Source organism: Haliotis cracherodii, unplaced genomic scaffold (assembly GCF_022045235.1).
Source record: "Haliotis cracherodii isolate W230 unplaced genomic scaffold, xgHalCrac1.p SCAF_1, whole genome shotgun sequence".
In the NCBI taxonomy this organism is placed as follows: domain Eukaryota; kingdom Metazoa; phylum Mollusca; class Gastropoda; order Lepetellida; family Haliotidae; genus Haliotis; species Haliotis cracherodii.
This window is the reverse complement of record NW_027266264.1, coordinates 24,096,991-24,211,547: the sequence shown is the minus strand read 5'-3', so window position 1 is coordinate 24,211,547 and position 114,557 is coordinate 24,096,991. Positions and strand designations below refer to the sequence as shown.

General features: G+C 40.3%; 2 protein-coding genes across 2 annotated transcripts; one reads left to right on the top strand and one right to left on the bottom strand.

Annotated features, from left to right (window-relative positions):
- The first annotated feature begins 13,460 nt into the window (after positions 1 to 13,460).
- LOC139462237 (F-box only protein 9-like) lies at positions 13,461 to 29,725 on the top strand. Its single transcript, XM_071243840.1, has 14 exons — positions 13,461 to 13,563; positions 14,976 to 15,155; positions 18,298 to 18,355; positions 20,932 to 21,015; positions 21,923 to 21,956; positions 22,949 to 23,045; positions 24,198 to 24,299; positions 25,063 to 25,124; positions 25,267 to 25,355; positions 25,494 to 25,607; positions 27,034 to 27,152; positions 27,740 to 27,850; positions 28,400 to 28,479; positions 29,047 to 29,725. Exons 1-14 carry the CDS (start codon positions 13,561 to 13,563, stop codon positions 29,162 to 29,164), a joined length of 1,251 nt encoding a protein of 416 aa, XP_071099941.1. The 5' UTR covers positions 13,461 to 13,560; the 3' UTR covers positions 29,165 to 29,725.
- Positions 29,726 to 39,110: 9,385 nt separating this feature from the next.
- On the bottom strand, positions 39,111 to 114,151 carry LOC139474795 (solute carrier organic anion transporter family member 5A1-like). The gene is made up of 12 exons (XM_071257922.1): positions 114,065 to 114,151; positions 84,723 to 85,888; positions 73,124 to 73,432; positions 64,365 to 64,529; positions 63,717 to 63,797; positions 60,037 to 60,154; positions 56,309 to 56,492; positions 55,701 to 55,894; positions 55,262 to 55,326; positions 52,066 to 52,194; positions 49,858 to 49,958; positions 39,111 to 48,393 (listed from the first exon to the last, which is right to left on the bottom strand). The coding sequence occupies exons 2-12, from the start codon at positions 85,501 to 85,503 to the stop codon at positions 48,202 to 48,204; spliced, it is 2,319 nt and encodes a 772-aa protein (XP_071114023.1). The 5' UTR covers positions 85,504 to 85,888; positions 114,065 to 114,151; the 3' UTR covers positions 39,111 to 48,201.
- Positions 114,152 to 114,557: the final 406 nt, after the last annotated feature.

Genomic DNA, 114,557 nt, shown 5'->3' with positions numbered 1-114,557 from the left:
TCGCAATGTAAGATCCGTTTCATCACAATATAGATCTAGATTATCGATCAGATCGTTCTGACTGGGCGCCACCATATTGTGTGAAGCAAACGCAAGTGATACGAGAGGTTGAATCTAATTGGTCCATAGGAGAGGCTTAGAAGGGACATAACTGGTAATAGCCACTGGTGGCGCTACGGTCGAGCCCAGTAATTCCAGCCTGGTTCGGCTAGGGTTGAAACTGGTCTTTTAAAAGTCCGTTAACTCTCTTGCCTCGAGAAGATGATCCCAATTTCGTGCATCGATGCGCATGATATTAATCACTGGATTCTCTGGTCCAGACTCAATTATTTACAGACCGACGTCATATAGCTGGAATATTGCTGAGTGTGGCGTTAAACAACAAGCAAATAAATCTACTGCATCTGTTGCAGCAAAAGTAAGCAAATCGGGATTCCAAATTAAAATGTGCATTAAGTGTCCTACATGCGTGAAGTTGCTCGTTATATCAGTCCTGGTTGGTCTGGTTAGGGTGTAAGTCAATTGATTATGTTCAGGCTGCCGTCATATATCAAATAAACGTTAACTCCAGTCTGATTATCAGACGAAATGGATTCCATTTTGAGTAAAAGGCAAAATGGTGGTGAAAATTATGAGTGGATCACTGAAAACCAGTGATTAAACCCCGTTTCCGCGAAAAGGATAAGCATGTCCTGCCCTCCTTGTTGCACCTGCAACACACAATTTGGAGTATCTCGGATTCGCTGCCCGAAATGGTGTGCAGCAGTTTAGTCATGTCAGCATAGATAGGAGATATTTTCATATGATAAAAAAATGTTTCATAGACTCATGTTATTGTTCATGTTATTGAAGTAACTACCGATCTACTTACCTGTGGCTTGAAGTATTTCAGCCACAACGAGTCCTATCGACAATTTTACATCAGAAAAATGCGATGAAAACAGTTCAAATTTATTCATTAAGGGAAGTGCATTAAGGTAGGAATGAAGTATGAAACAGGCTATAGAAATAAAGACTTCCTATCAATCTGTACCACTAACAGTAAGTCAATTGGAGAAAATTCTGTGCATCTTAGAAAATAACAAAATACGTACGTATCATCAGGTAAGGTAATCGTGCCATGCTGGAGCTCGTACTCGGGGGCTTATTGTTGGATGTGAGCGAGTTTTCGAGGCGAAAAAGAACTGGTGATTATCCAAGGAAATAAATGGTGATGTGTTCATAGACTCATTGGAACATTAGCTACTGCACAATCTAAACAATTATTGTCATGGATAACACCAGTTACCATAACGCCCAAGAACCAAATATTGTCGCGCCAATCACGCGGCAATGTCGACTTCATACCATATGAAAAGATAGTTCAACTGATGGAGAAATTCGGCTGAATAAGAAACCAGTAAAGTATCAGACAGATGTCCTGGTAGCGCAACACGGTCAGACATTGTGAGCCCAACCCTACTGCGTTAATCTGGGCTAGTTCGGCAAGGGTGGAAACTGGACTTTTTAGTCAGTTAACTCTCTTCCCTCGGGAAGATGTTGGGTGATGGTACAGATTCAGACACGTCATCAGTTGAGTCAGAAGCTGGCTAAAGGAATCATCTTTCCAACAACAAATACTTCTTGATTAAAATAACCCAACCTTTCAATACCCATCCCGTTTCATAGCTTTAAACTATTCCATCATTTTGTCCAACCAAATATAATACAGTGCTCATGTTTATTGCTAGCCAACGCACATCTCGACAAAGTACAATAACAGCAGTCAGGTGACATTTGCAAACAAACTATACAAAACTCTCAGGTTTGGTTATCAGGTGAAGCTATGTTGGGTCCCGTCTCAAATAGACGTTTATGGAAATGAAAGGCATACACGCCGGCGAAGCAAGGTCTCGACAAAGCGGAGATGCAGCCTATTCTCTTCAGGGTACTGGAGATTAAAGCCCCCATAGACCAAAAATGGCAAGCCCCTTGGGACGCAAATAAAATCAATGGATGGCTATACGAAATTCAACCCCAAAAGCTATAATGGTGCTCAAATGAAAGTTGAAGAACGAGTAGACATGCCTCATGACACAATTACAAAAAAAAGCACGAGGTATGTCCATTTTGCTATGAGCCGGAATCCATCGCGCACTTGTTATTGGAATGCCAATACTATTACATGACATCACAGAGGTGTATTCCCCAAAACTTGAGTCCAAATCTGTTAAATAAGCAGGGGGCTGTGAAGCTTGGAAATGGGCAAACTTGAGGAATCACAAATATATATACCTCCGGAAAATAACCGTCCCTGAATCACTGACTATCATGGGAAATAATAAATAAACGCTACCCCCCAAAATTAGATTTATTTCTTTTATTGCTTTTACAAAGAAGTATCTGGTACATAAAACTGTCCCTCCTCCATGCAGGTAAAAATATTTCACAACATATCAGTACATCTTAGATGTTTTTTCAGAAAATAACATACTTCACACTAGTAATGGGCGCACGGGTGGCCCAGTCGTCTAACGCGCTGCGATTCGCTGTACAGAGTTGCGTCCCAGAAACCTTTGATTGTGTGTTCGAATCCCGGTTCGTCCCGATTATGGTTCTAGGTTTGTCTGCACCATACCCTTGCTCGTGGGTTTCACCGGCTTTCCTCCCACATTAAGTTGACATGCTGTGATATAACTGGAATGCTGTTAAAAGCGGCGTTAAACCCAACTCACTCCCTCACTCTAGTAATACAAATATAATGCATATATCACGTATGCATAAACTATTACAGTTTATTTCATTGCAGGAAGGCACGGTGTAAAGTGTAAAACTAAAATTTAATGAAAGCTGCTCCTCATTTTTGAAATGTTTATGATACAGCATCCAAGCTCCATGGAATTTCTGTTGATTACCTGTCTTCAAAGCAATATCTTTGCATCGTTAAAAAACTTCCTTTTTATAAACATGTAAATAAAGTTTATTATTTCGGAATTCGCATCTATAAACATAAAACTTTGCAATAAGTCAAATTAAATCGAACACCTTATCTTATTTACACCGGAAAATATCAATTCTGCACAAAATGTCACATGATAAACATGAACACACGGGACTGTCCGCTGACACTTCTTCCCCAAACTGTTTTATCACATCACATCACATCACATCACGTCTCAAAACAAGTTAGTAACTGTTTCCTTTTCATTGTGACAGAAGGTGCACAGATCATGTAATTAAGTATATACAGTAAAGAATTAGTGGTGAGAATTCTGTGGATAAGTTTGTATTGAAACCAACGCAGCCTTGCGCCCTGTGTTGTAATTAATATTTTATTCCAGATATTGCTCTAATTTATCATGGTAAGAAACTCTGATTCCAACTTTCCTTGCCTTTTGGCGTTTACTTCTGTAGACAAAAAAAATGCTTTGAACCTGACTTGGAAATACAAATAGTTTTAACCACAGTCCTGGTCCTCCACAGAATCAGTACGAAGTTTTATCTAAAATATGTGAGTGAATGAGTTTATAGCAATATTCCAGCAATATCACGTCGGGGGGACACCAGAAATTGGCTTCACATATTGTACCCATGTCGGGAATCGAACCCGGGGTTTCGGCGTGACGAGCGAACGCTTTAACCATTAAAAGATGTTCGTATCAAGCACGATAAGTGACTGAAAATTTCTTTCCAAAAGTAATTTCTTATCAAAGGTACCCGTGAAGATCCGGGGTAGATTAGGTCTTCAGCAACCCATGCTTGTCGTAAAGGGCGTCTAACGGGATCAGGTGGTGAGGCTGACTTGGTTGATGCATGTCATTGTATCCCAATTGCGTAGATCGATGCTCATGATGTCAATCACTGGATTGTCTGGCACAGACTCGATTAATTACAGACCGCCGTCATATAGCTGGAATATTGCGGAGTGCGGCGTTGAACAACAGGCAAACAAACAAACTTATCAAAGGTAATTTTCTCTCAAAGAACGTTACACCAAATTCACCAAGATTACACAAGTAAGGATATTTATATTTAAACATATGCTTCCATTTTGTCCATCACAAGTCTCCTTATGTGACTTTTAGAGATTTTATGTTTGAAGCACTATTCACCATGCATTGTTTCAGGGGTTGACAAACTGTCAGAGTGAGAAATGAACAAAATAGAACAAATTCTCTACTAGTTATCAGTCATTCAATCTTTCCAAAGAATAATGTTCCACACATTCTACCACTGATGTCCAACATACTCCTCCCTGTCAGTCTTAGTGAGTGAGTGAGTGAGTGAGTAAGGTTTTACGCCGCTTTTAGCAATATTCAAGCAAATGGGCTTCACACATTGTACCCATGTCGGGAACCGAAAACGGGTCTTCAGCGTGACGAGCGAACTCTTTCACCACTAGGCTACCCGACCGCCCCCTGTCAGTCTTAGGCATCCATGGTTTCTTTTTCTAAATAACACAGTAGGGCATTATGTCTCTCCTGTGCCGGGGCGGTCGGGTAGCCTAGTGGTTAAAGCGTTCGCTCGTCACGCCGAAGACCCGGGTTCGATTCCCGACATGGGTACAATGTGTGAAGCCCATTTCTGGTGTCCCCCGCCGTGATATTGCTGGAATATTGCTAAAAGCGGCGTAAAACCATACTCACTCACTCTCCTGTGCCAACTGTAGTATGCCATCCTTCTGTCTCATGGATCATTCCTATTTTTGAGTAATGTCAAATATTTCTTATACAATACATTTCGGAACTGACAGTTTTAACACCAAGAAAGTCATGTTTAGGAGGCATCCACGACTGTCTGTATTGTCCATGTGTAATGCATCGATTACATAAACAGTGGGGTCATTCGTGATCCCCATCTCCTCCTTGGTCAGCTGGGAAAGGGGCATGTCATCCACCCCCTCCACGGTCACCACTCTCTTCACTGTTGTCTGTGTCATCTTCTAATGTCATTTGTGGGTTACCAGATGATGTGCAGTTTTAATCTCCAGCATGATCAGCACAACCAAGGTGTGTCTCTATGATCTCTTCCATCAGTAACCATTTAAGGTTTGACTGTATATTATTTTCGGTTCATTGAGGTATGAATCGAAAAACCGATGTGCAAACAGCATGAATCCGCGTAGCGGATTCTTACAAAAGTTTCCACATCGGTTTTTCGATTCATACCTCAATGAACCGAAAAAAATATACAGTCAATGCTTATAATTAAATTCGACAACGTAAAACATGTTTTATCTACAATAGTTTAACCCAAAACAGTTGCATTAATCAAGACAGACAAAAATGACGACATTGATAAACATTCCAGGTGTAGGAATACATACAGTGGCGTGACATGAATCAGGTGATCGTTTAATTTATGCACATACTTGACACGCCTACACAGTCAGTAGCCAATCAACGGAAAGTGTGATTAAAACAATGTTCATTGGACCTTTCAATTAAGGCAAGAGGCGAAAAGAACTGCAACAGTCAGACTGTAACGAAACGGAAGAAATATGTCCGAGAGAAGGCGGCTGTTTCAAATAACATGGTCATTTACTGCATGATTCAAACATTACTTCCTTGATTACGATCACAGTTGGAGAAATGCTAGTTAGAAATGAAACCCGAAGACATGAAAGTTGAACCAAGGCAAAAGGTAATTCCCTCGACTGTTATATTGGGATTACCCGACATTCCGCAGTAATAAAAGTAGTGCGCCGCGGTGGGCGTGGCTTAATTCTTTACATTCATTGGGAAATGAATGCAATAACACGTGACCAATTCAGCTAATCATAATGCAGGAATTTCCATGAACACAACGAAAATTTAATCATAAAGGCATAAAACATGACATCTTCCCGAGGCAAGAGAGTTAACTGACATTAAAAGTCCAGTTTCCACCCTTGCCGAACTTGGCTGGAATTCCTGGGCTCGATCGTAGCGCCACCAGAGGTTATTACGAGTTATGTCCCTTCTAAGCCTCTCCTGAGGACCAATCAGTTTCCATCACTTACATTTGTTTTAAACAAAACGGTGGCGCCCAGTAAAGACGATCTGATCCATAATCAAGATCTATATTGTGATAAAACGGGTCTTAGATCGCGAAGTGCATCAAATCACAGGAGCACCTTGATTGAAAACATAAAAATTTTTGGAAAATATCTGTTGACAACGAGTTGGCGGTGCACATGTTTTGCTCTGCAAATCGACCGAAATCTGCACGACAGTTTACGAACCGGATTTCGATTTCGTTGCGCGATTTTGATTGGACTATGCATAGACCAGTTAGTCCAGTCAAAATCTAACTCCATAATACCAGCCTAGTTCGGCAAGGATGGAAACTGGACTTTTATAGTCAGTAAACTCTCTTGCCTCGGGAAGACGAAAACATGTCAGTTTTCCATTTTTTTTCAACCAACCTACAGCACCACCGACAGGGGGATGTCAACCAACTACAGCTCCACCGACAGGGGGATGTCAACCCAGTACAGCACCACCGACAGGGGGATGTCAACCAAACTACAGCACCAAAGACAGGGGGATGTCATCCAACCTACAGCACCACCGACAGGGGGATGTCAACCAACTACAGTACCACCGACAGGGGGATGTCAACCAACTACAGCACCACCGACAGGGGGGGGGGGGGGGGGGATGTCAACCAACCTACAGCACCACCGACAGGGGGGATGTCAACCAACTACAGCACCACCGACAGTGGGGGTGTCAACCAAACTACAGCACCACGGACAGGGGGATGTCAACCAACTACAGCACCACCGATAGGGGGATGTCAACCAACTACAGTACCACCGACAGGGGGATGTCAACCAACTACAGCACCACCGACAGGGGGGTGTCAACAAAACTACAGCACCACCGACAGGGGGATGTCAACCAACTACAGCACCACCGACAGGGGGATGTCAACAAAACTACAGCACCACCGACAGGGGGATGTCAACCAAACTACAGCACCACCGACAGGGGGGATGTCAACCAAACTACAGTACCACCGACAGGGGGATGTCAACCAAGCTACAGTACCATCGTCAGGGGGGTGTCAACCAACTACAGCACCACCGACAGGGGGATGTCAACCAACTACAGCACCACCGACAGGGGATGTCAACCAACCTACAGCACCACCGACAGGGGGATGTCAACCAACCACAGCACCACCGACAGGGGATGTCAACCAAACTACAGCACCACCGACAGGGGGGATGTCAACCAACTACAGCAAAACCGACAGGGGGATGTCAACCAAACTACAGCACCACCGATAGGGGGATGTCAACCAAACTACAGCACCACCGACAGGGGGGATGTCAACCAACTACAGCAAAACCGACAGGGGGATGTCAACCAAACTACAGCACCAAAGACAGGGGGATGTCAACCAACCTACAGCACCACCGACAGGGGGATGTCAACCGAACTACAGTACCACCGACAGGGGGATGTCAACCAACTACAGCACCACCGACAGGGGGGATGTCAACCAACTACAGCACCACCGACAGGGGGATGTCAACCAACTACAGCACCACCGACAGGGGGATGTTAACCAACTACAGCACCACCGACAGGGGGATGTCAACCAACTACAGCACCACCGACAGGGGGATGTTAACCAACTACAGCACCACCGACAGGGGGATGTCATCCAAACTACAGCACCACCGACAGGGGGGGGTGTCAACCAACTACAGCACCACCGACAGGGTAGGGGTGGGGTGGGGTGGGGTGTGTGTGTGTGTCAACCAACCTATAGCACCACCGACAGGGGATGTCAACCAACCTATAGCACCACCGACAGGGGATGTCAACCAACCTACAGCACCACCGACAGGGGATGTCAACCAACTACAGCACCACCGACAGGGGATGTCAACCAACCTACAGCACCACCGACAGGGGATGTCAGCCAGTGCATATTTTGACAGCAGTACAGTCAATGGATAGACTTGCAAATATGACAGCTGATCATGTACGAACCTGCAGAAATGGAAAGCTCTCTGAAGTTAAAAAGTACTGTCGTGGATAGCAACGGCTTTGGGTATATCCTGTGAGACTTGCAACACATCTCTCCCTCCACGGGCATCGTCACCATACCTCCCAAATCAAAAGTTTCTCGTCATCTACAGAATGGCCCATGGGTAGTTCTGTAGTGGAATGCGCCATGTGCCAAAACTGGACATATATCCTTATGCAACGTGATGAAGCTGTCTATACGAGTAACAACTGTGTGGCAGCGGACTATCAAGACAGCTGTGACATTGCTTTGAAAGAAGATATCGGTTTTACATTCATGTCAGATCCGGATGCTGAGGCAGGAATGCTCGACACACTGATGTTGTGTGCATGGGAATTAACAGCCTCCATGGTCTGAGAGAAAAAACTGTAACCAAGGAGGATCACAGCGCCATGAATGACCGAGTACAGATAGTGTAAGAGAGGATCTATACCTATCTGAAGACGCAGCCAGATTGACGTATATATATATATATATATATGAGAGTGCATGACCATGACAGAGACATGTCTTTAACCCAGTACAATAACATGAAATTTAAATCTTCGGTTGTTAATATTGTACATCATTACAAACATATGCATGATAGATGCAATCCCACTTCCCGGTATAGAAGAAAAATTATGAACCATCAAAGATTATCATAACTGATCCGAAAGCAGAAAAATTGTTACCTATTGCATTTCAAAACTGTATTTTTCATAAACATCCAAAAGATTTTCTTTCAGCAATATACACTGCCTATGTAGAATATTTCAATAATGTAATGAATGTATTTCACCGTAAACGAGTATCATTTTGCATTTGGCCGTTTTACATTGGAATGAGAATACAGATAGGAACTCCGCCAGAAGACTGGCCCCTGAACTGTGTGATCAAAGGAATGCACCGGGAAAGAAGAGATTGGTCACACCCAGCTATATTTATCAATCTGCTCTTTGGAGTCATTTAATGAGCAAGCTTTTTGGGGGGAGTCATTTAATGAGCAAGCTTTTTGGGGGGAGTCATTTAATGAGCAAGCTTTATCCGTAGATATTCCCATTATTTCTTTATTTGTTTCAGTCATAGGTATGTAAGAAGAATACTATTATTCATTTTGTACATTTTGAAGACCTGCTATTTCACTGCTATATCTGTGAATATAAAGAAGTCCTTCCTTGATTGTATTAAGGATTAAGGTTTATCTTTGAGACGGGGATTTGGTGGTGCAATATACATCTCTTTGATTTTTACGGAGCTTTGGAATCCAGTACAAAAGAGGAATGGACGTGTCTTCAGGTTTTTAAGTAAAGTCAAAAGTTGACAGTACTGATGCATGGTTTGGGCTGATTTCTTCCTCAGTTAACATACTGGTCGTATGTGTGGCATTATTTGATATGTCACTTATCCCAAGTTCTTTGTTCAAACAGGGGCGGTCGGGTAGCCTAGTGGTTAAAGTGTTCACTCGTCCCGACATGGGTACAATGTGTGAAGCCCATTTCTGGTGTCCCCCGCCGTGATATTGCTGGAATATTGCTAACAGCGGCGTAAAACCATACTCACTCACTCACTTTGTTAAAACAACTGATGTGGTGTCACTGGATTGTCTGGTCCCTCTCTTCTCTGTCCGGTTTGCTTACAGGCCGCTGTCGCATGACAGGAGTACTGCTGTGCAGCGTTAGGCAACTAACAATGACTCACTTTTATGCAAATTGTGTGAGTGGCTGGTGCTACTGGTAGAGCAGGACTTGCTTACTCTTTCCGCCAACACCTGGTGACGTCACTGATTTTCAGTGATCCATTCATATAATTTTCACCGCATTTTAACATTTTGCATTTTACGCTCACGTGAGCCTGTTTCGGCTGATAATCGAAAGCGGTTATTCTCGGTCTTTGGCGTTTCATAGTTACATATAATAGTCCTGTGTGAGAGCTGGCGGTGGCAAACAGTTTTTTGTTTTGTTTTCAAATTCTCTTTTCCTCTTTTTTCAACCAATGACAACATTACGCACTGTCTTAATCAACTCTGACAGACATTCAGCAGGTTCTCTTCTCTTTTGGCCCATTTTTGGCCCATTCTTCGACAGCACTCATGTTACCCTCTGTTTATTGTGGCTACATTACAATTTTAGTTACTACATATACGAGGTTTCCATATATGATGTAATGCAAACATTTTAGTATATATAAAGTTTAAACTGCATATTTTCCCAAACATTTCTTGGTTAATTGACCTTTTTTGCATTTGGGTTGCCTAGACATTTCACAACAGTCAGGAATTCTGCCTAAATTGGTAATTTCCTGTATTAATATCTCACGTTATTGGGTCAGGGGATGTTAGTATGCATACTTCGAAAGTAGTGACCTTGACCTTCAACACCAGCCAGTCATATGCAAGGACGGTCACCTTGACATAGATAAGGGTTATGTTAAGTATGAAAGTGAGGTGAAATGGGGTTTTAGGTCGCGTTCAAGATTACTGAACTTATAAATCGACGTCCACGTCCCGTGTGGGGGTATGGATGTGGCAGCTTGTACTGATGCCGATTTATAGTGCTCGCCCACTGAGATACCATTCCGCATTGTAACATGAATACCCCACTCAGACACAGTATACTGACTCCTAGCCGACCAGTGCTTGTCCTCATATAGTGCCGAGCGCCAGGCAGGGTAACAATAAATACGACCTTCTAACCACTATTGGTAGGACGCGTCCGGGGATCGAATCCCCGAACCTCGGACAGAGGCTCTACCACAAGACCACGAAGGTGGTCGTTATGTATGAAAACTTTCCTGCTCAAATCCTGCGTTGGCCTTCCGACGCTCCAGTATGATGCAGGACGATTTGAGCGTAATACAGACAATCGGTAAATAATTACCCCGAATCCGCCCTGGGGCTGTGACGAGGCAAGGTTATATGTTATTAATATAAAAATAAAAAGGTAAAACCATACTTGTTATTATTGTCAATATATGATTTACAAACATACGTAATAGCCTTACATTTGTGCAAATGGCAGGACGACGTGTAATATGACAAAACAGACATTTGCTTTTTTATCAAACAAATTGTAGTCATATCAGAACGTGTATACTTTATTGATACTGTAATCACAGATCATGTGTGAAGTTAATGCCGCCAGACAGGTTAACAACAAGTACCATATTTTCACGTCTTTTGGTATGACGCGGTCGGGGATTGAACCCCGGACCTTACGCTCCGGGCGGACGCTCTATCACTAGATCACGGAGGTCGTCTCTTAAATCTGGAATACCATATAATGTTTCACTCTAAGTGTCATTTGTCCACCTGTGAATCCAAAATACCACTTGAAATAAATCTCTAAAGCACTGAGAAAAGACAGTAGTTTGAAGTGAAAAATATGATATATAAAGGACCGTTTTACGTACACAATTAAGTAGTATAGACAATGACAGTTCTAACGCAACCCCACTGGAGCAAGATTTATATTCCTATACTGCTACTACAGAAGGATTATTTTATGTCAAGAGAGCGCATTTTTTCTTCTTTAGCACCCCCGATTTAGCCACCCCCTACAATATTTTTTTCCACGAGAGCAATAGGATGTGCCCAAAGCATACAACTGTGCCCAACGAATTCCCAATCGAGCATTTGTGCCCAACTACAGTATAGAACAAAAAATAGAAGAAGCGAAATATACAACTATGCAGAGCATGGGCATATGTGCGGAAATGTATATGAAGACGATTGCTACCAGATATATCCAAGGTAGACTATTTGGAAGGAAATCTAGGCAGAACACATCTAGAACCTTTGGAGGGCCTACCAACATTAGTAGACGGTGTGTATGTATTTGGCTATCTAGAAGAAAACGATATAGTATCTCTGCGAGGATGTGTGTCTTGTACAACTGGAGAAAATGGATCTGCAAAACGTATACTACAAGAAATACAAATAGCAACGCAGAAAGTATACGGATGTCGCGTGCATGCTACTATTGCAAATACAATTTCCTATATAGGAGGCTCTGGAAGCAAAATACGAGACACAATACAACAGATACAAAAACAAACAGAATACAAAGCGAAGAAAAAATGGATGGAAAGATTTTCCAACGAGGAACCCAAAGGTATATTTGTATGCAAAATAGATGTCCCCGAGTTGTCCCTAGAGGAAACACAAAACGGGATGGATAATCTGGTAAGCGATGCTCTGATTGGTCGGATGAAAGGTCGTTCTGACGTGACCCCTAATGGGATGTCCTCAGATCTTTGTTTAGCGGTAGCGAGAACTAAGATCTGATTTTAATGAGATTGTTTCTATTCTATACTATATGGCAAATGTCCAAATGGAAAATCTCTAGCATTCGAAAAGCATCCGGTTTTGTGGGAGGGTCCAGCGATGGATCAATGGGACCTTCCTTTTTCCTCCGTAGTTTCCATAGTACAACAACTGGAAGGAGAATATATCCCGCTATATTTGTGTATTTGGAAAACAATCGCGCTTTCTCCACATCCTTCCCCAAGGACTCCAATTCTTCTTCTACATCCTCCACATCTTCTTTCTCCTCCGCAATATTGTTTCATATATCCAACAATACTCTATATATATCTCCCAGTATATCTTTGCGAGACACACGCTCTATAGGGTTGTATGGTTCCACCTGTGTCGTGCTTTCTACAGGGTTCTCCGAGTTTTTCCATATTCTATACAACCTCCTAGCCCCAATACCATATTTTCTTTTCGCATCCTCAACTGGGATGTTTCCACGTAGAGCACGAATTTCTTCCAACTCTTCTTCGGATAGATTTTCTTTCGCGGCATTGTATACATATTTTACAATATCTTGTCTCCAATAGGAATCCTATACATAGAAATTCAACACACCCAGAATCTTGTTTCCTAGAAAAATATAGCAAAATATAGCAGTTGCTTGCTTTTTCTAGGAAAATAGGTATATAAATCTGGCTCTAGTGGGGTTGTGGTAAAACTGTCATTGTCTATAATAATTTATATCATAGAAGCATTGATTGAAGAGTCAATTTAGCTTAATCTCATGACGATCATTGAATCACATCATCATTTTGACATAAAAAAAATCCCTCTGTAGTAGCTGTACAGGAATATTAATCTGACTCCAGTGGGGTTGCGGTAGAACTGTCATTGTCTATACAACTTATGATATACCAGATATGACCAGAGACCATAAAGTAGATTTTTATCGGCTCTGGTACGACATATAGCTCTCTAAACAGACCCCGAATCCTGCGTACCAAAAGGGAGCTGGCAGCCACCGCAAAATCCAACAGCTGCAAATACAATATCGCCTAAGTTGACTGAGCTCTGTCTTTCATGAAATACGTTTCACTAGGCTCCCCACATCCACAGCCAGTCGTACGGAGCACACGCGTGACAAACGTGCTGCGGCGGAGCTTGTGTCTTAGTCACTCAAGGGGAAGTTACTCTATCAACTCAATGAGAAGTAAATATGGCGGCCGTGAGACGATCAAGAATCTTTGCCTGTTCAATTGTCATCTGTTATACATTCAGAGAACTACTTATTTGAAGTGTCTCCACTTTTATAATATTTGGAGATGGTAAGAGTATTGAAATATTGACATGTCGATGCCTGTTATTTGTTACTTTTACATAATTTTGTTTAAACATTGTGACCTTGTTCCGAGCAGAAAACATGTTGACATCGTTTTTGACTTTGGGCTCCACGCACTGATGAACTTAGCAACTTAGCATGGAAGCCAGTTGCGCACAATAAGAACAAGAAGCCAAGTGAACATGTAGAGTTATAATTAGGTTTCTATACGCTTTGAACGTCGAAACACACTTAACAAAAGTGCAAAATATCGTTCCAACATATTTTCTAGCCATATTGTTCCGAAACAAATGTAAGGGTTTTTTAAGAACGACTGACACATTAGTCCTGTACCTGCACTGCATAATGGTAGGCATATAGAACGGATGTATTTTGTTCTATTAATATGAAATCAGTTGGGTACTTCATAGACTTGGGACTGGCAATATGGTATTATACATGAATAGTTTCCTTATTGGTTTGAGATAACAATATATGTCAGCAAAACTGATAACATACCGGTAATTGAAAGTCATAGCATTCAACGTTTACAGTGTTTCATGTTATTATGGTTGTTTTATATGTAGGATATATCTTTTGAACAGGAATCGGAATCTATAGCTATTTGGCAAAAAACAGGGAAGTGACATTTTGTTTGCACTTGGTTGAATTATGATAACTGGCAAACTGTTAAGAATAAATTTCAACCAGACCAAATGATAAGGTTAACATGGGGAAGATTGCTCTTTGTGTGTCATCTTTCCACAGCTACCGAGGCTTCTAATATAGCCACGCCTAAATGTATTTTTATTTGAAAATTAAGTCAGTAAAGCTAAACATTGCTAAAGCTAAGCAGGAAAATTACGATTTTGTGTAGTTTAATATGATTAAGCCTTGATCATGTTGATATTGAATATCAAAACTATTCACAAACATAGACAGTTGGGCATCAACATCGAAAATATTACTCAAAAGTAGAAGTTTCAAAATGATGTGCAACAACCCGGAGAGCGGAAGGTCCGGGGTTCGATCCCTGACCGGGTCATACCTAAAGACGTTAAAAGATGGTACTTGTTGTTACCCTGTCTGGCGCTCGGCATTAAGGGGCTAAAACAAGGACTCAGAGTCAGGATACTGTGTCTGAGTGGGGTATTCATGTTAAACTGCGGCATGGTATCTCAGTGAGCTGGCACTATAAATCTTCATCAGTCCAGACTAGTACAAGCAGCCACACAAACACACACATGTACATGCATGTAGCTATATAAGTGCAATAATCTTGGACGCAACGTTAAACCCCATTTCACCTTACGTTTTGTTTTGTGAATATTGTCAAATGTATCGTGATAACATCACATGGCATGTTGGTTGATATTGCTGGACATGACCATATCATGGATGCTATATCATTTGTTGCAGTCTGACGAAATCTTGTCCTCCCATGGTGAGGAGCAGGAAGAAGGGCGGGGGGAATCCCCCAGCCTGGAGGAGGAACTGTTTACCTTCCGAGAGGAGTGGAAGAACGAGTTGGATGTTGTTCGCAACCAGAAACGCAGTCACATTCAAATCCTGAAGGGGAAAGAGGCCATTGAAAAAGAGGTATGACACGAAGGGCATTAATATTTTGGTGTTTCTTTTATTCCTCATCTCCTGTTTGGAATAAATTACCATACCATACGAAGTTAAAAAAAGGTGTCTGTGTCACCTGTTCTGCTTGAATCAATAAATATCAAGATGTGTGACAATCTCATTAAAATCAGATCTTAGTTCTCGCGATGCTAAACAAAGATATGAGGACATTCCGTTAAGGGTCACGTCAGAACGACCTTTCATCCAACCAATCAGAGCGTCGCTTAACAGATCATGCAACCACGAATTATTTAACACGGGGTATTCCGAACGACAGTTACAGGTTTTATGGTCATAGCCATATAGTCTAGGCCATCTATAGGCCATTCCAGAATGTTCTTATCAGTTTTAATTTTTTTAATCGAGAATACGTCAAAATATGTTTCGAAGCATAGTCGCCAGTTTGAAACTAGTATTGTAAAGCTCGAGAAAGCTGCCTTCTGATTGGCTAATGTCGATATCTTGTCAGTCATTTCATTTGTTGGTCAAAATTCGCTAAATGTCGTTCTGACGTGACCCGTAATGGGATGTCCTCAGATCTTTGTTTAGCAGTAGCAAAAACTAAGATCTGATTCTAATGAGATTGGATGTGTTAAGAAGGTTATTCCCATGTCGTAAAAAATATGAGAAGTCTGCCTATCGTTTTGTCATTTCTTTTAAGCTTTCTGCTGTTTCTGGCTTTTGAGCTATCAACACTGATAAAGCTAATGCTGCTCTGTGAACAGTGATGAATATACACTGTGAGGATGTTAGCTGATGAAAATATAGGCTTTTAGATATGGTACTCATACATTATACCGGACACCAATCCACCATGTTTGTTTGATGCTACTAATAAAGCCACACAAGACAGCATCACTATTTGAAAAAAAAACCAGGGCGATAAAGCTCCAAATAAGCAATGCATAAACATCAAAAATTGGACATCAACATCGAAAAAGTACTCGAAAAATAGAAGTTCCATCATGGTGTGTGACATCAATGACATCAGTCGGAGCCAGTTTGAAAACTTTGAGGGAAAGGCTTCAAATTGTGAACCATTTTAGCTCACCTGACTTGAAAGTCAGAGCTTATGTCTGTCATCTGTTCTGTATCGTAACATCTTGTCAGAATCCTCTGGACCAATGAAGCTGAATGTTCAAAAGCTTATTCCCATCAGTGAAGACACCCAAATTTGTTCAAGTGGTTGGAATCCGAGTTTCAAATATGGTTGCACCCTCTGTCACATTGAAAAAACAATAAATGGGCATTACTCAACCATTTTTTTTCAAAAATGGAATGAAATTTGGTATTCGTGTACATTAGAACATGGATATAACCAACTACAAGGGAACGTAGAAATCATTTTGTTATATACGTTGTTCGTTATATACGTTCTCGGTTGGAAATGTCCGCCATCTAGGTTAAAACAAAACACAATACACATACACGTTTATACACGTTTCCTCCTGCATCTACCGATGATTCAGTTAAAAAGTACCTAATGATATTTTGATGCAATAGTCGGAAGTAACTGTTATTATATCAGAATAATATATTCCAATATCATTATATTTTAGTTATAGCTTTCACTATATATATTTAGAATAATAAGAACCATAAGCGTAGCACTTTGGTGCAGGTGATTGCTATTGACGGATATTTTTACGTAAGGAACAACTTGACCAATCACCATAGGGACTTCCTGCGCTACATTTATTTCGATTGCGTACAGCCAATTGTCTGTGACACTTGAAACTGAGTGAGATTTCTCAGTTCCCTATACACGTCACTAATTAGTGGTATTTAGGCTTATCGGGATCAGATATCTGTTCGCTATATATGTTAGTTTGCTGTAGAGAGTTTGTTATGTATGTAAATTTTATATGATAATTTATAGGAGATAAATCGGGGATTTTTTAACAGTTTGTTGTGTCTGTTTGTTCACTTTATCCGTGTTCGCTCTATTCGTGTTTGCTCTATCCGTGTTCGCTCTATCCATGTTCGCTCTCTCCGTGTTCACTCTATCCGTGTTTGTTCTATCTGTTTTCCACTGTAGCTAGAACTGGGGCTCAACACATGTGTTCCATTTTTTGGTATTTTACATATTTTGACCTTTAATTGCCCTTTGACCTTTGACCATATTCCTTAAGTGCACTTCCTCACACTGTAAACGTCTTCTCCTCGGAACCACTTGGTCAAGGAAGCTGAAACTTCACATACTTGTTCCCACCAAGAAGACACCCCAATTTGTTAAAGAGGACTGAGTCTGTTATTCAATATGACGATCACAGAAGCCAGAGTGGATATAATCAGTTAGTTTCAACCAATCAATCATCAGCTATGATCAGTTACCAATGTATTTTTTTCACATGTTTCTGTGATTTAAAATTTTCAATATCTTTTTCCTGATATAAAATGTCTGTATATTAATGATGAGTGTGTTCATGTGTAACAACATGTAGATATAATGAATGATTCAATGGTTGGTATTTTTTGTTTAAATGCAAAATTGAATGAGGATATTCTCAACAATTGATAATGAACTTGTTCAATCATTGCAGGGGTTTAGGATCGCTGTTTAATCATTGATATAATTGATCACTAATAGTTGTTATAATTATGGTCATACCAAAATTGAAAGATCGTAAAATTCATGGTTTGGCAAATGCAGAAAACGATCTGTGTCCATATTTTACCCCTTAGAGATATATATCTCTTGAAAATAATACTATGTGCATATGTGCATACTATATGCCGTGGGTGCTTATTAGAGCAGGGCGCTAATGCGGTATATCAAATTCAGTGATTTAATGCAAAGGGTTGGGCATGTAGTAAAAGTAGAAAACCATCCTCTCTCTAAAGGAAGATATATTGAGAATATCTAATACAAAATCAGTGTGAAGTTTTGATCACTGGTTTGTCCAGGCTGGATTATTTACAGGCCACATTCAATCAACCGGAATAATGCTACGTGGAGCGTTAAACTGCAAACAGAAAGTATTATACTGTCAGGTTTAGTCTTATGATTCATGAATGGCTCCATTGTAACACAAGACAGTAGTGAATATTGCTCCACGCTGCATCAGCCCTTGTACTGCAGAGCCTGTATCAAATACATGTCATGTTTCAGGCCACCCGGTTGTTTTTACTGGGAAGTGAAGCCGAGAGGAGTGGAGCTTTCTATGAAGGTACGTTAAAAACTGTTATCTCACCTTAAACTGGCTATTCCTTAAATCAATTTTATGCTCTTATGTCATAAAAATGTTTGTGGTTCTGAACACTTGGTAGCTTTAGGTTCTTTCTGTAAGGTTCAACAGTTGTCAGCAAAATATCTGGTTCTGATTTGGTGCCAAGTTGTCTTAGGACTGTCATTTGACCAATTTGCTGTCCGTCTATATCTCCAAATGCTCTGCACGGGTTTGATATAGATTTTGTGCCAGTGTATCTTCCTGGTCAAAGAGGCGTTTGCATATCCCAGTTGATAATGGTGACCATGACCTTCTTTGATAGAGGGATATCTCCAGATATCTCCAGAACCACCACATGGATTTGAGTCAAATTTGAGGCAAAGGTGTCTTAGGGCTGTTTGTAGACCACAGTTGATAATGGTGACCATGACCTTCTTTGATAGAGGGATATCTCACATACAGCTTTAGAAACAAATACAGAGACATCCTAAACAGGAACAAAACAGTATGAGATTTACTTTTATTGATAATAAAGGGAGGTGTTTAAGTTTTAATAATTACCATTCCCTGGATGCGTCACTCCAAAAGACGTTTTAGGGGCTCAAACAAGGACTGGTCGGATCAGTGTCAGTATACTGTGTCTGAGTGGGGTGTCCATGTTAAACTGCAGCATGGTATCTCAGTGGGCTGGCACTGTAAAATAAGTCTGAACTAGTACAAGCAGCCGCAGACAGACAGACACGCACGCACGCACGCACGCACGCACGCACGCACGCACGCACGCACACACACACACACACACACACACACACACACACACACACACACACACACATCGTTATAATTGAGGTAGGGGAGGGGACTTGGCCACCATAGTGGTAAATAATTTTAGTTTGTATTTTTGGTTAAAACTCATTTCCAGTGCTTAGGAAATGAACCATGTTACCCTCAAATCAGCCATGATCCCAACTTGATCCGGCTTACTGATGAGGAGATAATTCTTGTTCATGGAAATGTAACATTTCCCCTAAACATGCATGGACTGGAACTAATACTTAATGAGCTCTTTCTTGAAACATTCTGAATTAACAAAGAAAATAGGTCTTTTCAATTTAGCATGTTAAGCAGCATTGTGTGATTGCAGGTTAATTACAGGTGTTTGTTATTGTTCTATTGATCACTTGGTGGCCAATTAAACTGATTAGCGCTTGCATGTCTACCAGCCTATAAGTGGTTCATGTTTAGTGTGGAAGTTATGCCGTGGTGAGAGGTGTGAATTGTTGAGGCTAATTTTTGTGTCCAAATGAAGGTTGGATTTCTAGGAGATGTTGGCAAGAGAGGTGATATCTTGTTATAGTTGACTCATTTCAGTATCATCCTAGCCATTTTATTTACCACTTGATGTGTGATAATAGCTTTATTTTTGTTCTCATGTTGATCTTAGATATTACCTCACAGGAATAGAGAAGACATGTCGGAAAATGATCAGTCAGTGAAGACAATTTGAAACTACATAATTATGTAGAGGAGAAAACATGTTGCTTTTGACCTGAATGAATTCATTTGGAAAGGACATACATAATGCTATTTTCTTTGTCCTTGAGGGGCGGTCGGGTAGCCTAGTGGTTAAAGCGTTCGCTCGTCACGCCGAAGACCCGGGTTCGATTCCCAACATGGGTACAATGTGTGAAGCTCATTTCTGGTGTCCCCCGCCATGATATTGCTGGAATATTGCTAAAAGCGGCGTAAAACAATACTCACTCACTCACTCTTTGTCCTTGAAATGTGCACTTGAAGTATGCATAACTCATGCTAAGCCTGTACTTGTGTTTAAAGCCCTCTTTTCTAGCTCACATGATCTGCACTTTCTAGTTATTCTATTATGTCTTCCCCTAATATTTTTCACATTTATATTTTTTTTAAGTTTCATGGAAACAATTTGGACTCAAGCTACTCTAGGCTTCATTTCTCAGCACAAACTAATGAATCTTTTACATGAGACTGTAAAAAAAAACATGCATTGACCACATGCTCAATCATTGCCTTTTTCTTATGTATCCATTTTAATTTTTTTTAGCTTCTTGTGTTTTCATGGAAACAATTTGGAAATTCTTATAAGTCTTTCCACTAAGATTAAAGCTACTGGGCACAACACAATCTATCATCCAAACTGCTGTTACAAGCTCAGTAGTCATATCTGCCATAAACAGTCAACATAGTATCAACTGTAGCAGTGCTGCTTCATGCATTAATCAGAACCTGTACTAGTGTTTTTTTTCTGCTGCAATTGTTTTCAGATATGCATTTACAGTAACAACTTGAACTAATGAATAAAAAAAGGAGTGTGGAGGCATCTGTTTTTATGAGTAAAAACACATTCTAGTTGTTTTGTTTGTTTTTGACATATAGTGATAAGCCTGCTGACCTTTGACATACCCTCTGTGTCTCGTTTCAATTTAATCTCCTCTAAGAACAAAAGACCTATGAAGCTAATCCCTTGGATTGACGATCCTAGCATCTTATGTTTCCAGCATCTCCTGTAAATTAGTTCTTATATTGGCTGGTTCCTGTTGCAGCCATCCTGTTCTACAAGAAAGCCATGCATCTGGTGCCAGATATTGAGTCGAAGATCGATGTCTATTCCATGAGGTCATCGAGAGGTGAGATACTGTGTATATTTGCCACGCAAATGGCATTGAGACATTTTTATTTGTTCTACTTTTTGGTAGGAACAATTCAAACAAATTAACTCTAACAAACTTGTAAATTTGTTCAGGACATTTTGGATGACAATCTGACCTAGAAATAGGAGAGATGTAAAACATTTTAGTTACCTCCTCCCTGGTCAGCACACTGGCTGTGATCATGGTGATGATGCAGAATATATACCATTGCAGTGAATACCAGGAATGTGACATTTGTGCCAGTGTAATAGTTGATTGTTATTGTGATGACAGTGTTAATATTGAAAAGTAATCCTCTACAATTCAACACTGACAGTTGTATTGCTGTCAGATATCTATTTAAATTGCTATAAAACTACCATGTAGACAGTCTGTATTTCATTCCCACTAAAAATATAAAAAGAATTTTGTGGACTTTTATGCCCACCCCTGGTTAAAAAAATCCTCCAGCCATTTCATACTCCTAAAAAACAAAACAAGGTCAGGTTGATGTTTCTTCAACAAAATTTGAATTTGAATTTAAATTTCACCAAATAATATCAAACTATTTCAAAAAGGGTTTAAATGGACCCTTCACAAATAGTCTTTCCCAGTGCTCGTGTATGCTCTGTAGACAATTACATCGGACATACATGCAAGGATAAGGACATTATAAAGTATATTTCACAAATTGTTTCACTTTAGTGTTCTTAACATGAAGAGATGAGATAAGTTACACAATTAGTCAAAAACAGTACTTTAAAAAAAATTAAAAAAGAAATTTCCTGCTCTCCTGCGGCTGAAGTTGGAGATAACTAGAAACACTAAAAAACTATGGATGTCCTAAAGGGCATTTCAAATGATTTATACAGTCTATTTACAGTTGTATTTTTCTCCTCTTTAGAGAGACAAGACAGTGAGACATCGCTGGAAGACCAGTAAGTACTCAGAATGTTGATTACAACTGTTCATGTTTTATGCAAAAATGTATAAATCCTGAGCAGTCACGATATTGTCCTGCCCCAAATGAATTTGTGTACGTTCTGAGCCTTCTGAATAGTCCAGAATCCTGAGTGTGAAACAACTTTTGTCTTTATTATCCATGAGCGTGTCCCTATATCATAAAGCCATTATGTGCTGCTGATGTTTGGTGCCAATTAACATGACGAGACTGCATAGAATATCAGGCTCCTCGGAAGTAGTGACATAACCAGTCACATTACCCTCTAGTGCTGGGACGAGTCCAGATGTTTACCTGGGTACCCGTCCATACCAGGGTACCTGATGTCGGCCTCAAGAGATTAGATTGGGAATTGTTTTAGCGAAGCCCTGGCAAAAACGTTGTAGATACACGTATAAAAATGATCTGATCATGCATACACTGAAGTTGACTGAAACAAACACATAACACTCAGAAGGATCGGTGCATAGTCAGAAAGAAATGTGAACATGAGTGACTTGTAGTGTAGCCATGTTTTGTTGTTATTGTCATTAAACAAGGGCCCAACCCGACCCAAGTACAATGTAGCCACGTTGCCCATCTGGCCCTATTACCTTCTGAGTTTCTCAATAACACCATCCAAATGGTTTTCATACATAGACTGTGAAGATCCGGGGTAGAATAGGTCTTCATCAACCCATACTTGCCCTAAAAGGTGACTTTGCTTGTTTTTTAGACGCGACTAACTGGATCGGGTGGTGAGGCTCGGTGACTTGGATGCATGTCATCGATCCCAACTGCGTGTATCAATGCTCATGATGTCAATCACTGGATTCTCTGGTCCAGAGTCGATTAATTACAGACCGCCGTCATATAGCTTGAATATTGCTGCGTGCGGAGTTAAACAACAAATAAACAAACAAATCCATAGTTTTTGTATCAATGTCTGTGTTGTTTACACATAGTTAGGGCTGTATTGTTTGACCTCAGGGCCCTGTCTGAGGAGAATGATGAGTGCTTGCTAGCACAGTTACAGGAGCTGAGTGTTGGGGAGAAGACATTCTGCCAGCCCCGCCTACAGCAGAGGGTGAGTAGAGCTGACACAACTAGGGGTGACTATTGGTCTGGAAATCACTATTGCGATAACTATTGATATTGAAAGAAACTATTGCGATAACTATTGATATTGAAAGAAACTATTGCGATAAATATCGATAGTTTTCAGTATATCATTTTAGATGGATTTTAGAGTTGAATTTAACCTTGGAACTGAAATTTCCTTTGAATATGATAACCATAACAACAAATAAAAAGTAAAGTTTGAGATATGATTTATTTGTTTTTTCTTTACCCTAATAATTTAAGAAAAAGAAACTTCCACATTACCATGTGTAAATTACTACCACTCATGATCAAAAGAAAAACAGATTTGAAAAGCATTGCATGTATTTTATTGATATGGTAAATGCAATCAAAACTATCGATATTCCTAACTGAAATTGATACTATTGATCGGAAACTGATTTAATAATCGATTTATTGACTTTAAGTGCTAACCAATAGCAATATATCTATAGTTTGATTTATCGTGACACCCCTAGACACAACACACTGCAAACTGCACAATGCAAAGAGAACTGTTACCGGAATAGAATCAGTTACTGCCATCTGTGCACAGAACCCATTGGAGCCTACATGCCCGAACTAGGCTCTGGACATCATGTACAGTAGATGCTTGTGTTATGTTATAGACAGGTATGAGTGGAGCATAACAGACCAAGCAGAATGTTACTAAATTCAACCTTTGGAAAGCGTTCGCTCGTCACGCCGAAGACCCGGGTTCGAATCCCGACATGGGTACAATGTGTGAAGCCCATTTCTGGTATCCCCCGCTGTGATATTTCTGGAATATTGCTAAAAGTGGCGTAAAACCAAACTCACTCACTCACTCAACCTATGGACTCGTGGCAGACCAAAAACATCTGGATAAAAAGATTGCAAAATGTCCAATTCCATTGTTCTGTTATGAGGTACATGTTGTAATGAAAGTGATGATCTATTCCATGCTATAGGCCAAGTGCTTAAATCATTGGATCTCCTTTATATTTGATTTTAGCTTTAGGTGGTTATGACATGGACAGTTTGACTTACCTGTTTAACTTTGAACACTGTTAATGTGTATAGGTTGAGTGTGGTACCTGTCGTACCTGTCGTACAATGTTGCTATTATCACTTGAAGGTGACCCACATCTCATCCCTGCCATTGGAACTTATCATCTACATCTTCCGCTGGGTTGTCTCAAACGACCTTGACATTAGGTCTCTGGAGAACTTGTCCTTGGTAGGTATTATTATCTCCCTTTGTTAACAATTATTTGCTTGTTAGGGTGCTCTTTTCTTCATTGTTTTTGCTTTATATGGGTCCTACTATATTCGTTTTGAGACAGGGATGCTTGTCTTAAGCCTCTAAATTGTTGTGCAGAGTTACCCTCCTTACTTATGCCAGGATCTGCTGGTCATGGGTTTGAATCCCCACAGATTATGGCCTTGATCTGTCTGCACCATATCCATGCTTGTGGATTTTGCCAAAGCAATAAACATGCAAAATTGTGTCACACTAGGCTGACATGCTATGTTACTAAAGTATTGTTAAAAGTGGGATTAAACCCAACTTGTTACTGAAAGAAAACATTAAGAAAGATATATACCGTAGATCAACTTAGCATGCTTAGGGACACACTTATGTATTGCTCTCATTAATATGACAAGAGTCAACTCTTTGTTGTTGAAACATTGTACTCTTTGAAAATCAGATCTCTTCCATCATGCTTGTAGGTTCTTAATTAGAACTGTGTAGTATTGTTGTTGAAGTATAATTGAGCCTTTCTATTTACCTGTATTTGTGTGTATTTACCTGTATTTGTATTTACCTGTATTTGTGTGTATTTACCCGTATATGTGTATTTACCTGTATCTGTATGCATTTACCTGTATTTGTGTGTATTTACCTGTATTTGTGTGTATTTACCTGTATTTGTGTGTATTTACCTGTATTTGTGTGTACTTACCTGTATTTATGTGTATTTACCTGTGCCATCTTCCAGGTGTGCAGAGGCTTCTATGTGTGTGCTAGAGACGAGGAGCTGTGGAGAATTGCCTGTGAGAAGTAAGTCAGCTTTTACTCTGAATTGTATCTCAACTGTGGACGGTAGATGACACCAGCAGGGTCAGCAGACAACTGATAATATCCTGAAAGTGACACATCTTTATTTTGTTGACAAGACGCTGATGTTGTGTGTATGTTGCAGGGTTTGGGGACAGAACACTCGCAGTCCCAGGAAGTATGGCGGCTCTTGGAGGACAATGTTCATCGAGAAGCCACACCCGCTGTTCCATGGTAAACTATCCTTTAGCCTCTCCGTAAAAAGATATGTGTAAAGAACAAAATGTGTGATCACATGCTTACATTTACCATTGTGCTTACATTATTTATATGTGAGAAGAATATTACAATATCTGTTTTTTGTGATTCAAGGTTGTTACATCAGCCAAACTGGGTATGTGAGACAGGGAGAGCAAGGCCTGGACAACTTCTACAGACCATTCCACCTGGTCTACTATTACAGGATGGTCCGCTTCTTCCCTGATGGTGGGTAGCTCTCTACTAGGCCCACAGGGGTGTTCCAGGACCCTATGCTGGTTTCCTGTGGGGATTCAGGGGTAGAATAGGTCCCCAGTACCCCATGCTTGTCTGTGTGTGTGGATTCAAGGGTGGAATAGGTCCCCAGTACCCCATGCTTGTCTTTGTGTGGGGATTCAAGGGTGGAATAGGTCCCCAGTACCCCATGCTTGTCTTTGTGTGGGGATTCAAGGGTGGAATAGGTCCCCAGTACCCCATGCTTGTCTCTGTGTGTGGATTCAAGGGTGGAATAGGTCCCCAGTACCCCATGCTTGTCTGTGTGTGTGGATTCAAGGGTGGAATAGGTCCCCAGTACCCCATGCTTGTCTTTGTGTGGGGATTCAAGGGTGGAATAGGTCCCCAGTACCCCATGCTTGTCTCTGTGTGTGGATTCAAGGGTGGAATAGGTCCCCAGTACCCCATGCTTGTCTCTGTGTGTGGATTCAGGGGTAGAATAGGTCCCCAGTACCCCATGCTTGTCTGTGCGTGTGGATTCAAGGGTGGAATAGGTCCCCAGTACCCCATGCTTGTCTGTGTGTGTGGATTCAGGGGTAGAATAGGTCCCCAGTACCCCATGCTTGTCTCTGTGTGGGGATTCAAGGGTGGAATAGGTCCCCAGTACCCCATGCTTGTCTCTCTGGGGACCCGGGGTAGGATAGGTCCCCAGTACCCCATGCTTGTCTCTGTGTGTGGATTCAGGGGTAGAATAGGTCCCCAGTACTCCATGCTTGTCTCTGTGTGGGGATTCAGGGGTAGAATAGGTCCCAAGTACCCCATGCTTGTCTCTGTGTGGGTATTCAGGGGTAGATTAGGTCCTTAGTACCCAATGCTTGTCTCTGTGTGGGGATTGAGGGGTAGAATAGGTCCCCAGTACCCCATGCTTGTCTCTGTGTGGGGATTCAGGGGTAGAATAGGTCCCCAGTACCCCATCTTGTCTTTGTGTGGGGATTGAGGGGTAGAATAGGTTCTTATTACCCAATGCTTGTCTCTGTGTGTGGGCTCGCTGACTTAGTTGATGCATGTCATGGTATCCCAATTGCCTGGATCGATGCTCATGATGTCAATCACTGGATTGTCTGGTCCAGAATGGATTATTTACAGACCGCCATCATATAGCTGTAATAGTGCTGAGTGCGGCCTTAAACAACAAGCAAACTAAGAAACAAACAAGAATAGTTATCCGTGATAGACCACATGTTTTGATCATCCCTTTGATTAGCGCATTAGAAATTGGCACTAGTCCTATAGTACCTGCCAAACTGCCCAATAGTTAAGGCATCATAAAGACTTGTAAAAAATTGCCATTTTAAGGCTTTTGCTGTATGTTATCATTTTAAGGACTAGTGGACTAAAACGGTTGTCTTCTATCGCTGACCACATGTATTTTGTCCCGCAGGCACCATCCTAATGGTGTGTACCCCGGAGAATCCGAGCACGATGGTCACACGGATGCGTGACCGAAGCTTCCGTCAGCAGGGCCTCATGAGTGGCTACTACCAGCTGCAGAAGAATAAGGTAAATACTAAGGAGCGCAACGTGTAGCCATCACCTATCAACAGTTGAACTGGGGCCGGACCAACACCAACAGTGTCAGGATGCAGTTTGGGGGCAGCAGAACATTAAAACTGAAACGAGTTTGAAAACTTTGATCTTAAACTCCGCCTTTATGGGGACAAAGAGATTTACCGTTGAAACCGAGCTCATGTTGGTGAACATTTGTTGTCTTGGTGTGTAAGATGCTGACTGTTGATCAACCCAGAACTGATTTGGAGTTGCCACCATCCTGCTGTGCAGGATGAGAGAGGTTGATAGTTGAATGGTGGCAGTTGTTACTTTGAAGTTTTCAATGTACCATAGCCGTGCTAGGATTCGTTCTTGGGTTTGAATCCCAGATTTTCACGAGTTAAAGCCTTTGTCTATCAGCGCCCTGCCTGGTTGTGGAGAACATCATCCCCTGCACTATTCTAGGCTTTCCCTCCATAGTAAGATCACATGCTGTGATGTAACTGAGAATGGGGTGCAACTCATTTGCTCACATAGTTTCTAGTGTAAGATGTCTGGGTTTGAGTAAGTATTTATGTACATGTTATGGTTATCCACAGATTTCTGCAGTTCTGAAGCGGGAGACGACGGGTACTGACAACACATATCACCGCTACAAGCGTCGGCAGCAACCCAATCAGCAGCCGGAGGGAGAGTCCACATTCTTTGTGGTAGGAACTGACAGATTTCCGTCTTCCTGATCACGGCCTTGAAACCATTCATCCATCCATCCTTAAGTCTGGTAGAACAGATAGACTAGCAACTATGGGATGTTATGACTGATCAGTGAATGAATATGGAATGTGGAATTAACATGACAATAAAATTCCTTTAGGGGAAAAAGTTTCTTTTCTCAAATGTCATTTATAGCTTGATCTTACACCAAGATAAAAACTGACTGTATTTTTTAATTTAATATATGAAATTAAGGATGATTTGTTTCCATATATTTTCTTTTAATCAACTTGATCTAATGTCATTGTTAGTTCAGCACAGAAACATGAATATACTGAATAGTTATTGCATGAGGTTTTATGATGTATTCCCAGTCAAAACCAGTTTGTGAACTTTCTGTAAGGAAGCAATTAACAGACCCACAATGTATCAATACAAAGTATGTATTGCTGAGTAAGTGAGTTCTGTCAGTCCTGCAGTGTGATATTAATCTGGACAGTGACGCTTGCGTTCCATAGTGAGAATGGGTGTATATCTTGTTTCAGGAATTTGAACTCTATGTCTCAGGCCGCAGGGCTCACACCAAGCTTGTGTGGAGCAAGTACTTCAACCGGATATACTACAAGTAAGTCGTGATTTGTTGGTTTGAGGTTTAACGCCACACACAGCAATATTCCAGCTACATGACGGTGGTGTGTAAATAGTCAGGTCTGGACCAGAGAATACATTGATTGACATCATGATCATCGATATATATGATGGGATATGATGACATGCATCAACCAAGTCAGTGAGCCTGACTACACTATCCCGTTACTCGCCTCTTGCGACAATCAACGGGTGCTGAAGACCAATTCTGATCCGGATCATCACGGGTTAGTGTGTCAGGAGGAGAACCCTTCAACGCCGTTTCTATGTTCAGATTCAGTTCCACCAGAGTTGAGTTGTAACTAAATACAGTCCATTCCTTTTCACTTTTTACCCTGTTTGTCAGAACATGCAGTTAGCTGAACTGATGCAATTCAGGATTTCTTTCTTTGTAGATCCTAACACCTTTATCAAGCTAGTGCTAGTGCTTGATAAAGGTGTTAGGATCTACACCGAAACGTCGCACCAATTGTAATAAAGAAGTTGTTCATCCATAGAACTCGTCTTACTTCTATTTACGCAGCTTTATGCTTTGATTTCACAGGTCCAGTGGCGAGGAAGTCATCAACAACTTCGACTTGAAGCCAAAGAATTTTCCTCCGCTGATATTCTCTCGAGTCAAGAGCTACACAGCCATGTCCGACACAGTCTTGGCCTCATAGAGGGGACATTACACAATGAGCACCACAGCTAGTTTCATCCGTGCTCGTCATATAGCCGAGTTTGTATTTAATCAGTTGCAGCTTAGCAGTTGGTCAGCCCTTACACATGGGAGCAACATGGGGAACGATAGTGCCTCAGTAGTGCCCCTAACTTATACAAGGTATATTTGTTTTACTAGAAACAAGTTGGAGCGTCTACGTCCCTCCTGTTTCTGATGTACAATGTTTTAGTTCTCTCACTATTCTGGGAATGCATCTAAGAATGTTATCACTTCAAGTGAAGATAATGAGACATGTTTTACATCCCGCAAACCCTTTTTGTTTGTTCAGTAAATGCTCATTTTGAGGTGTTGGTTATATTTTAAAAACATGGATTTTGAAAATCAATAGAGCAACTTCCTTGATTCTTGTTGTTTTCTGGCTATTTCAGAGTATGTGCATTTGATTTTATCGACACATGCTACGTATTTGTATGCTTTTTAACATTAGAAATCACAGTGCCCAGATACTTTACAACAGCATAGGATCATTTAGATGAAGTGTTGGTGTAAGCCCAGTTTATGAGTGATCCGGAGGGGTGGGGGGTGTGGGTCACAAGTCAGAAATCAGTAAAATTTGGGGCCTTTACTTTTACAGCTTATTTTATAAGAAACCATGAACAAGTTGCCAAGTGGAAACTAAAATGTAAAATGATCTCTATGTGAATGCAGATATTCAGTCTATCTGAAGGAAGATGTGGGGACAACTGGTTCTACTTTTCGTGTTTTACAAATACTAAACACTGACTGCTTTTGTTGTTAAATCTAGTTATATGCGACTTTGATGTGATTTTAGCGTGATTACCATAAACAGTGAAGTTTTAATTTAAACTGATTTTTCTAAGGACTTTTTATGTGAATCATTTATGATAAGAAATGCAGTTATGATCAGAAAAGATCAACATGTATTTGTTGGTTTCTGGATGAGATCGCTACACAGTTGTGGGATGTCATAAGACCAGCAACAGGTGGGCTTAAACAGTTGAATGGTGCCATTTGGAAAAATAGACTTTTAGGTTTGTGTTCCACATTAATTTAACAACAATAAGTAATTATACAGTAAACTACGTTTATAACGAACACACTTATAACGAACTGATGGATATAACGAACTTATTTTTTAGTCCCGGCCATTTTTTGTATATATGCTGTATATACGCTTATAACGAACTATGGTTATTACGAAGTAAAATTAGTGGTCCCTTCGAGTTCGTTATAACCATAGTTTACTGTAATTATAATAAAATGCTTACGACATGTTTGTCAAGTACACTGCACAAATGATTTAGAATGTAGCTGATAAGGAGGAAAATAATTGTTGAGTTTCAGAGGCCTATATACATGAAGTGTGACAGTGACACATGTATGGTCACACCTGTGATTTACCTGTCACATACACCTGTGATTTACCTGTCACATACACCTGTGATTTACCTGTCACATGCACCTGTGATTTACCTGTCACATGCACCTGTGATTTACCTGTCACATGCACCTGTGATTTACCTGTCACATGCACCTGTACGAGCTGGTGCTTTCAACCTTGTGAGGGCTGACCAATGCACATCCTTAGTTGTACACGTTATATTTCCATGTTTATTTTCCTATGATGGTGCAAGTTTTATGGTTTTGTTACCTGGGTAACCTCGAGGGTTTGATTACTTCAAAATAGGATTAGCACTGTCAAAAGGCATTGACGTTTTAAATACTTTTCTGATGTAGTTGGTAAAATCTCAATGTTTGTTAAATCAGATTGAGGCTGTCATAGTTGCCGGTGATGATTGAACCCTTGGGTCATTTGGTTAATAGTTATATACTGACTGTTGGAATTTTTGTAAGATTGTTATTCATGGATTGTATATTTTCTCCTTTATTTATGATTTTATGATTAGTCAGTTGATTTGGACACCCTGTTTGCTGTGTTTACAGAAAAAACAATACAACACAATGATAACATTTTTAAATTAACCCATTCTGGGACGTTTACCATAATGTTAACAAGAGTCTGGAAACACATTCATGGATCCTGCAGTGATGGTCCTTCATGGATCCTGCAGTGATGGTCCTTCATAGAGCCCAGAGTGATGGTCCTTCATGGAGCCCGGAGTGATGGTCCTTCATAGAGTCTGGAGTGATGGTCCTTCATAGAGCCTGTAGTGCTGGTCCTTCATGGATCCTGCAGTGCTGGTCCTTCATAGAGCCTGTAGTGATGGTCCTTCATAGAGCCTGCAGTGATGGTCCTTCATAGAGCCTGCAGTGCTGGTCCTTCATGGAGCCTGCAGTGCTGGTCCTTCATAGAGCCTGCAGTGATGGTCCTTCATGGAGCCTGTAGTGATGGTCCTTCATAGAGCCTGCAGTGATGGTCCTTCATGAAGCCTGCAGTGATGGTCCTTCATAGAGTCTGGAGTGATGGTCTTTCATAGAGCCTGCAGTGCTGGTCCTTCATGGATCCTGCAGTGCTGGTCCTTCATAGAGCCTGTAGTGATGGTCCTTCATAGAGCCTGCAGTGCTGGTCCTTCATAGAGTCTGGAGTGCTGGTCCTTCATCGAGCCTGCAGTGCTGGTCCTTTATGGAGCCTGCAGTGCTTGTCCTTCATGGAGCCTGCAGTGCTGGTCCTTCATGGAGCCTGCAGTGCTGGTCCTTCATGGAGCCTGCAGTGCTGGTCCTTCATGGAGCCTGCAGTGATGGTCCTTCATTGAGCCTGCAGTGCTGGTCTTTCATAGAGCCTGTATTGATGCTGCTTCATGGAGCTTGTAGTGGTCCTTCATAGAGCCTGGAGTGATGCTCCTTCGTGGAGCCTGCAGTGATGGTCCTTCATGGAGCCTGGAGTGATGGTCCTTCATGGAGCCTGGAGTGGTGGTCCTTCATGGAGCCTGCAGTGATGGTCCTTCATAGAGCCTGCAGTGATGGTCCTTCATGGAGCCTGCAGTGATGGTCCTTCATAGAGCCTGCAGTGATGGTCCTTCATGGAGCCTGCAGTGATGGTCATTCATAGAGCCTGTAGTGCTGGTCCTTCATAGAGCCTGCAGTGCTGGTCCTTCATAGAGCCTGTATTGATGCTGCTTCATGGAGCTTGTAGTGGTCCTTCATGGAGCCTGGAGTGATTCTCCTTCATGGAGCCTGCAGTGATGCTCCTTCATGGAGCCTGGAGTGATTCTCCTTCATGGAGCCTGCAGTGATTCTTCATGGAGCCTGAAGTGATTCTCCTCCATGGAGCCTGTAGTGGTCCTTCATGGAGCCTGCAGTGATGGTCCTTCATGGAGCCTGCAGTGCTGGTCCTTCATGGAGCCTGCAGTGATTGTCCTTCGTTGAGTGTGCAGTGATGGTCCTTCATGGAGCCTGCAGTGATGGTCTTTCATGGAGCCTGCAGTGATTGTCCTTCGTTGAGTGTGCAGTGATGGTCCTTCATGGAGCCTGCAGTGATGCTACATGGAGCCTGCAGAGCTAGTCCTTCATGGAGCCTGCAGTGATGGTCCGTCATGGAGCCTGCAGTGATGGTCTGTAATCTGGATGTATATCATGCAAAGGGAGATAAGTGTAGTTGATTATATATTATATTTTGGTCTTTTTGATAGACTCAAGGGATCTCAGCTTTGTGTTTGTATTTAGTAGGGTTGTGTTATATCTGAGCCAGTACAAATCTAATAAAGTAGAAGTTTAATATTTAAAAATACAGTAATTCTACAAAGATTTGTTCGGGTTTTATTATTTGTATTTGTTTGGTATCTGTTCCAAGTGACAAATATTAGTATAGGAAAACTGTAAAGTATTAACATTGAAAGGTGTTTATGAATGGTAGTTCCAAGCCTATTATGTACCCCCTATATTAGCAGTGTCAGGAAGTACCAGGCAGAGAGGCTCAGTGAATGAGTTCATGGATGTGTATAAACAGTGTAGCAGGCTTGGGTATGACAAACAAATGTATTTTATAGAATCAGGAGGAGAAAGATGACAGGTTTGTCTGGAAGTTCTTACATGGGAAGATGTTATTTTTGTATGCGTGACTGACGTGTCGCATTGTCTTGCCATGCCAGCAGTTTGAACAAGACCTAACTCCTCCAATGAATGATACAGTGTGAATATACAATTGATTATCATTTCTTCCTGCTGACGGGGCGGTCGGGTAGCCTAGTGGTTAAAGCGTTTGCTCGTCACGCCGAAGACCCGGGTTCGATTCCCGACATGGGTACAATGTGTGAAGCCCATTTCTGGTGTCCCCCGCTGTTATATTGCTGGAATATTGCTAAAAGCGGCGTAAAACCTCACTCACTCACTCACTCACTCACTCTTCCTACTGACCAGTATGTTGTATTTACTGTTGCTAACTATGGTTGTTGAGATTATATTTTAGACTGCTAATGTAAACTCTATTTTGTTCTTGGAGTAATGTTTTTAATTTTTTTAGACGATTTAACAAACCACTTATAATTATGAACTTTTATTTACTGTATCACTTAACTCCAGTACAAATTCATCATTTTCTAACATTTTATCCAGACACGGATATGTTTTGTTTGACTTAGGTTTGTCATTTCCTATATTTTGCATTGTCTCTCTAGTATTGAGGGTGATTTTACACTGTGCTTTGGGGGCATTATAGCTCATATGGAATACCATGCTTGCCATAAAAGGTGACTATGCTTATCATAAGAGGCGACTTACGGGATGGGATGGTCAGGCTCGCTAACTAGGTTGATGCATGTCATCGATCCCAATTGCATGGATCAATGCTCATGATGTCAATCACTGGATTGTCTGGTCCAGACTCGATTATTTACAGACCGCAGTCATATAGCTGGAAGATTGCTGAGTTCAGCATTAAACAACAAACAAACAAACATATGGAATACAACCAAAATAGACCCCCTCCTGTTTGTACAGAACTGTTATCACGTCAATTCTTTTTCTGGTCCCAAATGAATCACGTTTGCCTATCGCAACCTGGATTAGGGGGAGTTAGGTTTTAATAGTGGTGTATGGTTGGATATCAGCATAAGATATCACATGATGGAATGTTGACGTGTTTGCTATTGCTGCTTTGTTCAAAATAATTCCAAATTGAAATGGTTGATGTTTAGTGTTTGTGAAGAGCTGGGTGGATATGTTAGTCTGAAATTTACTTGTCAGCTGAACCATGCACAACTCTGTCGTTCACATTTACCATGTTTGCTGGAGAACAGTGTAGAGCTGAAGTCAGGTAACTGTTGAATGTTTTAGAATGTCTGGGAAATGTTAAATTATTGACTTACAGACCCAAGTTTGATTCCCCTCATAGGTCAAATGTGAACTGCCCTGTGAAGAGCCGGGTCTCCAGCAATCAGTTCTTGTCGTTGGAGTCGACTCGGGGATCTGGTTTCATTCATGCGGCTGATGCATGTCATCGCATCCCGGTTGCGTGGAACTATGCTCATGATGTCAATCACTGGATTGTCTACTTGGCTATTTACAGATTGCTGTCATGTGTCTGGAAAACCACAGATAGTTGTGAACAAGTTTGTGGTATTTCCCATCAGTGATATTCCTTTAATACTGAACAATGTACAACCAGACTCATCCACTCTCAGTATAATCTTTGAATGTAACTAACATACTAAACAGACAGCTGAGAGCAGGGTCTGTCAGATGGGGATTTCAAACTTGATTGTCTCCAGTTGCACCAACTGAAGATGTAGCTGCAATCCTGCTTAGTGTCAAAAAGAAAACAAATCACTCTTGTTCTGAGCTTGTTTTGAGGCAGGGTGATGTCTCCCAGGTGACACTGTTTCTATTTAAGCCAGGGTGGCATACATGAATAGATGACATTTTGCACTCTCAGTGTTGGTAACTGTGTTGCTATTTGATATAGGGGAGAGTCTGTGAGTAGTTAACATTGTTGCTATTTGAGATAGGGCAGTGTCTTTGAGTAGTTAACATTGTTGCTACTTGAGACAGGGCAGTGTCTATGAGTAGTTAACATTGTTGCTATTTGAGATTGGGGAGGGTCTAAGTAGTTAACATTGTTGCTATTTCAGACAGGGCAGTGTCTATGAGTAGTTAACATTGTTGCTATTTGAGATAGGGGAGGGTCTGAGTAGTTAACATTGTTGCTACTTGAGACAGGGCAGTGTCTATGAGTAGTTAACATTGTTGCTATTTGAGATAGGGGAGGGTCTAAGTAGTTAACATTGTTGCTATTTCAGACAGGGCAGTGTCTATGAGTAGTTAACATTGTTGCTATTTGAGATAGGGGAGGGTCTAAGTAGTTAACATTGTTGCTATTTGAGACAGGGCAGTGTCTATGAGTTATGAGGATAATGTCTACGAGTATACTACATAATTGCTATTTGAGAGAAGCAGTGGCAGGTAAGATTGTTTCTGAATCAGTGGTAAATATGGTTGTCATGGTTGTGATCATTAACAGAACTAAATTCATGTTAGTGATCAGGTTGGGAGCGGGGGCATGCTCTGACTGGCAAATTGAGGTTGTGGTTATTGTGGTCACAGAAGAGTTTATGTTCAGGATTGGTGGATGTTGAGTCTGTGTCTGCAGATGTATAATATTGGTGCTGTATAATACTCGGTTGTTTGGACTGAATATTGTCTTTATCAGGTACTTAAGGAATGTTGAATGGGATGTCACGAATCAAAATATAGATTTATCCAATAGTTTCCTTTATTCCGAGAAATTAGTTTTTATGAACAAGCAGCATTGAATGGTTTACACATCTGTAGATTATACCTTCCCGTACAGTAAATTTGCAAATATATGTCAATGTTCCTTATACGAGTATCCTTATCACACATTCAGGTAACCATATTCTACATTTTTTGATATATCGTCTTATGTACGGAAATGTGTTAATTAGGGAGCAACCATTTGTTTTTTGTTTGGGGAAAAGAAAGGTGATGTTTCTTAAAAAGATAGTCAAGTCCTTTTACTGAATTAATTTTGCTTCATTTTGTAGGGAACATATAATGCACCATTTTCTTGCAGACAAGACGAGGGTTATTTATATTAATTTTTAAAAAGACATGATTGAGCACTGGTTAATGGAGGGAAAAATGATTGAGCACTGAAATAAAAAAAAGAGAAGAAAATTATCTTTCCCTCATACCTCCCCAATATAGTAAACACATTATTGGTTGTTTCCTACTAAATCTAAACGGCTGTGTATATAACTTGTGGTCATTGAAGTGAAGTTAATGGAGATAGCAGCCGGAATCGGACTGGAGTTACTTGTGTCTTTTCTGGGGCAACTCATACACATTATTATTGTATGCTTATCATGTCTTTTGTCCATGTTAACGTCCGCAATTTGCAAACATGACATAGATTATGTTTAGTTGCTCTCGATATCCTTGTTTCCCTAACTTTCTGTGTGAACTTGTTGCTCTCTGAACACAGTAACATAATTTGGCAAACACAAATAAACAAACTAATATCAAATATTTCTTTGTTCATTACTTTTTTCAAGATGTGGTTTATTTGTTGTTTGACACTGCACTTGCCACCCATTATTCCAGCTATATGGCCACAGCCTTCAGATATTGGCATCTGGACCAGTGATTTGTATTGAGATACATCCCATCAGAGTATCATAGGCAGGTCCAGAGGTTGGGTCCAGAGGGTCCCCTCCCTTTTCAAAATAATGGATCTGCCCTTTGATATGATACGCTATGCAACCAAATAACAGCCTGACCACCCAATTCCTTATTTCATCTGCTACGACCAGTATCCTCAGTGGGAGATGTTCGTATGGTAAAATATATACCAAGGAGGCTGTGTGGGACAAACCCATTGGGCACCAGGGTTAGAAGAATCTAAATTAACTAAATTGGATTGGTTGGACCGGCTTGATTACTTTAACTGTGTGATGTTTCTCCTAATATCAATCACTGTTTTGTCTGGCCTTGGGTGATTATATTGCAGACGACAAACATACAGACTTTGGGATTGTTGACAAACTACTGAATACTAACATGGGTAAATATCCTGCCCAGGACAATCATTTGACATTAACGACTGTACCAAAATTGACGGTAGCAGCACATTACAGGTAAGATTCATATTAATGGCCACAGGATACTACTCAATTATTTTTGTTGTCTGTTTATTTACACAAGAGCAGCAATCCTGTGGTGGATATCTAAAATGAAATACAAGATTAATCCATTACATTCCCTTCAGTACGCCAAGTGTATTGCCAGTACTCCTATATTAAAATAATCAGGAGTACATATTCCTGCTGCTGAAAAGTAATCTGAGCCCTGATAATCTGCAAGTATAGGTGGGGACAGATTGCTTGGAGATGTTTACATACAAACTGTTTATTGATTATTTGGTATTCTTGTAACTGAATCAGTTCCAGCTTCATCCTTAGGTTAAACAGACAAGAAGTTATTACCTCCAGTTTCACAATTGTATGAAATATCTCCGTATCCCCAGCTAGTGTTACATGAGTATATATTCATACCTGTGGGGATCCTGGGTTAGATAGGTGAGCGAATCTGGTTTAAAACCACAGTACAGTTATATCAGGGCGTGTCAGGACCTTTGCTTATTTAAGAGGAGATTTGATGCATTTGGTGGTCAGGCTCAGTGACTTGGTTATTGCATTTCCTTGTACCCAAGCGGCACTGATTGTTGCTCATTACGGTACCTTCATTGTCTGGTTCACTTACTTTCTCTTTTCAGACTAGTGAGTGAGTGAGTGAGGTTTTACGCCGCTTTTAGCAATATTCCAGCAATATCACGGCGGGGGACACCAGAAATGGGCTTCACATATTGTACCCATGTCGGGAATTGAACCCGGGTCTTCTGCGTGACGAGCAAACGCTTTAACCACTAGGCTACCCGACTGCCCCTTTTCAGACTAGAGTCATAGCTGAAATATTGCAGAGTCATGCATCAAAAAGCTAACAAATGATCATTGGCGAATTGCAGTATTACACGGGTACTTTGAGGAAGTCAAGAAGGGTAACGCTGCAATGTTGACGGTGTATTGTAAGGGTGCACATTTCAAAAAAAGACGGATGTTGGAAAGAGGCTTTCCCGCCTTGCGGGAGCGAGGCATAGCAAGTTACTACTAGTATCACAACTGATTATGGATTGTTGACTGTGAATAGAACTTACGTTGAAAATCTGAAGATTTATTTTATTATGTGATGTCAGCCGAAATACAGAATTTCTAGCACCGATATAATGGAGGTAGTATTCTCTGAAATATTAACAATGACAACTATTGTTTGATGTTTAATGATCCCCTACTTCTTTTGGAGAGTATATATGCACAGATGGGATAAAAAGCCAGCACTTCCAGAAACTATCATGTTTATTGCAACAACAGACCTGATACAAGTTAACATCACATAGATTCACATTCACTGCAGTCATAAAGACTACTTCAACAAAATGAAGGGTAAGAGCACTGTATTAGAAATCTGCCACTGAGAATAAGAGAAATATACTACTCAAAACAAGTTAAAGAACACCCATAATGGGAAGGCTGTGTTGCAATACCCACCAGCCATGACCGATTGACTATATATAGTCATAGGAAAAATTGAGTGGTCCTTAACTTCTATTGAGCAGTATATATATATAATTTGAACATGTGTCTAATCCATCATTAAACACAAATCATTTTGATTAAACATACAGTTTTGATTAGTGTGGTGAACCCACTCTCAGTTGAGAAGTCTGTGTTCTCCATGGCAGATTTGAGGTAAAGCAAGTGTCCTACGGGTTTTCCCCTGTGACACTGAATCATGCTGACAATGTGTCCCTAGGATCATTTTCTGGCCAAACTAACTAACAAGTCTTAAATGACAGCCATGAGCACAACATGGCTGCAGCATCATCTAACAATTCACATCTTTCTATAAGGTGACTTTGGTCTACAGATAAGTTTTTAGAAAAAGTCCTGGTGGGTAGGCGGGAAAAAACAACCACCAATAAACAAATGTACTTAAGCTTATCTCGCTGATGCTGTTTAAACTATCATATGAATAACGTATTTATGATGAACAGTTTGCAACTGGAAGAAAACAAATATTCTATTGTCTTTGCTGATCATTTTAGGGGTGTTGGAGGAATCTATTAACAAAGAGAGTCTTGCCTAATATTTAAACAGAAGTGAACTACTACTGTGTACAAATGCAGGGTATGACATTCTCAAGTTGACATGGTGGATATGAGGTAATAAAACTAAGTAGATAACTGATCTGGTATTTTGCCTTGTGTGAGAATTATCTCCCTTATACAAAGAGTGACATCCCCTTATTAAGAGTGCACCATGGCAAATTTCAAATGATCATAAGGGACAGGGTTTCTTTTGAATTACATTTTCAAAATAACACCAGCATCAGTTGATCAAACAAAAAACCCAGTGGCATACTTCCATGCATCAACAGACATTCTTACAGTTATCCCTGGTGTAACTAACAAAAGTGATATTTTAAACTAGAAATATGGTACAGGCACATTCTTATCTCATGCCACTGGCTTTAGGCCAAAGCTCATTGTTTGCAGTAGCTGTAAGTTCCCAGTGATCTAAACTTTCATAACAAACATCTTCTTGCTGACAATATCAACATTCAACATCTCAAACAGCGACAGATACGACATCGTTACTCAGCTGCAGACACCCACACATGTGACTAGGTATGGCAAGGCACGAGCTGGCAAAAACACATACTTATTCCTCACGGGATACTTCTGACTACAGCTCCCACACACACATCAATCTTGTCATGACACAATGATAGTGTTGCTACCGTCAGCTGCCACCATCAACCTCGTCATGAAACAATGATAGTGTTGCTACCGATAGCTGCCACCATCAACCTCGTCATGACACAATGATAGAGTTGCCACCGACAGCTGCCACCATCAACCTTGTCATGACACAATGACAGTGTTGCCACCAACAGCTTTGTCATGACACAATGATAGTGTTGCTAACGACAGCTCCAACCATCAACCTTGTCAAGACAATGATAGTGTTGCTAACAACAGCTCCCACATACACATCGACCTTGTCAAGACAATGATAGTTTTGCTAATGACAGCTCCCACACACACATCGACCTTGTCAAGACAATGATAGTGTTGCTAATGACAGCTCCCACATACACATCGACCTTGTCAAGACAATGATAGAGTTGCTAAAAATAGCTCCCACATACACATCGACCTTGTCAAGACAATGATAGTGTTGCTACCGACAGCTCCCACCATCAACCTTGTCAAGACAATGATAGAGTTGCTAAAAACAGCTCCCACATACACATCGACCTTGTCAAGACAATGATAGTGTTGCTACCGACAGATCCCACATACACATCGACCTTGTCAAGACAATGATAGTGTTGCTACCGACAGCTCCCACCATCAACCTTGTCAAGACAATGATAGTTTTGCTAATGACAGCTCCCACATACACATCGACCTTGTCAAGACAATGATAGTGTTGCTACCGACAGCTTCCACATACACATCGACCTTGTCAAGACAATGATAGAGTTGCTAAAAACAGCTCCCACATACACATCGACCTTGTCAAGACAATGACAGTGTTGCTACCGACAGATATCACATACACATCGACCTTGTCAAGACAATGATAGTGTTGCTACCGACAGATCCCACATACACATCGACCTTGTCAAGACAATGACAGTTTGGCTAACGACAGCATTTCAAATACACAATGGCACTCATACATAGTTGCATCGATCGGGACTACAATGGTCAGTTGGGTTGTAATCCAATTGGTGCCATGAAGTATATCTAAGACCTGTATGCCATTAGTGAGAAATGTATATACTAGGTTAGTGTCATATACCGTATTTGACAGAATAAGCGCCCTGGGCGCTCTCAAAATTAGAAATAGTGGGCTCTTATTAGAATATTATTTTGGTGGAAAAAACAGAGTTGAAAGATAAATTTCGTGGTTTATGCTGACAGCCTGACTGTTTATATACGACAGATATATTTTTCCAGAATATAATTGCCCATAATTAAGGGTGCATATAACACACGAGTGCGTATTATACACAACTAAATAAGTCTTGTCTACATTGATCAATCGGAAGGGGTGCTAATTGGGATTGTTCGCTTGCCAATATATTAGCAAATATCGCTGTGGTCACTTATTAGAGCGGGGCGCTTATTACGTTGAATACAGTAGTTGTATTATTCCTATGTGAAGAGTATATACAAATGAATATGTAGTGACTAGGAAAGTGAATAGACAAAGGTGTAACACATTTTGAAAAAAACAGTCTCCATCAAAAAGAAAATTCTGAAAATGGGGACGAGAACATGTTTGTAGATTTGCCTGGAACAGCAATTGCATCAATAGAACCCAAAGAAGTCAGTGCAAATACTCCATAGAACTTTGTGTGCACAAATTTGATTTTGTTATATATATTTGAAAGCCCATCAATACCATGTACCATATTTCCTCTATTAAGACCTTGGGCCCTGGCATACTTTAGGACCTGGGCCATATTAGAGGCCCATCTTAGAGGTTAGCCAGTTTATTGATATTCAAATGCAAAGGGAACAAGTTACCGATCTGTCCCTTAGGGCCCAGCTCAGTTTTCAAGACCTTAACCCTAGACCCAGCCCTTGACAGAGGATATACAGAACATCTGATGGAGTTCCAAATGTTTCAAAGTCGGTGGAAGAGGAATTATAAACACAATCAACTCATTCAAAGGTTACATCCACCATGTGACTAGATCATGGCTAGATAATGACTAGAGCACACACCCCTCTGCAACAAGTACATCCACAATGTGACTAGATCATGGCTAGATAATGACTAGAGCACACACCCCTCTGCAACAAGTACATCCACAATGTGACTAGATCATGGCTAGATAATGACTAGAGCACACACCCCTCTGCAACAAGTACATCCACAATGTGATTAGATCATGGCTAGATAATGACTAGAGCACACACCACTCTGCAACAAGTACATCCACCATGTGACTAGATCATGGCTAGATAATGACTAGAGTACACACCAGGCAATAAGTCCATATGGATGGGAGTATCGGGGAGAGGCAATATCACTGGAGATCTAAACCGTACATCCGCTCATAAAGTTGTGTAAATATGTGTGTATATAGAAATTATCTTGAATACATATATAAGTAAATAATAATATCTTCCAATATTTGGGGGGATATGCAGAATATTTGATATTGTAAATGACATACATTGGCATATGATATGAACAGCAATGATGAAACACTCAGGTACCAGTACTGCTTTATGTTATCTTCTGTAAACAGACTATATGTTTTCAATATTCTGTCTAAACAGCCATTAAACTATCAGTCATTTATCAATGATCATTTTTCAGGAAAGATCTACAAACACTCTCATTAATAACACTGACCAACAGATATGTTCACAGCAACACAAACACCTCTAGGCGATGAGGAAGCTTGTACTAGATGCCCAGGCTAGATCTAAATCTCATCTCTAATGCAGGTTTCCAGTCAAATCGATAACACCTGAGTTGTCTCCCTTACATACTTTCCAATGCTTTCAAATAGATATTTACATGTTTGTATCATAGCAAATGTAAATATATGTACATGGCAGGAAATAGGAGGACAATATCTGCTTATAAATGGTAACGGTCATTGTCATTCCCAGATATGACAGTCTGTCTTGTTGCTTCTGTGATAAGTTTTATAAAAACTGGACACTTTTCCATTTTGAACTGTCATGTCCGCAGGATAATAATGGCCGCTGCATAGCAGTAATACAAGAAATATATACACTCATCAGTGACACCATAAAACAAACATTGACGGTTTCAGATCTTAACAATGTTCAGTTCAGACACCGTACTGCCCAACCAGTCATTGTGTCCAATAACGGGGACGACCTCATTCCTCATTGTCACAAGATGAAAAAATATTATTTTGTTTGAATGGGTAATGTGCCAATGTGGAAAATGGACCACTTCCTCTACCACCCGGCTACTCCACTGCCACACGATGTGACATACGTGAGTCTGTCACACACATTGTCCTAATGCCGTCAAATTGAAATTGAAATAGAAATTGAGGATCTTGTTTCAGGACCTTGGTGTACAGTAATATACTACGTTGATGTAATGTCACAGAATTGTTACTCTGGTTAAGATTGCTAACACACATAAACAACAGTATAGACTAACCACCACTCTAATATTGTATGAAGAATACAGTGATCAACTATTGAGTCACCGAGTCAGTGTCCTGAATGATCAGCTGTGTGAGATGTCTTCCATGGTGTCGTCCCACATCACAAGCCAACACTGTGAGGTGTTCCTGTCCAAGTCTCATCTCCAACAAATAAATCAACAGGTGACAAAAAAACTTTCGGCTTTAACACACACACAAAATCAAATATGCAAAACAAAGGAGAAGATGAAATGTGATTGAGAGATTATGCATAACTTATCATTAACGTCGTGAAACAATAAACTGCTGTTGATTCCTTGACTTAAACAAATAATAATGACACCATGGGACAAACCCAGGTGAATCTGCCAAATTAACCAACTTCAGAGAAAAGGTAAAAACAAAACAAGTTTCAAGACTTTTCGCATTTCCACTGCGTCCCTATGGACGACACAAAGTGACATAAACTTGACATAGATTAAAGACTTTACCATAGCTTGTGAAGCATATATAATATACCACTCAAAAGAAGTTAAAGAACACCAAATTCTTTCATATTACTATAGCTTATCTCTCAGACCCGGAGTAGAATACTTGCCTTAAAAGGCGACTATGCTTGTCATAAGAGGCGACTAACGGGATCGGGTGGTCAAGCTTGCTGACTTTGTTAATGCATGTCATCGATCCCAATTGCGTGGATCGATGCGCATGATGTCAATCACCGGATTGTCTGGTCCAGACTCGATTATATTTCAGACCGCCGTCATTTAGATGAAATATTGCAGAGTGTGGTGTTAAACAACAAACACACTGTCATGCCACGATTTTTTTTTTACTATGACGTAAAGCGAGATGAGGTTAGATCCATTTGAGTTCGATGGATCAGCACATGGCCATGCTCTGTTCTGACCCAGGGTCTGATTTTGGCTGTAATATGAAAGAATCAGGTGTTCTCTTATTGAGTAGTCATGAAACACATGCCTACCAAACCAGGCAATTTGAAGCTTCCAAAATAAAACACCGCATCCACTACAAATAAGAACATGAAGGTACTGCCAATGTACGGAGCAAGACCAGTATAAGGTGTGCGTGCAGCAACACAGTTGGAGACAACAGGGAGAGTCTCATGTCCCTGATAGAAGTGTCTCCAGGTTGTGCTCATTGATGTTCAAATATCACCACAAATTAGAGCTAAATCTACCTGCATGTACATTTTCTTTAGCCTGAGAAGTGAAGTAAGGTACTTGGTGAGCTGCCATCAATACGTGTCCTACAGATGTACAGCAGAGGTGGACCCTGAGTGGCCACAGTGAGTACAGTACGACTGTCCACGAACAAATAGTCCCCATTCAGGAAACAGTACCGAGACCATCTTTAGTGCCACGGAGGCCATGTGCGTACAATGAACCTTCACCTGTACAAAAAGACCCTCACTTGTACATAAAGACCCTCACTTGTACATAAAGACCCTCACTTGTACAAAAAGACCCTCACTTGTACAAAAAGACTTTCTCCAAATACCAAGACACGAGCCTATACAAAAATGCCATTCTTACACAGCGGGACTCTTACAGTGGAAAGATGCCTTCCCTACACAAAGACGACATTCCAATATACAGGGGCACAGTCCTTATCCACAAAGGCGACATTCCAATATACAAAAGGCACCTCCTCTATCCACAAAGGCAACGCCCCAATCCACAAAGGCGACCTCCCTATACAAAAGACCATTCCAAGATGAACGATCACTCCTCATAACTTCATAATAAACATCTATCCTACTGAAATAATACCCATTCACAACCAGTAAAATAAAACTCTCAAGATAGTGCATGCGTGTCTCCAGATTGGCTCTTCTATACAGAACATAATGCTGGATGGACCAGTGAAGTGGGAGGCAGGATTCATGTTCCTTCATATGGTGACAAGCTTTAAAAAAAACCAGACAAACTTTTTAAAAATAAATGTGCAGAAGGAATCTGTCATTTGTCAGTTTCGTTGTTATCTGATTACATTCTACTCAAAAGAAGTTAAGGAAGTGTTTATTTTATACTACAGTTAGTCTGTCATGTCATGACAAATCAACTATAGTAATGTGAAAGAATCCAGTGTTCTTTAATTTCTTTTGAGTAGCATAGAAAGCTTTAAACAAGGAGAACTAGTCAGGCAATAATATGAAAATGGTCCCCACATAATATAACATGTTACGACAAAACAATATAGATGCAATAGTGCCATATTAATAATATATAACAGACTGAGCTTATATACCTAGGCCAGGCCAATTTGTTTTTTTATCAATATACCAAGAATCTGGAAGTAAAATAATGGATTTTTTTCCATCAGGTTTGATGTATTAATTTCCTGAAGCAAACCTTGAGACAAAAACATTTACCAAATGCAAACAAAAGAGGACAAAACATATTTTAAATCAAACAGCATATTCCCATTCATCTTCCCGAGGCAAGAGACTTAACTGACTATAAAAGTCAAGTTTCCACCCTTGCCGAACCAGGCTGGAATTCCGGAGCTACATTATGGCTGGACTAACGAGTCTATGCATAGTCCAATCAAAATCGCGTAACGAACTAGACATCCAATTCTTGAGCATAATGCATTTCAACGTGCAAATTTTGGTTGACTGAAGGATTTGCAAAGCTTATGTACGAACGTTGACAGATATTTTGCAAACCTTTTCATGAACATAATCGGGGTGCTAAATGATTTGATGCACTTTGCGAGGTAAGGGCCGTTTTATTACAATAAAGGTCTTGATTATCGTTCAGATCTTGACTGGGCGCCGCCATTTTGTTTGAAGCAACTGCAAGTGATATGAAAGGTGGAATCTGATTGGTCAATAAGAGGAACATAGAAGGGACATAACCTGTAATAGCCAAAGGTGGCGCTAAGATCGAGCCTGGTTCGGCAAGGGTGGAAACTGGACTGAGGAAGATGACTCCCAGTTTTAAGAAATGAAACTGGTCTGGCCTTGGTGAGGTAATCGTATGAAGTGTAATATTCTCTTACAACTGATCAACAAAATATATAACAGACATCAAACAAATGGTGCTGTACATAAAACAAACATAACATAAGGAGTGTAGTAACCATGGTAACAGTTTCAATACCCATCAATGATACGTGTTCTGAGGAAACGACATCAAAACACAAAACAATTCAAACTATAAGAACAACTTTTTCCAGTGAATATAGATTTCATGACATGGGTTTTGTGAAAGGTAATACAAGACTGTATTCGGTTTTTCAAATATGTAAAAGCCTCCAGTAGTCATAGTCCCTAGGATTAACCACCCCATATTAATCAGGCTTTCTGTCTGAACAACATGAGTGACTAGTGCCTGTTAAGAAAAATCAAATGTCAAGTGTATTAATGGCTATTGTTTACCAACGTATGCTATCTGCAAGATACACTTTCTGTACACACAATCTGACCTTTCATATAGCATTGATATGATGCAGACTTTCAAAACAACATGTACCAGATTAAATGGTTAAATGTTTCCATGATACTAACTTGATATGATTGGTAATAATTGTAATATATATATATGTAATATATTATAATATGTATAGATACTTGCCATGACAGATTAACTGTAGTAATGTGAAAGAAAAGGGTTATCCTTAACTTTTATGAGTAATATATATCTCCCATAATGACACAAATTTCAGTGATTTATAAAGTTTCAATGATTGATTATTTTAATATCATGAGTAGTTTGATCACAATACATGATGAAATGTATCCGTACGTTAGTTGATATGTTTGAAGCAAATTTGATTGGTCCAGCAGTGTAGCCTATGTTGAAGAGTACTGTGAACATTAGTAGAGTGAACACAGCTGTGAACACCGCTGTGAACAGTACCCAGTTCCATGATGGCATGTCAGATAAATGGTGGAGTGAGTGAGTGAAAGAGTGAGTAAGTTGGGTTTAGAGGCAGATTGTACATAGTCACCACTCTGATGAATGCCATGGGCACAAGATTGTTGGTGAAAAGTAAACCTAGGATCATAAGTGGGCTGAATTGGCAGATCCTGGTTCAGCTAAGGGCCATAAATCTACAAAGTAAATTGTAGCAGTTCGAACTGCTTGGGCCCCCCAAACAATGAATAAAACAAAATGATATGGGATACACAGAAAAACAACTCCTCAGTACAGAATCTCAACAGAAACAAACACAAATACCTGAATACAATACTACTTTTCCAAATGAAGTTGAACCATGTTAGGACTGGCACTCCAAGGCATGTCTTCCTTTGTGTCATTCAATTAGCTCTGCATCAAAATGTTGCATACTTTCATGACTACGCCTATTATCATGACGTTTTTCTTCTCTTTCAATACACCTTTAAAAAAAAATCTAGAATAATCAATCCATACGTCTTTCAAAAAAACACATTCCTGTCCATATATAAAATCACAATTTAAGTACTTTAGACATTCCAAAATGTGTTCTTATCTTGCACAGATGTTTTTCAAAAGTCAGTGTTGATAGTTTGGGCTGATAATTGCAGGTACTTTACAGCGATTACTTTCTGTCTGTCAATCAATCTAACACACATCTACCATAGTTCCCTTCTGTCTAACAACAGACTGAAACAATGTGTGCAAGCTTATTCTGGGTGCGCAAGGAGTTTTTGTGGTATTAAATATATACAGTACATCTTCAACATACAATGGTCATTCTACACATGATCCACACTATCACGTATTGTTCGGCAAATATAAACAGTCGCTATTGTCTTTCATTTCATCCAGACTCATGTCCCCAGATCACATGTATCATATATCTGGATCACATGTATCACAAAACAGACTCTCTCGGGGTGGAGCAGGTGAAGACGTCTCGCTGGACCATCACATCACTAGCAGAAGGCTCCGTGTCGTGGGACTCTGTCATGTGTTCAGGGTCGACCTTGTCAGGCTCCTTCAGTCTTTGTCGATGATCAAGGTCAAGTTTGTCTATAGAACTCATAGAGCTCATGATGTCTTGAACCTGAAACAGAAAATTAATCATGACGTGTGCACCTCTGCAGTAGACTATCTCACCTGTCATGAAAATGCGCCTCCTCCGTATTAAGACTGTTAGGATAAATGTCTCTCTTCTAATGAAAACGAGCAAGTAAAATGAGATATGATAGCGCGTGTTATAACGTGGAGCTGGTGATAATTGGTTGCTAGTACACGTTTTGTGAAAAAAATATAGTTAATTTTAAAGTGGCTGAAACAAAGAAGTGGTAATAACATTTAATATATCATCATTATGACAGAAAAATAGGTTTAGTGTTGTGATATATACTTATACATGTACATGAGTGGACTTAACAGCGAAAATCATCCGATAAGCTGGGGTATACTATTTGTTTTGATTGAATCAGAAAAAATATATACAAGATTAAAACTTTTAAAAGCAGAAGGTTCATGAGTTATGTTCTGTATATGATCCACACAATGATTGGAATGTCATGGAAACCAGAAAAAAATTAATTTAAAAAAAATCCTAAATAATGAAAGGCACCAGACTCTAGTCAAGACATGTCGAACGACGGTCTTTTTGTTATGCTCCAAGATGGACTGACGATAGGACAGCAACAGTTCCTATATGTCCCTCCCACTTTGTGGTGGGGGAGGATACATTCCTCCATATTTGATATATGTTGAAGCTATAACCTAGGAAACAACAAAGACCATCATCTTCTCCTGGCCTCTAGACCTTGTTATCATTGGCAAACAAGAAAACAGTGTTATCACTATTCCCCGCAATGGGGCACATTACAATTAAAAAATCTGATTTTACTTTCCCCATTGCAGACACTATGTAATAATTAGAAAAAAAGTTACATGTAGCAAGGGCCATAACTCTATAAAACTACAATTTACGGCACCAATTTTTGAAATCAGTCTTGACAAGTACCTCTTAGATAAAATAGTTACAATTGAAAATATTTATCCTCCAGAAATCAGTCCCAGGTCCCCGTTTCACAAAGCGAACTTCGCACTACGTCTATTGTAAGCCTAAGTCTAAGTTTTGCGTCTAAGTAAAATCATCATCGCGCTAAGATCACTCTCCGGAACAAGGCCAAGATCAGTCTTGTCTGGAAACTGAGGACCAGTTGAATGAAGAATTTTTACATGTTTTCTTGACAACTAATAACAGATGTCATGAACATTTCATGGTTGTAAACAGAGCCACAAAGCTCTGTAGCTCACCTGAATTATGAAGAAATAATTCTAATAGGAATAATACTTCAACCTTGTTATGGTGACAAAGATCAATAATGAGCTAGCAAAACTGGCTGCTGCAGCCATGATCAAAATCTGATTGGAATTCTGGTAGAATTTTACAAAGGCAGCATAGATGAGAACCCTCCTGCTAATTTTCAGCTCCGCAAGCTTTGTTGTTTCAGGGGATATGTCAACAGAACTGTGCAACTACTGTGCATTGTATCTTAGCACTTACCGTCAACTCTGTGCGAGATTCTGCGAGGCCTCGGCGGTGGAGGAGGAACCAGACACCCGTGAAGAAGAGCAGTCCCATGATCTTCAGCCCAGCACCAATACCTGCACATAGCAACAGTTTGTGAAGGAGATATGCCACGACACTGACCTACACATAGCAAACACCAGCTTGTGAAGGAGATATTCCACCACACTGACCTACACATAGCAAACACCAGCTTGTGAAGGATATATTTCACGACACTGACCTACACATAGCAAACACCAGCTTGTGAAGGAGATATTCCACCACACTGACCTACACATAGCAAACACCAGCTTGTGAAGGATATATTTCACGACACTGACCTACACATAGCAAACACCAGCTTGTGAAGGATATATTTCACGACACTGACCTACACATAGCAAACACCAGCTTGTGAAGGAGATATTCCACGACACTGACCTACACATAGCAAACACCAGCTTGTGAAGGAGATATTCCACGACACTGACCTACACATAGCAAACACCAGCTTGTGAAGGAGATATTCCACGACACTGACCTACACATAGCAAACACCAGCTTGTGAAGGAGATATTCCACGACACTGACCTACACATAGCAAACACCAGCTTGTGAAGGAGATATTCCACAACACTGACCTACACATAGCAAACATCAGCTTGTGAAGGACATATTCCACGACACTGACCTACACATAGCAAACACCAGCTTGTGAAGGAGATATTCCACGAAACTGACCTATACATAGCAAACACCAGCTTGTGAAGGAGATATTCCACGACACTGACCTACACATAGCAAACATCAGCTTGTGAAGGAGATATTCCAAGACACTGACCTACACATAGCAAACACCAGCTTGTGAAGGAGATATTCCACGACACTGACCTACACATAGCAAACACCAGCTTGTGAAGGAGATATTCCACGACACAGACCTACACATAGCAAACACCAGCTTGTGAAGGAGATATTCCACGACACTAACCTACACATAGCAAACACCAGCTTGTGAAGGAGATATTCCACGACACTGACCTACACATAGCAAACACCAGCTTGTGAAGGAGATATTCCACGACACTGACCTACACATAGCAAACAACATCTTGTGAAGGAGATATTCCACGACACTGACCTATACATAGCAAACACCAGCTTGTGAAGGAGATATTCCACGACACTGACCTACACATAGCAAACACCAGCTTGTGAAGGAGATATTCCACTACACTGACCTACACATAGCAAACACCAGCTTGTGAAGGAGATATTCCACGACGCTGACCTACACATAGCAAACACCAGCTTGTGAAGGAGATATTCCACGACACTGACCTACACATAGCAAACACCAGCTTGTGAAGGAGATATTCCACAACACTGACCTACACATAGCAAACATCAGCTTGTGAAGGAGATATTCCATGACACTGACCTACACATAGCAAACACCAGCTTGTGAAGGAGATATTCCACCACACTGACCTACACATAGCAAACACCAGCTTGTGAAGGAGATATTCCATGACACTGACCTACACATAGGAAACACCAGCTTGTGAAGGAGATATTCCACTACACTGACCTACACATAGCAAACACCAGCTTGTGAAGGAGATATTCCACGACACTGACCTACACATAGCAAACACCAGCTTGTGAAGGAGATATTCCACGACACTGACCTACACATAGCAAACACCAGCTTGTGAAGGAGATATTCCACGACACTGACCTACACATAGCAAACACCAGCTTGTGAAGGAGATATTCCACGACACTAACCTACACATAGCAAACACCAGCTTGTGAAGGAGATATTCCACGACACTGACCTACACATAGCAAACACCAGCTTGTGAAGGAGATATTCCACGACACTGACCTACACATAGCAAACACCAGCTTGTGAAGGAGATATTCCACGACACTGACCTACACATAGCAAACACATGCACAAACCAATATTTCAAATGTTCATGTCAGGGATTACCAAAAGGGAAGTAACTGTGTGCTATATTGGATCGCACTGTTTTTAAGTATTATGATTTTTTTATTTAAAAAAAAATTGGAAATAAGAACAAAACATGTGGCTGACTTTATGACGATGTGGGTGGTGCCTGAGAACCAAGACTATTATATTTTTTAGCCTCACTGTAACTCTTCCATCAGGTGTTGATGTGTAAAGCGACTCACCCACATATTTGTATCGGAACTGGACAATGTCATACAGGAGACACTGTCCGTAGTCCCGACATTTCTGTTTCCACAACAGACATGCAGTGTCGATGGCGTTACCGAACATGATCGGGGCAGGGATATATGCTGAAACACAACACAAAATATATATAGTGGTCATTTCGTCCATACGGATTCATCAGGCCTTTTTTTATTTATTTGGTTGACAAAAAATTGGGCCTTAAATATAATCTAGGTGGAAATGAAATAAATAATCATAAATTTCCAGATCAGTACTTCTGTTGAATGCCACACACAGCAATATTCCAGCTATATGTTGGCGTCTGGACCAGATGATCCAGTGATTAATAGGATAACAATGCATATCTGCACAGCTACTTCATGCTTTCTGTCAAAACATGTTTTACTCACTAGGGCTGGGACAAGCCCAGATTTACAACCCAGGTACCCTTACACCCTATTACCTGCCCCTGCCCGGGTACCAGCTGTAGTTCTCAGGAGCTGGGTCCAAAATGTCCGATTGGGAATTGTTTCACCTGAGGCCAGGCAAGGTCACCTAGCTCTGTGGATTACTCCACATTGTTGTCTGAGCTTTAGGACAAGCAGGTCACCTAGCTGTGTGGATTACTCCACATTGTTGTCTGAGCTTTAGGACAAGCAGGTCACCTAGCTGTGTGGATTACTCCACATTGTTGTCTGAGCTTTAGGACAAGCAGTAAACCTAGCTGTGTGTATTACACCACTTTGTTGTCTGAGCTTTAGGACAAGCAGGTCACCTAGCTGTGTGGATTACTCCACATTGTTGTCTGAGCTTTAGGACAAGCAGTAAACCTAGCTGTGTGTATTACACCACTTTGTTGTCTGAGCTTTAGGACAAGCAGGTCACCTAGCTGTGTGGATTACTCCACATTGTTGTCTGAGCTTTAGGACAAGCAGGTCACCTAGCTCTGTGGATTACTCCACATTGTTGTCTGAGCTTTAGGACAAGCAGGTCACCTAGCTCTGTGGATTACACCACTTTGTTGTCTGAGCTTTAGGACAAGCAGGTCACCTAGCTGTGTGTATTACTCCACATTGTTGTCTGAGCTTTAGGACAAGCAGGTCACCTAGCTCTGTGGATTACTCCACATTGTTGTCTGAGCTTTAGGACAAGCATGTCACCTAGCTGTGTGTATTACTCCACATTGTTGTCTGAGCTTTAGGACAAGCAGGTCACCTAGCTGTGTGGATTACACCACTTTGTTGTCTGAGCTTTAGGACAAGCAGGTCACCTAGCTCTGTGGATTACTCCATATTGTTGTCTGAGCTTTAGGACAAGCAGTAAACCTAGCTGTGTGTATTACACCACATTGTTGTCTGAGCTTTAGGACAAGCAGGTCACCTAGCTGTGTGGATTACTCCACATTGTTGTCTGAGCTTTAGGACAAGCAGGTCACCTAGCTCTGTGGATTACTCCACATTGTTGTCTGAGCTTTAGGACAAGCATGTCACCTAGCTGTGTGTATTACTCCACATTGTTGTCTGAGCTTTAGGACAAGCAGGTCACCTAGCTGTGTGGATTACACCACTTTGTTGTCTGAGCTTTAGGACAAGCAGGTCACCTAGCTCTGTGGATTACTCCATATTGTTGTCTGAGCTTTAGGACAAGCAGTAAACCTAGCTGTGTGTATTACACCACATTGTTGTCTGAGCTTTAGGACAAGCAGTAAACCTAGCTCTGTGGATTACTCCACATTGTTGTCTGAGCTTTAGGACAAGCAGTAAACCTAGCTGTGTGTATTACACCACTTTGTTGTCTGAGCTTTAGGACAAGCAGGTCACCTAGCTGTGTGGATTACTCCACATTGTTGTCTGAGCTTTAGGACAAGCAGGTCACCTAGCTCTGTGGATTACTCCACTTTGTTGTCTGAGCTTTAGGACAAGCAGGTCACCTAGCTCTGTGGATTACTCCATATTGTTGTCTGAGCTTTAGGACAAGCAGTAAACCTAGCTGTGTGTATTACACCACATTGTTGTCTGAGCTTTAGGACAAGCAGGTCACCTAGCTCTGTGGATTACTCCACATTGTTGTCTGAGCTTTAGGACAAGCAGGTCACCTAGCTCTGTGGATTACTCCACATTGTTGTCTGAGCTTTAGGACAAGCAGGTCACCTAGCTGTGAGTATTAGTCCACATTGTTGTCTGAGCTTTAGGACAAGCAGGTCACCTAGCTGTGTGGATTACTCCACATTGTTGTCTGAGCTTTAGGACAAGCAGGTCACCTAGCTCTGTGGATTACTCCACTTTGTTGTCTGAGCTTTAGGACAAGCAGGTCACCTAGCTCTGTGGATTACTCCACATTGTTGTCTGAGCTTTAGGACAAGCAGTAAACCTAGCTGTGTGGATTACTCCACATTGTTGTCTGAGATTTAGGACAAGCAGGTCACCTAGCTGTGTGGATTACTCCACATTGTTGTCTGAGCTTTAGGACAAGCAGGTCACCTAGCTGTGTGTATTACACCACTTTGTTGTCTGAGCTTTAGGACAAGCAGGTCACCTAGCTCTGTGGATTACTCCACATTGTTGTCTGAGCTTTAGGACAACCAGGTCACCTAGCTCTGTGGATTTCACCACTTTGTTGTCTGAGCTTTAGGACAAGCATGTCACCTAGCTGTGTGGATTACTCCATATTGTTGTCTGAGCTTTAGGACAAGCAGTAAACCTAGCTGTGTGTATTACACCACATTGTTGTCTGAGCTTTAGGACAAGCAGTAAACCTAGCTCTGTGGATTACTCCACATTGTTGTCTGAGCTTTAGGACAAGCAGGTCACCTAGCTCTGTGTATTACTCCACATTGTTGTCTGAGCTTTAGGACAAGCAGGTCACCTAGCTGTGAGTATTAGTCCACATTGTTGTCTGAGCTTTAGGACAAGCAGGTCACCTAGCTGTGTGTATTACTCCACTTTGTTGTCTGAGCTTTAGGACAAGCAGGTCACCTAGCTCTGTGGATTACTCCACATTGTTGTCTGAGCTTTAGGACAAGCAGGTCACCTAGCTGTGTGGATTACTCCACATTGTTGTCTGAGCTTTAGGACAAGCAGGTCACCTAGCTGTGTGTATTACTCCACATTGTTGTCTGAGCTTTAGGACAAGCAGGTCACCTAGCTGTGTGTATTGCTACTCACTGGCCCAACTGTAGTTCTTTTAACTCACCGAACAGTCTCATGATAACAAACTGCATTCCAAGGGCAAACGCTCTTTCTTCTTCTCCAACAGACCTGCACACAATATAGCAACATAGACAAAGTTAGTTGTTTGTATTAATCAACTAAACTTCATTAATGTCAACAATGGGTACACATGAAAGAGGTCCCAATCACCACTAAAGCATTTTTGTTTGACATGTTAAATTCCTTTTGTCTTTACAACTCTTGTTGTTTGCAGTATACGTAAATCTCAAGCATCGCAGTGACCATGTTTTCCTGAATTCCCCAATCAGATTTTCCAAAGCAATTTTTTCAATATATTTTGTCAAGTGTAAAAGTAAATGTCATCTGTTCAAGAAAACAATATACATCCTCAAGGTGGAGACGACATTTCAAAGCAAAATCAGAGTTACATGACCTTGACATTCCCCGTGTGCGACTCTCACCTTAATGTCACCATGAGTAACGGCATCTGAGTCCCAGACACACAGAACGTCATGACAACCAGCAGGATGAGGAATGGCAGGATCTTCTCACATGTGTTCTTGCACGGGCCACTGGTTGCCAGGGGCGACATGATGACCTCGTGGTCAAACTGTGCACGGTCTTGATCCATGATGCAGGAACAGCCACTGTAGTTCTGTAAACGTTACGCACTTAGCTACACGTGACAATGTGAAATAGAAACAAAAATTGCCAACTGGCTTCCCAGCTTAAGACTTTCCAAATGCAACAAGTATTTCACACGATAAAGAAAACATATCTTAGATTATATTTAAGGTTTCACAAATATTTTGACAATTTTGTGTGATTATCAGTACTAATCATGACAGAATGAACCAGTGTTAGAAATTGGCACTAATCCTATAGTCCTTGCCAAACTACCCTACAGTCAAGGTATCATAAGGACTAGTAGAAATTTTCCATTATTTAGGGTTTTGCTATGTGTTATCATTATTAGGATTACTGGACGAAAAAAGTTAGTTTCTATTGCTGCATGAACTATTCACTCTAGCAGAGAATCAACAGGTCCTGGGGATAAACGTCCACTTACAAACATTCTCTCATACTGGTTGTCTTGGTTGTAGAAGCGGTTGGAGCCAGTGCATCCCGCATGGCATGGGGAGAAGTAGGTTATGCCGTTGATGCCGCAGATCGGTTCCAGGTGGTTTGGGGAACAGTCACAATTCTGGTTACACGATGACGTCAGGTTCGCCTCAAAGATCTTATGCCCGGTGCTGATCAGAATAAACAATATTTAACACATGTAAATGGCAAGGTACTTTCACAACCTCATGGTCTATCAAACTTAGTTGTTGATTTCTCATCCAATATCTATTGACCACTTTTATAAAAATAAAGAATTATCACAAACCTTCCACCCATATTTTAGCATAACAACCATATTTTGATGAACAGGGCAAGACAATGCTCCACTGTCTGGATACTGTGTGTGCATCCTAGACAAGACAATGCTCCACTGTCTGGATACTGTGTGTGCATCCAAGACAAGACAATGCTCCACTGTCTGGATACTGTGTGTGCATCCAAGACAAGACAATGCTCCACTGTCTGGATACTGTGTGTGCATCCAAGACAAGACAATGCTCCACTGTCTGGATACTGTGTGTGCATCCAAGACAAGACAATGCTCCACTGTCTGGATACTGTGTGTGCATCCAACACAAGACAATGCTCCACTGTCTGGATACTGTGTGTGCATCCAAGACAAGACAATGCTCCACTGTCTGGATACTGTGTGTGCATCCTAGACAAGACAATGCTCCACTGTCTGGATACTGTGTGTGCATCCAAGACAAGACAATGCTCCACTGTCTGGATACTGTGTGTGCATCCTAGACAAGACAATGCTCCACTGTCTGGATACTGTGTGTGCATCCAAGACAAGACAATGCTCCACTGTCTGGATACTGTGTGTGCATCCAAGACAAGACAATGCTCCACTGTCTGGATACTGTGTGTGCATCCTAGACAAGACAATGCTCCACTGTCTGGATACTGTGTGTGCATCCTAGACAAGACAATGCTCCACTGTCTGGATACTGTGTGTGCATCCTAGACAAGACAATGCTCCACTGTCTGGATACTGTGTGTGCATCCAAGACATGACACTGGGCATCTTAGAATCCTGCATTCTGATTTGTCCACCAGAGGTATCGAATCGATGTTATTATGCATTACCACGAAAGAAAATATTCAGAATCACTGCTTTCTCAAATCTGTTTGACAATTTAAACACTGATCCTACTTCTTCAACGTTACGGTTCCTACAATATTTACAGCATGCGTGGCAAAATATTTCATTTGACGAACAAATACTAAGGTCAGTAACATGAACACGGCTGGACTGTTGGCGCTACTATATCACGTACCGTGATGTCATGACTACTGCAACACTTAGACTTCCATAAATTATGTATATTTTACAAAATGGTCAATGGGCTGGATATAACCTTTGTACTTCTAATGACTTCCAGACCAGTGCAGGACGCTTATCCCAGTATAATCGATCTTTTTTGCCATCTGTTATACAAGCTTGGAATGCACTTGATATTAATATTAGAAATGTAGATTCCTTATCTCGGTTTAAGCAATTAATTTCTAGAGAAACTAAGCTTACTGCAAATTTTACATCTTTTGCTAGTTATGGCCAGCGGCAATGTCAGGTGGTTTTATCTAGACTTAGGCTAGGTTGTAGTGATTTAAAATCACATTTATTTGACAGATTTCTGATTGATAATCCCATCTGTCCATGTGGCCTAAATAGAGAAGATGCTTTCCACTTTTTTCTATCTTGTCCACGCTATGCCAAGTTTAGAATTAATAAATACTTTTTTGTTAACCAGCTCAGCATACATACTATACTCAACGGCAATGAAGATTCATCTTCCTCAGACAATGAATACATTATAAAATCAGTTCACAATTACATCATTGAAACAAACCGCTTTACGTAAGTTATGTGTCAACTTAAGAATATAAAATGCATTTGGTATCTTGCTTTCCATTTTATTTCATGTTGTGTTACTCATAAATGTCTGCTCTATAGACTTCATTACAATCTACATGTATAATGTACAATATTAGGAGAAGCATTAATATAGGCATTTTGGGCCTGTTTGCTAATCCTTTTTCCATTTTGTAATGCTATTTAATGTAAAATCTGAACATTAATGGAAATAAAATACTGTTTAAACCACTTAGACTTCCCATCTGTGGACCTTTATGACGTCACAATAGTGGTGTGTACTACAAAGGTCAGTTCATGATCTCTAGGGGTGTCAGTCTGAACAAAGTTTACAGGATATACTTGACTTTTTTATTGTGTCTCATTGAAGTGGTTCAAGTATTATGGTGATAATCATGTAGTTGGAACATAAAGCAAACATATATGCAGATTAACACTAATCTCCACCGATCCCGAAATTTGCCCCTTCAATCCAAGGACAATATTTGACTCAATCAATGCCACTTTATCTAATCATCTCTGTGAAGAGTTTGCCTTTGTGTCATGGAAGAAAGGAGATAAATGTTTCAATTTAGAAATTTTATTTCAAACTTGAAACCTCACACTATCACAGTTGGTTCAAGTGAAATACAAGTTCAAAACCTATCAGTTGAAAATACACTTGGTTTTATCTCCCAATAAATACATTGCCATATGTCATAAAATCAGCAAACAAAGTGGGTTTTCCATGACTTGCTTGGACTGTCAGTGGGCTGTCTCCCGTCCCCACTTAAATAAAACTCAAGTGAGGTGAGGTGAAATTGGGTTAAACGTCGCGTCCAAGATTATTGCACTTATGTAGCGACATGCATGCACATGTGTGTGTGGCTGATTGTACTAGTCCGGACTGATGACGATTTATAGTGTTAGCACACTGAGATACCATGCCGCAGTTTAACATGAATACTGTAAACAGCTTTATTTCTGCGCCGTTAAAATATTGCGCATACCACACCAAAGACAATACTGCCACGAGATATTTTTGCGAGTTGCCGTGTTGAGATGACCCCTCAATTACCAAACAATAGACAGCTTCTCTCCGAAGCTAATTAATCTGAGTTGGCTGGAAAGTTGACCAGTGTCATGAAACCGATTCACGCAAGATGGCTTGTTTCCTGTGTGGACAAAATTGCAAAGGACACTGACGCAATCAAGCGAGGTTGGAAGAAGGCAGGATTACTGTGAGGTAACAGTGACACTAATTGGTCTGTTTACACTGTCATTTGTGATACATTGTGTGACCATTCTGCATTCATTTGTGTTTTTAACTGATAGAGTAACTTGTGGATCTGGTTGATTATTTCAACATTTGATGACGTGTTGCAATGAATAAAGTATGTATGTGTTATTTATACTTATTTTTGCGTTTTTAATTTTTGTGATTGAGTCTCATTCGTAAAACTCGCAATAATAAAACGGTCGCAAAAATTCCCTGTTTACAGTACCTCACTGAGACACAGTATACTGACGCCGAGCTGACCAGTCCTTATTTTAGCCCCTTAATGCCGAGCGCCAGACAGGGTAACAACAAGCACCTTCTTTTAACGTCTTTAGGTATGACACGGCCGGGGATCAAACCCCTGACCTTCCACTCTCCTGGCGGATGCTCTACCTCTAGACCACGGAGGCGGTTTAAAACTCAAGTGATACTGACTTTGACGAGAAGATGAAACTGATGACCATATATTCTGGTGACCAACGTAATCCTGTATGCTTGTACCTGTCCTACCACTGTGGTACCACACTGCACGTACCTGTTGAAGTACGGGAAAGTGGCTCCTGCTATTTTGCGATTGTCACAGCCGAGGAAGAAGAAGAATGTGAAGCCACAGAGAGCCAGACCATTCAGCACCAGGGTCAGCTGGATGGCACCTGTAAGGGAAGGAAAAACTGAGTTCAATCAAGTCAGTTGTACAACACTGTTGGTCAATCAGGTCAGTTGTACAACACTGTTAGTCACTGAGGTCAGTTGTACAACACTGTTGGTCATTCAGGTCAGTTGTACAACACTGTAGGTCATTCAGGTCAGTTGTACAACACGGTAGGTCAATCAGGTCAGTTGTACAACACTGTAGGTCATTCAGGTCAGTTGTACAACACTGTAGGTCAATCAGGTCAGTTGTACAACACTGTAGGTCAATCAGGTCAGTTGTACAACACTGTAGGTCATTCAGGTCAGTTGTACAACACTGTAGGTCAATCAGGTCAGTTGTACAACACTGTAGGTCAATCAGGTCAGTTGTACAACAGGTCAGTAACTTGTACAACTGGTCATTCAGGTCAGCTGTACAATACTGTAGGTCAGTCAGGTCAGTTGTACAACACTGTAGGTCATTCAGGTCAGTTGTACAACACTGTAGGTCAATCAAGTCAATTGTACAACACTGTAGGTCAATCAGGTCAGTTGTACAACACTGTAGGTCATTCAGGTCAGTTGTACAACACTGTAGGTCATTCAGGTCAGTTGTACAACACTGTAGGTCATTCAGGTCAGTTGTACAACACTGTAGGTCATTCAGGTCAGTTGTACAACACTGTAGGTCAATCAAGTCAATTGTACAACACTGTAGGTCAATCAAGTCAGTTGTACAATACTGTAGGTCAGTCAGGTCAGTTGTACAACTCTGTAGGTCATTCAGGTCAGTTGTACAACACTGTAGGCCAATCAGGTCAGTTGTACAACACTAGGTCATTCAGGTCAGTTGTGCAACATTGTAGTACATTCGGGTTCATCACTGTTATTACACATGCTGATATCGAATGAGACGCTTCACATAATTCTGGATTCTGATTCCGAATAAATAACTGAAACTTGAAAAATAATGAATCCATCCATCCATCGGTGGTATGCATGTCTGGCTTCAACTTGTACATGTCCGAAAACTTTACAATTGCTTACTGAGCCGTTGTAACGTTTCGTCAACATGAGTGACCCGCTTCAACTCACTCTTGCACTCGCCCGTGTTGACCTATGAAATTGTTAACTTACATTTGTTAATGTTAATGAAATAAATGCAATGACACATTTCTCATGTTTTGCATGTTGTCCTGTATAAAAGTAAGCGATACAAATATACTAAATTTGAAGGGTGATATCGAGCTATTTTACACAATCTGATGTGCCGTGAAAAGGTCAATTGTTTACCGTTGCATAGGGATACATTTCGAAGTTGGTCAGTGATGGGATCTGGAGACATTTACAGTAAATTTGATCATGGTAAGAAAAAGAATATCCAACTCATAACATGGACATGATGGAATTGTGGCTGATCTTAAACCATGACTTCCTTGTAGTTCGTTAGTTATTCTCATATTACATCATTTTAGTCTACATTATACATTCTTGTGGAGACACACAATCATTAACGAGAGTCATATTCCCCCGGCCGCTGTCTGTAAAGTAACCAGAAGTAAATGTGCAATTCTGTATGTAATGAGTCAAGAGTTGAATGTTCTTTAAGAAGCATACATTGTTTACCAACAAAAGATCCACCATGGACGCATCCATAAGAAATGGAAAGTAAAACGTGTGTCTCGTGTTGTTTTTTTATGCAAACAAATGACGAATTACAAGATACAAGCACATAGTCAACGAAGTCATCTATATCCCCCACCCATTTTAACACGTTATGGTCCCAAACCAGGTAACTGACCCAACTTTTCTCATAGCCCATGTCAAAATAGCTGCATTGGAAATTCTAAAATAAACATTTCTAAAACTCCTTAATATCAAATGGCACCTATTCAGTATGTACTATATATATGGACATGCAATGTTTGGCAAGGAAATATTTAACAATTTATTTGTTATACTCCATAAGTGAACCCACCCTATATGAAAACTTAAATCCAACTGGTTGCCATGGAAACGTAAAAAAAAATATATAAAAAATTCCTAAATAGCAAAAGGCACCAGTTCAGTATGTGCCTGGTAGACATGCAAAGTTTTGTAAGAAAGTATTTAAAGGTTTTTGAGTTACGCTCCGGAAACAAACACCACCCCTATAGGACCTAAGCCAACTTGTTACCATGGAAACGTAAAAAATACTAATTTCTAAAATTCCTAAATAGCAAAAGGCACAACTTCAGTATGTGACTGATAGATATGCCAAGTTTCGATCAAATACACTGAATTTTTTTCGAGTTCTGCCCCAGAAAAGGAAATGATTACTGACGGACAGACAGACTGGCTGATTGCTATATCCCTCCGCATTATATGCCGGGGGGATAAAAAGTAACAAAAAACCTGTTCACAAGATACTATTGATAGATATAACATTGGATCAGATGTATAGCAATTACCCAGTGTATTTATCTAGAGTCACTTCCATATCTATAAAGGAGGCTCATGAAGTCCTATACTTCTAGGTAGGCCGGGCCAGAAGAGCTAAAACCTGGAAGACATTTTTATCTAAACATAAACTATGGCAGCCTAACAAGCAGTGAAGGTTTCTACCTCCGGTGAATACACCTGAATAATCAGGTTGTACCATGTACCAGGCTAATGGCTGTACTGTCAGGTAAAAATAGTCCTTCCAATTAGATTTTTCACTGTGGAGGAATGAACGACTGCATTAGTGGTTGTGTGCAGTCTCCCTGGAGCCCTGGAGGTCGACAGCCTGAGAGGCTGATGGTACAAACTGCTCTCAGACAAACATGTTAGACCACCAGGGTCAAGGTCGTAGCAGATTGGCATTAAACAAAACACTTGTCCCTGAGACAGATGGACCTCAGGAGCAAGAGTACTATTTTTGAGTTTTCATTAACCTAAATAGTGAACCTGGGAAAACAAATATATTCCTTCATCCAGAACCAGACAACACTGGAGGCAAACCTCAGGTACGTATGTCAGGTACAACTCAAATTGTACTGGAGAAACACCAAATACCAGATAGTCACATCATTGGGGCAGGGATAATTCTGGGGTGGGGCCTTGTGCTTGTTGAAAAAAGGCCCACATTTTCAAATACAATGGGGCATTTTAACATTGTGCTGTATGGGCGTACGTCTGGAATATTTGAAAATTTCACATAAAGGATCCAGGTCCGAAAATTCCTAGAACGAACCCTGATTGAGGGCTACCAAAGAGTCTCCGTGTAGTGGCTCTTAAGTGAAGTATGATAGAAACTCATCAAGGTTGGGTCAGTTAGGGGATTGGGTCCCCACGTGATGTAAAGTGTTTGTTGTTTCAACAGTAATATACCAACTACATTATATGGGTCCACAAATAGTGGAGTCTGGACCACACAAACCAGTGATTGTGTCATAAGTAATGTCCCACACAATCAGGAGACAATTACAAGCAAATTTAACCAAGTCTTATCACCCTATCATTTGTCAACACTTACGACAAGCAAAGGTTACTGGGTCAACGTAACTATAGCTTTATGAAGCCTATGATTTGCTTAGCGTACCTCTTTTGTCAGTCACATACCTTTAGGCTGCAACTGTAGTCGCTTGATGAGATAGCCACCAATCAGGATTCCAATGACGGCACCAGGAATACCGATACCACCTGAAACATGGCACATTTCACATCTAGCGTGAGTGAGTGTGGTTTCATACCGCTCTTAGTAGCATTCCCACAAATTTTGGGGTCACAAAATATTGGTTTCACATATTGTATTGATGTGTGGTAACTGGTATCAAACTTCATCGCTAGGCTACCCAAGTTCGTCCACAAATACAATGGATTTATCTGAGTGAGTGAGTGAGTGAGTGAGTGAGTGAGTGAGTGAGTGAGTGAGTGAGTGAGTGAGTGGGGTTTAACACAGCATTGAACTAGTCTCTAGTTACATCCTAATTTGTAAGGAAAATAAGCTTAAAATGAGAGGAAAACTTGAGGTGATACAAGTCTTGGACATGTACCACTTTGGTGATACCCATAACCTCAGGAACAGACCTGGAATGATACTAACAAATAAAAGTTTGGAATTGGAACCCATGATAATACAACTGGTAGCTGAGATGCCGCTGGGATGAAGTTGAATATATCTTCATATTTACATGTCAACACCCAGTTCATATATGCCTAACATGGAAGGGCTATACTTTGAAACTTGGTATCAGTATTATGACTCACCTGTAAATAAGTTGGCGACAGATGTAGAAGTACCAAATTGGGTCTCGATGTATTTGGGAAGAAAGACAACAAACCCGCTCACAATAGAGATTTCACAACAAATTCCCAGGCACACAACTATATATACAGAGTTCTTCAATAAGCGCAGCATGGACCGGGGGATATCTGAAATATACAACATGGCATATATTAGACATATGAGATGATGTTAGGTTGCCCTACAGATTATGGTACAGCCTTTCTGAAGGGCACCCTACAGATTATGGTACAGCCTTTCAGAAGGTTGCCCTACAGATTACAGTACCCGCCTTTCTGAAGGGCACCCTACAGATTATGGTACCGCATTTCTGAAGGTTGCCCTACAGATTACGGTACCGCCTTTCTGAAGGGTGCCCTACAGATTATGGTACCGCCTTTCTGAAGGGTGCCCTACAGATTACAGTACCGCCTTTCTGAAGGGCACCCTACAGATTATGGTACCGCCTTTCTGAAGGTTGCCCTACAGATTACAGTACCGCCTTTCTGAAGGGCACCCTACAGATTATGGTACCGCCTTTCTGAAGGTTGCCCTACAGATTACAGTACCGCCTTTCTGAAGGTTGCCCTACAGATTACAGTACCGCCTTTCTGAAGGGCACCCTACAGATTATGGTACCCGCCTTTCTGAAGGTTGCCCTACAGATTACAGTACCCGCCTTTCTGAAGGGTGCCCTACAGATTACAGTACCGCCTTTCTGAAGGGCACCCTACAGATTATGGTACCCGCCTTTCTGAGGGTTGCCCTACAGATTACAGTACCCGCCTTTCTGAAGGGTGCCCTACAGATTATGGTACAGCCTTTCAGAAGGTTGCCCTACAGATTACAGTACCGCCTTTCTGAAGGGCACCCTACAGATTATGGTACCGCATTTCTGAAGGTTGCCCTACAGATTACAGTACCCGCCTTTCTGAAGGGTGCCCTACAGATTATGGTACCGCCTTTCTGAAGGTTGCCCTACAGATTACAGTACCCGCCTTTCTGAAGGGCACCCTACAGATTGTGGTACCTCCTTTCTTAAAGTCGCCCTACAGATTACAGTAGGTGTTTCAAGTCAGGAAGTATACATCATAATTACCATTTACAAAAATATACTGCTTAAATTCATCATGACATTATTGACCTTATTAACGTCGATATACTGTCACTTGAGTAATGAGTAGAAAGAATTCCTATGGTCACTATGGTCAATTATGGGCACTCTGCTTGTATCGAACTACAGATAACTCTTTTTGTACTTAGATGAGAGTTGAACTGCAGCAGGCCATGTAACCTGGGCCTTCCCATTAGGGCATCATGCTTCCACTCTCCTACTGTCATAAAACTCATAGAGGAAATTCCATCAATATGCCATCATGCCCTGCTAAATGGATTCCTTTCTAATTTATTAGATGCATCACACAGAAACAAGGGCAAAAAACAGGCTGTAGTACACAGCCACCTCAGGTTTGATGATGTAGAGGCTCTCTGAGCCATGTAGTAACAATATCATGGATTGTATCTTTGCAGCAACATCGGCTGGTGATTTAGCTGGTGTTCTTTCTCGTCCCTCTGACTGCACAGGCTGTGATAGTGAGGTGAAATGAGGTTTCACATCTCGTTCAAGATGATTGCATTTTATTTATTTGGTGCCATGCATGCACATTGCACAATGCATGTGTGAGTGTGTGTGTGGCTGCTTCGACGAGTCAGGACTTATACCAGTTTTATAGTGCTAGCCCTGTGAGATATGTCACAGTTTTACATCAAAACCCCACCAAGAAACATCATACTGGCTCCAAGACAACCAGTCCTTATCTTATCCCCTTAATGCAAAGCAAAGAGGCAGGGTAACAACAAGATGAAGGTCAAATGGGGTTTAACGTTGCGTCCAGGATTATTGCACTTATACTAGCGCCATGCATGCACATGTGTGTGTGGCTGCTTGTACTAGTCTAGGTTAATACCAAGTTTGAAGTGCTAGTCCACTGAGATACCATGCCACAGTATACATGAATGACCCACTCAGAGAGAGTATAAACTAACAAGGGAAGCTAACAGATGATTGGCGCCAATAGGTGATAAGCAACAGACAATAGAAGCCAACGCTTTACAGTAATGAGCGCTGAAGGTATGGAAGCCAGTACTTAAGTTATCATAGATAGGTAATAGGTAATGGACACTGGGCAACCGGGAGGCCAGGGTAATTAGCACAGATAGGTGAAAGAATGGACGTAGCAAAGGGCCAATTGAAGCCAGCTAGGGAATTAGCACCTACAAAGATAGATCAAAGCAATAAGTGCCAAACACCAGGCAGTGTTGGCTTCCATTGCCTATTGCTAATGCCTTATCAGCGCCAATCATCTGTTGGCTTCCCTTGCTAGTTTCTACCCTTTGTTAATTTCCACCTTTTGTTATCTTATTAATTTTGTTGTCCTTACATGTACATATATATGCTCTCTGCCCCATGGCATTCAATCACCTGATAGAGGAGTAAGCATATACTCAGAAACGTTGTGTTCCTCATATGAGTCTAGCAATGTTGAATGGGAGTGAAGTGATGTTGAATGTGAGACTAGCAATGTTGAAGGTGATTCTAGCAATGTTGAATGGGAGTGAAGTGATGTTGAATGTGAGACTAGCAATGTTGAATGTGAGACTAGCAATGTTGAATGTGAGACTAGCATTGTTGAATGTGAGTAGCGATGTTGAATGTGAGTGAAGTGATGTTGAATGTGAGTCTAGCAATGTTGAATGTGAGTGAAGTGATGTTGAATGTGAGACTAGCAAAGTTGAATGCTTAGTCTAGCAATGCTAAATGTGAGTCTAGCAATGCTAAATGTGAGTCTAGCAATGTGGAATGTGAGACTAGCAATGTTGAATGTGAGTGAAGTGATGTTGAATGTGATTCTAGCAATGTTGAATTGGAGTGAAGTGATGTTGAATGTGAGACTAGCAATGTTGACTGTGAGTCCAGCGATGTTGAATGTGAGTCTAGCAATGTTGAATGTGAGTGAAGTGATGTTGAATGTGAGACTAGCAATGTTGAATGTGAGTCTGGCGATGTTGAATGTGAGCCTAGCAATGTTGAATGTGAATGAAGTGATGTTGAATGTGAGACTAGCAATGTTGAATGTGAGTGATTTGATGTTGAATGTGAATAGCGATGTGGAATGTGTCTAGCGATGTGGAATGTGTCTAGCGATGTGGAATGTGAGACTAGCAATGTTGAATGTGAGTCTGGCGATGTTGAATGTGAGCCTAGCAATGTTGAATGTGATACTAGCAATGTTGAATGTGAGTCCATGTTGAATGTGAATGAAGTGATGTTGAATGTGAGACTAGCAATGTAGAATGTGAGTGATTTGATGTTGAATGTGAATAGAGATGTGGAATGTGAGTCTAGCGATGTGGAATGTGAGTCTAGCCATGTTGAATGTGAGTGAAGTGATGTTGAATGTGAGACTAGCAATGTTGAATGTGAGTCTAGCTATGTTGAATGTGAATGAAGTGATGTTGAATGTGAGACTAGCAATGTTGAATGTGAGTCTAGGTATGTTGAATGTGAATGAAGTGATGTTGAATGTGAGACTAGCAATGTTGAATGTGAGTCTAGCAATGTTGAATGTGATTGAAGTGATGTTGAATGTGAGCCTAGCAATGTTGAATGTGAGTCTAGCAATGTTGAATGTGAGTCTAGCAATGTTGAATGTGAGTGAAGTGATGTTGAAGGAAAGTGTAGAGCTTACTTACAAAGTCAGATAAAGTTCAACTGATCAGAAGATTGTATTCTGCTGGAGCCTACCCAGACGTATCTTTTAGTTTTAAACAAGCGTCTATGTTCCAGATCAACATCTATTACTTGCCTAAGTGGGCAAGATTACTCCTGATACCAATTTTATAACGCTGTTGAACAGTTAAACATCTAATAATCAAAAACACCCCAGCAATTAGCAGTAATACAGTAACCTACATGGTATATTACTGGCATCAGATGCTAGATCAGACAGACAGGCCTCTGGATAATGAAATTGTTGGGAAACTGTTTTCTTCTTGAAAAGAGCCATCAACAAATAATTGCCTTTAATGGTGGCTCAATAAAGGTAAGACACCCCAAACATAGCCCACATATGTAGCACATGCTCCATGGCTGCCAGCAGACGGCAAACATACCAGCATTCAGATACATCAGGAAGTAACAATCACTTAATATCATGTAATGGGTGAGTAACTGGTTGATGGAAGAGAGAGATCGATGGGAGTGCTGCGGGATGGCCAGTAACAAGCTGACAACTGCCTCACCAAGTGGGCCGAGCCAAGCAGATCAATCAATTTATGGGTCAATGCTGACACAAATCATATTGATAAGAACTGGGGCAGGAGGAATCGTCTCGTAATATCTCCAAAATATATTTTTCTTCTTTTTTTTTCTGTTAACTGTGAAAACTGATTGACTTTCAGCATGATTGTAGTGATAGGCAGTTGGACATGTTGGAGGCAGAATGTGCACACGACATTTGAATCTTTCTGTACAGCAAGTCTCAGGACATCTTGTTTCTGCTTCAGTCCATCCAACACTGAGCTTTGTTGCTTCATGCACAGTCAGCAGTATTCCAGCTATGTAATGGTGGCCTGTACAAGACAACCCAGTGGTTGATATCATGAACAACGCCCCTTGCCATTGGGTTATGATGGCACACAAGTCAACAAAGTCACTGAGTGACAAATGGTGAGTGAGACTGTACTCTAAACTTGTTTTTATGGATTTTCTGTCCTTGAAATATTTTTTGAAACTTAATAATTAACTCTTATAGCTACAGGTTATTCCCTATACATCATTCTAAGATGCTTCGCAAAAAGATCAAAGGCTTTTAGCAATATTCCAGCAATATCATGGCATGGGACATGGCTTCACATATTGTACCCATGTGGGGAATCGAACTCAGGCCTTAAGCATGACAAGCAAACACCTTAACCACTAGGATACCCCAGCCCAGCCAAGAATCCCCTGAATGTAAGACTGCATAGTGACCCTGACAGCCATGTCCCCTGAATGTAAGACTGCATAGTGACCTTGACAGCCATGTCCCCTGAATGTAAGACTGCATAGTGACCCTGACAGCCATGTCCCCTGAATGTAAGACTGCATAGTGATCTGACAGCCACGTCCCCTGAATGTAACACTGCATAGTGATCTGACAGCCATGTCCCCTGAATGTAAGACTGCATAGTGACCCTAACAGCCAAGAATCCCCTGCATGTAACACTGAATAGTGATCTGACAGCCACGTCCCTTGTATGTAACACTGCATAGTGATCTGACAGCCACATCCCCTGAATGTAACACTGCTTAGTGACCCTGACAGCCAAGAATCCCCTGAATGTAACACTGCATAGTGATCTGACAGCCACGTCCCTTGTATGTAACACTGCATAGTGATCTGACAGCCACGTCCCCTGAATGTAACACTGCTTAGTGACCCTGACAGCCAAGAATCCCCAGAATGTAACACTGCATAGTGATCTGACAGCCAAGAATCCCCAGAATGTAACACTGCATAGTGATCTGACAGCCAAGAATCCCCAGAATGTAACACTGCATAGTGACCCTGACAGCCAAGAAGAGCTGAAACTACATGCTTGTGATTAAATACATGGGTAAGTCACTTCTAGCTATTTCAACACATGTGACCTTTTCAGAATTCAAATTTAAACATGAAATGATCAATCTGAAATGTTCATTGCTTAATAGAGTTCTACATTCACAAATATTTATTTTTAAACACTAAAACGATTTTAAAATATATGACTTATCAATAAGCTTAAATCTCTTACTGGAATGAATGACACAGGTCATCATGCAAGCTGAGGGAGCAGCTATTGGTACAGACTTACACAATCGATGCTCCCTTGTCGGCTCATACCCTCTAGATGCAGTTTTATTCTGAACTTATGCCATGCTTAATCAATGAATCTAAAGTTCATTCTGGAGTTTTTGTGAAAGTACTCCACAATAATCAGATCGCAGCTCAAAGGGCACTGTCAATTTCCTGCCATGAAATATCTAGATGTGATTTTTGTGTCTAATTCGTCCATCGCTTAACACTTCTCTCGGAGGTAATAGAATTTAAGAGAGCACATGAAGTCAGTTAGAAAACCTCAAATAGTATTGATGTGTCCATGAATTGGGCATGTTATGCACAGTGGCTGGAGATGCTATGTTTTACTTGATTGAAAGTTGCTGGATTGAGGAGCTGGCCAACTGTTTATGATTCCTGAGTGAGGCAATCAAGCTGTAATGAAATAAACTTCTTGCAAGAAGGGCAGAGACTCACTCGGGCAAATCTGTTTCATAACATCTAGGATCTTACATTCAATTAGTATCAGCTTTTCTTCAATGGCGTTTGCTAGTAAGGTAATCACCTTGCAAATGAGTGTGAGAATGAGGAAGAGGGATTCAGGTTGTGTACTTGGAAAAAAAAAAGGTGAAAAAAGAAAGTCAAGTGAGATTTCCTGTTCCGTCTGTTTGTATGTTTGTCTATTTGGTTGCTGTTTATGCTGCACTCAGCAATATTCCAGCTATATGACGGCGGTCTGTAAATAATCGTACCTTGACCAGACAATCCAATGATTGATATCATGAGCATCGATCCATGCAATTGGGATACGATTACATGCACCAACCAATACAGCGAGCCTGACCACCTGGCCAGGATTTCTCGAAACAAACTTAAGTTTTTACTCAAATCTCAAATTGAGTTTGAAAAAAAAACTCAGCTGGGTTTTTAACTCAACTGTATTTGTTGAATCAAACTCAGTAAAAACTCTGACTAAAGTTTGTTTATGATTGGGATACAATTACATGCACCAACCAATACAGCGAGCCTGGCCACCTGGCCAGGATTTCTCGAAACAAACTTAAGTTTTTACTCAAATCTCAAATTGAGTTTGAAAAAAAAACTCAGCTGGGTTTTTAACTCAACTGTATTTGTTGAATCAAACTCAGTAAAAACTCTGACTAAAGTTTGTTTCGAGAAATCAGGGCCTGATCCCGTTGGTAGCTGCTTACAACAAGAATGGGCTGCTGAAGACCTATTCTAACCTGGATCTTCACGGGTCTGTTCCATCTGAGTGTATGTTTGTTTACTGTGAACTAAACATCCTCACTGTTGAAGCGTTGTGCAAATACGTGTGAAAGCCACACCAACTAGGATGCTTGATATACTACATAGCTCTGGATAAAAACTGTTCCACTCAAGTCAACTGAACTCAAGCAACACCTCACTTGACATTCACTGATGGAACAAAACAACTGGTTCTTAGGCTTGGACTTCTGAAGAGGGCCACTTCAGCAGACGGCATCTCTCGATCACTTACTGACATGAAAAAGTGTACTGGAGTATTCATCCAGGAATGTCCGGTAGACTAGAAAAATGACCCTATGATTAAGACTGTCTAAAATGTTAAGTTTTGAAATGTTTTGGCATCAACGCCAAAATTGAAGCCATTTTGTTATTGTCTCCAGGGTTACCATAGTGTCATATGACCAGCGGCATCCTTCTCTCTGGGTGGGCTGGTGAGCATGGTTTTTGGTTGAATTATGCACATTCCCAGGGTTTTGTGATAAATTTAGCAATATTCCATTCATATCAACCGCCGGGGTATAAATGAAATGGGCTTCACACATTGTACCCTTGGGGAGAATAGAAACCTGGTCTTTTCCCTGATGAGCAAAACGCTTGTACCCCTCGGCTACCTTATTTTTCACCAATACATTCACGATATCCCATGCTCATGGCACCTGTTTACAGTACAAGTCATTTCCAAAACAACATTTCTAAAAACTCAAAGCAGTTTTCCACACCTAATGGCCTCAAACACTAACAGCAGGTAGGAAAATATCTGGCAAACATAACTGAAGCAATCGCCATTTTGATTGCACCTCTGGAAGCAAACATGCCATCAGCGACGCCACATGATGATCTATTATTCCTACAAGGACTTAATCATGCAACCACCATACCCACAGGTAGCTGTTTATGTTAGGCCATTGTTCTCCAGCATGGCTTTATGCTTGTGATATTCCTTGACAAACCTGCTTCTCATGTGATGAACAATGTCGCCAGCAGGGTAATGTGCAACAGCACTGACCTTGATGGAGCCCATGTGAGGAGTGACTGAATGGTGCCAGCTGTAGCAGCAGCCATTATAGCATGCATTGGAATGGGTGTGTAGAGTGGTGTGGTATGTGTGTGTGCGTGTGCATGTGTTTGTGTTTGTGATTTGGTGTAGTGTGGTGTAGTGTGGTGCGGTGCAGTGCGGAGTGAGTGAGTGTGTGTGAGAGAGAGAGAGAGAGCATGAGTTGTGTAACGCGGTCTGTGCCCAAAACTGTCTGTGTATACCGGCCCAAATGGTTTTCAGTGTTTTTACAACAAATTTTCTATATAACCTACAGACAATAATTAGCGTAGTTTCCTAGAGCGAAAGAAAATTAACATGATCCAAGGTTGTTGCACACAAAGGAATATATACCAAATGCCAAATTTCCTACATCTGGCCATCCTTAATTTACGAACAGTAATTGATTTAAAATGTCAATGTCAGAGAACAGTAAGCCTCCAAAATCTGCTGAAACAGATTCAAAATGGTGCAAAAGGCAAAACAGTGATGAAAATTACACAAATTGATCACCATTTTCATTTACAGATAACTTAAAGACTGGGATGTTTTAGCTCCACCGTACCTTTGATGGTCTTCCCATACTCCTTGTCTTCCTCCTCCTCCTGAGACAGCAGCTCTTCCTTGGCCTTCAACTCCAGCAGCTTCTTCTTTTCCTGGACAAGGACTTTAGGGAAGGCGAGGAAGGGAATCGCTAGCAAGAGAAGTAACAGTCCACAGATAATGAAGCCGCCCCACCACGCTCCGATCCAGTTGGGACTGGATGTGGTGAGTCCCACATCGTAGATGAAGGTGTCGACGTAGTATTGGAGGAGAAGCGCCCCCAGAGCGTACCCAAGGACCGGACCCAGTGCACCAGTTGCATAGATGAAAGCTGCAGGCAAAGCAGTCAGTGTGAGGATACACTGCAGACAAATCTGGTACCTTCACATAATATTTATCTCATTCGCGCAATATGCCAAATATGAGCATAAATTTCAACATAACCCCTGTATAAGTCTGTAGTTCAAACAACATCACCCTTACAGTCTGTGGTTGAAACAACATCACCCTTACAGTCTGTGGTTGAAACAACATCATCCTTACAGTCTGTGGTTGAAACAACATCATCCTTACAGTCTGTGGTTCAAACAACATCATCCTTACAGTCTGTGGTTGAAACAACATCATCCTTACAGTCTGTGACTGGAGCAACATTATCCTTAGTCTGTGGTTCAATCAACATCACCCTTACAGTCTGTGGGTCAATCAACATCACCCTTACAGTCTGTGGGTCAATCAACATTATTCTCACAGTCTCTGACTGGAACAACATTATCCGTACAGTCTGTGGATCAAACAACATTATTCTTACAGTCTGTGGTTCAAACAACATTATTCTTACAGTCTGTGGCTCAATCAACATTACCCTTACAGTCTGTTGTTCAAACAACATTATCCTCAGTTTGTGGTTCAAACAACATTAGCCTTACAGTCTGTGGTTCAAACAACATTAGCCTTACAGTCTTTGGTTCAAACAACATTATCCTCAGTCTTTGGTTCAATCAACATTATCCTCAGTCTTTGGTTCAATCAACATTATCCTTAGTCTGTGGGTCAATCAACATCACCCTTACAGTCTGTGACTGGAACAACATTATCCTTACAGTCTGTAGTTCAAACAACATTATCCTTACAGTCTGTGACTGGAACCACATTATCCTCAGTCTTTGGTTCAATCAACATTATCCTTAGTCTGTGGTTCAAACAACATTATCCTTACAGTCTGTGACTGGAACCACATTATCCTCAGTCTTTGGTTCAATCAACATTATCCTTAGTCTGTGGTTCAATCAACATTATCCTTACAGTCTCTGACTGGAACCACATTATCCTCAGTCTTTGGTTCAATCAACATTATCCTTAGTCTGTGGTTCAAACAACATCACCCTTACAGTCTGTGGGTCAATCAACATTATCCTTACAGTCTGTGACTGAAACCACATTAGCCTTACAGTCTGTTGTTCAAACATCACCCTTACAGTCTGTGGGTCAATCAACATTATCCTTACAGTCTGTGGGTCAGTCAACATTAGCCTTACATTCAAAGGAATATCATTACATTCAAAGGTTTGAACAATATTACACTGATACTATGTATATCTTTAAACTCGCCCAGGTATGTTTTAAATAGTAATTCCTATGTGTCAAAGGTGGCATAACACCACTGCATCACTGCACAGTATATCAGTATATAACTGATACATTTCTCCATCACAACTACTGCACTGTCAAGTCAACATTTCCCACATCATGTAAGATAAACACCAACATTCTAAACCTTACAAAATTTGCATTACCCTGCAAAATAACGAACTAAGAATCTGGCTCCCATGTTATTGCCTAATAGCTATCTATAACTTCACTTATGTAAAACCACCAGTCTAAGCACATAGCAAGGGCATAATTAAGACAATTATGTGTAATCAATACAAAACCTACACACTTTCAAGCGTGTGATAAAGACATTGGCTATCACACCTAATAATACCACTCAAAGAAGGCATGGCTCAAGTCAACATGGAAAGGAGAAATGGGCTTAGGTTTTGCTGACTTTGCAATTCCAATGATTGTCTGTGCATGTCCCTGGTACAACAGCACTGGTTCTCTGGCCAGCGGCACTTCCACAAGGAAGAATGTTACTCCTTTTCAGGTGAAGGTCGACCTCAGCATCAGCAGGCTGATGCAGGTTTAGACTCTGGGACAGAAATAGCCCATGCTGGCCACAACTGGTCCTTAGTGGGAACATCGCCTATTCCTGTGATTAGGCGAGTTAAGAATACACTGGATGCATCTCTCATGCCCCAGTTTTTCTCTCGTATCATCTTCAATAAACATTCTTAAGGTCATTACAAATGTTAGATAAGAGTGTTCATAAGTTTAGTTTCCAACAGGCCTTCGGAAACCTGTCTGTGTGCTGGACTACTCCGGTGGAGACAGCAAAATGTCCGATTTGAAAAAGTGTAAACCGGACATTCTAAAATTTGCCAACCGGATATTTTCGAGATAGTACACTTGCCAGACATTCAACCTGGGCCTGGATATCGTAAAAAAAGAAGATATAAAATAAAGACATGCAGACAGGTCAACATCATATTACGCTTTAAACTATGTTTACATCGTATCCCTTCAGCTTGTTCAGAGAATTCAGGTCAATAAAAATGTGAAATTTGAGATAAAATATCCGTACACATGATGATTTACCACTTAAACTATATTTCCTGTTGTGCTAGGCATTGTTTTATATACAGAAACTGTGTGTATTTTCTTGTAAACTAAGCCGGATATACCAATCATGTATACACACATTTTCTACCAATCTACCGGTGATTCGGTTAAAAAATATACACAATAATACAACATCAATGAATTTTGATGCAATGATTGGAAGAATTGAATTTGACATTTATCTTATCAGAAATAATATATTTCAATATCGTATTATTTTAGTTGCTTTTTCACCTTATACATTTGAAACATAATACCCGGTAACCAAAAGATAAGCACTTTGGAATAGCTTTTGCAGGATATTTTTTACATATAGAACAATTTTACCTAGCTGTCACCTATGCGAAAAAGTTATGTTGAATATGTAGTAGTCAAACTAAAACAAATATGACTTTTACTGAGTCAAAGTGTGGCATTTATGAAATATGTATCTATTCTCTGTCAGTATCAGTAATATGGCCGTGGTCGCCGTAAATAAAGGTGAGTCACTTTACACACGATTTCGCCGAAGTTTATGTAAATAATATTGAATGAAATTTTGAATAAATTTAATAAAACAGATTACGAACATGAGTTCATATATACAATGAACACTTCAAATAACCAGAAAGTGAAAAGATAGGATTAAATTGCACCACTGAGTAAGGCATTGTTGACATGGTATTTCCGGTGTTACATGCTCCTGGTAATGTCTTTACTCTGCGTTGGCCAAAAAATATCAAAACTCATTGTAGAGTGTTTTATGGAAAAACATGCACACCATACTCCAAGAAAATATGATATATGTTATGAAAGTGATCCTTGATTTTATTCTTTCATTATCTTATTCATGCATGAACATCCACCAGTAACCGTAAAAATGAGGTGGGTGTGACCAAAATAAAAATATCCGAAAGGCAAAATAAATACTCCAGATCCCTTGCTTCCAAGTCACATTTTTGTTAAGTAGGCCTATGTAAAGCGATTTATCAAGGCCACCTTAGAGGTCGATATTTGGTCCCAAGTCTGCAGCAAATGTCAGAAAAATTCCCAAATTTGAATTACAAATGTCTCAAATCATGTTATTTAGTAATAACAACTGATGCTACTGCTCTGTAGAAGAAACTTGCAATTCACTGACCAATTTGCGCGAAATAATATATTTTCCCCCAAATTGTCTGGCAAGGGCACTTAGTATGAAATCCTGGATAATTCCTTACTGTAACCTTTGCATTTGTTCCATACACATTTTTCACATAAGATTTTCTTTTTCGACTACAAAATATCCTTGTCTTAGTACAAATGATATTGACTAGGGATGTCACAATACAACTATCTCTTGATACCATACATATCGCAATACTTTGTTCATGATACAATATGTATCGCGATACCTAATTCGCAGTAAATTTGTGTTTAATTTTTATATCTCATAAGGCATTCAATTAAAAAGACTTTAACTACTGAAGTTATCTGGTCTCATATTTGAAAATAAATGTCCTATTTCAATCAATTTTATTCAAATTTCAGATAAAACTGAACTGTCAACACCAGTTAGAAAATGACAAGAACAGAATTTAAGTCTTAAAACAATGTACATTGTACAATGTAGATATAGCATGAAATAATAATGATACAATTGTTTCTTAAAATATAGGGAGGACCCATTTTTCAAAGAAAGTCGTTCCAATGAAGATTTATACCTTCCATGCGTGAAATGATACGGGACTAAAGTATGAATGGAGACAGGATTGAAATAGGAATCGGTACAGGTAACTGTGCATTGTGTGTCATATCGTCTGAGAATATTATCAGTGCACAGATGTGTTGGTGAATCGTGACATCCCTAATATTAGGTTTTGTGCGGACTCATAATACCCAAAGTCTCCCCATGTCTACACAGCAATATCTCTACCATCGTGAGGGTAATGAATGTGTCATCATGGTAGCAATGATATACTACATGGCCCCCAGCCCAAAAATTAGGGTTTACAGGCTGCTTCTAATAAAACAATACTAAAACATTATTTGGGTGTTGTCGTGTTTAAATATTAAAGACATAGTGACAAATTTAAGCATGTCACATGATCATCCATTTCTGGAAGCCTCCAGCTTGCACTTGGTGATGACCTCTAAATAACAGAGTGGAGCATACACTAGGTACAATTTGCTGAGCTACAGAATTGCCTGGAAAACAAACACCAACCCACAAGGTACACATGCAAAGTCAATCAAAGCTTGCATCAAACCTGAAATTATTTATCACTGAAGTGAACTAATTACCAAATTTGCTGAGAGACCACTATGAGTGAGTGAGTATGTTTTTACGTTGATCTTAACAATATTCAAGTAATACCACAATGGAACAAAAACGCAAATGAAAACTGAATAATTCTCAGCTTAATATTACCATGGTTACTGATGTACGACTAGTATCTTTAATGAACACTCACATGAATTGCTTAATTGGAAAATGTCTTTCACAGTTTGAACACAAGCTTGATATGTCAAGCATATAACGTATGTATCTAAACCAATGCCAAGTACAAGATGAAGAATGTGCAACTAATAAACAATGCCAGATCACAGGATCATCCTTTATCACAGTTTGTGTTAGGTATAAAGAACATTAGGAGATTCCTTGCCAATCTCATGAAAATCAGGTCTTTTACTCCAATTTGATACCTCTCTGCATTATTTCAAAGCAAAGTTAACAATTGTTGCCAAATTCAATGCCTCTTCAAACACTTAATGCCATATACAAGATTGGACTGCCAAGACATGCTCAACGGTACAGGACTGTCACTTTGTCATATGTTTTCTTGAGAGGTGAGGTGAAATTGGGTTTAACGTCGTGTCCAAGATTGTTGCACTTATACAGCGATGTGCATGCACCTGTGTGTGTGTGTGTGTGTTTGTGTTTGTGTGTGTGTGTGTGTGTGTGTGTGTGTGTGTGTGTGTGTGTGTGTGTGTGTGTGTGTGTGTGTGTGTGTGTGTGTGTGTGTGTGTGTGTGTGGGTGCTGCTGCTTGTACTAGTCCGGACTGATGCCGATTTATAGTGCTAGTTCACTGAGATAAGACCACGGAGGCGGTCTGTTTTCTTGAGAAGAATGTCTTTTGGCAGAAAAATGTATAAATGACTTCTAGTGAGTGATCCTGTGAGATCATCAGACCATTGTTTAATACATTGCCTATATCCTTTCAGGTTTAACAGCGATAGAAACTACCATTTGTAGTCGAATAGTCCTTATAATAACATACAGCAAAACCCTTGAAAATGGCAAATTTCTGATACCTTAACTATTTGGCAGTTTGGCAAGAACAACAGGGCTAGTCAAGTCTTTAAAAGGCATTTAGAAGTGATACACATAAGGAAGAGAATTTATGGATGTTAACTTCTTAATTGCTGAAGGAGTAATTACATACTCCGAAACGTTGTCCCCGCCCTCATAGCTGTTTGTTTTGTTGTTCAACGCCGCACTCAGCAATATTCAAGCTATATGATGGTGGTCTGTAACTAATCAAGTCTGGACCAGACAATCCAGTGAATAACATCATGAGCATTGATTCACCCAATTGGGATCGACAACATCATGAACATGCATCAGCAAAGTCAGCGAGCTTGACCACCCGATCCCGTTTGTCGCCTCTTACGACAAGCATAGTCGCCTTTTACGGCAGGCATGGGTTGCTGAAGACCTATTCCACCCCGAATCTTCACGGGTCATTTACTAACCCGATGAAGGAGGATATACTCCGAAACATTGTGTTCTTTATAACAAAGAAGTTGATATTAATAAATTCTCTTCCTTAATAGGACTTGTGCCAATTTCAATCCCTGTTAAAAAAAGGGTAAGAACACCACAGTCCAGAGGACCCCATTACCATGATTACTAGTACAAGCAAGAACAATAGGCAGGACAGCCATAAATGTGTGAGAATACGTTACCCGGGCAACACAGCCACAACGCTATATCTTGTCTGAAAATTGAAATGCAACATGCAGCACAGTGCAATACATGCAACAACATGCACTTTGAGAGGGGGGCAACACTGCTTTTCTCATAATTCTTGGGGGTTGGGGTGGTGGGGAGAGGCAGGCAGATTTGACTGACTGGAGCAAAAAGCATTAGTTTAAATTTATATACATTTGCCTGACCACTCAATCCTTGATGTATTAGAAACATATAACACAACTACTAATACTTCACTAAAAAAGTAACTATTTTTAAATATTAATTGATCATATGCATTGTATGTGATCTCTGGCAACAGCAATGATCTCATAAGGAAATCTAAGCCTTCTCAAAAGTAAATGTAGCCATGCTGCTGTAAGCACGCTAAACATCCTGCACTTCAAACAGTATCAACACTCAACTAAACCAATCCATACAAACAACTTTATGCAAACAAAATATGAACATGTTTGGCTTCACAATAAAATAAAATAATTTGTCCAAACCCAATCTTATTGATTTGCAAAAATCTATAAACCATAATTAAAATATGAGCACCAATGGTACAGAAGCTCACCTTTACTTAGTGATAAAGCATTAATGGGTGGGAATGTATTAAACTAGTTATATTGTACAAAAGACAAAAAAACACCCAATAAACGTGATAATTGGACACAATATTGATAATTTTCATAAATCTTAAAGTTTTAAAAATATCCTCATCAGCCTTCACATAAGTTTACCTTGTGTTATTTATGAACGTTGCATAAATAAATGGTAAATGGTAAACTGTCAACCAATGAAAATATCAATTCTGAGCAATAAACTACTTCATGGGACAAAAATGAATATTAGATTGCTTGTAAATAGATTAAGGGAACATTTAAAAAAATCAAATAATGCTGTGGTGGCCATTTTGAAATTTTCAAAATGAAAAGATTATTTCATTGTAGCTAGGCACATGCAGAAAATGTTATGTGAAAACGATATTGATATGTTCAGTTGATTTGGAGAAGATATTTTCAGTTCTAACAAACAAAATGCAAAACACAACATAGACTAATTTCAGTCGGGTGATCAAATCAGTTGGAAATTTTTACCCAAAAAATACCACAATGACTACTCATTGGGCCAAACTCATTTCCCATTCCACATAACAAATTTCAGTAACCTAGTAACAATGGAAATATAATGTTGTTAGCAGAAAATAATTCCAGGACTTATGGGGCAATCAATCTTGTTGGCATCCTATGTATTTAGTTTCAAACTGAATTTAGTGATGTCACATAAAAAAATATACTTCAACATTCAAAACAGTAGATTGAAAACACAAACATCTGATCTATTGACTAGAGAATATCTATTGCATCATGGAAGACATCAAGACGAGGGGTGCTCTTTAGCATACTTTCATTAGCTTTGAAAAAGAAATGATAACCAAGTTTGTCAATAATTTGCCGTGAGCTTGATAAGATAAAGCGTCTTCCCCATATGGTCTGCATTCACAGGAGCCTTGTGCATCAATTATTGATCAAACTTCCGGGGAGAAGAAAAGAGTGCTTAAAGAACACATGCATCATACAAGTCTGCTCTCAAGCCAAGCCAAGAAACAATGGATGTCTGTTTACTTTGTCTCAGTGGCGGAAGACTTGACTGTTCCATGATAACTTGCCAAAAAGTGCTTGGTATTGGGGAGAAGATATACATGGTCATAATCAACGCCAGTTATGGTCATGTCCTCGATGGTTAGGAGGGCTTTGTTTGTTTGTTTGTTTGTTTAACGCCACACTCAGCAATATTCCAGCTATATGACGGTGGTCTGTAAATAATCAAGTCTGGACCAGAACATCCAGTGATTGACATCATGAGCATCGATCCACCCAATTGGGATACAATGATATTAACCAAGTCAATGAGCCTGCCAGCCCGATCCCACTAGCTGCCTCTTACAACAAGCATAGTCGTCTTTTACGACAAGCAAGGGTTGCTTGAGACCTATTCAAACCCGGATATTCAGGGTTCTAGTTATGAGGTGAGGGGTAGTGAGATGAAATAGGGTCTACCAGCGCATTATTGCACTTACATAGCAACGTGCATGCAAAATTGTAAGTGTACTACCGGTAGTCTAGGCCAATCCAGCTTTTATAGTGCCAGCGAACAGAGATACCATGATGCCACAGTTTCAACCCACACAAACGCATTACACTGACTCAGAACTCACCAATACTAGAGTATACCTTGATTTATCCCTTTAATGCCCAGCGCCAGGCAGGGAAACAACAAGTACCATCTTTTAAAGGTCTATCACTAGGACGTGGCCTGTGACTGAACCACCAACCTTCCTGTCTCCGGGCAGAAGCTCTGTCTACTAGATCATGGAGGCGGTCTGATCATGCCGATGGTTATGAATTTTTTTATTAACTACTTGCATGACAATATTGACTCAGGTAAGGCAATGTTTGTCCATGTTTGTTTCATCAGTATCTAGGTGTCACTGGAAAACAAACATGCTCAAGTGATCAAGTGAAGTGTGTGAATTCTATGGGATAGGATAATTACAATAGGGCCGTGAGTGGATGTGCAAGTAAGTATGGCTTTATGCTGCTTTCAGCAATATTGCAGCCATTGCCATGACAACATGGCGAGTGACAACAGGAACAGGCTTCACACATTAATGTGTATAACCCATGTGGGGACTCAAACCCAGGCATCTGGCCTGACAAGCAAACACTTGAACAACTAGGCTACCTAATACCATATGACCATCCACCCTACCCCAAGTTCCACATGTATGTCGTCTGTGGGGCTTCTGATTCCAGTCAAAGCTTGTTCTGTACCTCATAACCCACACTTAGGCTATTTCCTCTTTATAAACTTTTCAATTCTAATCTGTTTGTTTCAATATCTCAACAGTGTCAAATGGGAAAATGATTATTAGCTTTCTTCCTGCAATCCAACTTTCAAAGGATTGGTAATTTAAAAAAAAATAATATGACATCTTGTATCAACAAAACATGAACAAATAGCTGCTAAACGCTGAAGTCACTTTCAGAAAGAAACATTATTTAACCATTAACAACTGATAGCATCAGCATTATCAGGAATCGAAATGTAATGTGTTACAGAACCTACTTGACGTTACCGTTTTCAATTTCAATAAGTATGGATGAGTCAGTTGGACCCGATGACCAATTCACAAGTAATGGAAATATGAGTGGATGATATAGCGAGGATGTGGATCACAACACTCTGCGAACCCTACAATATAAAACAATCAACAGTGTCGGGGTAAAACTTACGTAAATAGACACTAATTTTGACATAACAGAAAAACAAAAACCGATTCTTTTCTAAAAATCACTTTAGCTTTTTGATATTCCCGTTACTTAAAGACACACAGTCTCATAATCAGGCACAGTAATCTACTACATACGATAAAGATAAAATTTCAAACAGTTTCCAGATAATCCTAAAGTTCAATAATCTACATATGACTCATAAGGGTAGAATGATCATGGACAATAACTTTCCAATATATGCTCATAGGCATGTCACCGATTCTCATAGCAGATTGGTCATTTGAAGCCATATGACATCACAGTACTTCTGTGCTGAGAAAAATATATGACGTCATCCAGTGTTCATGGTGTCACAAATTGATTACTTTACGCCATCTGAACAACAGGTTGCTTTCAATGAAGTTTCTCTGAGGGGTTGAGATTTTATGCTTTTCTTCCTTCTTTTTCTCTCTATTGTCAATGGGTAATACTTAGAGAATCTCACCCTCGTGTCTATTGATATCAAATATATCAACACGAGTTGATAAAAGTGGCAAAACTCTGAGGCTTGCCGAGGATTTTTTCCACCTTTATCAACAAGCCATGAGGGTGGGATTTTATTTATCATCCAACATCATTCTTCCAACTTTTTCAGTTTGTAGACAGTAATAAGCAGTGTCTTAGTGTAAAAAGTACTGCTAACAGCTTCTGTAGCAGAGCCATTAGTGATGTCATTTGAATGTCACGTCATGGTTACAATGGTCTGCAAAGCATTGTGATGCAATTTCATTGCAGCGATATCTACAATGTGGGAACCAGTTTTGGATGAAAAATAGAAATACCTACTCGAAACTCTGAATTATGGATTATCTGTGCCTGGTGAATGACAGCCTTGCCAAAGCTCGCAATTAACACCATTCATTCACTCGGGACATATAATCTGTAGTACCTCATAGCTTGTTACTTATTTTCTAAATACAAATGCACCAATGAATCATTATCTTTCAGCCTTATACAACTCAGTGTTCGAAATGAACGAGGGTCCTGAGTTCTACTGCCAGTCTCTGAATCTAGGGAGGCCCTTATTGTTTTACTTCCAACATTGAGCAGTTAACTGACTATAAAGGTCCAGTTTCCACCCTTGCTAAACTAGGCTGGAATTCCGGAGTTAAATTTTGGCTGGACTAACGAGTGTACACATAGTCCAATCAAAATTGTGTAATGAAATAAACAATATGGATTTCAATGTGCAGATTTCCGTCGACTGCAGGATTTGCAAAGCATGTGTACCATCAACTGGGCGTCAACAGATATTTTCCAAATCATTGTAATCAAGGTGCTCCTGGATTTGATGCATATAGATCTAGATCACCGATCATATCGTCTTTGCTTGAAGCAAATGCAAGTGAAATGAGAGGTTGAATCTGATTGGTCAATAGGAGGGACATAGAAGGACAAAATTCGTAAAAGCTCTACGACTGAGCCCAGAAAATCCTGCCTAGTTCATGGAAACTGGACTTTTATAGTCAGTTACTCTATAACCTTGGGAAGATGACATTGGGAATATCACAAAGCCACCTTGGCTTGATTTTGAACACTGCAACGGATGAATCATTTTATGGAAATCAAAATCATTTGTGTTACAATGGTTACAAAGCAAATGAAAATCATAAAATGAACTTACCTAGGTAAGCGGGTGCCTTTTCCTTGACTACGTGATTATCAACATAAGTCGTTCCAAGGGTCAAAATTGGTGTGCCTCCAGTCCCAATAAATATCTGTGCCACAACCAGTATCAACACATACATCCAGTTCCCAGAATTCTCATCTATACAATCTGTTGAAAAATAACCTCCTTTATTTGCCTCTGGACGCTTGCAAATACTGACATCAGTCTTATTCGACACATCATAGCCATTGTGGACGGTGTATTTTGGCCCAATGATATGTGGCATTGCAAAAAGTAGTGCCCCGATTCCCATGAAAATAATGCCAAAGCCAATCCATTTTGGTATATGTCTCCTGCCGCCTAAATAACTTACAAAAATAACAGCAACTAGGGACCCAAATTCATACGAAGCTGCGATAAGCCCTGATATTGAACTGCCGATCTCAAACCTCTTCTCAATCGTCGTTATGACACTGTTCAGGTAGCCAGTCGATAAGCTTGTAGCAATCGTTAGAAGCACACACATGAAAAACACAAACAATTTGATATTGGCGCAATGTTTTAAACACTTTGGTCGGATAGTACCAATTCCGCACTCATTGCTTAGGTTCTTGTCCTTGCTGCCTGTATCTCTGCGGAGTTTACACTCGATGTAGTCGTCTTTTTCCGTCCTCCCTTTCAGGAACTGAGTCTGACTGCTAATGGAGTACCCGCTGTTGGAACTCTCGAAGCTGACCTGGGGGTCAAGGCCACTCGGCCCACCCCAGCTTTCACGTACTGTGTACACCGTAGACATTGCACCGTCTGGGGATTCCAGTATTTCGGGACGCTTGTCACACTTTTGTGTCACGAAGTAACAGGAAACCCTTCACTTATCTTAGTGATGTGTTTCTTATCTATGTGTAAATTGTTGATTAAATGCTTCTTATGTAAAGATATGTAGCTGATGTACAAAATAGTGTTATAAGATAAGAATCTAGGGAAAATATACTTTGTTATATATAAATGAATATATTGGTCCAGTGGTTTTGGTCAGATAGACAGGCTGGTTTGGCTATGGAACTTGTCAGTCAGCAAGAAGAGTTGGTTTGGCTGTCCAGATCTGTGGTTATGGGGAGAGGAGGGTGTTGCTTTCACCTCTGCCCCATCTTCGTATTATCTGTTCTGCAAGATTGCCATTTCTGAAAAAGAAGACATACACTTGAACAACATATTCATCATTAAAGCGTTTGCAAGTTTGCCATTCAATATAATGAGTGAATGGAATATGGATGATGACTTTGGGGAAACCAACGAGTATAGGTACTGATATGCTGTTGACATAATTATTTGGGATCACTGGTGTCAGCAGGATCCTGGAATGACAAAGGGACATAACCTAACAGTATATTACACTGGAACACCACTCAGCAAACGGCACTGGGTAAAGATCTGAACCAAAATGAACATCGCGACTCAACACAACTCACACATCATAACTAAACACATTTAAGAATTGACCTTCACTTTGTGTGAGTTCATTGGAGTATGAACCTTCATAGAGTGCGGGCCAAACTGTATTAACGTCGGAGCTTGCGACATTTATCACAATTTCTTACCTTAAAGGATGTAGGCCAATATCTAAACACAATTTTATTAAGTACATGTGACTTCATGATTAAACTGACAGCCATACAACAATCAGCTATATCGCGGATAAAATAGTTCCTCAAAAAGAGAGGTTACATGAGCGTATGGATGCACATCTTGCTCTTCAGAAACATCTTACACAACACGTGTTCAAATCATATCCTCATTAGATGAGAGAGGTCCGTAAAGAACTACCTCAGTAAGTCAGTCACAATAACAGCGAGTCGTAATACATTTACATCAAGTACAAGACGTCAAAATTGGCCAACATGATAAACGTGACGGGAGAGATTTCCGAAGTTGATAATGAACCTGTGGCGGTTACATGTGTTAGTCATCATTGATCAACTGGCCGATCATTGAAAGGTGAATAAAGATGCGTCAAACAGACACAAAGGTAAATTCATAGATTGCTGGAGACGGTCAATGTCAGCCTAGGCACGGATTGAGTTGATACTACGATAGTTTAGATGAGCATTTCTTCGTTTGTTCATTAGGAAGATCCATAGCGAGGATATTCGTGAACAATCATGCAGTCACGCTCTCTAACATTTCTCAATGTATACTGAAATGCTGAGACCAAGGATAAAGGTTCTAAATGATCAGAAAGAACGCTTATGTATGTTTTCATGCTAGGCAACTCCCAGGGGGTTTCCCCAGGAATGTGAAAGTAGTCCATCAGTGTTTACGTCATTTCAAGAACATGGTCTCGCGAAAAACGTTTGAACGTCAAATTGTGTTGTTCATATACTTATGAACGTCAATTTTGCGGTCATGTGACCGACCTCTCGTCGACCTCACACACATCACTAACACCTCTCACACAACATCACAAACTCACCTCACACACATCACTAACTCACCTCACACACATCGTCATTAACTCAACTCACACACACCATCACTAACTCACCTCACACACAACATCACTAACTCACCTCACAGACATCACTAGCTCACCCCACACACATCACTAACTCACCACACACATCACTAACTCAACTCACACAGCATCACTAACACCTCTCACACAACATCACTGGCTCACCTCAAACATCACTAACCCACCTCACACATAACATCACTAACTCACCTCACACATAACATCACTAACTCACCTCACACATAACATCACTAACCCACCTCACACATAACATCACTAACTCACCTCACACACATCACTAACTCACCACACACATCACTAACTCACCTCACACACAACATCACCAACTCACCACACACATCACTTACTCCCTCACACACACATCACACATACCACTAACTCACCTCACACACATCACTAACTCATCTCACACACATCACTAACTCACCTCACACACACATCACTAACTCACCTCACACACATCACTAACTCACTACACACATCACTAACTCACCTCACACACACATCACTAACTCACCTCACACACATCACTAACTCACTACACACATCACTAACTCACCTCACACACAACATCACCAACTCACCACACACATCACTTACTCCCTCACACACAACACTAACTCATCTCACACACATCGTCATTAACTCACCTCACACACATCACTAACTCACCTCACACACACATCACTAACTCACCTCACACACATCACTAACTCACTACACACATCACTAACTCACCTCACACACAACATCACCAACTCACCACACACATCACTAACTCACCTCACACACATCACTAACTCACCACACACATCACTAACTCACCTCACACACAACATCACCAACTCACCACACACATCACTTACTCCCTCACACACAACACTAACTCATCTCACACACATCGTCATTAACTCACCTCACACACATCACTAACTCAACTCACACACCATCACTAACTCACCACACACATCACTTACTCCCTCACACACACCATCACTAGCTCACCTCACACACATCACTAACTCACCTCACACACAACATCACCAACTCACCACACACATCACTTACTCCCTCACACACACCATCACTAACTCACCCCACACACACCATCACTAACTCACCTCACACACACCACTCACCCAACACACAACACTCACCTCCAACACAAAGGTTCACACATGACAGCACAGCATCAGCTTAACATTTTATGATCATATCCCTATGTTGCAAATACTCCCATGGAAGCAATTAATGTTTATTCATTTCATTAATTATTCATCAGCTGAACATGCAAACACCCCAAAAAAATAGTTATGATCGTAAACACCTGTTCTTGAGACACCTGTTCTTGATACACATGATATTTTCCACATGACAAAGAATAACACATACATTCATGACATACTTTTTGCCTCAAAACACCAAACTCAACAAGGTCACAGTGATCCCTCAAGGTCATCAAACATGTGGTACTGCGTTGCAAATACTGTACACATGGGGAAAAGAACAATAAGGTTCGTTTTCAACCATACATGAGATGTTACTATATTGGAACCGGGTAACTGGTAGCTATAATTGTTTTGTTGGACAAAAGCAATTAAGTTTTCCATGTTGACAGCAGCAGTCACATGACTGTTCCATCAAGCTTACGTCTCATCATGTCACTAAATTCTCCCTGTTGCAGGCTTCTAAACTTGAGTGAGTGAGTGAGTGAGTGAGTGAGTGAGTGAGTGAGTTAGGTTTACATCTTTTACAACATTATTTATATATGACGGCATGTCAGCTTCAAGTGGGAGGAGATTCCAGAACGATGCAGTTTTTAGTCACTTTCCACTTCAGTGATACCAACGAACACACATATGAAGCTGACAAACCAAGAAACAAAATCAGGGTGAACTGGGATTTGAACCCACAATCATAGATTTCTGGTGTGCCCAACGATGCCCAAAGGACCCAACTCAGCACTGTGAATTGTTGGGCCTTAAGATGGTTGGGCCACCTTTCCTCCCATTCATTGTGTATTCACGTGTATGTCTCTTCAGAGGACACGGTTTCAGGTAGGATGATAGATACAGCAGGTCGAGCATAAAATACACACAGCAAAGTTAAGATGTTGATACAGCAGAAACTGGCTTCATATTCATGAAACAATAATGACTTCATTTTCAAAAAACATGAACCATTGATGTACATGACATAGACATACAGTTGAAAACAAACAAGAGGTAGCGTTGATGGCCTAGACCCGACCAAGACAAAATCAATTCCATGGTTGACAGACTTGTTCTTCCACATCCTACCTGTACACGAGGAACATGCCTTACCTGTGGCAAGAGAGTCCAGAAGCCAAGGTTCACCATTTCATTATGTCACTGTTAACAATTTCCAAAACAGAAGCAACGAGTTCCTGGCAACTGCTCTCCGCAACAGAACCCAATCGAGTGATAATATTGATTGTATAGTGGTGACCAGAACGAAACCCAATCAGCACATCAAAGTATAGATTAATGCCTCTGTGCCCAAGTTCACAAATGTTCTATGCAACAAATCCCATCATAAGTGATCAACCATCAATGATCACTAATAGGAAATAATCAACGAGACGATACTTCTGCACAGAGACTCTGTCGCCAATCCGGAGGATCACACTGCCATGGATTCCAGAGCACAAAATGTTCAACATTTTTTAATCCTCTTTTCTCATTCAATTACATAGGATTTCAGAGCAAATCTGGCATTTATCAGTCACCATGACTTCCATGTGCAAACGCTCCGCAGAAGAATAGGTATTGCAACACCATGTTGTATTGTTACACAAATTTACCAAACTTAAACATTAATGGTAAGATAAAAGAGATTATTGATTGCGGGGTGGATGCGCTGTGGATGGGCGTGGCATGGGGCCATCTGGGAAATGATGTCCAATTCTCCAATCATTAGGTTATCAAACATTCAATGCCCTATTCATTTCCTGGACAGAGTCATAAATCCATCATTTTGTCTGTGAGCGTCATTTAGCACAGATTGTTTGGATGCACACACATACAGTTCATACAGTACTAGAAATGAAATATTGATGAAACCAAACGAACTAAGCAAAACAAATATCAAAGTTGAAATTGCAATAGTAAGCAATTCAGGAAGAGAAATAAAGATTCCGTTCTTTATATATGATGTTACAATGTAATTGGCTACATACAAATTTGTTGTTAAATCTACCCCTTCATAAAGAGGAGGATGTGCTGTTTGAAAAAACATGTCCCTGGGTATCGCCATTTTGTGACAGACAAGTTGGTATGATGTTCAGCAAAAGTTGGTTTGGTTTCTTGTTTTACGCCGCACTCGGCAATATTCCAGCTATATGATAGCGGTCTGTAAATAATTGAGTCTGGACCAGACAATCCCGTGATTGACATCATGAGCATCGATCCACACAATTGGGATCCATGACATGCATCAACCAAGTCAGCGAGCCTGACCAACCTTCAGCAAAAGGGTCAGCTGAGAGGGAATAACATAATGTCAAGTACCGGTATATCACATAAAAGGGGAGTATGGTGATTTATTTTCCTCATTTTATTCCACTTGGTTAGAACGGAGCATGCCAGCGCAGGAATATGGCCTGAATCTCAGGCAATGCTAAGGACATCAAGGGAAAGGGAGAGAGGGAGCAAGCTTGGTTGAACACCACTTTGAATGGGATTTCAGTTATATTATGGCATGTCATCTTGATGTGGGAGATAAGCCAAAAGTGTTGCAGGTCTCAGATGCTTACTACTTTGTTGAAGCCCACAAGCTGATAAACCTTATGAACACAATCAAGACAAAAATGGTAACAGACCCCATGATCATAGACCTCCCAGGAGATATCGCTGCAATGAAACTGCATCCCAACACTTAACAGACCTTGTGTCATTTGATATCAAATATATCACCCCTCATAAATGACTAAAACTCTTGATATATGATATACTTGTGTCTTTTGATATAAAATATACCATGCAAAAAAGGTAGGGGATATTTTGTTTTGAGGCGAAACTATAGGAAATTACACCAATCTCTGGCAATGAAAACAAGAAAAACAGAAAAACATTGTGACAGTCATGAAGCATGTGCAAGGGGTGATACGCCAGACTTACCATTGTCACTTAGACAGGGTTGTGAGCAGACACTTTTCTTGTAACCAAAGGCTCAAAGATGCTTTATTAATCACATTTAATAATTAAGGAAGCAACAGCACTGATCATGCTATGTTTGCAACGTGCTGAACATTTATGAGACATAGGCATGCTGCAGGTCGGCACACATCAGAACATTGTTGCCTACACTCTGCACGCTCCTCAATCTGTCATCAGCAGATTGTGGGCCCAATACCAACAAACACAAAATGTCAATGATCGACGCCAATCTTGACACCCAAGGGCAACACGAGAGTTCAGTCAAAATGATGGCATTAAGAAATCGGTTGCAAACTGCCACTCCAATAGGAACTGGTGGCACAAGGCAACTGGTGTAATGGTACATGCCAAAACGGTGTGAAATCGTCTTCACAGATGGCATTTGCATGTACGACGTCCACTCGGCAATATTCCAGCTATATGATGGCGGTCTGTCTGATGATTGAGTCTGGACCAGACAATCCCGTGATTGACATCATGAGCATCGATCCACACAATTGGGATCCATGACATGCATCAACCAAGTCAGCGAGCCTGACCAACCTTCAGCAAAAGGGTCAGCTGAGAGGGAATAACATAATGTCAAGTTCCGGTATATCACATAAAAGGGGAGTATGGTGATTTATTGTCCTCATTTTATTCCACTTGGTTAGAACGGAGCATGCCAGCGCAGGAATATGGCCTGAATCTCAGGCAATGCTAAGGACATCAAGGGAAAGGGAGAGAGGGAGCAAGCTTGGTTGAACACCACTTTGAATGGGATTTCAGTTATATTATGGCATGTCATCTTGATGTGGGAGATAAGCCAAAAGTGTTGCAGGTCTCAGATGCTTACTACTTTGTTGAAGCCCACAAGCTGACAAACCTTTGAACACAATCAAGACAAAAATGGTAACAGACCCCATGATCATAGACCTCCCAGGAGATATCGCTGCAATGAAACTGTATCCCAACACTTAACAGACCTTGTGTCATTTGATATCAAATATATCACCCCTCATAAATGACTAAAACTCTTGATATATGATATACTTGTGTCTTTTGATATAAAATATACAATGCAAAAAAGGTAGGGGATATTTTGTTTTGAGGCGAAACTATAGGAAATTACACCAATCTCTGGCAATGAAAACAGGAAAAACAGAAAAACATTGTGACAGTCATGAAGCATGTGCAAGGGGCGATACGCCAGACTTACCATTGTCACTTAGACAGGGTTGTGAGCAGACACTTTTCTTGTAACCAAAGGCTCAAAGATGCTTTATTAATCACATTTAATAATTAAGGAAGCAACAGCACTGATCATGCTATGTTTGCAACGTGCTGAACATTTATGTGACATAGGCATGCTGCAGGTGGGCACACATCAGAACATTGTTGCCTACACTCTGCACGCTCCTCAATCTGTCATCAGCAGATTGTGGGCCCAATACCAACAAACACAAAATGTCAATGATCGACGCCAATCTTGACACCCAAGGGCAACACGAGAGTTCAGTCAAAATGATGGCATTAAGAAATCGGTTGCAAACTGCCACTCCAATAGGAACTGGTGGCACAAGGCAACTGGTGTAATGGTACATGCCAAAACGGTGTGAAATCGTCTTCACAGATGGCATTTGCATGTACGACGTCCACGTGTCATGCCACAACTTACTGCACGTCATTTGAATCAGAGGCACTAGTAGCATAGGGAACATCAGCACTGGGATAATCGACTTTGAGCTAATGTCATGTATTTTGACGAATTGAGGTTCATTCTTGACTGTCATGACTGAAGGAATCGAGTTTGATGTTTTAAGATGTTACCATCGTACAGTATGATCATTTTGGGGGCGGGTCTCTAATGGTATGGGTGGTATCACAATGACTGGCCGAACTCCATATTGCCCGAGGCAGAGTTACAGGTCAGTACTGTCAGGACAACATCATTGCACCACTCATGGTGCCATTTGCACAATGTGTTGGGAAATGTTTTATCTATCAAGATGTGATGATGCACATGCTCATCAGTCCAGATCGTGACCAAATTCCCCCAACAACAAAACATCCATGACATGCCGTGGCCCTGCACTCAGTGCTGACCTTTGCCCCATTCATCACATCTGGGACGTCATGGGCAGTCGTGTAAGTCAACGTCAAAATCCACCACCACACTCTATAAACTAGGTGTTGCTCTCACTGAAGAGTGAATGACAAGAGTCAAGCTGACATTGGTTGATTCATCAGAAGTCTGTCTTGAAGAATTCATATATCTGGGTGGTTTTACGGATATTAGCATCGTTGGCTGAAAAATGCATATTTTAGTTTGACCTCCGTCATCAAAAGACACTGGGGTGAGATTCTCTTATTTGTCCCTATTGGGTCAGCAACTCAAAACATCTTCAAGAGTACCATGTGTCAGCAAAGATAATCGGTGCACTGCACAGTTCACCAACATGAGGAATGTTTAAAACAAAAGTATGATCTGACACAGGAAGCAATGCATCATCTTAAATTACAGCAACACAAGTTGAAAGATTGTGAAACTTCACCACGTTGACAGCCAACCTGACAAGGTTGACCTGTTTGATGAACAATGCCACATCCTCTTCTACAGTGTAGACACCCAAGTACTTCACATTGGTCACAGCAGGCATATATCACTGGCAATGGTCTGAATCATCATCATTGACAGAAAGTAAGCCTTATTCTTATCCAAAGTCGTGAATGAGTCCTGAATAAAGGATATGCCTATGTCTCTTCAAACAAGGCGTATCTTTGTAGTAAATCTCTTCAAGTACTACTTTAATATGTCTATCTCTCAATAGTGGAGGATGTCAAGTTTTTCAAACAATCATAACCCCCCAGCTGGTGATCTCTCAAACATCATGATGCACGAAACCAAGCATTATTGCATCACAATTATATTGCCTTATGGCTTAAAACAATGATTGTAGACATTATCTTTTACCATGGTGAAATACGGGTCACTGAGACACTGCTCTGAGGGATCATTCCACATGTAACAAAGCAGAGTACATGGCGTGTTATGTCAGTTATCACCCACTTGATACCGCGTTCCCACACTTCCTTGGGAGCCTGTCACACGCCCATGTTTCCTTCCGCTGTCCCCACACTGACAGCTTGCACATCATGACACTCAAATTTCTGAACCTTCAAATACATGTACTACCGGTTCATTGATTGTTGCCCTGAAATATTTTGGAATTAAACTCTGATTATTTTTTACATCTCACAAACCCCATGTGGGGATCATAGGAAATAAGAGTAGATGAGTTTACTTTTTATGTACAGATTGATAGACTTAACCATGTTTGGGCCACTAAAAGTAATTCCTTGTTCTATAGATGTTTTAAACAAATACAGAGAAGGAATCTGCACAGGACATAAGAATGGGTATTGGGATCTATTCTGCCCCAGAATCCCCATGGTAGGCAAGCAATGGGTACAGGGGACCTATTCTGTCCCAGAATCCCCATGGTAGGCAGGCAATGGGTATTAATTACGGACCTATTCTGCCCCAGAATCACCATGGTTGTCAAGCAATGGGTATTGGGATCTATTCTGCCCCAAAATTCCCATGGTAGGCAAGCGATGGGTACAGGGGACCCATTCTGCCCCAGAAACACCATGGTTGTCAAGCAATGGGTACAGGGGACCCATTCTGCCCCAGAAACTCCATGGTAGGCAAGCAATGGGTACAGGGGACCCATTCTGCCCCAGAAACTCCATGGTAGGCAAGCGATGGGTATTAATTAGGGACCTATTCTGCCCCAGAATCCCCATGGTAGGCAAGCGATGGGTATTAATTAGGGACCTATTCTGCCCCAGCAAGCCATGGATCCTAGGGGTCAACTCTGCCCCAGAAACTCCATGGTTGTCAAGCAATGGGTACAGGGGACCCATTCTGTCCCAGAATCACCATGGTAGGCAAGCGATGGGTTTTAGGGACCTTTTCTGCCCCAAAATTTTCAAGGGGGACATGTTAATACAATGAACAAAAGTTTTGGGATAATAAGTTTCCAATCACATTTTCCTCTCCATTTGTCAGTGATAGCTATGAAATAAGTGAGGTTGTCTTGACGAACATATCATTCCTTCTGGTGCAAAAGATACCAATACATGAAGAACAATTCCGTGGTCAAATATCGTATGGAGTCCTTGACAATAAAATCACACTACTAGTCCATTTAACAAGTAATCAATTTCACTGAACTTTACAAGAAAATTGTGATCAATTAAATGATTTGAATCTAAAACACAATCATCACCTTTACTAATGAAAAAAAGTGATGCGACCAATAAATTCTTAATTAGCTGATCAAAGAGACCAACTAAGACATACCGATATGTAGGAGCAATGTGCTACCTTACAACACCCTGGACTGGAATTGTTTCCGATAACAGACAGTTTACGGTCCTGAAACCCAATCAGTCAATGAAACCGTAACAAAAAAAAATGTCTGAAGTGGTAATGTCCCTTTAAGTCCACCAGTATACATCTTACCAGTCACCAGGGTACCTCATTACCTCTGTGGAATTTGATTAATCGGAACATCAACGTCATAATCGACACGTCCGAAGTGAGCTCACCACAGCTTAATTCACTTGCTATTGATCAGCCAAGAGGACCCATGTACAAGTGGAAAGCCATGAGCTTACTCTAACGCAGACAACTTACCTTCCTAAATTACTGGAAGAAATTATTAGATTACCTCCAAATGAACAATGTCTGCCATGCACAATGTAGTAAAGAAACGCCAGCATAATACCGTCCCCCGGATGGGGGCGCGGACCTGCCCGAAGACCATGCTGTACGTGTACTCATCAGGTAGAAGTCCCTCCCGAGATACCCCACAAGAAGAACCCTATCTAATTTCTGTAATTATCTCAAAACATGGGAAGGAAATATGATTCTGGTAGGACAATCATGTTACATTCCAAAAATAGAAAGAAATGTCAGAAATTAGGTTTCCAATTTAAATAATATGCTTCAGTGCATATATGTCAGTGCCCACTAGACTGTTAGCTTCTAATTTTGGCAGCTAATTATGTGTTAGTGATGTAGGGAATTTTATACAATGGGTCATTTGTCCTCATGAAACCTAAACTTATAGGTCATTATTGTAGCTTGATAGGTCACTGTGAAAAACTTAATCGTTGAAAAAAATAAATAAAATATTTCATTTGTTATATTTAAACAGCATTGTTGTAGTTACTTATTTTGTTTGTTTGTTGTTTAATACCGTCCTCAGCAATATTCCATCTATATGACAGTGGTCTGAAAATAATCAAGTCTGGACCAGTCAATCCAGTGATTAACATCATGAGCATCAATCCACACAATTGGGATACAATGACATGCTTTAATCAAGTCAGCAAACATGATCACAGATCCCGTTAGCCGCCACTTATGACAAGCATAGTCACTTTTAACAGCAAGCATGGGTTACTGAAGACCTATTCTACTTCACTTGTATATGGTAAACAGGCAAACAGGAAAACTAAAAATAGCAATGAGTATATACTAATTGGTGTTAACTTTGGGCCTTTATAAGTGGACTATGGATGCCAATACATGTATGTGAATGGGGAAATTGCAGCTTAAAATAGCCAATTGAAAATAGGGTAATTCTTAGGGCTGTGCATTGGCAAAATAATTGTATTGCAATATATTGGGAGCTAAAATGCTTAACGGAGACACAGACTGTAATCAGATCCCGTTTTCTACATACTGAAGTAAATATTATTAAGCTTGGTCCTTTTGGAGTATATACTTACTCCTTCATTAGTTAAATGATCTCAATATTCATTCAACTGATGATTCACCAGCATTACTGAGATACTGCCTCGACAACATCGATGATCAATGATCAATGCACAACTGACCAGCTTTGATTTGCTTTTCCCAAACACTGAAATATGACACTGCCGGATTAATTAATTGGCACATCAGTGATCTCTCTTCAGGGTGGTCAGATAACTTGAGGGCAGCCGGCTGGTTCATCCCTGTGGGGGTGGGGGGGGGGTGGGGGGGGGGAAAGGCAGACGCGTAATGATGGCTTTACAGGACATGCTCCAACTGATCAACTGGGCCCCAGTAGGAGTCTCCCAGAGTCAGTGATCAAAACAAAACTAAAGAACATACTGGTTCCAATCAAATGTCAGACTCAAGCTGCACTTATGGCAGCACAAACACTGAGCAGCACACTAAAAGGTACATTTGCTACACAACTGCTAACTCCGCTTTTGTTCAATGTGGATCCCCCCACCAGTATTTCATTCATGTCCTCTCCCACTCAGTGACAACATCCAATACTATCCATTGTGTATTAGATCAAAAGTAGGCATGACTTGTTTATTTGGGTTTTCAGGACGGCCAACTTCAATCTTAGTGTTGGAATTTAAATTAGATGATTTAAGACCTGTTTTCTCACCATTATCCTGTTGGGTTAGCAATAATCAGTTACACATTCTGTGTGTATTAATTGTGTTTAAATCATGTTGAGGAATGATGACAACAAAGAATTGTAATGTTCACTGAAAGTCACAAAACTGTTCCATGCCTTCAGGTGAAGCTTGTCAGACCGTGTTTCTGTAATTTTCGTGGAACGACCAAATCTTAACCTATATCCATATCAATGTTTGATATTCCCAGACATCGTGGTTTCTAACAAGATTCTCATTCAAACTTATTTTTCATAATTTCAACCTTCTTTCATCATGTTCATTCTTACGAAAATGAACAATTCTGGTTCCCATGATGGTGCTGGTAATTATCCTCATCAGTATCTGGCGCATTCAGGCAGCCATGTTGGAGAAGTAAATCATGGGCAGGCGGGCGGATGCATTGATCATGGATGGATGGATGGATGGATGGATAGACCATGGATGGATGGATGGATCTTTGGTCTAGGTGAGCTAACAAAAAATCTTACAATGTGTTTAACAACATAATGGGAAGTGCCTAATGCGTCAGCATGAAAGGGAAGAATGAATATTATTTGTAACAAACACGTCATGGGTTCAGGGAGGCAGCACAGTTGTTATTGTGAGGAAGATGATACATGCCTTCAAGAGATATCCATAGTTGGCATAATGTCGGACATGAGAGTACAATCTGCCAGAGGCCATCACGAATAAGTCTTCTGTCATACTGATCAATACAGATGGCCTGGAAACATGCTACCTGGGGTGAAATAAATGCAAGTTTACAAATCTGAGACGAAATACAGGAGGGACATGTGTCAAGGACAGCTGGTGTGGGAACATGCCTGTAGCACAGATCAGCACTGTACAGTTGACCTGGAAACATGCCATCAGTACAGATCAAAACTGTGTGGCAGGCTTGGAAACAAGCCATCAGGCATCAGCACAGATCAGCACTGTACAGCTGGCCTTTGAACATGCCTTTGATTTGTTGGTTGGTTTGTTGTTTAACGCAGCACTCAGCAATATTCCAGCTATATGATGGTGGTCTATTTAAATAATCGAGTCTGGACCAGACAATCAAGTGATTAATATCATGAGCACCGATCCATGCAGTTGGGATTGAGGCCAAGTCAGCAAACCTGACCACCCAATCCTGTTAGTCGCCTCTTACAACAAGCATAGTCACCTTTTATGGCAAGCATGGGTTGCTGAAGACCTATTCTACCCCGGATCTTCACGGGTCAAACAAGCCTTTGAACAGTTCAGAACTGTACAGTCAGAGAACAAAATGAGAACTGTACAGTTGTCCTGGAAACATGAATTCAGATGAGCATAAAATCTCCATGGTTTATCATGGGTCATCATGTGTGTAGACAGTACTGACAAACTTACCAAGGCAGCAATGAGGCCAGGGTCAGCAAGATGGAAGAAGGAAGCTTGGGCACCAGACACTAGGGGGGTGGAGTTGGGGGTGCGGGTGGGAGAGGAAGACGATGGAGGGGGTTAGGGAGATGTGGTGGGGGAATAGAATGGGAATATCATTGATTGGATTGGAGATGAGAGAGAGAGGAGGCCATATTAAGTAACACATTTTGATTGCTTACAGTTGGCCCCAACCAACCTTTGCTAGTTAAAAGTTAAGTCTGTCTATATCAAATTCAGCAAAACCTGTTACATCTCGAAATATAATTTGAACATGGACCTAACAGATATGGGTTGGTAGGTAGGTTGTTTTATAAAATTTCACTTTTTGTTTGAAGTTTTAACACAAATGGCTTGTTTAGAACTGATGCTAGCATGGTTAGCAGAGCTTGAGTTAGTTATATAAAACACGCACCTGTTATTGAAACATGCAACCTAATATTTATGTCTATATACACCAGACGCATGTAAAAAAATTCAAATTTGTGTCTGACTAACCAGTAATTATCCACACTGGATTGATCTTTGAACACTCTCAAGTTTCAATTCCTCAAATCATTATTTACCATACTACATCACTAATCCCTGCATCATGTGTAATTCAGGACACATGGCAGTCATCAGGGATCTCAGGTTGTACTTATTTACACTAATTTGTGCATCTACCTTTCAACTTAGATAAATTTATGAGTCCAAGGTGCAACCTGGTTTTGTTTCATGCAACTAGCTTTTAATGTCAACATGCATCCTTGCAAATTAAATCAAGTTGCTTGATAACAGTGTTAGAACCTACACCGAATTGTCGCTCCTAATTGTATTTCACCTATATATTATTATATATTATACCTATATAAACTAATTGTAATTAACCATATAACCTATCCTTACTTGGTACAATTAGGGTTAGGATAAGACACCATGAGACAAAAACAAACAGGAAACAATAAATATTTCAGATTATATTTGGGAAGACCTTAAAACTTTTCACTAGCCTCAGACAAGCAGAGTGGTAGCTCACTATCTGACTAGCAGCATGGTAGCTCACTGGCTGTGTCTGACTAGAAGAGTGGTAGCTCACTATCTGACTAGCAGAGTGGTAGCTCACTGTCTGACTAGCAGAGGGGTAGATCACTGGCTATGTCTGACTAGCAGAGGGGTAGCTCACTGGCTGTGTCTGACTAGCAGAGAGGTAGCTCACTGGCTATGTCTGACTAGCAGAGGGGTAGCTCACTGGCTGTGTCTGACTAGCAGAGGGGTAGATCACTGGCTATGTCTGACTAGCAGAGGGGTAGCTCACTGGCTGTGTCTGACTAAGAGAGAGGTAGCTCACTGGCTATGTCTGACTAGCAGAGGGGTAGCTCACTGGCTGTGTCTGACTAGCAGAGAGGTAGCTCACTGGCTATGTCTGACTAGCAGAGTGGTAGCTCACTGGCTGTGTCTGACTAGCAGAGTGGTAGCTCACTGGCTGTCTGGACCAAACAATCCAGTGATTGACATCATGAACATACATCCACGCAATTGGGATACAATGACATACATAAACCAAGTCAGCAAATCTGACCACCTGATCCCCTTAGTCGTCTCTTACAGCAAGCATGGGTTGCTGATGACCTAGTCTAACCCATATCTTTCATGGTAGGGTACAGTGAGTGAGTTTGGTCTACTGCTGCTTTGAATGGTATTGCTGTAAATATGACTGTTGACCATGTTGAGGATATTGTCCATGGACTTACAGTACTCCTAACAAACTCCTACAAAAACTGAAAAATCACACAGAACTGAAAACTCCTTATAAATAAATTCACAGAAATGAAAGGCATAGTTAATCAAAACTTTTTTCCTGCTAAACCTGGGCAAATGTGTAATAGACCAGCAATGACAAGCATAAGCATTTTAGAATTCTTACTATAATTAATTTTAGATTTGCAGTATACATCAGATACATGTCAAAACATTATGTCAATAAACATGACAGAAATGTCATGATATGATCAAAACATACATATTCAGCCTTACAACTAACATGACTAATGAGGGTTTCTCGCATAACAAATTTTACATTAAACATTTGTATCAATACATTCATACAGTTTCTGTCCAGTAAATATTTTATGATAGACGTCTACCATGTACATTCATGTCACATCTATCATGACGTGGGTTTTTTAGACCAAACATGCCAAAAGGTCAAACTGCAGGGAGCAACAGCAGATGTGACAGAATCAACATGATCACCTAGAAAATACAGTCAGTGGCAACTAATAACACCATCATAATAATAATGATAGATATAATAATATTATTATTATCATTAATAATTGGAATAATCCAATGACATGTTCGATAGAAACAGGGTTCTAGTATGTTCCCTATATAAATATTGTACTTTCTACGTAACAAAGGTCTTGAAACGAAGGGATAGATGAATGTAGACCCATTGCTATTTCAATCTCATAGTGAATAACAAGAATTTCAGGGCTAATTTCATCCAGCCTTTAATTACAGTTACTTATGACTCCCCCTGTCCATGCCACACTGTCATTAGTGGAGACTTGCAACTCTTCAGAACACAAAACTCACCATATCACTTTCCACATGACAACAACATTTATAAGCAGGAAAGTGTAGGAGAATGTCACAAGTGCTACAACTCAGATATACATAGGATTAGATTTAACAGAGCAAGGTTTTCACATGAAAGAAGGACTGGTGACTTATGAGTCAGTTTCTTCCTCACAGTATAAAGGACCATCATTAGCCTTGCTCCAAGTCTGCACTTGTAATATTATGATGTCCTATGGCCTATGGCTTTGGCCTTGAAATTCTAAACAAATCTTTGAAAAAAAGGGTTGTATTGAAAGCAACTCTCTGAAGCTCCTGTACATAGTAAATTAGAAAGTATAGAAAGACCATAAAGACTCCAGCCTCTCTTTATGATCACAGGCCTACAAACATGTCAGGTTATTATAAGATAAAATAATAAGCTGAATTGTTTCTGTTTTTCATTATATTTTGTATTATAAAGTAACTAATAAAAAATATAATTAAATAATCATTTCCTTCATCTTTACCAGGGCTAGCAAACTTGTCTGGCTACAAGCCCATGTGACCAGAAAGCAGGACAACGGTTGAGGCCCACAAGAGAACAGCGCGTTGGTTAAATATACCATGCCCTGGTGAACGACTTGAACATGCCCAGGGATACACTGTGATATACACCAGGTTTTGCCTTACACAGCAAGACACTGGAGCACAGCCAATATATAATCAGATAAGATGGTCACCATAATTAACCAAGGTTACTGAAAGTAGAACCAACCTTACAAGGAGGGGTAAATGTACACCAAGTACTTGCACACAAAATGCATTTGCAAAATAAACCTAAGAATTAAACTGCAGAGAGGAATATTCAAGCAATATCACAGCAACATGTAAAACATTGGCAAACAAGGCAAAAAGTAAACAGGGCTCCGACACCAACATATTTCTAAGTTCAAAACATGAAGAAAACAACAACATTTTCTCAGAAAATCGACTTATCATAATCAAACATAGCAGTATGGAAATAATAAATTTGAAAAGAATCCAGCAGGATAAGTTATGGGTCGCACAAATGTTTCATGGTTTAAGTAAAAACAATGAAATGAAATGAATGATCACCGATTTAAACCAACCACTTCTATTCATTCAGCTCTTAAAGTAAATGATGCTTTGAATTTTTTTGCCCTAGAACACCAAACGAGACCTTCTATACAATAAGAGCATGCCCATACAGTATGCCATTTGCACATAAAAAAACCAGTTCACGCTCAGTTCATTGAACTACCCAGTATCATATTTGCAAAACTGTTGAGTAATGGCTCCAAATGCGATTCCTAATATGGCTGCTGATGCCGACATATTTGCATACTTATCACAATTATTTGAACTTCCCTTTTTTAACATGTGGATTCTGAGTAATTCATGTTGATCATACCGATGATGGTGTTGAACATGTTGGACCAAAATAGAATTCCCTGCAAAATGTACATTTATCACATACATATTGGGTATCCATCAGTATTATCCAGGATCTCAAAAATGTCTTTGTAAATGTCCTAAAAACAAGCCCCCACAAGTCAAGTATGATTTCTATGGTAGCCAAATTATTGCTTCGTGATTTTTTTTAGACTTTTAAGTCCTCTTGATCCCCAGCGAGGTGGCCTAGCATTGGTTACAGGTGTCTCTAAACAGTTGTAGATAATAGTGTTATGCCAAAATATGTTTGACCATTTTTTTTCTAAATAGAACTTTGTATTCATGAATCAACTGTATATATATCAACTGGTTCTCATCGCTGTATGGCTGAAAAAAAAGAGCCGATTTGACGTAATATTTTAACTCACGCACTTTTTAGACATAAGAGTTGAAGAACAATCAGAGGTCTAATTACAACTAATAACAAAAACTGTAACTTCCTAACACTGACCATGCAGGTTTAACATAACAGCAACACACAAAAATCCTATTAATTCTTTAAAAATAATGTTTGATTTGTGAGGTAACCGTGTACCAGATGTCGAGTGTTGTCCCATCCCCCAACATGCATCTGGACCTTCTCATGCACAGGCAACATATCCCCACTGATGTGTCCACATGTTAGAAGACAGGGTGAAATTTGGTTGATGACTGTTTACCGTTGTCAAAGTTATAAAAATTTGATCAAACACACTCCAGTCATGTATCAAGGCCCCAGAATACTGCAACATGCACTGCAGAAAGTCCGGTCCACACTGCGAGGACAAATACCAGACTGTCTGGCTACTGGCCTCAACACAGCCACGTCCTGTGGGCTGCTTATTCATGCACATGGCGCCAACTCAACACCAAAACAAACAACAAACCAAACAACTTGGACTTCTGAAATATTTTCCCAATTCTCTTCATAATTTCTGTTTCAATGTTCGCTGAGCTGCTTCAATTTGTATCGAGTTGTTCTCAAACATCCCCAAGGAATGTAACCCAAATATCATAGCGGTAGACACCACTGTCAAATCCCACTAGTCTGCTGCTCAGTTCGGATTAGTGGTTTCTCTAACATACTAGATTTTCGTATTCCCTCTGGATTTCACTAGTCTTGAACGAACAGACTAGTGACCGTGTCTATCCCTGGATATAAGGTATTATACTGCTCATGGTTGTTGTTATTCTTGTTTGTTGTTTAACGCCACACTCAGCAATATTCCAGCTATATGATGGCAGTCTGAAAATAATCGAGCCTGGAGCAGACAATCCAGTGATTGACATCATGACCATCGATCCACGCAATTGGGATATGATGACATGACCATCCGATCCCGTTAGACGGCACTTACAACAAGCATAGTCACTTTTACATTGTAATATTCCAGCAATATGACTGCAGGGGACACCAGGAATGGGCATGACACATCCCAATGTGGGGAATCAAACCCAGGTGAACAAGTGAAAACTTTGACCACCAGGCCACCCGCCTCCACTCAGATGATGTGAAGTCACCTTCGACATTTTTCTCTCCAAGTCTGTATGTATACAAAGGTATTTTACATGAAAGGTGCTTTAGCTATGTATAGATTTACCCATAACATCATATTATGGAGATTCAGGGTTAGACAGTTCCTATTAACTTATGATGGTTGTGAGGAAGGGTCTATTTTCCCTATTGCGGTTGTATTGCAATACTTTTGTGACAGTATTAAACCTACTTGAAGGCGTGATAATTATTCTGCTTTATATAATTGAAATCAATAAAGTATTGCTGACAATCTGAAAGATGGCCATTTTCCTCTCTGTTGCTACTCAAACCAAAGGGAATTAACTCTAATTTGAAGTTGTCGTAATGCTTGTTAACCAATCATACAAGCAGCTTTGAAATTTGAGTAACATAAATATACATATTATTTGTAACTAACTCCAGTTATTGAAACTATCGATTGTTATGCATACGATTGACAGTAATACTGGCATTTTTAAAATTCCTATCGCTATGGAACTATCGTAGGGCAAACAATTGTAGTAGTTCGATCTATCGTTACTCTCCTCATTGTGAGGTCACTAACGGGACTTGGTGGTCAGACTAGTGACCTAGTTGATAGCGTACCATCATACCATCACAACATGGCTAACGATATCAATCACTGGTTTGTCTAATTCACAAGCCACTGACACATACTTTAAAACTTACTGAAAGTGGTGTTCAACAACAAACAAATAGGACAAACAACCAACACAAAAATGCCTATTATGAATAACATGCCTTCTACTACCTTGACTACCTTGGATCATGGTGCCAGGAGGCAGGGGTTCCCAACTAACATGGCTTCATCATGTCATAGTCTAGAGAGAAACATGGGAGGGGACCAAAAAGGATGTATTATCACAAAACATAATAAGTGTAATCAAATTGTTTCCAATAAACATTGTTTATTGTTCGTCCAGTGATCTCACATGAGTCAGCCAAGTCAGCCACTCATTTTTCACACACCTGAAAACATGTTGTGAATAGTATTTTGGTAATAGCAAAAACAACACTTCCTTAAATCTGCACAGGACATTTTCACATGCCAAAATACAAATGGAATAATATTCCAGGCATAGACAAACAGGCCAAACACAGAGGCAACGTTTGTACATGTACAGCCTCAAAATAATGGCCTTCAATATGTTCACTGTATTTGCTACTGTCAGAGCGACTCCAGGAAGTTTCTGTTTAGTCAAACAGCAACCAGTCGAACTATGCTGTAAACCCCACAACACATTGTTCCCACATGGCATGTGTTGTTTCTAGTTATCTCCCTTACTTTCCACACAGGTGCTAATCACCTGGCAACATCTCACAATGAGAAACACAATCTCAAATCAAACTACCTTGAAATCCCTTCTCTAGCACTGCTGACATGGACAAAAAGACCCCCAAAACCTCTGTAGAAATCCATGAAATATTCTTCTATCCAAATGTCATACACTCAGGAACCTAAACTAACAGATATGCAACTCATAATTTGCTCAAAGATAGTCATTTCCAAAACAGCATATTCTAATTCACTGATTAACACTTACTGTCATCAGTATATTACAGGGATTAAACCAACTTTAAGACTTGATAATTATATTGCTTTATATAATTGAAATTACTTCCACTACAAGTACTACTTGCCTCAACCAACTCAACATGTTCATGTTAGAGTGCAAGTTTAAATGGTATATGTAACTTTGCAGATTTGAATAGATCGCAACATCGTCAATGGAAATATTGTATTGACAACATCAAAACCGCACGAAAACATTGTAAATAAGGCTTATGTGCATTTTTGTCCTGTCTATCAATTTCAAAGGCTGAAACGAAAATACAGCAGAGGTGGAGCCTTTATATACAGAGGATCCATATATGGTCTTGTTGGAGGATATTACCTTTAAAATTACACCTTTAATTGCACAAGCTACCTCTAACATTACACACTTGATCACACAAGCCCTCCCCTCAGTTCTCACTCTAGCAGGCAAGCCTCAGTTCTCACTCTAGCAGGCAAGCCTCCTTTCTCACTCTAGCAGGCAAGCCTCAGTTCTCACTCTAGCAGGCAAGCCTCCGTTCTCACTCTAGCAGGAAAGCCTCCGTTCACACTCTAGCAGGAAAGCCTCCGTTCACAGTCATGGTCGGAAAGAAAACAGTTTCTTCCCCATTTTAACTCTTAGGCACTCTCCTATCCACAATTAAACAATGATCATTTGCACACTGTACTTTACTTCATATGAGTGGGATTAAAGGGTTGAAAAAACCCTTTTTCTTCAACATAAAAGTGACAAATGCCATTTACATAATAAATTGAGTTCACTATTCGGTGAGAAAACATGTGAGAAACATACTATTTCTTCAATTGCGTTGAGTGTTCGCGTTTCGGTTCTTTCATTTATTTTGTTGTGAGACTGTTTTGTGTTTAAAATATTTCCTGATTTGTTTATAAAATGATGAAGCATTGATGGTACTTACTTTGTTTCTTTTTGGGTATCCTGATAACGTGACGATATGTCCGACTCTGACAGTGACAAAAGTTTTCGGGTTATCCAGTAATGTGAATGTATCTTGGAAGATGTATTGGTGATTTTGGAAGATGTACAAGTGAACCGCTACCTGTGACCAACAATAGTGACGAAAATAATGAGGATGATTCCCAGCTTCTATGCATGGATTACAAGTGATTGCATAACACAGATTGGTTTGTTTGTTTATTACATATTCTCCAGATCACAATATCCCGTTGCAGTCTTGAAATAACACTACAAAGATGAAGCGACATGTCATAGACTTTGAACCTGTGTCAATGGCTAACGTGTTACACTACACACGTAGCGGAGTGTTTTCTGTTACCCGGACTGACTGCTGGCATAAATTATGCAATAATCTCCTGCAGTTACACGTTGTTGTGAGTGAGTGAGTATGGTTTTACGCTGCTTTTAGCAATATTCCAGCAATATCACGGCGGGGGACACCAGAAATGGGCTTCACTCATTTACCCATGTCGGGAATCGAACCCGGGTCTTCGGCATGACGAGCGAACGCTTTAACCACCAGGCTACCCGACCACCCCAATATTGAAAAAAAATAAATGATAAAATGATATGATTCATGTTTCATCAAGGTTACTTGACACACCCCCACTAGCCTACTCGTGACATGCTTGGAATCCATACCAGTATTATACATACAGCACAGGTCTCCCGAAAACTAAATGACTGCATATGGTCTGTACCAGGCTGGTGGTAATACCCAATCAGCTTGCACGTCTAACTGGACTTGCTAATAAAGTTTTCAAGATTTGTTTGGGTTGTGACAAATACAGACCTCAAAATACATACTTTTTATAAAGAGCAACAGTGCTAACTGTATGTTTTCACACTTTTATTCTTGGCCATAGTATTATACATCATACTGGCTACATAATGATGTAAGAAAAATGTATTCCTATTTTCCATGATGCTTGCACTTGAACTTTAAACATGTTTCAACAGAACCAAAATATACATACCTCCACAGTGATGAGTGAGTGAGTGAGTATGCTTTTAAGCCGCTTTTAGCAATATTCCAGCAATATCACGGCGGGTACACCAGAAATGGGCTTCACACATTGTACCCATGTCGGGAATCAAACCCGGGTCTTCTGCGTGACGAGCGAACGCTTTAACCACTAGGCTACCTGACCGCTCCCCCTACAGTGTTCAAATGTTCAACAAATGCCATTGCAGCAGTGGTAGGACACATAACACTTACCAGCCCTGATAATAAAAGATAAGGACACTCACCAAAAAGGCTAGACTAAAGCTTAGTCTCTGAAAATACATAATTTTCATAGAAACAAACAACTCCAATAAAATTGAAACCGAGTCCCAGTGAGACGGGAGATTCAGAAATTAACCTGTGAAAAATCTGGACTTGCTTCATTTCAGGCATTTCTTGAGCATTACAGTAAGGGCTGGGCGGAAGGGGAAATACTATGGCACAGGGGCTCTGAGAGGCTACATAAAGCATGACATTCTCCCATAGCAGGCCAAGGACAATTTCTATTCTCTCTACAGTTATTCCACCTTCATGATGTGTAATAAAGATTTACTACCGTGTTAAGAAGGCTGTGATTGGTTTGGTCACCATTACATTGATCATCATTAATTAACAAAATCACCCAATCAGCGTGGATGTCAAAATCTTATAATCACCACACCTCAGTGCATGGTAACAGTCAATCTCCAAGAAATGGAATACCACAAACCTGTATTTTATTGACATTGTTTTTCTGCTGGTGATTACTGCTGTAACCATGGTAATCCTTGCCAACACGGACAGAGGGATAATAGAAATTAGGCCACACTAATTGCTTTACGGATCTGCCGTCTGTAAATATTGTTGAAATGGAATATATTTTTTCTTAGAAACTTGCTTCTTTGCTGTTATCCTGCCAATAAGCTGAAAGCATACTGCACCAAAATCTTTTTTGTATCAATGTTTAAAAAATCAAACATAAGGCCACACATTTTGTATTTTTCGTTTCACAGGCCCACCGCGCCTACTGAAACATGCTGAAAAGCAGCTGGAAAAGAAACAAATCAATTACAAAAATATTTATTTTTATTAAGTCTCCAACTTGTAATATAAATCCTCTCATACAATATAAAATGTTATGTATAAATTCCATGTCCACATGAACTTTTATAAGTGATGGAAGGGGAAGGAAGTGAGCCAGACACAGTCGCTCGATATAAATATGTCAGAAAAAAATAATGGGGACTGCAATGAAGTAGCAACAGGTTTTTATCACTGTTATTTTGATACATCATGTTAACCTCTTTAAATTCCATATGCATTTATTAGAACATCTGAAAGCAACACAATCATAAATGTTCATGTCTTTTCAAGCATAAGACATTTCAGGAAACAGTAGAAAACTGACACCGCTTACATAATAAACATTACATTTGTCATTATGCAACATCACTTATTATTTTTATAAGCCATCTGTTAACCATAACGATAGTACTGCAAAATAGTTGTGTTTGATATTCAAGCTTATTAGTGATTAACTACTTGTCCTCTCATTACCATGATGTCAGTGCAGAGCTGTAATCGTCACATTGTGGAATGTGTGTGTACCTTAGTGTGCGTGATATGATTCTACCGCTGTACGCTGATGGAAACAGATTGTTACGAGACAGTTGTTACAGGGTACTATAGAGTCCAGAAAAGATTTTTAACAAAATGGTACAAGTGGTAAGTGTGGGTGGTATAACCGGTATATTGCCATATTGAGGTTCACTCTATCCACGATACGTATCACAATATCATGTTTAAATGCTCGATATATCAGGTTATTTCAAATGGCAATTTTAATCCTGTGTTTAATGTTATACACTTGCCAAATACCCAAATCGTGAAACCGGAACGTGCATCCATGCCTATTTATTGTATGAGTATCAATTATGTTGCACCAGCATCTTGTTTTGTTCCATTAATCATGTTAATGAACTTCAATTCCTAAAGCGGTGTTTCAAATTGCTTTTGAATTCAAAATTTAGAATTATACAAAATATTGTGATACGTATCGCCATACGGCCTTGCACATCATAAAATAGTGTGATACACTTTAAAACTCCAATACTCATCCCCAACAAGTATCAGTGTCACCTTTGTCAATTGGCTGTTGACTATATATCCAGGTGAGCTACAGTCATGTGACATCAGTTTTTATAACACTCTGGGCCCTGTTACACAAAGCTATTTTAGTGCTAAGGTGATCGTAACTCCCATACTTTAACAAAGGCTTACGGCAGTCATCGCACTAAGATCGCTTTGTGCTACATGGCCCCGTTCATCTATTGATTTAGATGGCATCAGTTCACATGGTTTCCATAACAAACATACCTCAAAGAACATTTCTAGACATAACTACAAGGGTGTTTTTCAGGAACAACCTAATAAATACTTGAACTTAAGGCTTGTGAAATATCTTGAAGGTTGTGTGGGTGGTCGATATACCTTATGACTAATAGTAGCACAGTTATTAATCAGTCATGATCAGCTGTCTAATGTGCACTAAATCTTGGGAGTATCACTTAGAAATCAAGGGGGCTCCTAGAGACCTTCGACCGCCTCCATGGTCTAGCGGATAGAGCATCTGCCTGGAGAGAGGAAAGGTCTGTGGTTGGATCCCCAGCCATGTCATACCATAAGATGTTTATAGGTGGTACATGCTACCTTGACTGGTGCTCGGCTTCACACACTGTACCCATGTTGGGAATCGAACCCGGGTCTTCAGCGTGACGAGCGAACGCTTTAACTACTGGGCTACCCGACCGCCCCTTAAGGGGCTAAAAGAAGACATGGTCGGATCAGTGTCTGTATACTGTGTCTGAGTGGGGTGTCCATGTTATGCTGCAGCATGGTATCTGAAAGGGCTAGTACTATAAAACCAGCATTATTCCAGACCATAGACTTGCACAAGTCTCTAAGGCAATAATTATTAGTTTTAATCATAATTTCAAGATTATATAAAAAATTAGAAAAAGTTGTCCCAATAAAAGTTCTTATGTAATGTCTGCTTATCTGGACTTGCATGTCATAAGGATAGAAAGACAATACTCCCATGGACTTATCATTCTGTACAGCTTTGGAGCAAGGCTATCCAGACTAGTTCAAGCAGACACACTCAAAAGTTCACCATATAAGTGCAATAAATCTTGAATGCAACTTTAAACCCTATTTCAGCTCATCTAACCTCCGGACCTCAAGACTCTTTGGCTACCATTTTTTAAGTTGAACCTAACCAGTCCCCAAATTGTTGATTTTTAACTTTAGGGCTATTACCATTATGGGTATGGCGTTGACAGCCTTGACCATGTTGACGTCATTGCAAAATCTTAAACACTGATTGACAAATTAATAGGTAACAAGACAACAATAACACATAGAAATGTATGCACTGAGAACAAATGAAGAAGTGAAAAATAAACACATAAAACTTTATAACTATTTTATAGAACGGAGGAATTACGACTTGAGACTGAAAAATTGCATGTCTGCAATTACAAATGCTGACCTGAAATTTTCCCTTTGCATAGTGACAATGGTTTTATGCTGCTTTAAACAATATTCCAGCAAATATCACTGCAGGGGACACCAGAAATGGGCTTCATGCATTGTACCCATGTGTGGAATCAAACTTGGGACTTAGGCATTATGAGCGAACGCTTTAACTACTAGGCTACCCCACCACCCTAAACCTGTGCAGAGCAATGCAGTGCTAAATCAACTTAACTAGCTCACAATTAGAAAGAAGCAGTGTAGACAGTACACCAGTCTCCTGCACATCCTGCCATTCTCCAACCATACCCCTGTAACCATATACACTTGACATTTCATTGAGATGCAATTTGAGTTACACTGTAACTTCTTTCAGATCATCATTTTAACATTTGAAATTGACATTTGAATATTGTTGAAATAAACATTAAATATTTTTGGTCACATGTGGGGGTTTAATGATTTTTCCCGAGGTTGTCAGATTTTATGCTGAGCTCAGCTGTTTAAGCTAAAACATGAATAATGACTTCGGAATTATCATGATTATGGGATGCAAGACAAATACCTCGGAGCAAGTCCCTAATTAACCTACTATGATCTTGGTGATGATAAATAATGATTTGTGAAACAAGACATGATCCATCAATAACCCATCTCAAAACATATGCAGGTATATCAACTGCATGTGATTAATTCAACACCTGGAATCAGTGCCTAGCACACTGTATACTGCAACAAAGACACACATGTGATGGGCACGAGGCAAGTGACAATACAACACCACTAATGACAGCACCTGATAACCTCAGGCTTGGATAGATCAGGTCAAGTCTTGTGATACACCCACATTGTCACCTATTATCTTCTTGGAGTAAACTGCTGACAGAACAAAACCGGCCTTTGACCAAGTCACGATCTGACTAAAGTTGAGTGAGATAACTACGGTAGGTACTTTGAAATAAACCTGTTGTCCTAAATTAATTATCACTGTCCACCATGCAGTCAGCGGTAATGTGATACCTAGCTGCAGCATGTTGATAGGGGTTAGGGGTCAGATGCCTAATCTGCATGACTGAATTTAAGATACCAATTACACATACAAAGACTTATTTACACACTGGGGGAGGGAGGGAGGGAGGGAGGAAGAAGGGGGTGGGGGGCACCTGCCTATCAAACAACATACCCCAGAAGTCGGTGTCAGGTTATTCAAACTTTTCTTGTCTGCTCATGATCAAACAAGCAGAATTTTACCCTAATTATATAGAGGCAATCTCTTGATTGAAAGCAAGGCACTATACCTAATTAAGATGTCTACACCTAATTGTAAACATCCATCATCATGCAATCAGCTATGATTTTAGCCAACATTCACCATAACATTTTCATATGAAACTGCACTAATAAAACACAGGAGCACTCAGCTGGTATATGACGAATATCCTCACCATGCATTTACTTGCATGTAATTTTGTTGAATCATGCGATGATATATGAAACATTGCAAAACAGTCTATATTGACAATTAGATGGATGGGTAATTAACTCATTATCAACATCCAACATAATTCCACAGTGAAATTATCTTAAAATATAAATTAAAGGTGCTGCAAAACCATTACGACATAAGGTTTGAAGAGGCTAATCAATAAAAATGTCATCTTATATGAAGACGATGATTCATCAAGTGATCAGAATGTTTAGTGGATGGTAGCTGTCAGGACAACTCACCAACATGCAATTAAGATATATAATGTAAATATACCATGATACCTTTTTCGAGTTTATAGATATATCATGCATACCTTTATGGACGGCATAGACACTGAAGTTGCATACTTAACCTACCTGATCTTTATGTTCGATTGACAGCTGAACAAGCCATATAGCCTATTAGCTTATTTGGATATAGAGTCTCATGTAGTCTTCAGCGTTGTATGAAATAACTTTCCTTAACTGTAAAAAACCCTCTAAATCCAGCTTAATCTCGCTTTGGGAACAAAGAGGCAACAGAGAAATCGCACTTCCCGAGTTCACAGGTGGTCTCAGATGGTAAACAAAACACTTCCTCCAGCGAGTTGCTCACGCAGTCTACGTCATCTCTAGTGAGTGTCGATATTTCCACCTCCCGCGGAAGTAGAACTTCTAGAAAATGTTACTGTATGCGTGTTTCACTTCCTGTTGTCTATGGGAACACTTGAATACTTACCGAAGCAGTCTTGTCCTTCACATCAAGCTTTTCTACCAAAACGTGAATGGAGAGCAAGCTGTCATTCTGTACACGGCAGCCATGCCGTATTTGTTATTTCCGTTGGGCAGAATGGAATACATGCATCTGATTGGTCGGCTTTATTACAGCTAAGGGTAAATTTCTAGCGGGAAAAGGAAAAGGCTATGATTTGGCGATTCTGCAATGCATACCATTTTATCGTTCCATACATTTTGTACTCTGCTCCCGATATTTAATATCTTGACACTATATTTTGCTTTTGGGCGGTGGGGTAGCCTAGTAGTAAAGCGTACGCTCGTCACACGGAAGAACTGGGTTCGATTCCCCGATTCCACATTGGGTACAATGTGTGAAGACCATTTCTGGTATCCCCCGTAAAACCATACTCACTCAGTATATGTATATCCTAATGCAGGATATTTACCATCCCCAAACACACTCGCGTGATAACCTATATATATATATATATAGG

Bases quoted from the DNA above. Each gene is read 5' to 3' on its own strand.
- LOC139462237 (XM_071243840.1), top strand. The intron at 18,356-20,931 runs GTACGTTAAAAA...TTCCTGTTGCAG, and splicing joins GAGTGGAGCTTTCTATGAAG to CCATCCTGTTCTACAAGAAA. The intron at 25,125-25,266 runs GTAAGTCAGCTT...TGTATGTTGCAG, and splicing joins TGGAGAATTGCCTGTGAGAA to GGTTTGGGGACAGAACACTC.
- LOC139474795 (XM_071257922.1), bottom strand. From the start codon at position 85,503: ATGTCTACGGTGTACACAGTACGTGAAAGCTGGGGTGGGCCGAGTGGC. The intron at 64,530-73,123 runs GTACGGTGGAGC...TGTATATTTCAG, and splicing joins GTATGGGAAGACCATCAAAG to ATATCCCCCGGTCCATGCTG. The intron at 56,493-60,036 runs GTACGTGCAGTG...TATTCTGATCAG, and splicing joins ACTTTCCCGTACTTCAACAG to CACCGGGCATAAGATCTTTG.